At 36.3% G+C, this 144,179-nt stretch overlaps 1 protein-coding gene across 2 annotated transcripts; it reads right to left on the minus strand.

The window, feature by feature from the left end:
- Positions 1 to 47,363: 47,363 nt before the first annotated feature.
- On the minus strand, positions 47,364 to 114,853 carry MTX2 (metaxin 2). 2 transcript variants are annotated; one of them, XM_055308448.1, is made up of 10 exons: positions 114,652 to 114,853; positions 88,525 to 88,572; positions 87,293 to 87,339; positions 66,525 to 66,597; positions 62,588 to 62,664; positions 61,342 to 61,434; positions 60,804 to 60,842; positions 60,294 to 60,419; positions 58,958 to 59,034; positions 47,364 to 47,819 (listed from the first exon to the last, which is right to left on the minus strand). In XM_055308448.1, the coding sequence occupies exons 1-10, from the start codon at positions 114,689 to 114,691 to the stop codon at positions 47,636 to 47,638; spliced, it is 804 nt and encodes a 267-aa protein (XP_055164423.1). In that variant the 5' UTR covers positions 114,692 to 114,853; the 3' UTR covers positions 47,364 to 47,635. The 2 variants fall into 2 exon arrangements, with proteins under 2 accessions (XP_055164423.1, XP_055164424.1); XM_055308449.1 differs by lacking the exon at positions 58,958 to 59,034 and having other exon boundaries at positions 47,684 to 47,819.
- Between the last annotated feature and the right edge of the window lie 29,326 nt (positions 114,854 to 144,179).

Raw genomic sequence — 144,179 nt, forward strand, 5'->3', positions numbered from 1 at the left:
ACTGTAAGTCAGATGTAGATTATTGTTAAGACTGAGCTTCTGTGTTGGATGGTGGATTTATAGACACAGTATAAAATTATATTATAAACCACAAAGTGCAAATATAGTATAATTCATATAGTATAAATTGTAAAATCATAATAAGTGAAAAGAATGTGTCATGAACCAAAAATTACCAATCCACTTCTACATACCTTAAACCCAATAGAGACAAAAATATATTAGCCCCAAACCTTGTTTAACAGGTGGCAGGCACATTTGCCCATATATTCAGCAATTATAAGCAATACAAATTTATTTATTTTTAATAGTATATTTTTGGAGGGTTAACTGATTTTATTTTAAATTTTTTTTATTGTAGTATAGTTGACACACAATGTTACATTAGTTTCAAGTACACAACTTAGTGATTCAACCTCTCTATACTATGCTATGCTCACCACAAGTGTAGCCACTGTTTGTCACCATACAATGCGACAGAAACTACTATAGACTGTATTCCTTATGCTGCACCTTTTATTCCTGTGACTTATTCATTCCATACCTGGAAGCCTGTAGCTCCCTCATTATACCCAACACCACACCTCCCTTCCTCTGGCAACCATCAGTTTGTTCTCTGTATTCATAGGTCTGATTCTTCTTTTTGTTTGTTTACCCATTTGTTTCATTTTTTAGAGTCAATAAACATTTATTAAATATCTCCTAAGGGATAAGGCACTGAGTAATCCTCTGGTTATGGTAATCAAGAGAGATGTGGCCTGTGGCCTATGGGCATTGAAGAATCACCTTTATCTTTCAGAATTCAGAAAGTATATTTAAATATATGGGCCAAATAAATAAATAAACAAATGGGCCACTTCAAATGTGTTAAAAACACACACACAGTAGTTCTCTTGTGCATCTCATTGTTGATCATCAAACAAAAATGAAAAGCAACAATACAATGGATGAGGAAAAAATCTATTGGTTTTAGCTTGATTGTGGGCACTTGTGAAAAGCAGATTTAACTTAATAAGTGGAGAGTTCCAAGAAGGTCCAAGCAGGGACCCCTTTTGAGTTTCTAAGAGCTGATGATTCTGGTCTTTCCCCCTCCCTTGATGCAGACATCCTTGAGTAGTGCTTTAAGTTTATTAGTCAAGATCGGGGGCACATTTAGGTCACAGATATAGTGAGTACATGTTAATACTGAGAAAGTAATTAAAGTCTCTAAATTCTCCTCAAAAAGCAATTCTCCCCCCATGATTTCTTGATCTTTCCTCTCTCTCTTATACACCTTCTTTTCCAGAGTTTCTCACTAATTCTCTTGAATTGTTTCCTCTCATCCTAAAAATGTGTCTGAATGTCTCAGTACATAACAGGTTTTCACCCAGAGATCCCGGTTTGTACCATAGCCCCCAAACCTCCCAGGCCACGCATACACATCCTGACTTACCCAGCGCACACGCGCTCACGCACACACGCACACACACACTCCACATGTACCCGACAGCTCCCCTCGCCAACAGGCCCTGTGCTTGGCAGGCCCCAACCTGCAGTCATGATCCTGCATCAGTGCTAAGGCTTCAATGAGCTCATCCGGAGAAAATGTACTAAGCATGCATTTACGCCTTTGCCAGGGGCTGCAGGCAGCTGATGCCTGGTTCTTGATGCCCACACATACAGGCCCAACCCCCCTGCTGCCCAGAATAACAACGTGATAGGAAAAGGCAAGACAGATAGAGGGAAGACTGGGGAGGAAAAAAAAATTTCATTAGTTGAATAACACATAGCGTTTACTCTTTGCCAGGCCTGTTCTGAGTGCTTTAAATATCAACCTGTGCAGAAGAGACTATTATTTACACCGAAAGATGAAATGATGGAGGCTGGAGAGGTTAAGTAACTTGTCTGAGGTCACACAGCTATAAAGTAATGGATTTGATCCAAGCAGTCTGGCTCCAGAGTCTGTGCTCTTAATTATGACTCTGTTTAATTCTTTGAGCCTGAGGTAGAAAGCCTCCTCTCTACCTTTCTAATTCCCGGGATAATGAATAAGCTGTTTTTCTATCAGAAGGAATGGGGGGGGGGGAGTGTTTGAGATTAGCCAAGAAACTTGCCAGCCACGCGGAGCAGAGGGACTGATGCTCAGAACAGGGATCAGGGGAGGAGGGTCCTGGGGTGCAGGATCTCTAGACAGTGAGAATCAGGTACTCCCTGGCTGGAACACACATAGGGCTGGATAATGCTCATGGTTAAGGTAGGGGAGGTGACTCCAGGCCTGGAGGCCACTTATAAAGAGGAAATAAACCAGAAGTGGAGGTGAAAGGCTGCCTGGACTGATAAGAGGACACTTCTGGCTATCTGTGGCTGTAGCGCTTTGGCAAACGAAGCCAGATCATTCTCATCAGAGAAGCACATAAATAGCATTTCCAGACCTTGGCTTCTTTTCAACTCAGTGAACATTCATAAAGGCCTATGAGGAAAGAGAAACATTGAACAGAACAACCTAAGGAGCATGGCCCAGATTTTTCCCATCTCAGTGAGGTGTTTACATTTAACTTAACTGTGGGCTTGGTACGTGGGCAACGTTTGGTGGGGACCTCAGCCAGCAAGGCACCTGAAAGCACCCTGCAGTGCCGTCTGCAAAATGAGAGCAGCAGGGCTTCTCGGAAGCTGCACCAGTTGGAGGGAAAATAAATAAATAAATAAATAAATAAATAAATAAATAAATAAATAAATAAATAAATAAGTAAGTAAGTAAGTCGGGGCGGGGGGTGGGGGGCAGGGAGAGAAACAGGGGAACCGAAGTCAGTCAAGAGAAAAGAAATCCGCAATAGGAAGGTCAGCCACTCTAAGAATAACTGTCCTGCAAAAACAAAACCAGGCCAAATATAACGTCTCCTACCTCAGCCAAAATCATCTGCCTTTAGAAGTCAGTGTGATGTTCTGGTATTTTTTTTTTCTCCTTTATTCCCTATAGGCTCTTCTAAGGTAGGCCATGCTCTGTGAGAAGATATATGTGAGCAAGGTTTCATTTGACATCTGTTTTCCAACGACTAAATTTGTGGTGGTTATATTTAGAACAAAAGATAGTTTAAGGAATAATTAGGTGCCCATATGTGATACAGGCAGGATAGCAGCAAATGTTTTTAGGATCATGTTTTTAAAATTCAAAACTGAAAATTAGAAATAAAATAATGTGGATTTGAAGTTTCTCTAAAGGATTGCATTTTAAAACCCAGCAATATGACATATCTGTACCTCAATTTCCACATTTGCATACTTTACTGCTGTTTGCATAAAATGACTTCCCTGACCCCTCCCCGCCCCCAATCTGTGAGGCCAGGATGATCAGTTGGGTTTCCAGTAGTGGTGATGGATTTGCTCTGATCCACCCTCCACCCTTTCTCCTGTTTCCGCCCATGATGAATGGGCACCATTACAAAATGGTGGCTGGGGTTAGGAGTGCAGCCTAGAGGAGCCCATCCCCATGGGGGAATCAAACGCTGGACCTCGGCCTCTTTTGTGTGGTGCTTTAACCTACTGAACTAATCAGCCACAGAAAAATAAGGATGCTTATCACTGACTTGCCAAATAGAAGTGCTATGAGAATATATTTTAAAAAAGAAGAAGAGGAAGAAGAAGAGGTAAGGAGAGAGATCTTAGGAGCTTTGCTTCTATAGAAAAACAGCTATTTAAATACCAACTAATAGTATTAAAAGTCAGAAACAGAGGCAATGGCAATAAAAGCCCTTTCTCTAAGTCAACAACTGGCTGGAGACTACACGTGTCTACAAAATGAGTTTCACAAGCTCATGCTTATTTTAGAAACATCAATACAAAAACAGCAGTAACAGAAAGTATTTTTCCCCTTAGTTTAAGCACTGCTTGGATATGCATTATACCCAGCCAAGCAATAACTTCTTCTCTTAAATTTCCCCAAGTTCAAGTATATGGCTTCGAGCACACCACAAGCTTTATTAAACGGCCTAGCTCTAAGTATGCAATAATCGCTCATTTCCTGGCCATTAATTCAGACATCATGCAATCACTCAAAGGCATCCATTTTCCTTTGCTGCTATTTTGGGGACTGCTGCCCTATTGTCATCCCCGCCTTAGACCCCTGACTTCGTCGTCTTTTAATTAGAGCCAGCTAGAGCGACAGGCGGAGTCAGCCTGCTGAGGGTGATCCATCACATGGCTCTCCGCTCCCTGGCCTCCTAGATGACAGTTTATAAACAGGACATCTTGGGTATCAAGATAGCTGCTTAAGGAAACAGAAGAACAAATGGTGACCATCTTGTAAGCCCCTTCCTTGAGATGACTCTAGTCCAGGGCTGTATTTACTGACTCTGTATTTTTATTAAATACCCAAATAAGCTTTACTAATGATGAGTTTGGAAGATGCCTTGGCTAAGCTTGCCCTCAGACACACTACTGTCATAACCTAAGAGTTGCCCAAGGTGTTAACAAACATACTTCCAACTGAGCCACTGGCCTATTTTTTAGTAGACCTGCTTTTTAGCTAACCCCTGGCCACGTTGATCAACAAAGGTACCAGTCCTGGAAAAGAAGAAACTAAAAATCAGCTCAATACTTACAGAAATCACTACTTCTTAGCCCACAAAGTGCGACTATTCAACAGTAGTTTCCAGGTAAAACTAAAAGACTGACTTACGTCTGCTGAAATCTAACCCTGCTATCCAGAGAGAAGATATATAAGACCCAAAGTTATATTGGGTATAATAAATACATTAGGCATATTATGTATATCTAAACCATGGGGTGAGCTGGTGCACATGACGGGTGTCGGGTTAGACACCCAGCCATGCACTGGAGAAGCTCACAGCTAGAGGGAGTGCTGCTGGTGAGCCTGAGGGGAACAGCATGACGTGTGCAGAACCAGCGGCGTGTGCTGCAGAAGATGCTCAGAGGCTAAGGCTAGAGCTGCACTGGCTAGATTTGCCTCGGCTCCTTCATGAACTGTGGAGTATGCCCTTGGGTGGTTTACTTAGCTTATCTCAGTTTCATTACTTTGATATATTTCTTTCCAGTCCTCAGAGTGTGTATGTGTGTGTAATCTTACACATAAGAAAGCTGAGGCCTTAATTTTTGCATATTTCTACCTTATTTTATACACTTTAGAGTATAACAGAAACATTTTTCCATGTCAGTATTATTTCTCATGACTGTATAAGACAACAACCTACAAATACACATTAACTTCGTTAACAGCTCCTTATTGTTGGACACCTACATCGTGTCCCCTTTTCACTATAATAAATTGTGATAAATATTTTTTCCTATCTTTCAAAAGAGCTTAATAGAACTGGATTGAAATATTCCATGAAAGATTTTAATACCTCATTAAAACTGTCTAAAACCCAATAATTTAGGAGGTAATTATGCCATAACTATTTTATTCTTTCTTAGCTTGCTCATTGTTCTATTCCATCTTTTTAATAATAATGCAGATTGTACAAAGACCGTACAATAGGATCTAATTCAATATTAAACAATGAATGTTGATTTGATCTCCTACAGCACTATTTTTCAGTTATTGACGTAGACACTGAGGATAGAGCAGTGAACAAGAGAGACCAGATGGTAACTATACTTACGGTGAGCATACCATAACATTTAAACTTGCTGAATCACTATGTTGTACACCAGAAACTAATATCACATTGTATGTCAACTATACTTCAGTTAAACAAACAAACAAACAAAGACAGACCAGTGACGCCTGGGCGGCTCAGCAGTTGAGTATTTGCCTTTGACTCAGGGCCTGATCCTGAGGTCTGGGGATCGAGCCCCACATCAAGCTCTAGCAGGGAGCCTGCTTCTCCCTCTGCCTATGTCTCTGCCTCTCTCTTTCTCTGTCCCTCATGAATAAATATAAAAAATCTTAAAAAAAAAAAAAAGACCAACCAACCTTAGTCTTCATGGAGTTTACCACCTAGCAGGGAAGACAGAAAAACAAATGCACAAGTAAACATAAAGTACGCCAGAAGCTGATAAATGCTATAGAGGAAAAGTTTGAGAGAAAAACAGGCAGGACCTACAGGTTGGGAGGTACTATTATTTTTTTCTAGAGCTGCCAAGGAATAACTCACTAAGAAGATGATATTTGAGCAGAGATCGAAGGAAAAGAGGTGAGAAAGCGGTCCAGGCTGAGTAAACAAGAAAGAGCATGAAAGCCCATAGGCTGGAGCCAAGTGAGTGAAGGGACTATAACAGATGTGTTACGATAGGTAGCAGGGGCTAAGTCAGTTCTGGCCTGATAGGCTTTTGTAAAGGTTTTGAGTTGAGTTGGTAAAAATGAGTTCCTAAAAGATGCTTTCATACACATTCTGAAGCCATCCACTTCTTTCTAAGGAATGGTTCCCAAAATAACATTATTTGCTGTGAGTTCTAGTTGATGTATTTTCATAGGCCTTCTTCCCATTCTAATCCACCAATATACATCCTATTGGACTCATTCTTATCCAAATGGCTATTCATAAGCTCAAGATTTTATTCTTGAAAGTTTTGTTGTTTGATCAAGAAGAGAGACGTGCTATAGTTCCCATCCCTCCCTTACCTGAAGACTTGCTTTCCTCAGTGTAAGATACTCATAGTCAACCCAGTCCAGAAACAGAATGATCCTCTGACCTTTCATCAGGTCAATAATAGCCCAACACTACATCATAAGGCCTGCGTCATTCACCTCACTGCATCTCATCAAGTAGACATTTTATCATCTCATATCATCACATGAGGAAGGGTGATTACAGTACAGTAAGATATTTTGAGAGATACCACATTTACATAACTTTTATTACAGTATGTTGTTATAATTATTCTATTTTGTTATTGTGTTGTTAATATATTACTGTGCCTAATTTAGAAATTAAATTTTATCATAGGTATGTACGTATTTTAAAATATAGTATATAGAGAGAGTTCAGGACTATCCATGGTTTCAGGTATCCACTGAGAATGTCTTAGAATGTATCCTCTGTGAATAAGGGGGAAGGACTGCTATATAGAGGCTAAAAACAAAACAAGTGAAGGTAAACTTTTTTCTGAGGACAAAATTGGTTTCCATAGAGATCAGAATTGGGACCATCTGATGTTTTATAAGTGTTCTGCAAGAGAGCACAAGAGAAAACTCCCAGAGTATAGACAACACTAAGATAGCTAAAATGTGAACTGCTGATAGGAACAAAATACTAAAAGGATCTCTCAAAATTCTGTGATTTAATATAAAATTGAAAGCTGAGTGTCAGCATTTAGATGAAGTCATGCAAAATGTTTTTATGAAACTCCACGATCTCGGCTTTTTAGTCTTGCCAAAGAGTTTAAGGGCTTTCTCTTACAAACACTGCTCCCTGCCATCTTCCTGCAAGCAAATAAGTGAATAAATGTGCACAGTATCAGCAAATATAATAAATAAACACTATTTCTTCCAATAAACATGCTCTGAACAGAGACTATGTGCAAAGCACTATGCTTGCTATTGGAAATGCAAAGCTCTGGTCTTACAAGGTAACAACTTGATGGAAAGTGATGAATTCTCTCCTAGATGCACCATATGATGCTATATGGAAAAAGAAAGATAGCCTAGGTGGTCGAGGTTCAAGTAAGGTAAAAGAAGTGGTGGGAGTTAGTTGGACTTAGATGGCTTAAAAGGATTTGGTGTCCCAGAAAGAAAAAACTATAAGAGATGAGGCCCATGGAGAGGCTTTGGGATGTTGATGAAGATATATGGAATAGTTGCAATACACAGATGGAGAGATGGGCTCTGGAAGTGATCAGGGGTGAGAGGTAAACTTGTTCTTATGCTCTTAGGAACAATGGTACATCCATGTCTGGGAAAGTGTATACAATTCTGGTCTCATATTCAATATCCACACATGACCAGCAGCTTAGATAAAAGGCAACTAAAATGGTCATGTGAGTGAAGTGGTTCTCATAGAAATACTAAAAAAATTGACTCCCTATCCAAAAGAGGCTAAAAGGAAAAAATACACCAAAGTCTATGAAATTAAGATAAATAATGAGTAGGATAACATGATGCACTTGCTCATCAAACCCCAGATATCAAATTCTAGACAAAATCCAGCCAACCAGGGCATTTCACACATAAACCCTATCTAAAGTCAATGTCTCCTAAACTTGTTGATCTTAAGTATTCCCTGAGGAGTTTGTTAGAAATACAGATCCCAGGGATGCCTGGGTGGCTCAGCAGTTGAACGTCTGCCTTTGGCTCAGGGTGTGATTCCGGGGTCCAGGATCGAGTTCTCCATCAGGCTCCTTGCAGGAAGCCTGCTTTTCCCTCTGCCTATGTCTCCGCCTCTCTCTCTCTCTTGCTCTCTCTCTCTCTCAGAAATAAATAAATAAATAAATAAATAAATAAATAAATAAATAATCTTTTTAAAAAGAAAAAGACATACAGATCCTAGATCTCATTGCACAGATTACCATCCCACCTCACTGTCCTAACAGCCTCCTGGATCAGAATCTCCAAAAGATATGCCTTGGGATTTGTATTTTAACAAGTGTCTCAGATGGTTCCTATGCTGTAGCAAATTTGGGAAACACTATTCTGAAAGTAAAGGCTGGAAACTCCAAGGATCAACAGTATTAACTGCAAAAATTCTTTCACCTGGCCAGCAGTTCATCTCGAATATACCAATTAGAGCTACATTAGATAGCTTGAATCCCCTTGAGCAGTGGTACTGATGAAAAGTACGGAAGGTTGTCGATGATATGGGATGTTCCGTGATGACAGATGCTATTTGTGGATACTCTGACTGATCATAGATATCACCAGCCTCATCAAGCCTCTGGAGACCATGAAGATCCGAGTAACAGTATTTGACTGTGACTAGCTCAGCATCCAAGGGCTGATGTACAATTTCAGCCTCCTTCAAAATGTCCTTTGTGGTTTCCTCAAGTTCTGCCCCCAAGAGCAAGTCCATTCAAAGTTTTCCTCTCAAGAATCACCATGGAAGCTGACAAGCCACAGGCCATTCAAGGGAGCCACCACCTGGCAGCTGCGACTCCCGTTCCTCCTGTGTTGCTCTCCAGTCTCCCTTTAGATACTCTTCTCTTCAGCTCATTCCTTCCTTCAGCCTTCATGACCCTAAATGTCTGAGGAAGGGATTAGGACTTGCACTGCTTCCCAACTCTGGGCTTTAACTTACCCAGCACTATGCTGCTTCAAGGTAATTCCCCTAAAAAGATGTGACTGTCACCTGCTTGTCAAAAATTGGAATTTAACATTCATGGCTATCATTTTAAATAACATTCCAAGTAGAGAAAAATTTTTTAAAAAAAATCTAGAGTAGAAATCGTTTGCCAAGTTTCAGCTTGATTTGCATTTGAAATACTTAGAATCCAAAATCAATAAATTATAGGGTTTCTGCATCTTAGGAACCACTAAGAAAAGACAATGACCTTGATTTGTATAAGTTGCTGGCAGGTGAAAGACACAGGAAATTTAAGTGGTACATGGGTCCTTCTAAAACATTCTCATATTTCCATAGTTTGTGTTAAGTGACTATGTTCTAAATAAGAGCTCAATTAACTAGAATCACAAAAATAATTGTTTCACACATCAAATCCAAAGCCCCAAAGGTTTAGGAGAAGGTTAATATTTTCATAAGTCTGAGTCAAACTTGATCCCTTGTTTTTATTTTAAGAATTTTATTTATTCATGAGAAACACACAAAAAGAGGCAGAGAGACAGGCAGAGGGAGAAACAGGCTTCCCACAAGGAGCCCAATGTGAGACTTGATCACAGACCCCGGGATCACACCCTGAGCCGAAGGCAGACGCTCAATCACTGAGCCACCCAGGCGTCCCAAACTTGATCCCTTGTAGTCAGTCATTTCCTGATTGCTAAAACCTTCAACAAAAGAGAAAGGAAAGATCACAAATCATCAGCCAATGACAGATGTTGCTTCACTATATGGGGACATTCAGTCAGAAAAGTCTGAGAGGACCTGTTCTTGTATAACGTAGAGGACCAAGAGAAGTTTCTTCTGAGCAAAAACTTCTCACATGTTGAACAAGTGCAACCATAGTAAAAAATATGTTTACAACTTAATAAATGTTGCCAGTCAAGCTCAGAATCAGCCTATGACAGTGAAGTGATTTCTTAAAAGAATTACGTGAATGTCACAGGGACTAGAAGCCATCACCAAGCGAGGCACTCCCGTGCACAAACTATTATTTTAAAAACACATATTGCCTTCATGAGACAGTGTATAGGCCTTTTTTAAAATTTAAATTCCATTCGCCAACATATAATGCATCCTTAGTTTCAGATGTAGTATTCAATAACTTATGAGTTGCATATAACACCCGGAGCTCATATCACAAGCCCTCCTTAATGCCCATCACCCAGTTACCCCATCCCCCCTCACCTCCCTCCAGCAACCCTCAGTTTGCTTATAACAGTTAAAAGACTCTCATGGTTTTTCTTCCTCTCTGATGACTCCCCATTCAGTTTTCCCTCCCTTACTTTATGGTCCTCTGTGCTGTTTCTTATATTCCACATAGGAGCGAAACCATATGATAACTGTCTCTAATTGATTTATTTCGCTCCACTTAATACCTTCCAGTTCCATCCATGTCGATGTAAATGGTAAGTGTTCATCCTTTCCATTGGCTGAGTAATATTCCATTGTATATATTTACCACATCTTCTTTATCCAATCATCTGCCGAAGGACATCTCGGCCCCTTCCACAATTTGGCTACTGTGGACATTGCTGCTATGAACTTTGGGGTGCAGGTGTCCCTTCAGATCACTACGTTTGTGTCTTTGAGGTAAATACTTAGTAGTACAATTGCTGGGTTATAGGGTAGCTCTATTTTCAACTTCTTGAGGAGCCCCCATACCATTTTCCAGAGTGGCTGAGACCGTGTATAGGCCTTTGGTAATGGTAATTCTCCTGTTCAGATGCTTGCCCATGAATGGGATGTGCTCACTCTGTCACTTATGTTTCTCCATAAAATTAAGGACTGGCCACTTGTGATGTGGACTCTTATTCAGAAAAGGGGATAGTTCTCTAAAGATGTCAGCCTTAGTCGTTGACACTTATCAACCACTTTTCATTATTCAACATTTTGTATTACAAGACCCTTTGCAAAATAAATTATGAGCCAATATATTTGTTCATCTGGTATGTTTGTGGATCCTAGACATACATCAATGTTATTTTCTTATTTCCCCTTCAATTTATTGGGTAATAGATCTCATGCTGAAATGCTTCTTTCAATTAAACTTGCAGTAGATCTAAAGATTCAGGATTGTAAGCTCATTACAATGGGAGTAACATAGGAGAACAATACCATTGCTGGTGGCCCTGGATACCCAGATGGAAGGGTGGAGAGGGGAATTCCTTATAACAAGTTTCAAATTCAATCTTTGTGTGAGCAGATTCAATTCTTCTGAAGGAGACAGAATCAGACATCAAAATCCAATGAAAGGAATACTGGCATGCAAAATCAGTAGTTGTGAAATATTTAACAAAAGCCAAATATTGAACTGCGCTGAATTCATAGGTATGTAAATATGACTGTTGTAAGAACAGAGAAGCCCAAGAACTAGGGTTGCCAGATTTAGCAAATCAAAATCCTGAACACCCACTAAATTTGAATTTCAGATAAATGATAAATAATTCTTTTAGTATAAGGATGTCCCATGCACTCCTTGGGGCGTACTTACACTAAAAATATATTCATTCTTTAGCTGAGATTCAAATTTCACTGGACATCCTATATTTTATCTGCTAACTCTATCAGCTCATTGTTACAAAAGGAGACCACACTTGAGTCAACAGATAAGAAACTAAATTTGAACTAATCTATCTGATTCAATATTACCTGAACACAATGAGTACTTAGGCAGAAAGCAGATTTGGTACAAAGGAAAAACCTCAGTGATAATCTTGTTCTTGCTTGAAGTAGAAGGACATTGCATGCTATCATAATGCTTTTCTTCCTGTTAAATTCCCTCGAGTTAATACAATACAAAACCTTAATACTTTGCATTTTGTAGTAGACTTCCAAACGGGAAGACCTCCATCTCTCTGGGAGTCTATGTGCATTTCTAACAAGACCACAGTCATAAGGGGCTATGTACTGTGTAGATTTAAGTTAAAAGAAGTTACATTTAAGTTAAAAGAAGAATGGAGGGCAGCCCCGGTGGCTCAGCGGTTTAGCGTCGCCTTTGGCCTGGGGTGTGATCCTGGAGACCCCGAATTGAGTCCCACTTCGGGGTCCCTGCATGGAGCATGCTTCTCCCTCTGCCTGTGTCTCTGCCTCTCTCTCTCTCTCTTTCTCTCTCTCTCTCTCTCTCTGTCGTGAATAAATAAATAAATAAGTCTTTAAAGAAGAAGAAGAATGGAGTGTCAATGTGGCAAACTTGGAGTGGGATTATTTATCACTTGGGATTTAAGGTTTGGTATGTCTGTGTATATGTGTGTGTTTGAGGGTTTCCCTCTTACCATCAGAAAAGTACTGACTGCACTGATATAAACAGGTTATTCTTTAAAGTCAGCAATAAAAAATAAAATTATAGATATTTTGGGCAATCCAGAATACATATAGCTCTTTTTATAAATACATATCTGTAAAAGGCACAGAACACCTCTGATTAAGCATTTGTTTAAATTAAGAAATTAAACTAAAAATACCAAGGTGACTCAAGATCAAAACTTAGCATGTATAATTCATTTCCAAATACATGGGATATCTTGGAGACTAAGGAAATTATTCAGCCATCTCCTATATTCTCGGGTATTCTGATGTTTTTTAGTGTACACAGAATCCCATTATTTCCCATTACGCATCAGGAAATCAGAAACTGATTCCAAAATATAACTGAAATTGAACTTCTTTATTACACACATTAGTTTCCCTCTATTTATCTAGAAATCACTTTGGCACAAGAACGTCACCTGGCAGTAACAGACTCACCATAGTGCTCAGGAAGATGGTTAAATGAATGAATCGATGATTCCAGCAAGATTTGTTTGGAAAATAGTTCAGATGGTACATACAATATTAAAAAGTGTCAAATGCCCTTTAGCATGGGTTTTATTAAGATTTGAAATGAGTTTTTTGAAAAATCTATATAGTTGGAGTCTAAGAAAACTGACATCAAGCCTTAGCTTGGCTTTCAGTTCTAGTTCCAAGATCTCCAAAACTGTGCTGGTTTTCTTTGCATCCAGGGAAGATTCCATTTGTGTCTGTGAAAGGAGAGCAGCAGATATTCCTGGATCTATTCACATCTTCAAGGAGACTGCCCATAAGCTTACCAAGTACTTTTACTTAGCCAGCTTTCATTTCAAATACCATTCTCACAAAAGGACAAACACATTCTTTATATTTTCTAACATTCTAACCCAAAATAAAATGAAATATAAATTTGGAGTTTCTTCACCAACACCGTGATAATAAAACCAAGAACACAGCTTTAACATCTGCATATGTCAATTGGCATGCAACAGAGAAAGACTAAGGCATGAAAATAAATTGTAGTCCTCCCTACTCACACCTGCATTAATGATGCCTTAATGAATGACAGGAGAGAAATGAGACTATTATGCATTTGACATTTAATCAGCCCAAAAGCTATAGTGTAAGTATTATACGCTCATTTTACAGTTGGAGAAACTGACTTCCCAAGGTCTGAGTAGGAAGCAGAAGTGATAAGACTTGAACTCAGGTCTGACTGATACTAAAGGCCACACTTTTGCCAAGGCATCATGATGCTTCCCACTCCGCCAAGGGCAGGAGACTTGCAGCAGACCATTTCTGCTAGCAGCTAGTCAATGTGGTACACATATGTGACTGAGACTGGATTGAGGATGTCTTTTCCTATCGGAAAGGGCAACAGACAATTCTGTTCTTTCACAGGATAAGAAGTGTCAAAGTTTGGACAAATTAGCTCTCCCTAAAAATTGCAATGGGACACATAAAATCAGAGTCATACAAAAAGAATAAAATACCTCATTATTTCTTCCATTGTTATTTTTGGATTTTCGTTCTTTGTTTTTTCATACTAGCTTGCTGAAATATCAAGGTTAATGTCTCAGGTTCCAACTTCCCAAGTGACCTTTATCTCAATTACCCTTCCATGTAACATCTGCTTCAGAAATATTGACCTTCAAAATGTTCCTGAAAAGCAACTTTATCTATAGATCTGTACCCTCTGAACAGCAAGTACCTCCCACTTATCTTCCTCTCACTTCTGGAGTTAAACACATTGATTGAAGTTCATTTGAAAGAACAAACCAGTAACAGAAGGAAACTTTCTCAACCTGGTAAAAAGAAGCTATGGAAAAAAAAGAAAACTGCAAATACTTTCATGTAATGGTGAACATCTGAGATCCTAACATTGAGGATACGGCAATGATGTTTCATTTCACCATTTCTATTCAACAGAGTACTAGAAGTCCAAGCCAGTACAATAAGGCAAGAGAAAGGTAATAAGAGGCATACAGATGGGAAAGGAAGAAGTGAACTGTCTTTATTTGTAGATGTAACATGACTACATATGTAAAAAACCAATCTAACTAATCTACAAAAAGCTACTAGTACTTAAAAGTAAACTTAACAAAGTTGTATGGTACCAGAGAAATACACAAAATTTAATTAAATGTCTATATGTTAACAACAAATAATTCCAAAATGAAATTTAAAAGCAATAATTACACTATCAAAAATATGGAATTCCTAGGGATAAAGTTAACAAAACATGAGTAAGAACTATACACTAAAAACTATAAAGTATCACTGAGAAAAATTAAAGAAGGCCTAAATAAATACTATGAAAATTAGGTGGAGAAAATGATATTATTTAGATGTAAATTCTCCCTAAATTTAAAGAAACCCCAGTAAAAATCCCAGGAAATTTTTATGTATATGTAAACATTGACAAATGGACTCTAAAATTTGCATAGAAATTGAAAGGACCTGGAATCACCTAAACTTTTTTGTTAAAAGAAAAATAACATGGGAAGATGTAACCTGTCTGATTTCAAGACTTACTGTAAAACTACAGTTACCACAACTGTATTGGCATAGGAATAGACTTATAGATTAATGTAACAGAATAAAATGTCTGGAAACAAACAGATACATATGTGGCCAACTCATGTACAACAAAAGTTACCAAAATAATTCAATATGAAAAGAACCGTCTTTTCAACAGATGGTGCTACAACAACTGGATATCCACGTGGGGTAAAAAAAAAAAAAAAAAAAAAAAAAAAAAAGGACTTTACCTTTCATACCACACACAGAAATAAAGGTAAGAGCTAAGACTTTAGAAAATCTCTGTGGCCTTGGGGTAAGGAAAGTTGTTGTAAATGGGACACAGAAAGCACAAACCTAGAAAAAGATAGTAATAAATTGTACTGCATCAAAACTTACAACTTTTGCTCTTCCAACAATATTCTTTATAAAACTGCAAAAGCAAGCCACAGCGTAGGAAAATATATTTAAAAAATTGACAAGAGACTTATAGCAAGGGTGGTTGTTTTTTTATACAAACTCTTAGACTCCAATTAACATTGGGCAAAATATTTAAACAGACACTTCATAACCAAAAACATATGACTGGCCAGTAAGTCTACAAAAGATGCCCAACATCACTCATCAGGGCAATGTAAAATAAAATCACAATAAATAATACTAAATAGGGATCTCTGGGTGGCTCAGGGGTTGAGCATCTGCCTTCAGCTCAGAGTGTGATCCCAGGGTCCGGGATCAAGACCCACATCAGGCTCCCCGCATGGAGCCTGCTTCTCCCTCTGCCTGTATCTCTCTCTGCCAATTTCTCTGTGTCTTTCATGAATAAATAAATAAAATCTTTTAAAAATAATAATAATAAAACTAAATAAATAGATAATGAAATCACTACTCATGCACTAAAATGGCTAAAATTTAAATAAGTGCCAACACCAATTGATAGCAAAAATGTGGCACACCTAAAACTCTCAAATACTGCTGAATACCATATAGTACAACCACTTTGAAAAACATTTTATAGTTATTCATACAGCTAAATATATACTTACCATACGACTGAGCAATTCCACTCCTAGGTGTTTAGCCAAATGAAACATATGTCCCCACAAAAACTGATACATCATGAATATTCATGACAGTGTTTCTCAATATAGCTAAACACCTAAAACAACACAAATGGCTATCCAGAGGTGAGTGGATAAACAAAGTGCAGTACATCCATACAACTTATAAAATGTATTTCAAAAAATAAATTGATCCATGCATCAACGGATGAATCTCACATAGAATCTCAATTCATATTAATTGAGAAAAGTCAAACACAAAAGTACGTACATATAATTTCATTTATATGAAATTCTAGAATAGGAAAAATTAATCTACAGAGATACAAAGCAAGTTAGTGGTTGCCTGGGACCAGGAGTGGGGTAGGGAGTGAGGATTGACTATAAAGTGTCATGAAGAACTTTGGGGGATGACGGAAATGTTTTATATATTAATTTTGGTGGTAGTCACATGGATATATACATTTTTCTAAATCTGAATACTGTACACCTAAAATTTACTATGTGTAAACTATACCTCAATAAAGTCAATTTAAAAACTAGATTTAGATATTATTTCTCAGCTATTAGGTTAATAAAAATCAAAGTTAGAAAATATACTATGTTGATATGCAGGGGATAGAAACTCTCATACATTACTAGTGACAATGCAAAATTAGATCATCCATAGGGAATTTGTCAATAGTAACCAAATGACACAGGCATTTACTTTCAACCCATGTATCGCACTTCTAGGAATCAATTCCAAAAGTGTATTAGTAAAAATTATGAGAAAAAATATACGCAATTTTTCATTAAAGCACTGAGTGTTCTGCAATAGAAAGCAGAACAATAGGAAAACACCCAAATATGTAAGGACTATGATATATTCAAGACAGAGATGCAGGTCAGACTTCTCTGAATATGCCTCATGTTTCAATTATGTGTGTGAATATATTTATATTATGTTGCCTACTTCCATTCACTGAAAATGGCTGAAATAATGATCAACCCAGTAGCAATGAGTATCTTCACTGTGTTCTCTAAATACCATTTTCCAGCAAAAAAAGCCAGAGTTTTTATGAGAGACAGCTCATCCCAGGCCTGGAAAAGGAAATATATAAATTGATCACAATAAAATCCAAATAAACTCGGTGACAGGCACTGAGGAGGGCACTTGATTCAGGATGAGCACTGGGTATTATACTATATGTTGGCAAATCAAACTTCAATAAAAACAAATGAAAAAAAAAACAATAAAAGCCAAATAAAAATTGGAAACCACCAAATACTACCACAGTCAAAAGGATTCAGAGTCAAACTACAGAACCTCCCACTGGCTGAAGATGGGACCATTTGAGCATCAATAAAGATTATAAATACTTGGATTGACCAAGCAATATTTAAAGTCCATTTGTTCATAATGATACTAAAAAAATAATATACTCATTGGTCATTGGAGATTGTTAGGGAACCAAATTCATTAATTTGAAAATTGGTAAATAAAGGGAAAGAAAATGCCATCAATAAATGCCATCAATAAATCCAGACTGCAGAAAAGGTGGTAGGACAAATACCTAGGTCTTTCAACAACTAAATGCCAAGCAAAAATAGAGATGAGGAAGTTCTCTATAGATTACACAAGATTAAGTAACTCATCAACCTGACAGCAATGTGTGCACCTTATTTAGATATTTATTTGAACATAATTTTTAAAATGTTTTATGGGACAACTAAGGAATATGAACATTGACAACATATTAGATGATAGAAAGGTCAATTATGCTAAGTGCTAAAATGTTTAGTAAGGTTTCAAGGGAGTCCTTATCATTTAGAAATATATAGTATATTTAAAGGTGATACAGAATATCTAGGGTTTGATTCAATACAATGATCCATGAAAAGAATGGGAATGGATATATAAACAAAAGAAGATTGCCCATGAGTTCATTACTGTTGAAGCTGAACAGCGGGTACAGGGAGTTCATTATGTTATTCTCTCCAGATTTTTGTATGTTTAAAATTTGTCAAAATAAAAAAGTTTTTTTAAGCATCAGTAAACAGTTGAAAGGAAAAGGGAAATCTAACCTGGGCATATGAGCTATAAATAGATATCACAAAGAAGAGAGATCAGACTTGGTGAAAGCTACAATTCAATGTGTAGAATCACATTCTAAAACTCCATCTATACAAAAAATTAGCAGTAAGCTAATATTTGATAAACCCTGATTTGTGAAACATAAATAATCAATCCTACAATAAGGCCATGAGTCCTGGAGCTGCAAGACAAAAGCAGTGCATGGACCCCTAGGAAACAGGTACCCACCTAGAACAGAGTCAGAAATGGAGGACCTCAGTCTGGAGAGAATAGTTAGCAAAAAATAACAGAAGGACAATGAGGACCTGAAACCAGGAACAAAGCAATGGAATGAGAATAATGCTATAAATGCTAGACAGAGTTCATAGGAATAATTGACAGTACTTGATACTGAGACAAGGGAAAAAAAGGAGCCAAAGATGATTCCATTCAATTCAACAAATATTTACTGCACAGCTGTGTGTCTGACATTGCTTCGAAGACCTGGCAGTCTAATTGGAGAGATAAATAATTAAAATAATTAACTATAATATATACAAATGTTTTATGGCAGAAATGAGCTTGGAAGTTGTAAGAGAACATAGACTAAGGAGCAACTAAATAGATGGTGACATTAATTCAGATGGTGGGATTGCTGGAGGAAGAGCACTTTAGACAGGATTGTAGAGGGGCGCCCGGGTGGCTCAGTTGGGGAAGTAAGTGTCTGCCTTCAATTCAGGTCATGATCTCAGGGTCCTGGGGTTGAGCCTTGCGTCAGGTTCCTTGTTCAGCAAGGAGTCTGCTTCTCCCTCTGCCTCTGCCCCTCCCTCTGCTTGAGCTCTCTCTCTCTCTCTCTCAAATAAATAAATAAGACCTTAAAAAAAAGGGGGGGCGGTAGAATCCGAGGTTCTCATGGGACATCCAGTTGCATGGGTCCAACAAGAGGTTAGACAGAGGTCGTATCAGCATATAGACAATGACTTCCAAAATAAATGGATTCGTTAAGTTTGTTGGAAGACAGCAGAAATTGCCATCTTTACACTTTGGTCCTATAAATACAGTATTTTATTTTATCAGCATTTTCATTGAGTTTACATTTTTATTTATTTAAATCTTTCTTGAATGCTAAGTAAAGAATATTCCAATTTAATGCTACTATGAAGACTTCGTGAAATCATCTGAACCTAATGTCAAATTCCCTGACACATTGTTTAAGTGCATCATTTAAGATAGATTAAAGCAATTTATTTATAAATGTTTGCCTCACTGCACTTATCAGTATAGATATAAAATGGTATAGCGATAATGGCTGCCTTCAGTGAGAAAAAAAATGTTACCTCAAAGAGGGAAATGCAATAAATCTTTGTTTCAAGGGCTGTGTTCTGAGAGAGAGAAAGTAGATGCAGCTCTGCTGATGTAATTAAACTGAGCTAAAAAAAATAAAAAATAAAAAATAAAATTAAAAAAAAAACCGAGCTAACATTTCCAAATGAAAACAAATCCCATTTTCCCTTTAGAAATCTTTGTGCTCCTTAAAAAAAAAAAAAAGAAGAAGAAGAAGAAGAAATCTTTGTGCTCAATTTCTGAATGCCCTGTTTTGGAATTGACAGTTTTCTTGGAAAGTCTGGGAAACCAGAGAAACGGTCTCTTAAGTTTCATTATCAATTGGTCCAAATATAGGCAATAGAACAATGACTCAGGAGTGCCTAAGGCATTTGCTCTGCACGGCTCAACTGTAACACACAGTCTTCAACACAGTTGGCATCAGGAAACTCAGTAAGTACAAGGCCTCGTGTGGCATTAAGCTCAAACTCTGGCGATTGGGACAACACGTCTACTTTTGAACCACCACTGATCATCATTTTCTTGGGTTGAGAAAGAAATCCAATAAGCCCACACAGAAAATGAAAAGGTCACCATGAGCTATCATTGGACATTTGCATATTAACTTCTTAGACCTACTAGGAACCATAAGGAAAATCCTCCCGCTGGGCCATTTTCATCCCATATGCGTTCTAGATATCTTTATAGTGAGAAACAAAAGTCAATATTCTCCAAAAAGAACCTCACCAACTTGAAAAATGAACGGAAGTTGAATAATGGTTCAGATGGAGACGTTTATTTAACTACCACCTCCCAGAGATAGGGGATGGAAGCCGGCCTCCAGATCCCCATCCCGCAGAGCGCACGTTTTTATTTTTATCTAAGCAATGTGCATGATACAGTACATGACTAAACATAATCCAATTTGATTTGTGTTGCGGAGGCTCTCCAAAGAACAAATCTATAAAATTACAACATGTGAAAGCTTAACACAGTGATATAAAATGGCAGTGGCACGGTTCATATCTTAAACTGACAGACTGATGGTGATTATTGCAAGGACAATGCCCTGCATATGTCAAACGATTTGCAAATAATTTATGTCACCTTCTCCTCCATTATTGTTTTTGCAGAGGACATAAACTGTGTCACCAATATTAAACTGTCTGCAAAAAGAGCCGAGCTCAGCTTTCTCCTCCCGGAGAACGCAGAGCCATCTGCACCCAGACAAACATGCATATGGCCATCATTTGTCCAACATCTTACACAGTGTGAAGGTTTTTTACTTGAAATGCCAACCTGGGTGGCAGATGATGTATGTGTTTCCTCAGCCCTGTGATTACCGGGCCCGCGCCGCTGTGCCGCGCTCTCACCTCATCAGTTCCACAAGCTGCGCTCCAAGGTGTGTGAGGCATTTGCAGCGATATGGCTTGTGACACCCGGGGGGGTGCGGGGTGCTCCGATGTGAGTATCTGCCTCCCGGTTTTGTTCCGATCAGGGTCACCGTCTGACCTGCAGAAATTAGTGTGGGGAGAGATGTAGGCACCCAAACCAGCGATTTGAGAACTGGGATGAATGTATTTTGATAAAGGGGAAAAGCAAAGGGCACTCTTGGTATAATCCCTGGTTACCGGCTGTGCCACCTGCCTTTGAAGTGGCCTGTGTTTTGTCCCTTTGGATGAGCACCTAGTGGAAGGTTTGTAAGGGTATACTTGTTGTCATCAGTCCTAAACAGAGAGGGTTACACCTACGACCAGGAGATGTCATTAATTTTAGGGATTTGCCATTACCTAATAGGCCAGAAGAAGTAGAGGGAACTGTCATCCCCTACAATGCCATTACCAGGCGGCTCTCCTGCACATCTCAAGTTTCAGGAACCCATAAATAAGGTTTTCTTTTATGTGTATGCATGTCCACACACACACGGGGGTCAAGGGAGATCCTAAACCATAATTTCTAAACTATTAAGACAGGATTGATTATCCATCATCTATCTATCTATCTATCTATCTATCTATCTATCCAGCTATCTATCTATTTATTTAACTTGTAAATGCTCCCCAGAATCCAGATATTTGATTCAAGGCAGAGTACAGTATTTTTTTTCTCACTACGATCCTCTGTTTTTATCAGGGAGGGAGAGGGAGCAATTGGAGAAGAAATAAAAAGGTTTAAAGATTGTCCCAAAGGGATCTGTTTAGACATCAAATAGTTTTCACAAAACCACACATTTTGATGAGTTAAGTGTAAGTTCATCAGAAACATATGGATTTATTTTCCTATAAAATTCACATGGACATAAAATATCTCCCGGGCCCCCCTCTTTCAATGGCGGGTTGTGCGGGGGTGGTGGGGGGAGGGGGGAACTAAACAAAGACATGTGATATTTAGTTCTTGTCCTCTATCATTTACCGTATTTCGACATAAACAAAAAAAATCTTCAAACACGGACTTTGAAAACTTGAGCAGAAGTACCAAATTTTAATAAAAATAAATCATCCCTCAAAATTAATTTATAAAACAAAAATCTGTGTACTTCCCAAACTAAAAAAAAATTCCATTTAGAACCAGTTGTGCCTATGGGAATAAGTGAAATAGAAGCCACCAAGGCCATCTAAATAGTGACTCAAAAGGATATGATTTCCAGAAAATGAATACTCTCAATTGAAAAGAACAGCCAGTTAACAGAATTTCCATCAATATTTGCCACTTCTGATTACCTGTGATTCTTTCAATTAATGACAAGAGGGCAGAAAATGGAAACATACATATGTTAATAATAAAATTATAGAAAAACAAGCAAGATGGATTTTGTGATCTTACATTTGGGGAGTTTTAAAGATGTGGCCAGCAGCCCCCTAGGAACTTATTCTGACAAGTTTAATTTACATGTTTTAAAATGAGCATTGTCAAGGTTGGCAGAGCTGAGTTACACCCAGTTTATCCCTCCTCCATCCCCAGGTTTTTTGTTCTCCTATACCCTACGAATACCAAGGACGTGGATAGTAAAGATTTCTCTTGTGTATAGAAGATTCTTTGGGTGATTTGTTAAATTAGAATCGTAAAAATTAATATCTTTCTAAACTGCTTCCTGGACATTACCATTTGGACGTCCAACTCAACATGTCCAAACCTAGCTTCCAAACGGTCAACGTCTCATGAAAGTGCTTTTCTATCAACTGTGATTTTTCTGCCATCGAGGCTCCAAGTTCTGCCACTACTTTTTCTTTCACCACATCTCCTTAGCTATCAGCCCTGTGACCTTTTTCTTCCAAGTTCTTCTCAGACCTGCCCCACTATTTCCTTTTCCTTGGCAATTTTCCTAATCCAACTACCTATTACCTCAATTTAAATTAATGAAAGGGGCTTTCATTTATGTCCTCTAGCTACAGGAGGCATAGAACAATCTTGTTCAAGAGCCAATTTAATCAATATCTTATTCTTCTCTTCAGTAAAAGTAATACTTCGGATTTGTGGATTGCCTCATAATCCACAAAGCGCTTACACATTCCTTCATTTGTTTGATCTTCACACCAAGAGTGTGAGATGGGCAGAACCATATTAACATTTCCATTTTGTAGATGAGGGAGATAAAACTTGGAGAGGGCATAACTTGCCTGAGACCATTATACAGAACCAACTGAAGCCAGGAGAACAACTGAAGGTTTTTGACTCCAAGCCCAGAGCAATGTCCATTATAGCGTACTGCCTAGGACAACTGCACGTTGCCTAAATGTCAGAATTGCTTAAGTGTGCTCAAGGCCATTTGTCACCTAGTCCTATTTTCTTATAACTTCACCTTTCATGGTTATCCTACAGACACCTTTGATCCAACTACACTGATTTATCTACCATCCATGACTTTACCGGGCACTTTTTACTCAAACTGTAACCTTTTAATAAACGTCTTCCCCTATTCAGAATCTACCTTCCTATCTTCTAAAATACAATTAGGTTTACCTTCTCCATGAAACTTTTGACAACCATTCCATTAAATGTCAATAGTTTTCCACATGTTTAAACTGTGTCATTTTTGGAATACTTAATTACACATGCCCTTCTATCTCTTCTTAGATGGTTGCTTTTTTGCCTTCTCATTTAACTTTGCACACATCTTTGCCTTATCTACCCCCACCATAGACTATAATCTGCTAAAGAATACAGGCTGTGTCTTTGTATCTCCTTCAGAATTGAACAAGTGCAACATAAAAAATGTCCAGTAAATATTTGTTTAGTTGAATTAAATTCATTCGGATTGAGTTTTGTTAGTAGATGGCTTTTATATCTGGCCTTATTATTATAAGGATTATAGTAATACTTTTAAGTATTATTATGGTATTCCATATGTAGGCATCTTGCCTACCCACCCTTAGGTGCTTTCAATATAATTTGATATATTTTTTTTAAATTTTAGTTACTTTAAATACTATTTATATTATCAATCATTAGCAAATGAGGAATTTAAAATAAAGTAACTTTTTTTCTTGGTCTCTTTTGGAAGTCAAGTTTTCATGTGACTGGGATGCCTGGGTACCTCAGCGGTTGAACGGCTGCCTTTGGCCCAGGGCATGATCCCCAGTCCTGGAATCGGGTCCCGCATCAGGCTCCTGCATGGAGCCTGCTTCTCCCTCTGCCTGTGTCTCTGCCTCTCTCTCTCTCTCTCTCTCTCTCTCTCTCTCTCTGTGTCTCTCATGAATAAATAAATAAAATATTTTTTAAAAAAGTTTTCATGTGACACATTATTTTCTGATTAGGTTTACACAGAGATGGTGTTCACTGATTCCTATTAGAAAACCATTTGAAACAACTTCTATAACAGAAATATATCATTAATCAATTGCAATTATTGAATAAATTGCAAAGCTTTGACAACATACCAAATGAAGTGGACATACCTTCACTTTATTCTTTTATATATCTATTAATCATCTTAAGATAGTTTCTAATATAAGCATAAATACAATAAAAATAACAAATTTTTTCAAGGTTTTCTATACTTACTGAAATGATGCTTCTGAAAAGCCAGTCATGCTAATCCTCGCTTATTTGCATTTACTGGGTCCTTAGTATACTTTCAAAGTTCTAACATCAATTGTATACATAGAATAACATTTATTTTTTTAAATAACTATTTTACGTGGGGTTCTCTTGTCTACCTCTTGAACATTTGGAGTACACTTATTTTTAAAGATTTTATTTATTCATGAGAGAGACAGAGAGAGAGAGAGGCAGAGACACAGGCAGAGGGAGAAGCAGGCTCCACGCAGGGAGCCTGATGTGGGACTCAATCCCAGGTCTCCAGGATCATGCCCTAGGCTGAAGGCAGACGCTAAACCGCTGAGCCACCCAGGATCCCCTAGAGTACATTTATAATAGCTGTTGTAACATCATTGTGCACTAATTCTGTCATCTGCACCATTTCTGGGTCTGTTTCTACTGACTGATTTTTCTTCTTGTGTTTCTTTGCATGCTTAGTTTTTTTTTTTGGATGCCAGATGTTGTGAATTTTACATTAGTGGGTGCTGGAGGTTTTTATGTTCCTTAAGTATTTTAAGGTTTTGTTCTGGAATGAAGTTAAGTTACTTGGAATTAATTCAATTCATTTGAGGCTTGCTTTGAAGCTTTCTTAAGAAGGTCCATACAGCCTACAGTCCAGGCCTAATTTGGCCCTGATTCCCTTCTGAGACAATACCTTCCTGTGGACCCCATTTAATGACTCATGCATCAAGTGATCTTTCTACTCTTGATTGGTTGGAACACAAACTATTTCCGGCCCACCATGAGCTCTAAAGATCATTCTGCTTGCTCTTTATCAGTAGTTCCTTGAGTCTTGGTAGTTACTTCTTATGCATGTGATGATCAACACACAAGACCAGAACCAAAACCCTTTATAGATCTCTTAGAGTTCTCTATGCAGTTGTCTCCTCTCTGGTACTCTGCTTTGTGTTTTCTGGCCACCTTGGCCTTCTTGAACTCTGAACTCTTGTCTTCGCAACTCAGGGAACCTAGCAGGCTCTGTCTGGGTTCTGTTCTCTTGTGCTGCAGCCTAGAAATGCTGGCTAAGCAGAAGCTGGGGCAATTGAAGGGCTCACTTTGTTTTCCTTCATGCAAAGATCAGTATCCTGAACTGACTACTGTTTCACGTCTGAAAACCAATGTTTCCTATATTTTGTCTGCTTTCTTTTTTTTTTAGTTGTTTAAGGCAGGAGAATAAATCCAGTCCCTGTTACTCCTATACTCCTATCACTGATTAAAAATGGAAGTTCTTAGATAGCACTTGAAAGGTAAAGATTACTCTAGGGTACAGAGTAAAAATGAGCTTTTCTTTTTCAGAACTATCAAAAACAAAACAAATAAACAAACAGAAAAAAAAACAGAAATGAAAATGTATCCTTTCTAAAAGAAACCCTTCAGCAATGGTATTCAGTTCAGAGTAGAAAAAGTAAAATGTACCAACTCTTTAGAGTAAAATCTTTGATTTATACATGTATGAGGAGGTAATTCAACATTTTAAAGGTGATTTATCTAACGTCTTTTGAAATCACTTTAATTTCTTAAAGGTCACAAAAAGCATTGTATTGAAATGGCCTGGTATACTACTAAAATATAAGGTCTCTCTCCCTTTGTGTTAATTGGTAGCAAAAAAAAATAAAAATAGTTTGATTGCCTATCCAAATCTATTCCTAGTCAAAGAAAAAAAGAACAAAAACAAAAGAATAAAATAAACAGAAAAATTGGACTGAGCAAGCTGGTACTTTTTTTTTCCTTACATGTCCCACTTTGTATTGGTAAGACCAGATAATGAGTAGCACTTTTTCTTTGTAACAATTCATTAATCAGAGAAATGATCCTTGCTGGTGTTTAGATGTTTTACTTAATTTGGTACCTCTGGCCTGCTGCCCCACTAGTGCCAAAATTATTATTTCTCACCCAGCAGGTGATAAATAACAACTTCAGTCGTGATTAATACCATGAATCCTTCAACCTGACTAATGCAAAAAAACTTGAGACCTACAGAACAAGTGGGTGATAATTGTTGTGAGGACTGTTGGAGCTCTGCTCAGCCTGTGAGGAAAGAAATCCACGGGAAATGAAGCGTTTGCTAGCAGGCCAGCTGATCCTAAGAGGCTTCATTAAGCCCAACTCAGCGACATTCGCCATTTGAATACCAGGCCTAGATTTTCTCCCTCCCAACACTAACTTTTAAGTATCTTCAGAGAAAAGAAGCCACTAACTCATTTTTGCATGCATTTAAATATTTATTGAATGGATGAATGAATAATAAATGAGAAAATAGAATTTTTGTCCAAGTACTCAACATAGTAATATGGGTCATTTGAGAGCTACATATGGTTATCTCTCGTCATTTCTCTAATAATGCAATTGTGCACAAATGTAGTTTTGCTCAAACTCACAGCAAAATTACCATTCTCTGCTGGCAAAAAGAAAACTGTTAGCAATGGCCAGTAACTAAAGCCACATGGTGCCATCAACTTGATTATTATCATTTAACACTAGATACTAAGGTAGTATTACCAGTGGTCCTCAATTAGGCAGATGGTAAGGGGAATATGGAGTGTTTGAAAAACTTCCCACAATATTGCTTGTCTCCTCATTGAGAAACTTCTTTGAGTGGTACTATATATTTTAAGTCACAAGTCAATGGATTCACAATGGTGGTCAACCAGTTTAGTATGGCCTGTAGGCATATTTGTTTGGCAGGCAAGTTGTCTTCATTTTGTTGTTGTTGTTAATACTTTAGGTTGAGGGATGCATTCTCCAGTATTCCCTATTGTCTTAATATCCAGTCTGTCTCATTCTGTTCATTATAAGCCTGGCTTCTGAACTGAATTTGTGATTCCTGACTAAATGGAGAAGTATTAAATAATAATCGAGAAAAAAAAAAACATTAAAACTAACTTGGATTTGGGATATGTGGCTAAATATATCCAAAGATTTTCAAGATTCATAAATGAAATAAGCATCAATTTTCTCAGCTAAGAAATATTTTACTTTTGCCCTTATCTAAACAAGCAATTCCTGGCATGCTATCAAAACCACTTGAAAAATTGCACAGTGTTGGAAATGATATGGAAACACAGAAGAGGGGAAAGTAACCAAGCCTAGATCTCAGGATGACTCTTAAGAATAGTCTTAACTAGGATTTGAAGTAAGTGGAGAAACAGAACCCTCTTCTCTCATTAATATCTCATAATTCTTAATAAAAAAGAAAGAGAAGTAACTTAAATTAGAATTAGAGTGCTGATTTATCACTGATTTGCTTTTTAAGAGGAAATAGGAAACCTAAAGAAATTAATGACCAAAAATATAAACTGAATTATTAGTCGAAAATCTACTCCTCCCCCAAATGCAATAACTTTTGAAGAATGGTAATCCTCATCTTATGCAGGTTTCAGAGAGCAAAGAGAAAGTATCACTCTATTCATCTCTTTAAGTCAACTTTTTGAAGTATGGTATACTTTTTGCAGAATAAAATATAGTTTGATGAGTTTTGCCGAAATCTGTTATACATCTTACAAACAACACCATAATCAAAATATAAAATTTTTCCATTACCCAAGAAGTTCCCTTGTGCCCCTCTGTATTCAGTTAAAAAATAAAATAAAAATTTAAAAAACACCTCACCCAGGCAACTATTGATCTCTTTTCACTATAAATTAAATTTGCTCCTCTAGAATTTCATATGTATGTACATGGAGTATACACTTTCACCTCTGGCCTTTCACCCTCACTAAGGTTTTGAGATTCATCCAGGTTGTTGCAAGTAGCAGTAGTTTGTTCCTTTTTATTACTGGATAGTATTCCACTGTTTGAATATATAATTTATACATTTATAGATGGACTTTTGGATTTCTCTCAATTTGGCTATTACAAATTAAGCTGCAATGAACATTCAGGTACAATTCTTTATATGGATATAGCGTCATTCTTCTAGGGCAAACATTTCGAAGTGGATTTTGTTCAATCATATAGTAAATGCATGTTTAAGAAACTGCTAATTTTCTAAAGTGCTCATGCCAATTTGTATTCCTACTGGCAGTATATAAGAATTCCAACTGTTACCTCACATCTTTGCCAATACTTGTTAGAGTCAAACTTTTCCATTTTACCCATTTTAATGAGTGTACCGTGGCATCTCATTGTGGCTTAATTTACATTTACCTGATAACTAATGACATTAAATTTGTTTTCATGCATTTATTGGCCATTGATAATATTTTTTAGATCTCTAAGTCTTTTGCTCACATTTTAACATGGGTTGTCTTTTATTAAGTTCTAAGAGTTCTTTAGTGTTCTAGATACAAGATGTTTATCAGATACATTATTGCAAATATTTTCTCCCAGTCTATGGCAACTCTCTTTATTTCATAGTGTCTCTGGAAGAGCAAAGGTTTTTAATTTTGAGAAGTTCAGTTTTTCAGTATTTTCATTCTTTTTAAGTATTTCTGTGTCCTACCTACAAAATCTTTGCCTGCTTTAAAGTCCTTTTTTTTTCTGCCTTAAAGTCCTAAAGGTTTTTCTCAGTATTTTCTTTTAGAAGTTTTAGAGTTTTAACTTTTACATTTAGATCTATATTTTGAGTTTATATATGTGGATAGTTGAGGTGAGATTTTTTTAAAAAATATGATATGGAGTTGTTCCAGAACCATCTAAAAGGTTATCCAATTTTCTTTTGGAATTATTTAAAGTTTCATTGATTATTCTCGATTGTGTTTGTTTTCTATGTCATTTTGGGTTTCTCTACTGTATGTCCGTTTCCTATTTTATTGATTTCCATTATTTATTATTTCCTTCATAGTACTTATTGAGGTTAATTGCTCTTTTTCTAGATTTCTGAAGGTAAAAGTTCAGATCATTGATCATAAACTTTTTTTCCTTTCCTAATATGAACATGTAGAGCTATAATTTTCCCTCTTGGCACTGCATAAGCTAAATCCCACAAATTTGGATATACTTTTATTACTCTTAAATTCAATTTTTTTTCTAATTTCTTTGTAAAATTTTTTTTGATCCTGGGTTATTTTGAAGTGTGTTGTTTCATTTGCTAATATCAGGGGGTTATCCCTGCCTAAATTCACTCAATAACTATTTGTTGAGTATCTACCATATGTTCGACAAATAGATACACTCTTGGAGATAAGGAGCAGTAAATTAGGCAGATCTTTATCCAGAATACTTACATTGCACAGATCCTGCAAACTAAGGATTTTTATTAAATAAATGAAAATAAGCACTTTGGGGAATGTACACATCAAATCCAATCAAATTTAACTCTCAAGAGTATTAGTCTAGGGATGAAATAAGAATATGATACCAAGAGAAAGACAATGTGGTTATTTAAGAACTTGGCGAAATGCTTCTTGAGCTATCCAATGAGAAATTCAGCACTTCTAAATTCTCCAAGGGAACAGATAATGGATACCTAATCTAGTATTGCTTTTAGTTGGAAAAAAAAACTTTTAATGTCATAGTCAAATGACTGGCAAGAAATGAGACAGTGAATCTACATTATATGAATGTGTTAAATGATTATTTACATAATTTTGGCCTTATATCCAGAATTATATCATAGATTAACTAATCTTTCAGTCTATTTAAAACATCAAATATTTATCATGATAAACAACTAGACAGTTAGGGAGTGATCTTTCCTAGTGAGAAGCCTGAATATTTTTTTAAAAAATAATTAACTGCCTTAATTTCATTATTAGCTTTGTATTTTTGCTTTGAGACTCCATGTATATATGGTCATTGATGAGACTTGTTTGTATGTTTTTCCTAATGGTATTTTCTTCTTGGTTTTTAGTTTCTGTTTGTTGTACTAGTTCTAAATATTATTCCTGTGATCATACCTTGCTTATTTTAACAGAAAAAATAAATAGAATCAGGAATTCAAACTAAGTACATACAGTAAAAAACTAAAAATAGCAATATCCTTAATGTTTTATTTTTAATTCTTTCTGGTTTTATATAAATGACACATTACACTGATGAAAGTATATTGCATTAAGTTCAGTAAGGCAATATTTCTGATTTAAAGAAAAAGAGCATAAAATTAATAGTTTTAGTTTATAGTTCTTTTACACATTATTATTTTTAAAACAATTTTGTTAAATTTAATTTGAAAACCAAGGCAGTGAAAAACAATAAGGAGCTAATCCCCCAGAAACAACTTTGTGCCCGTGAATGGTATTTCTTTCAAATAGATAACTAAACCAAAATGAAATAATTGCATGTTGAACATTAACAAAATATACAGGTAATCTGGGAGCAAGACTAAGCTCTCCCCTCAGGAACACAATTTCAACTCAATAATCATTGAAAGTGCACATATTAAATACTTGGGTGTAAAAACCACAAAAATACTGAATAATATCTAATAAGCCAAACTTAGGATATTGAACTGTCAGTTGAATCACCTAAGTTCTCATTTCAGTAATTTGACATATTTGGTAAAGTTTTCAAAATACTCAGTAAATAACAAACTGTTTTTTAAGGTATAGTCTTTGACTATCTCACACTAATGGAAAAAGGTATGAGTCAGGAGGGAAAAACATCATTTTCCAAATTAAAATAATAATTTCTCCTCCAACACAACTTCATCAGTGGGTAGGTGATGATAAAATGAATACTGTATACTTTAGTGATTTTACAGGATGTGAATGCTGGAGTGACGTCACCAAGATGGTGACATAGATTGTTCCTGACTTGACTTCCCCTCACAAGAACAACTAACAACTATTCAAGAACAAGACACCATTTGGGGCACCTGGCTGGCTCAGTGAGTAGAGCATGTGACCCTTGATCTTGGGGTCATGAGTTCAAGCCACACACTGGGCATAGAGTTTACTTAAAAAAAAAAAAGAGGAAAGAAAGAAAGAAAGAAAGAAAGAAAGAAAGAAAGAAAGAAAGAAAGAAAGAAAGAAAGAAAGAAAGAAAGAAAGAAAGAAAGAAAGAAAGAAAGAAAGAAAGAAAGAAAGAAAGAAGAAAGAGAGAAAGAGAGAGAAAGAGAAAAAGAAAAAGAAAAAGAAAAAGAAAAAGAAAAAGAAAAAGAAAAAGAAAAAGAACAAGACATCACCGAGAGAATCCTAAAACCAAATCACACCCAGCAGCTCAGAGGCCAAGACAGACTGCATTCGAAGCTACACACTTACTACTCTGTCCCACCCCAGGCCAGCGCAGCACCACTTGGAGCAATCTCTCCTGAGCCTGTTTCTACCATTGGGAAAAGAGAACCCAGGGCAAACCACCTGTACCTCCCCTGCCACTGCATTGTGGGTCACTTTGTAGGAACCTCTACTCTGATCTTACATCAGAAGGTTGCAGGGGAATCTACAGGGCCCAGCACCACTGGGAATCCAACTGACAAAGAGGAAAGGGGCTTACAACAACCAGCACACAGATCCTGGCAGATCAAATGCACATCTGCAGTGTAGTAATCCCAACCTGTGGCTTTCCTCATCTGTACCACAAAGTCAGGGCTGTGCTCTGACCAGTGGAGACTCAGTGAGGTGCAGATCTACCTATCCAAATCCTCAAACAAGGAGCTTTGAGGGCCCTGGAGCCTAGGCAAAGTGCTAAGTCATAGCCCCACTCACTGTGGAGTGCCTTCCAGTCCCATCTCACCAGAAGGGCTGGTGACAACTTTTGAAAGCTCTGCTGGCCCTGTAGCACCCCAGCTGAGAGGCAGGCAGAACCAACAGTCTGCAGAAAAAAGCCAGTGGTCCTATTTGGTCAGGGAACTTGAGGTGTGGGTCAGCTTGAGTTAAGACAACCAACAAAGAGCTTCACCAGCTTTAGAGCTATTCTCCCATTATGCCACTCTTTCTAATCATAGCCCCACTCACTGCTGAATCCAGCCTTCAGCTTCTCTGATCAGGAAACCTATGAATCAGAGCACACAGGAAGCTGTGAAGCCCATCCAACACCCTATGTACAGTGACATTTGAACAGAGACTGCAGCCCATAGCTTCTCCTGTCTTTAGTGGCCTTGCCTGACCAGAGAATTAAGTGCACACTCCACAATGAACTAGGTCCCCCAAACAAGTTGTACAGATCCTGGGTTCTGTCCTGCTGCTTCCCCTGGCAGGGGAATCCATGGCCCCATCTATCACTGACTATGGTACCAGCCTTGACCATCTAGTAAGCCTAACCAGAGAAGCCAGGCAACCATGGACCCCATCCTATAGCCTCACTTGGGCAGAGAACCAAGCCAGCAGTCCAATCCAACTGTTCTCAGTCAGAGGCACACACTGTCTTCCATCCCTGTCCTCAGAGCTCAAACAGTTGCTTCACCCAAAAATAAATAATAGCAGACCCCACCTGCTCAAAGACATTATCAGAAGACACACCTAGAAACCCAAAATGAGCTGAATGGCTAGGTTACCAAACCTGTAAAGTCTGAAAGAGAAGCCTGATTACTCATATGTGCAAATACCAAAGTAAGGAATCAAGGGTATGAAAAATCAGGTATATGACACCATCAAAGCAAATTAATAAAGTTCTAATAACTGACCCTAAGGAAATCGAGATCTATGAACTGTCAGACAAATAATTCAGACTAATTCTCTTAAAGAGGTTTAGTGAACTCCAATTAAACAGGCAACTAAACAGAATTAGGAAAACAATAATATGAACAAAACAGGAAATTCAACAAGGAAATAGTGCCCATTAAGACAAAACAGAAAAAAAAAAAAACAGACATCCTAGATCTGAAAAATACAATAACTGAATAACTGAATAGAATTACAAAAGTAGTCAACCATGCAGAAGAAAGAATCAGCAACCTGTAGGATAGGACATTGGAAAGTACCCAGTCAGAGAAGCACAAATTAAAAAGAATGAAAGCCTATGGGAATTATGGTACTCACGGAAAAGAAACAATATTTGCATTATGAAAATTCCAAAAAGAGAAGAAAAAGGGATAAAAAGTATATTTAAAGAGACAAAGGCTGAAAACTTCCCAAACCTGGCAAAAGAAATGAACATCTAGATCCATGAGGCTCAAAGGACCTCAAATAAATTGAACCTCCACAGAGTTACATAGAACCACATTATAATTAAATTGTCAAAGGTCACAAAGCATTTTAAGAGCAACAAAAGAGAGAGGTTACTCCCATAAGACTCTTTGTGGTGGATTTCTCAACAGAAACTTTTCAAGCCAGGAGAAATATTGCTCAGACATAAAAATTGAAAAAGTCCTATCAGGGATCCCTGGGTGGCGCAGCGGTTTGGAGCCTGCCTTTGGCCCAGGGCGCGATCCTGGAGACCCGGGATCGAATCCCACATCGGGCTTCCGGTGCATGGAGCCTGCTTCTCCCTCTGCCTGTGTCTCTGCCTCTCTCTCTCTGTGACTATCATAAATAAATAAAAAAAAATTAAAAAAAAAAAAAGAAAAAGTCCTATCATATGTGACCACATGATTGGACCTTGAGGTCATTATGCTAAGTGAAATAAGTCAGAGAAAAACAAATACTGTGTGATTTCACTTATATGTGGAACCCAAAACAAAACAAAAACAAAAAACTCATAGAAAAAGAGATAAGACTTGTGGTTACCTGAAGCAGAGGGTAAGGGGAGGAGGATTATGAAGAAGGTGGTCAAAAGGTACAAACTTCCAATTATAAAATAAATAAGTATTGGGGATATAACGTATAACATGATGACTATAGCCAATACTGCTGTATGATATACAGGAAAGTTATTAAGAGAGTAGCTCTTAAAAAGTTCTTATCACAGAGAGAATTTTCTCCCCCTTTTTCCCCTTCTTTAATATATATGAAAAGATAGATATTAGCTGAACTTACTGTGATATTTTCACAATATATGTAAATCAAGCCATCATGCTATATGCCTTAAACTTATACAGTGAGTTATGTCAATTATTTCTCAATGAAACTGGAAATACATAAATAAATAGTAATAACATGGGTAAGTCAAAGTTTTAGAACTTTGTAAAGACTAATAATTATAATAATGTATCTACCATTCTAGCAACTACACATATTAGTTAATTGGCACTAAAATTCTTCATTCTAATGATAACTGCTTTTGATAAAAATAAACCCTAAAGCATTACAATATCCTAGAATACTCTGATTCATTCTGAGAAATTCAAATTATGCCGGATGCAATTTCATTGTTAAGTACATTCTATTACATCTTAATTATTTGAAAACTGATAATCCATGTAAGAAGAAATGCTAAGGCTTACTATAATAACTAAAGTTACTGTAACATTTCTGGACAAAATTTCAAATACCAATTTAGTGTGATAAATATGGCATTTCTAATCAGTGAATTTGTAAAATGGTATTGGGAAAACAGTATAGCCATTTGCATAAACAAGTAAATAAATAAGCAATAAAGCCAAGTCCTTAACTCTCTCATCTCTTGCCTCACAATTTCTGAATTCATCAAAAGCAGCACATAGATCAGAAAGCAACAATGAAAAAGAATGCATTCAAAATTTTTAAATTTACTTCTGGAAAAAATAAAGTCAAAAACAAATGGCAAACTGAGGACAAATATCCACAACACCTATGAAAACAACAGGTTAATTGATCTATGATACAAAGATCACATCATGTAAATCAATAAGAAAAAGATCCAATTTGCAACAGACAAAACTAGAGATTACAAATAACCAACAAAGATATGACACTGTTTAACCTAACTTATATAATTGGAGATACAAAATCAAAGAGTAATAAGATATTATTTTTCACTTAGATTGGCAGGTGTTTCACAGGAAAACAGTTCCATGGGAATATAAAATGATACGATGTGGCTATGTGACCTTGAACAAATTTCTTAATCTCTCTGTACCCCCTTAGTTTTCTCATCTTGAAAAAAGGTGATGATATTATATCATAGGGTTGTTGTAAGGGATAAATTATTTAATATCTGTAAAGAGCTTAGAACAATGCCTCATACCCTGTAAACACTATATGTCTATATTAAATAAATACATTTTAAACATTCAGACTTTATTTTTTGGAGCAGCTTTAGGTTCACAGCAACGCTGAGGAGAAAGTACAAATATTTCTCATGTACTCCTAGCCCTCACATATGCAGAGTCACTGTCAACATCCCCCACCAGAGTGGTACATTTGTTATAATTGACAAACCCACATTGACAGACACATCATCACTCAAAGTTCATAGTTCATAGAACATGCCAGTACACTCTTCGTATTATACATCCTATGGGTCTGGACAAAAGTAAATACACTTTTTAAAAGGATAATTTCACAATATGTACTTCTAAAATTTATCAAAAGCAAGAAGCACATACTATTTGACAGAAAATTCCAACCATTAGGAATTTACCCTTCATAAATATGACATAAACATGTAAAGATATATGTTCAAGAATGTTCATTACAATGTAACTTATACACATCATAAACCATCAAAATCTCTTGATGGCTCATCTTCATATAATGAAACATTATGGAACCACTGAACATGTGTACACATCTCCTTCTGCTCTATAGCCCATAAACTGTCAAAGAAGATATATATGTTTAAAAATATATATTCCTAACAACAGTGGAAAGCAAGAAAAAATGTTCCCAGAGGGTTAGAAATTCTGAAGAACTCATGCTTAAAAAAATAATGCAGATGGCATTAGATCTACATAGAAATAAGTTTAGAAGAAACCAAAGCTCCAAATGATAGCAGAAGATTATCACAAAAAATTAGTCTAAGGAAATTCCATAGGTCACTGATACTATATAAAGTAAAGGAAGGGATATTTCCAAGTGATTAATTAGAAAAATGAATTCTGAGAAGCCAGGCAAATGGAGCTCTTTTCAATCTCCAGCTTTTGCTAAGAATAAGTGGGAAATGTTCAATAGCAGTATTTGTTCTCAGGATGATGTAGTGAGCACAGATCTGGGATCAGAGAGACAGTGAAGTGCACAAGGAACAAGTAATGCCAAGAATGAGAAACAACACACTCACAAGACAAACTGCCACCAAACTCAATTTGGAAGTATATCATGAAAAATGAGAAGAACCAGATAAGGTTATATCACTAGCATCCACAAAGAAATGTACAGCAATTCTCAAATGCAAAGAAAGATAAGCAGACAACCAAAAATTGTCAAACATATAAAGAAACTCAAGCCCATGAGAAAGACTCCAAATTCAAAAGAGAAACTATCATCCAAAAAGAGTGACTTATGCAACCAAAGATAAATTTATAAGATCTTCTGAGACTCAAGAGAATACTGTTATTTGTGAAACAAAAATAAACAGAAATCTTGGAAATTAAAAATACTCTTATTTGGATAGCAGCTTCTGCTAAGATAAGAGTAATAGGAACCAGATTTACCCTCCAACCTGATAGATCTAAAACTCCAGACAAAAACATGAAAGAATGGTTTCAAGACACTGAAGAACAGCCAACAAAGGACAGTGATCCCTGAGGGATAAGAAACATAGTGATTCCTATATTTGCCCCCCCCCCCAGTTGTCCTGAGTTTCCAGGACAGAGCACATGGAAGAGGAACTGCCAGACTCCCTAAATTGAGGAGGTAGAGGGAAGAGTCCAGGGAGACAGGCAGTTAAAGAGTTTGTAGGGTAGAATAGTAGAGGGGAAAGAGAACTCCAGAGATCTGCAGAGGATCTCCCTTGAATATTCAGCAGGATACTGATCAGTGCACAGGTATGGGGAAACTATCTGGGGTTGAGGCCAGGAAAACGCCCAAAAGGATTAGAGGGAGCAGTACTTAGAGATAATACAAGGGTAAGAATAGTGCCTATTCCCACCAGTGAGATTTTAAAATTTCATAAATCACAAAATGTTAGCGTAAAAGGGTCTTGTCTCAGAAGAGAAAGTAGTCCTAGACTGTATATTGTTCCTCTTATGTTTGAAACATTAAAAAGACCAAAAAGGATCAAACCATTTCCAAGTAGTTTAACTGCTTCCTGGAGAATAGTCAAAGGAATACAAACATTTCCAGGTCCCCAAAAGATAAAATTTGCACTATCTGGCATCAAATGAAAAGTTACTAGGCATGCAAAGAAGCAGAAAAAATAAAACCTGTAATAAGGAAAAAAAAATCAGTCTATATGTAGCAAAACAAACTTTCATGAGGTACACAAAGGATAATCTAAATAAATGGATTTACCATGTTTTAAGAGATTTACCATGTTTTAAAATGTCAATTCCCATCTAAATAATATGCAAATAAAAAGACCTTTTATTTTTATTTAACATTAACTTAGAGGTGCTGGTTACCATAATATGACAAGAAAAAGAAACAAAAAATTTTTTAAAACTGCCATTTCCTATGAATTGTATCCTTTTATCCATAGAAAACCAAAAAGGATCCTTAGAAAGATCATTAGAATAAGAAGGTTCAGGGATGACTGGGTACCCGACTCAGTCAGTTAAGTGTCTACTTTCGGCTCAGATCATGATTGATCTCCAGGTCCTGGAATTGAGCCCCTCAGCTGGCTCCCTGCTCCGGGGGGGGGGGGGAGACTGCTTCTCTCTTTTCCTTTCCCTCTACCTCTCCCCCTCCCACTACACATGGTCTCTTTCTCAAGTAAATAAATAAAACCTTAAAAAAAAAAAGAAGTAGGTTTGACAGGATTACTAGATCACACAAAAGTCAAAAATATTTCTTTATGCCAACAATTAAATTTTTCAATTAAATATTTATAATAGCTAAAAATAGAAAAAGTGAAAAAATAGTAAAATCAATAAACAGGATGGCCCTCTATGGTGAAAAACTTTATTGAAGGGCATTAAAGAAACATATGGAAGCATGACACATTTATGAAAATACTTAATTTTGCAAAGATAGTGATTCTTCCCAAAATAATGCAGACGTTTAACGTAAATCCAATCAAAATCCTATTTTTTTTGTTTTTGGTAGGATTTTAAAAGTTGATTCTAAAATTTGCATGAAAGTGCTAAAATCCAACTTCAATTCCTGAAGACAAAGAATAAGGGGATATTTGCCCTATCAGATATCAAAACTTGATATAAACTATGATAATTATGAGCATTTGATTTTGATGCAAAATAGGTCTATTAAGTCGACTTAATAGACCAATGTAATAGGATAGCCAAGAAACAATCCTATGTGCAGCAGGATAGGTAATAGAATTGGGATTATATATGAGCCAGAAAACCTCAAACCAGTCAAGGTTAATAAACAGTGCTGGGAAAATTAGTCACCCATTCTGAGAAAAGGATGAAATTAAAAAGCTACTGCATACCGTTAAAGAAAAAAAAGATATCCCAAGTACATGAAGAACTTTAATATGAGAAGCAAACCTTGTATAAGAAAATGTTGAGAAGTGGCTTTATTACCTCAAGGTTGATAAATACAGTGGATTGATGTTCAATACCCATTACACAATCCTTTTAGGGTGCGTCTCTCTCCTGCTTCTGCAAAGTTAAAACTTATATTTTCCAGACTCCTTTACAAACAGGGCCCTGGGTATTATTTAGGTTCTGTCATTCAGATCATTTGTAAAGATTTGAAAACTGAAAGTGAGGTGCAAGGTACAATTCTTTCTCGAGCGTCTTTGTTTTTGTTTTCGAAGATTTTTATTCATGAGAGACACAGAGAAAGGCAGAAACATAAGCAAGAGGGAGAAGCGGGCTCCCCTTGGAGAGCCTGATATGGGACTCCATCCCAGGACCCAGGGATCACCACCTGAGCCAAAGGCAGATGCTCAACCACAGCCACCCAGGTGCCCCTCTAGCATTTTCATAAAGGGTCTGTTTTTTCTGTGGCAGCATCAGCAGAGAACCTGATAATTTAGTCACACTAGCTTTGTGAAGTTAAGAAGCAAGGGGTGGGTATCCATTGTGCCAGTGCATATTACAGCAGGCATTGTCTGACTCTTGCTCCATGCTGCAGCATGGCAACAGCAGCCCGATCATGGCAGCTTTTTGATCACAGCAGTAATGGAATGGTTGTGCAGGCCATGGTTTCCTGATGATAGGAGATAGCATCACTGGTCACTGAGTTCTGTGTAATCATTCTTGAAAGTACAACCTAGAGTGTTTCTTCAGTATGCTAAAAAAAATTCTGCAAGCCATTAATATCTTATAGCAATAAATTCCTTGTCTAAACTCTCTAAATTCTAGTGGGATTTTTAGTTTTGCTTCTTAACATTTATCAATATAGCCATCATAAATTGTCATCAAGATACCCTGTGAGGAACACAGAAGCCAGGTGAGCAGACTTTAGTCCTTTGTAGCGCAATTCTTCATGACAATCAGTATCTGAAGAACTTGACTTTTTTCCTTAACTTTTATAAAGGTATGCTATGCAATTGAAAATTATATCTTCTCAACATATCTGATTCCAGTTTCCCATTGTCTTCCTCTACAAATTTCAATGAAAGTAAAGTGAATGTGCTTAGGAATTACAAAGTGTTCTTTGCCTGTATTACTTTGACATATGGTTTTTTAAGGTCTCCCCTAAGTTGATAAAGTAGGCAAAACTTACAAGGGGAACACTAAAATACACAGAAATATGTTACTCATCATCATACAATGCATTTAGTTTCCAGTTATGGGCTCTATGAAACTAAAATCCGCCATAACCATATTAGTCTCAAGATTGAGTCTACCTGATAGGTTAAAATACAGAAATCAGCCACAAGGGCTTAGGGGTCACCTACCATGGAAAACAAGAAGGCCTTCTTATTCTCATAAATGATGGGATGCTAAAACTGAATCCTCAATTATACATAAGGATTTGGGAGTGTCCTTTTTTTAATAAACAAGACACAAAAGCTCAAGTCATAAAGGAAAAGACTGACCAACACTTCAACTATAAAAAACTTAAGAAATTCTGTACATTAGAACAAACCATAAATGAAGTGAAAGGCCAAAGCACAAATTAGGAGCAAATATTTATAGCACTTATAACCAAGTAGGCATTACTATCTATAATACAAATAGGACTCCCATAAATTACTAAGACTATGCATACAACCCAACAGAAAACCAGGCAAAACCAACATAAGTAGTCATATCACACACACACACAAAAGAAAAAAAAATTGGCCAGTAAACATATAAATATATACTAAACCCACTGGTAATCTTGAAAATACAAATGAGAACCACATTTTAAAAATTGTCTAATAGTTCCAAATGTTGGCAAAGAGGTAAGTATAAAGTGCAAACTGACACAAATATTTATGAAAATAACTTGGAATTACTAGTAAAGTTAAATATACACATACTGGACAACCCAGCAACTGGATTCCTAAGTATATGTCCTGGGAAAATGTTGCACATTTATACCAGGACAAATGTACAGAATTGCTCATAAGCAACATTTTTTATAGCAGCAAAACTCGGGACACAACCAAAATGTCAACTGACAGGTGAACAGAAAAATCAAGTGTAACATTTGCATATGAAAGAATACTATATAATTAACCACTGCTACGTGAAATAAAATGATGAAATTCAAAAACGTAATACTGTGTGAAAGAAGCAAAACATAGAACAATGCATACAGTATGATTCCATTTATAGAAAGACCAAAAGCAAAAAAGCTAAATCATGGGAATGATTAACATAAAACTCAGGATAGTGGCAACCTCCAGTGGTAGGGTAAAGAGCTGGGATTAAGTAAAAATAGTGCCATATAGAGGTCTTCAAGATACTAGTAAATGTTCCATTTTTAGTATATGTGCTGCCCTAAGTGAGCATAAGTAAATGTTCTATTTTTAAATTTAGGTGTGGATATGGTCAACATAGCAACAATATTAAGAAAATGGAACACATTTGTATATCTTAAAAAGCAAACTTCTATGAACTTATGTATAATATATATTAAGTAAATAAAATATATAAAAAAGAATGGGATTATAGACTGCCCTCAGTTGGTAGCATTTGAGGCAATGGAGTGGTTCAAAAGTATATGGGAGTTTTTATTATTTTCTCTTTTTGTATGTTTAAAATCTCCTTAAGAATTGTTTTAATTCTAAATGAGCATTTCTTATCTCAATAGTAAAAAGCAGCCTAGATTTCCAGATTTCCACTCTTATAATGTAGAAAGCTGAAAAGAGCATTGCTGTCACTCTTAGAATGACGGACAATCTACAAATTCACCCCAATTCTTGACCAGCAGAGAGCTGAGGTTGCAGGGCCAACCAACTCAGTCTAAGAAGAGAAGATACATAAGCATTTGTTCACTTTAAAAAGAAACTACTGACAACAGTAAGAACTTAGCTAAAATTTCTAATTAATTGCTAAAAGCTGAGTGTGACCTCAGAAAAGACTATTAAAACCCTGGGGGCCAAAGACAAAAGAAGAATTCACATTCACTCTCAGGCTCCTATCCAAGGACCTCACAGGATGTTTACCAAAAAAAAATTGGAGACATGGTAGGAATCTAAGAAAGTGTCCCTTGTGGCCTCTTGAAGAGGAGAGCAGCAGTGGTTGCAGTAAAGGAACAAAATCCCCACCTGGATCCTTCTCCCCCATTTCTCACATGAACAAAAGTAGCCAAACAAAAGCATCTGTATACCCATATGCAAAAAAACTCTTACTTCATCCCACTAAAATTAATTAACTCAATATAGATCATAGAATTTAATGATATAAAAGTGAAAACAATAAAACTACTAAAAGAAAACACAGAAGAAAATCGTTAGGACTTTCATTAGGTAAAGGTTTCTTAGATATGACAACAAAAGCACAATCCATAAAAGAAAAATGTGATAAACTGGACTTTATCAAAATTTAAAATTTCAGCTTTTCTAAAGACACCACTGAGAAAATGAAAAGACAAGCCATAGACTGGGAGTAAAGCAGTATATATTATATGAACATAGGCTCTGATTAAAGATATATAGTAAACCCTGGGTAACCAGTATAAGAAAATTTTAAGGTATAAATAATAAGCCAACAGTAGACATAAAATGGCCTCGTTAAAAAAAAAAAACAATCTAAAAGAAGAGTTAAAAGAAACATTAAACAAGTAGAATAGAAAGTACCTGGCAAGATGTTATATTTTAATCCACCTACATCAATAATTACTTAAATGTAAACACCTTTAATCAATTAAAAGAATTTGTCAGGTAATGCAAGATCCAATTCTAAGCTGTTTATAAGAAAAACGTTTTAAATAAAAGGATATAAATAGGCAAGAAGTAAAATGATAAATAGGCCTTGTAAAAATTAAAGAAATATACAGTAACTATATCAAATAAATACTAAATTAAAGTTTTTTGTCTGATATTTAGTTATTTCAAAGAAACATTACCAGAAATAAGGAAGGATAGTACAAATCAATAAAGGGATCAATTTTCCAAGAAGAAATAATAGCCTTAAATATCTATATACAACTAATGAGACATCTTCAAACTGCATGAAGAAAATCTGACAGAAAGGAAGAAAAAAAAAAAACAATTTTACACTCCTCTCAGTAATGCAGAACAAGTAGACAGAAAATTTAATAAGGATATAAAAGACCTGAACAACAGCATCAACCAATTAGACTAGCTAAACGTTTATAGAATACTGTTATCCTAGAGCAAAATACATACTCTTTTCAATTGCACATGAAACCTTCACCAAGATAAACTATATTCTAGACCATAACAAAAACTTTAACAATTTTTTTAAAAATGAAATATAGGGATCCCTGGGTGGCGCAGCGGTTTGGCGCCTGCCTTTGGCCCAGGGCGCGATCCTGGAGACCCGGGATCGAATCTCACGTCGGGCTCCCGGTGCATGGAGCCTGCTTCTCCCTCTGCCTATGTCTCGCCTCTCTCTCTCATTCTGTGTGACTATCATAAATGAATAAAAATTAAAAAAAAAATGAAATATAATGTATGTTCTAGAAATATAACAGAATTAAACTAGAAATCAGTAATAGAAATGATACCTGGAAAGTCCTCAAATAGTTTCAAATAATACACTTATAAATAACCCATGGGTCAAAGAAAAATCACAAGGGAATTGAAAATATTTCAAACTGAATGGAAATAAGAGCACAATATGTCATATTTCCTTTCAAGCAATACTTAGAAAAAAATACATAGTAGTAAGAGCTTATATTAGAAAATGAACTATCAAATCAGTCTAATCTTCCATGTTAAACTGTAAAATGTAGAATAAGTAGGGGCACCTGGCTGGCTCCATTGGTAGAGCATGCAGCTCTTGATCCTGAAGTCATGAGTTTGAGCCCTATCTTAGTTGTAGGGATTACTTAAAAAACTTAAAAACAAACAAACAAACAAACAAAAAAACTGGAGAGCAAGTAGAAGAAGAAATAAGAACAAAGAAGAACTGAGAATGACAAAAGTAACAGAAAAATCAATGAAACCAAAAGCTGGATTTTTGGAAAAACAATAAAATTGACAAATCTCTAACCAGACTAAGAAAAAGATGAAAATGAAAAATATGAAGAAGGAAGGAAGGAACATCACTACAGATGCTACAGATATTAAAAGGATTATGGAGGGATGCCTGGGTGGCTCAGTGGTTGAGCGTCTGCTTTTGGCTCAGGGTGTGATTCTGGAGTCTCAGAATCAAGTCCCACATCGGGATCCCTGCATGGAGCCTGCTTCTCCCTCTGCCTATGTCTCTGCCTCTCTCTCTCTCTCTCTCAAATAAATAAATAAATAAATAAATAAATAAATAAATAAATAAATAAATAAATATCTTTTTTAAAAAAAAAAGGATTACGAAAAACCAAGAACTCTATGGCCATAAATTCAAAAACGTGGAGAAAATGGACAAATTTCCTATAAAGGCATACACCAAAGCTCACTCAAGTGGAACGAGATAACCTGAATAGCCCTAAATCTATTAAGTAACCTAAAATTTTAAGTTTAAAATCTTCCAACAAAGAAATCTCTAGGGCGAGGGACCTGCATTGGTAAATTCTACCAAACATTCAAGGAAGAATACCAAATGTAAACTCTTCTAAAAGGAAGGAATATTTCCTGACTCATTTAATGAGGCCAGCATTAACCTGATACCAAATCCAAAGGCATTACATAACTGGAGATCAATACTTTCCATAAATATAGACACAAAAATCTTTAACAAAATCTAGGAAATCATATCCTATGGGATTTATCCCAAGAAACTAAAGCTGATTCCATATTTAAAAATCAATTAATGTAACCTTTCATTTCCACATACTAATGACAAAACTATGATCATCTCAATGGGTACAGGAAAAGACTCTAATAAAATATACCATTCATTCATGATTTAAAAACACATACACAAACTCTCTACAAACCAGAAACAGAAAAGAACTTTCTCAACCTGATAAAAGGCATCTAAAAAAATCCTACTAACCATCCCTAATGGTGGACTGAATACTATCCCCCTAAGATAATGAATAAGGCAAAGATGTCCATTCTCACTACTCCTGCTCAGCACTGTACTAGAAGTCCTAGTCAGTGCTATAGGCAAAACCAAAAAACAAAGTGAAACAACACAAGCAAAAGGCATATGGATTAGAAAGAAATAAGACCATTTCTATTCACAGAACACAAAACTGTCAAAGTAAAAAAAATCCCAGAGTCTACTACAGTTTTATCAAAAATTCAATTATTGTAATTTGATAAAAATGTAAGGAAAAAAATTAGATAGAAATCCAACCCTGATTCTTAGGAACTTAAAAACAGATTAGGAAAATACTTCTATCAGTCTAGATATAATCAACCTTTTTAATATTTAAGATTCAATAAAACATATAAATTAGCTCATAAGAAACTAGTTATAATACTTTAAAACAAGAAGTTAAAATGTTTTAAAAAGTTATTTTACTTTAAAATACAGGATCTTGAAACATCTCAATGTAGAACTACATTTTATCCATCCTCATTAAATGACAATCATACACAACAGTATGAAAAATGTTATCAAATATTATGTTCATCAAAAAAGTATCAGGATGGGGGCACCTCAGTGGCTTAGTCAGTTAACCAGCTGCCTTTGACGGCTCAGGTCATGAACTCAGGAATCAAGACCTGCATCAGGCTCCCTGCTCAGCAGAGTCTGCTTTTCCCTCACACTCTTGCCACTGGTTTGTGCTCCTCTCTCAAATAAATAGAATCTTTAAAAAAAAAAAAAAGGCATCAAGATATACTAAGTGAATCTCTCAGACTGACATTTTTTATTTTTCCTGGATTTGGGCTCCTAATGAATTAATTCAATGTCTACTTGTCCAATAGTCAATTAAAAAGTAACAAGTTGGACTTCTAAAGGGTTTCGTAGAAGATATATTAAGTCCAATAATGCACATCATTCAGGTGTATTATTAGACTGTATCTATCTTGATTTAAACTTTGTCACTACTCACAATTTTAATTTAAATAAAGGACTGTGCTAGTTATTTTCATGTTAAATATTTTGACAGTAAAACATTTAACTTTTTAGACAGCAAACTAGCTCTTCAGTGATCATTTTTAGCTACTATGAATTGGCTTTGTGAAGCCAAATTTAAAAGATAAAAAGAGGCAACTGAATCACTATCATGGGATAGTCAAGGTTTCTACTTTCTAATGCACTGTTTTGATGGGGATTCACTCAACACTAGAGAAAAACAAGGCCTTCTAGAGGCTTCCATAGATATGGTAAGTCTTAAGGAAGAGTAAATAACTCTGATAAAAAGGTATCTTTTTTTTTATAAAAAGGCATCTAAAATAACTATCTAAAAAAATCTATTATCCCCCAATGTTCCTCATTTTAAAATAAGAATACAAAAAAATAATACAGCCAGTAGTAAAGATAAAAATACCACAGCTTATTTTGTTGAAATGTTTTAATATCAAAAAAAACTCAAAGAAAAAAGTCTAGATTTTATACACAAGTACAAATGGTTTCAGTTCAATTAAATGAATGTTACGATTTAAAAAAAAATCAAGTACAAAACAAGAATACAAAAATATATACCAAAAAAGAAACCAAACAAACCTGTCATAAAAATTTTGCAGAAACACAGGTAGCTTGGGATTTTTTATTTTAATAATATGTATTTAAAAACTAATTAGTTCAGGAAAGCTATAAATAGCACTATAATCCAAAGAGAGTACCCAAAGTTTATACAGGATTTAGACTAAGGATAACCTAATTTACCCATAATATGGTCTAAATCTATAATCTTAATCAAAAAAGTGTAGTGTTCACTAAAAGCCAAACAGATGCCAGACTGCCTGTGTTTGAATTCAGCTCTACCTCTATAACCAAAGGCAAGGCATTATGCTTGCTTTCTACCATCCTCTCTGTAAACTGGGGATAATATCCTTCATACTGTTTTTGTAAGGATTAAATGAGGTAAAAATGCCTGGTATTACATAAAAAGCAAATATAGAAGTACTACTATCCTGATATTTTCAAGACATGATATGATTTTCACATCTCTTTATAGCATCCTTTGTTGTATATAAAACATTAGAAAATTTGAAAGGGACAAAACCTATAATCCTTAGTGCTTATATACAAATTCCTGTTGATACCTCTGTGAAAACTAAACTCCCTTTCCCACAAGAGGAATAAAACATTATTAAAATATTCTTGTCTCAAAAAAATAAGGTCCTTGAAACTCTACCTTCATCCCAATATAAATTATAGCTGCTCTTATTAAATATTTACAAATTCAGTTAGGTTTAGATGAAGAGTGTTCTTAAATGGTAATCTGTTCTGGGATTTAATTGCCTTGCTATTATTTACATTTTCTAAGTGCATACTTCGTTTGTGTGAAGTGAATACTTGTTAAAAACATTTTTCCCCGTCTCTAGGTTCAGCATGTATCAAAGTAATCTTAAAAGTATGGAACACAAATTACTTGCCTTAGAAAAGACAGTTTATTGCATGTATAAAAGCTCAGAGTGGCTTTTGGAAATATCAAAACAAAGTAAATACACTAACCATTCAGTTCTTTTGCACTTTATTTTTATATGCATACATGTTTCAAGAAAACAGAAATTTCAAGATACAGAGTACAGCATATCAAATGAAATCATTCAGAATTATTTGAAGTAACAGTATAAAGTACATGTATAGGATACATTATATAATTTATTCTGAGGTTTCAAAAAACAGTGTTTTTGGTTTTAAAATTCTGATACCATTATTTACTATAACGTTCAAGTAACATATTTCAAGTTGTTTTTTAAAATAATAACTAAATTAAGACATATCTCTACGATGATCTGATAGATGAGCTGCCTTTACCACGATCTTCAAAATAGTGCTGTTCAATTCTTCTACAGAAAGCAAGGAGGTTGCTGTAGTTTTTCACCTTCTCAGAAAGTTCATCATTGGTCAATTGTGTGGTAAGAATGGTATACAAATGGCCAAATACTAGTGCATCTAGTTCAGTAGGCCTAAAACAAAAGTAGAAATGAGAGTAACATGAACAGCATTTAACTTGTATGGCAAAATATACATTACTTTTTAAAACAATTTATTCATTTATTTAAAAGAAAAAGTTATATAAGAAATAAATCCTACCTCAACTTGATAGAATTTATTTTGTTTTTACTTGGAGTTTCTGTTGTAAGATATGAAAAAAACCTTTTAGGGATCCCTGGGTGGCGCAGCAGTTTGGCGCCTGCCTTTGGCCCAGGGCGCGATCCTGGAGACCCGGGATCGAATCCCACATCGGGCTCCCGGTGCATGGAGCCTGCTTCTCCCTCTGCCTGTGTCTCTGCCTCTCTCTCTCTCTGTATGACTATCGTAAATAAATAAATAAAAAATTCTAAAAAATAAATAAATAAATAAATAAATTATAATTTGCTAGTTGCGCAACTTGCTTTTTAAAGTAGTACGTTGTTAAAAAAATAAAAATAAAGTAGTACATTGTTAAAATAACATTGGTGTAATTGATCATATTCATTTTACTCATTAATTTATCCACTAAAAAATACAGCAGGTCTCCAGTATACTAGGAACCATGCTAGAGATGTTAAGAACATGAAAGATATTCTAAGACATGGACACAAAACATAAATTACAACACAATTTAGTAAGTGTTTTAATAGATGCATAAACAAAATTCTATCAAAGTACAAGGCTATCACTGCGGCACTAGGACAAATGACACCTGATTACCCAATTATATATTAACAACATAATTTAATTTTAATTTTACAACTTTTAAATTAATTTAGCTTTCATTTTTTAAAAAAGATTTATTTATTTATTTATTGGGGCGGAGGGGTAAAAGGAGAGAAATGAGAGAATCTCAAGCAGACTCCCTGCTGAGCTCAGAACCCAATGGTCATGACCTGAGTTGAAATCAAGCATTGGGGATCCCTGGGTGGCACAGCGGTTTGGCGCCTGCCTTTGGCCCAGGGCCCGATCCTGGAGACCCGGGATCGAATCCCATGTCAGGCTCCTGGTGCATGGAGCCTGCTTCTCCCTCTGCCTGTGTCTCTGCCTCTCTCTCTCTCTGTGTGTGTGACTATCATAAATAAATAAAAATTTAAAAAAAATTAAAAAAAAAAAAAAAGAAATCAAGCATTGGACCCTTAGCTGACTGGGCCACCCAGGCACCCCAATAATTTGACTTTCTGAAGGAGAGATAAAGATGGCTTCAACAAAAAATTTTCTAGGGTATTTTTCCCTTCAATTATATATTAGTAACAAAAAATTGAAATTTATCTATAGATGAGGCATCACCAAACTACATTATACATTATATTAAAATAACTGCCAATAATATTAAAATATTACTAAAGGGAGAAAATATCACAATAATGAACTAATTATTGCTGTCAGTCCCATAGTGATAAAGTTTTTGAGAAAATGTGTGTTAGCTTACCTAAATGTGAAAGTATGTTCCAATAATCTGGTTTGGAAGAACAGATTTTGGAGTCCATCAAATCTGAGTTTGGATCCTAACTCTGCCACTTACGTACTAGCTATGTGGCCTTGATCACTAATGATGAATGACCTCATGCTGTTGCGTGGTTTTAAATACCTCTTCAAGCCAATAATTCCCCAATATTTATCTCCAAACCCAGTCCCTCCCTTAACATCAAGAATCATAAATTCAAATGTCTACATAACATCGCCACCCAAATGCTGAATTAGCATCTCAAACTTGCATATCTCATATTCCCAAAATAAAAGGTACCATTATCTACTCAGCTATTTGAGCCAAAAATCTCACGGTTTCGTGAGTCTTCTCTTCTCTTTCTCTTACCCTTTCATACCCATCAGCAAGTATTGCAAGACACAACCACCAAGTATGTCCTGATTACTACCATTTATCTCTCTCCATTATCATCTACTCTGAGCCACTATCATCTCTCACTATAGCCTTCCTGCTTCTATTTATTGACCACATAGTAGCCAGAGCGATTTTTTTTAAATGTCACCAGACCTACCACTCCAAGCATAAACTATTCCAATGAACATCCTTTCTATTTACATGGATATGCCAAACTTCTTATCTGTAGCAAACAAAGCCTAGCCAACCTGGCCCCTGCTTCTTTTCAATCTCATCTCTTACCACTGTCAACACACAACCAATATTGGCCTTGCCTCCTCCATTTGAACAGATCAAACTCAAGCCCACTTACGGCTTGACCCAATTATTCCTGCTATCTGGAACACTCTTCCCTTAATTTCACATTGCTGGCTCCTTCTTGTTTTTCAGAGTAAGGCTTAAATGTCACATCTGAACACCCAAACTAAAGCGGACATGCAGCCACTTACTACCGTGTGAGCCTATCGGAATTCTCCATGTAGTACTTAATACTATCAATATCTGTTGTTAATTGCCTGTCTCCCTCTCTGCTTGTTTCCTGCTGTGTTCCCAATGCTTAGAACAATGCCTGGGACAAAGTTTTTTTGTTTTTTTTTTTTTAAGATTTTATTTATTTTATTCATAGAGATGGAGAGAGAGAGAGAGAGAGAGAGAGAGAGAGAGAGAGAGAGAGAGGCAGAGACACAGGCAGAGGAAGAAGCAGGTTCCATGCAGACAGCCCGACGCGGGACTCAATCCAGGGTCTCCAGATCATGCCCTGGGCTGCAGGCGGCGCTAAACCGCTGCGCCACCTGGGCTGCCCCTGGGACAAAGAGTTCTTAATAAATGTTTTGAATGAATAAAAAGGTGATGCATTTTTCATGCCACACTTTAACTATGTCCACTTTAACTGATGATACTCTAAGCTCTTCAGAGGTAACACTGCATATCTCTCTTATATCCCTACTTCTTAGAAAAGGATCAGAGGAACTGAATCACAGTATTTGCTGAATGCAAGGGGAGAGAAAGCATCCTGCCTAAAGTATGCAGGATATTTAATTTGTCAATAGTACTTATTCTTTCAAAGCCTTCCCCTTTTTTTGGCACATTCATGAAGAATCAGTAACAAAGTCAGATGTGTAGTCAATGGTCATGTTTAAGAGGGTAGCTAACAGTGTAGTATTAAAAAAATCACAAGTGTCCTTGGACTTAACAGCATCATGAATAATATCATTAGAAATGAAGAATCAATAATAAATGGATACCTGAAAAGAATCAGGGATGTAAAAGGTGGATAAATGTAGAGGTACTTTGCAAGAAGTAATATAAACACTAACTCTTCCATATCCCTAAGCCTATTTCTTAAAAGGTGTTATCTCACCAATTTAAGATTTATTTTTTTCCCTAATTATGTAGGGTTAACTACTTTTTGCTTCTTGAAGTAGATCATTAAAAAAGTGAATTTGTTTCCTGATGCAACTTTCAGTGAAAAATTGTGTGTCCGTTATCAATAAATGAAGGCTCTGAAGGAGTTTAAGTGTATATTCAAACTAGAGTGGTCTAGACGTATCCCTGAAGTGGTCAAATGTTATTTTCTGCAAACATATACCCATATAACTCAAAAGGTGCTGAATTATATAGGTAATGAGCATATTGCAACTGATCTCTTGTTACGTAAAGACAGCAACTGTGTGGCAAGTTACTTTAGAACATCTAAGAAGGGGGATCCCTGGGTGGCGCAGCGGTTTAGCGCCTGCCTTTGGCCCAGGGCACGATCCTGGAGACCCGGGATCGAATCCCACATTGGGCTCCCGGTGCATGGAGCCTGCTTCTCCCTCTGCCTATGTCTCTGCCTCTCTCTCTCTCTGTGTGACTATCATAAAAATTAAAAAAAAAAATGTTTAGAACATCTAAGAAGGAGTAGAATACAATATACTAAATCAAATGAAACACATATACTTAACTCCCAATGTCTATTTTTTTAATCTTTACAAATTTCAGCAATTACTTATATTAATTTAGATATATATGTGACATATATAAATTACCAATTCCTGTAATTCTTTCTTTTTGAAAAGTCCACTTGTGGTAGTGGTGCTACAACTGTAGATCATTACTAAAACTCAGAGCCATAAACATAAAAGTTTTACCATATGTAAAAACCATAAGCCTGATTTTTTTAAAAAAAGCAATAAACTCAGAAAAACATTTGCAATTCATGAGACAAGAAAAAAAAACCCACACTTTGCCCAATATTTGTACTGTTTAATTGAGCCAAGATCTTAATGCACATTGTTTTAATTACCTTTCCTTCAAAAAAAAAAATTTACCTTTCCTATACCCTATAAAGGGACATTTCCACCCTTATGTTTACTAGGCAGGAGTTGCAATTTGAATGCTGATAGCAACTCTCTTCCTAAGACTTTTAACATCTTTCATTTATATTACATCAATCTTTATAGACTTTTATTAGAAAAATATCCCAGGATCATAAATATATTTTTAAGATTCTAAGAAATGTGTTGCCTTATCTTTCATTATCATTCTTTCTACATTTCCATTGGTTGGTTATTATTATTTTTTTCCCCTAGTTTTACTCAAAATAATTGACATGCATCAGTGTATAAGTTTAAGGTATACAGTATGAAAAAAAAAAAGGTATACAGTATGATGGTGTGATTTACATATATGATGATTATACCAAAAGTTCCAGCTAATATCAGTTATCTACTATTCTTTCATTTGAATATCAAAATAAAAATACTGTAAATGTGAATGTTTTCCTACTCTTTCCCACTTAAAATTGTTCTATACTCAACTTTTTGCTTTCTTTATTATGATTGCATATTTCTTTCTTCCTGATACCTTTCATAGTCAGTCTAGTTTCAAATACATTAATTTTGTCTCAATGTTCACTAATTTTTCTTAAACTGTTAACTTGCCAGGTCTTCATGCTACTAGAGATAACCTACATATACCATATCTTTATATATCGATCATTGATCTCAGGACTGTCATTCAAGTTTGTAAATCAAGCCCCTTGCCATCAACCTTTTTTAGATTTTGCCTTTGAAGTTTTGAACGATTTTCCCTTAATTTTCTCAAATGGTGATTTTTTAAATTATTATTAAAGTATAACTGACCTACAATGTTAGGTTAGCTTCAGATGTATAACTTACAGATTCAACAACTCTATACATTACTCAATGCTCAACCACAATAACCATAGTTTATACATTACAATATTATTGACTATATTCTCTATGGTGTACTTATTTATTTTATAACTAGAAGTTTGTACCTCTTAATCGCCTTTAACTATTTTGCTTATCCCTCCTGCCCACCTCCCTTCTAGTAACTGTCAGTTTGGTTTCTGTATTTCAAAGTCTGGGTTTTTTGTTTGTTTGTTTGTTCATTTGTTTTGTTTTTTAGATTCCAAATGTAAGTAAAAAATTTTTTCAAATATAAGTAAAATTATATGGTCTTTCTTTGTCTGATTTAAATTTTAGCATAATACCCCTGAGGTCCATCCACGTTGCTGCAAGTGGCAAATCTCATTCCTTATGCTTAATAATACATATAGCACATCTTATTATATATTTTATATATGTGTGTATACATAAGTGTGTATACATATATATGTATATACTTTCTATCATTCACCTATTGATAGACACTTGGCTTGCTTCTATTTCTTGGCTATTACAAATGATACTGTAAAAAACATAGGGGTGCATATATCTTTTCAAATTAGTGCTTTCATTTTCTTTGGGTAAATATCCAGTAGTGAAATTACTGGATCATATTTCTATGTTTAATTTTTTGAGGAAACTCCATACTGTTTTCCACAATGGCTGCACCAATTTACATTCTCATCAATAGTGTACAATTTCTCTACCCTCACCAACATTTTTTATTTCTTGTCTTTTTGATATGAGCCATTCTGACTGGTAAGGTGGTATCTCACTGTGGTTTTGATTTGCATTTCCCTATTGATCAGTGATGTGAAGCATCTCTTCATGTGTCTGTATGTCTTCTTTGGAAAAATATCTATTCAGGTCCTCTGCTCATCTTAAATCAGATTAGTTTGTTGAATTATAGAAGTTCTTCATAGATTTTCTCTATTAGCCTCATATCAAATATATCATTTGCAAATATCTTCTTCCATTCAGTAGGTTGTTTTTAATTTTGTTGATGGTTTCTCCTTCACTGTGAAAAACCATTTTATTTTGGGGTAGTTCCAAGTTTATTTTTGCATTTGTTTCCCTTGCCTGAGGAGACATACCAATAAATATGTTGCTAAGGTTGATGTCTAAAGCATTACTGCTTATGCTTTCTTTTAGTTTATGGTTTCATGTCTCACATTTAGGTCTTTAATCCAGTTTGAGTTTATTTTTTGTGTGTGGTATAAGAAAGTGGTCCAGTTTCGTTCTTTTAGATGTAGCTGTCCTGTTTACCCAACACCATTTATTGAAGGCTGTCCTTTTCCCCATTGTATATTTTTACCTACTTTGTCAACTGACCACATATGTGTGAGTTTATTTCTGGGCTTTCTATCCTGTTCCATTGATCTATGTGTCTGATTTGGTGCCAGGACCATACTGTTTTGATTACTATAGATTAGTAGTATATCTTGAAACCTGGGATTAAGATACCTCCAGCTTTGTTCTCCTTTCTCAAGATTGCTTTGGCTATTTGAGGTTTTTTATGATTCCATACATACTTTGGGAATATTTGTTCTAGTTCTGTGAAAAGTGTTATTGTTGTTTTGATAGGGTTTGCATTCAATCTGTAGATTACTTTGGGTGGTATGGACATTTTAACAATACTAATTCTTCAAATCCATGAGCATGCTAAATCATTCCACTTGTGACATATTAAATGTCTTTCATCAATGTCTTATAGTTTTCAGAGTATAGGTCTTTCACTTCTCTGGTTAAATTTATTCCTTGGCATTTTTATTCTTTTTGATGCAACTGTAAACAAGATTGTTTTCTTAATTTCTGTTAGTGCATAGAAATGCAGTAGATTTCTATACATTAATTTTGCATCCTGCAACTTTACTGAATTCATTTATGAGTTCTGATAGTTTTTAATGGAGTCTAGGATTTCTACATATATTATCAGGTCATCTGCAAATAATGACAGTTTTACTTCTTCCTTAACAATCTGGATAGAGGGATCCCTGGGTGGCGCAGCGGTTTGGCGCCTGCCTTTGGCCCAGGGCGCGATCCTGGAGACCCGGGATCGAATCCCACATCGGGCTTCCGGTGCATGGAGCCTGCTTCTCCCTCTGCCTGTGTCTCTGCCTCTCTCTCTCTCTGTGACTATCATAAATAAATAAAAATTAAAAAAAAAAAACATTGTTTTAAAAAAAAAAAAAAACAATCTGGATAGAGATGCCCAAGTGGCTCAGAGGTTGGGCACCTGCCTTTGGCTCAGGGTGTGATCCCAGAGTCCAGGAGTTTGAGTCCCATATTGGGCTCCTTGCATGGAGCCTGCCTCTCTGTGTCTCTCATGAATAAAAAAATAAAATCTATAAATAAATAAATACATACATACATACAATCTGGATGTCTTTTATTTCTTTGTGGTAAAAGTGGTAGAATGGATATTCTTGCCTTGTTCCTGATCTTAAGGAAAAAGCTTTCAGTTTTTCACCATTGAATTTGTTAGCTGGATTTTTCATATACATACGGCCTTTATTATGTTGAGGTATATTCCCTCTATGCCCACTTTGTTGAGTTTTTATCATAAAGAGATGTTGTACTTTAAGTACCTTTTCTGCATCTATTGAGATGATTAAATGGTTTTTATCCTTCCTCTTATTAATGTAATGTATCATACTGATTGATTTGAGAATAATGAACCACCCTTGCATCCATGGAATAAAGCCCACTTAATCTTGAGGTGCCTGGGCGGCTCAGTCGGTTGAGCGTCCACTCTTGATTTTTCAGCTTAGGTCATGATCTCAGGGTTGAGAGATCAAGCCCCAAGATGGGCTCCATGCTCAGAATGGAATCTGTTTGAGATTCTCTCTCTCCCTCTGTCCCTCCCCCTGCTCACATGTGCATGCTCTCTCCCTAAAATAAATAAATCTTTTAAAAAGATAAAATAAGTCCCACTTAATCTTGGTGAATGATCTTTTTTTTTTTTCAATTTTATTTATTTATTCACGATAGACACAGAGAGAGAGAGAGAGAGAGAGAGAGAGAGAGAGAGAGAGGCAGAGACACAGGTAGAGGGAGAAGCAGGCTCCAGACAGGGAGCCGGACGTGGGACTCGATCCCAGGACTCCAAGATCAGGCCCTGGACGGAAGGTGGCGCTAAACTACTGAGCCATGGGGGCTGCCCAATGATCCTTTTAATGTACTGTTGAATTCAGTTTGCTAACATTTGTTGAGGATTTTTGCATCTATGCTCACCACAGGCACTAGCCTAGTTTTCTTTTTCTGTAGTATCTTTGCTTGGTTTTAGTATCAGAATAATGCTGGTCTTATAGAATGAATTTGGAAGTTTTCCTTCCTCTCCTATTTCTGGGAATAGCTTGAGAAGAATGGGCTTTAAATATCTGATAGAATTCACCTGTGAAACTGTCTGGTCTTGGACTTGTTGGGAGTGTTTTGATTACTGACTTAATTTCTCAAATGGCAATTTCTTTATTGAATAAACCTCAGTAAAATCCAATTCCTCCCCGAAATTTTTCGTCTTAAGATTCCCATGTATAATTTTTGTAGCATTTCCTCAATACCCTTTCCTATCAGTATATGAGGGTATATTTTCAAGTTTTACCATTTAATAGTTAATAGCAGTACTCTTTTTCAAACATAACTCCTCTTCCAATTTCTCAATTTAAACTACTTTTAACCAACATTTATTGATCCTCTGCTGACAGATAGGTTTTGTTTAGAAAACACACAGACCTGCAAGGAGCTCATAAATGCTTTACAACAGTATAATTCATTCTACCCTGACTACACTTGGGGGAAAAAAGGTATAAAAATAACACTTTAAGAAAAGTTTTACTTTTTCATTCCAGGTCCATGCTCACCACATGAAAAAGAACAAATGATCTAGCAGCCTTTGGATAGATGTTTTAACAGATACCACAGCAGCAAGACAGCTTGGATACAGCAGGAAATACAGATTTTGTTATAGTTGCATTTCAAATATATGATTTAAATACTTAAAAGGCTACCCGCACTAAATATGATAAATGATAAAAAGGCCACCAGTGTATCTATCTTGTGTTATTTCTAATTTCCCTCAATTTCACTTTCCTAAATTTTTCTTTCTACCATTTATCTTCTCGGTCCCCTTTTCCCAATTCCTGTTTTTGCTCCAGGATCTCCTCACCCACCCTTTCCCCTTCTCTCACCAAGTAAAACTACTAAATTCTTTTCAATGAGTCCTCTCAACATCCCCAGGAAGTTAGCTAGGAGAAAAATTCATTCTAATTTTAGAGGGTACTGGGAGGATACATAGGGAAATAAAGTAGCAACCTGCTGAAGTCGGTATATATTAGAGCCAAGAACAGAATTCAGGGCCACCAACCTGGAATCCAATACTACCTTATCGAGACTTAAGCCATGCTCTATTCACTAAAGTACAGTATCTCACAAAGTAATGATGCCTGACAGAGAGAAGTGAGGAAAAGACTGTCATATCAGAGTGAAAACACAAATTATTTTTTCCTAATTACAGTTTACTATTAATCAGAGAATGGGGTAAAACTAAAATTAAAAATGAAATCTATTTTTCAATCGTTAGGGGAAGATGTTTATGTAAGTATCATACAAGGTAAAATTATTTCAGAAACCTACACCTTCATATCAATTAAGCAGTTCCTCCACAGCAAACCTTTGGTTTTGTGTTTGTTCTAAATTTTGAATTTTTCATTACAAGCTTAAATATAATTGTACCCTAATAAAAAGAAAACTGTTGTGATATGTCCACTAAATCACATGCTCAATGATACCTGGTTATGAATGAAGTCTCTGACACGGAGTTTAAATGAGAAAAATAAGTCTCCCATGAAGGTAGCATGCATAACAAAACTACCTCCTAACACAGAATGATGCAATTCAAACAATAAAACACACTTCTGGGCTTTTCAGGCCCTAAGAATTCCTGTCAGCAAGAAAAGGAACTACTTGGTACTAACACATGGATACATTTCTTTTGTGTCAGAAACTAAACAAATAGACTCTGCATAGCAAACATCACTAGAAACAGGAACACAGCTGGAGGAGCTTTACCTACCAAAATTTCATGGTTTCAATTCTATGACCTTTGTGCTTCAGAGATCAACAGACCCCAAATTTCATATGTAGTATACATTAATATAAAAATATTTCCAAGCTATCATCCTTGTCATTTTTGCTACAAATATTAGTATCTCTTCCAAAAAGATGTTTGATATGGCTACAGAAGATGAATGCCTATAAAGATATAATAGCAAATAAACCTTTTTAAAAAGTATCAATCTAAAAAGCAAAAATTTGTACTACGGAGCCTAGAAAAGGCTAGAGTTTCTAAATAAAACACCGAGATTAAAATGTTAATTTAAGCCCATCTTAAATTGGATCACAGGAGGATTCTGATATATTAAAATTATAACTTTTAAAAAAAGAGGAAAACTCATTCTTTGCCTATATTATTACTCTTTTCGAGATTACAAAACAATTCTGTCTTTATGAAACATAAATTAATTTATATATGTGTGTGTATATATATATATATATATATAAAATCTATATCCTTCATGCTTTCTATGCTTTACAAATATTTTCATTAAATTTAAAAGATAAGTTCAAAATAGTGCTTGTCCATCCAACAAAATTTTTAATTGTTTAGTTTTCTGATCCAGGGGGACCCAGGGTATCACTGTATATAAACAAAGATGGTTATACTTTATGTTTTAACAATATTTTGCAAATGAATTTTGTTAAGATGATGTAGTTCCATACACAGCACCTCCAACTACCCCTAGTGGTATATTTATCATATCATAAAATAATGACTGGTTTACATGTCTGCCCTTAAGACTAATTTTTAATGGCAATTACATCATAGAAATTTTAGTCTCCCAGAGCTTAGAGCTGTGCTTGATAACCAAGAAGTGCTAAGTAAATGTTTAATGAGGGCAAAAAAGAAAAATAAAATGTCTTCACAAATATTTCTTGATAAAACAATTCCTCTATAATAAAATAAGCTTTTAATCTAACAACATAGAAAAGCAACTAACTAAAAAAAGATAAAGTTTCTTACTGCTTATTGAAGAAATATGGTTGTGTTCCCAATCTTTGAGAAAGCGCTTGACAGCACTGGTCTACATCTTCTAAGACCTATCAGAGGCAACAGACCCCCCAAAAATATTTAAATTAGTAAAACAATAAAATATGTCTACAATCTGTCTCACAGTTTATAACAAAAATGTAAATTTAGGTGACCTTTTATCGTATATTTAGATCAGACAATAAAACACATATAGAACATAAGTAATACTTTCTATGTAAGAAACAGGAAGAAAATTTGAAACTTCCCTTTAAACACAAGTATATTTAAATTACTTTATAAGGATTACTATTTAGAAAGTTGTTTTTTTTTTTTAAGATTTTATTTATTTATTCATGACAGAGAGAGAGAGAGAGAGAGAGAGAGAGGCAGAGACACAGGCAGAGGGCAAAGCAAGCTCCATGCAGGGAGCCCGACATGGGACTCCAGGATCATGCCCTGGGCTGAAGGCAGGTGCTAAACCGCTGAGCCACCAGGGCTGCCCTAAGAAAGTTTTTATCTCAAAACTCAACCCCTTACAAAAATGTATTCCTAAATCCATATACTCAACTGACTTTATGTATGTAAAAAAATCTGCTTCATAAAGATGACACTGCTGACCCACCAGGAGTAAAAGCGTTTGAGTTGTTTTCCCAGTAGTGGAGATGGATTTTATTTACTGGATCCCTATTCATCTACCCAATCCCCCTTATGGCCAATGGCACACATCGGTAAACTGGCTGGCAAGGACTATGAGCAGACTTGAAAAAGAGACATTATTAGTTTAATGATTGAATTAGTTCAATCTTATAACTTTGACAAGCTATGTATTTTTTTAATTTTGCTACTTCAGTAAATTTAAGACCAAAAAAAATAGATATATTAAGTGCTGTATTTAACAGGGTTTTTTTTTAAGCTCTGATGCTGCAGATCTATATTTATTGACATAAAAGTTGCCCACAATGCATTGGTGAATGGCAAAAAATTAGATCATAGAGTGCAAGGTATAATATGATCCCATTTAAGGAAAATGTCACTAAGAGACATCTAGAAGAATGTTCTCCAAATAGTTAGCAGTGGCAATTTCTAGGTGGTAGGATTTCAAACAATTTCTATTTCCTTTTTTAATTTTTCTGTATTATACAGTTTGTTTTATAATAAGCATATGTGATTTTTATAAAACAAAGAAAAACCACTTCACATCAGAAAAAATAAGCAGAAATGTTTTCTCAATTTTTTTATTATGTTGAGATTTTTAAAGACTACCGATACAAAAAATGAATTCAATGCATTAAAGTTGAGGAAACCCTCAACTTTGACCTGAACTCACCTGGTCCAGAGTCTTGTTACCCCATCCAATAGCTTTCATCTTACGCTTGACTTCCCACTGTTTCTGATAGGCCAAAATATGATTCAAAGGCCAAGGGTAAGGAGATCCATATCTAGCATGAGTGATCTAGAGCAAAAAGACTTTGTGAGAAACATGATTCTTTCTAAAAACAAAGCCTGTTTTTACAAACAGAATCCTTAGGAAAACATATTTTGGAACACAAATACAGCTATCTGAAAAAAATACATAGCTTACAATCTAAAAAATTAAAATTTCAAACCATTCCTTTTAAAAATATATAAACTTTTATGTACTTTGCAACCAGTTAAATCAAACAATGACACATAGCTTCCCTAAAATGTATGTGCAAGCAAAATTAAAGTAAGTGAAAAACTATATCACTAATGGTATAAACCACAATGTTTCATTTATGAGCAGGGACTTACGATTCTGAGCAAAAGTGTTTTCTCATTAAATTTTAATTAAGATAAATGCTGCAGAACCACTCACCTCCCCTACTGTAGCTTCATCACACCACTGGAGATACAACTAGGAACAAAAGAACAGTCACTAAAACTTTAGAATATCAAAAAGAAAATGGATAAAATTATTTTTGGCCATGGTGATTTTTTATAAGCTAACTTTATAAAAGTCACATATATTAGAATTTTTCCGCCTCTAGCTAATGTTGCTATACAGAATTATTAAATTTAATTAATGGTAGTACTTCCTAAAAGTATTTCTTATTCACATAGTATATCTAAATATCGCTGAAGTATTTTACAGATACTATTTAAGTAAAACTCCCAAGGCCAAAGTCAAATAATGATTGGTCAAGAATCACTCCTTTTTACAAATAGAAAAAACCATATCTGAAAATGTCAGACAACTTATTCAAACATAATAACCAAATAATTTCAGTACCCATCCTAGGCCTAGAATTGCTTGACTATATTCCTATTTCCCAATAACTTTAAAATAACCCATAAGACATGATCTTTTATGAGAGGAAAAGCTTCTTTTCAAGGTCTATTATCTTCTATTATACCTCTGCAGTCAACAGCATATTGTTGACCAATTCCATGTAGGCTTTCATTTCTGCTTTTTGGACTTCATCCAGCCCATCACTAAGAGAATGGCCCTAAAGGAAATTTTAAAAAATTTAAAAGAGCATCATATTAAATAGATAAAAACTTTCAGTTATCTTACTACCAAGTAATATCAATGTTTTTACTTCATCGATGTTTTTACTATAAATGTCTAATTAATTTCCAAAATATCTAAAATAAAATTTTATATGAAAAAGTTAATACTCCATCACTACAAAATATTGATAGCTATTAATAAATATTAATGGCATATTTATATGTCATTATAAAAATGTATCTTTCAATGGACAAAATTACATTATCAATTATTTCACAAGAGAAAAAAACAAGAATGGTCAGTAAACCTGCAGTTTTTCTTTTTTTTAGAGACTAACCTTATTAGTAATAAATGCCAAAAGACTGATATTTATTGTTGCTTATTAAGTGATCAAAGGTGAAAAAGAAAGTTAGTAAAAGTATAGGGAAAGAGACACTAATTTAAAAATTCTAAAATACTATAATAATGAGTAGATGCATAAAATGGTATATAACCCTTTAGTTCAATCCAGCCATCTGTGGTGAGACTTTAAAAATGTATATAATATCACAGTATCACTCTTAGGAATTTATCCTAAGGAGATAATCTGACAAGTGTACAAAGCCGTCTGTAAAAGAATATTTATCTTAACACTCCATAAGAGCCAAAAACTGACAATTTAGGTGTCCATCAATAAAGGCTTAAGTAAATAAATTATAAAACATCCATACAAAAGAATACTATACAATAATTTAGAAGGATGATATGTTACCCATAATGTTAATGGAGGTTGTCCTTATAACCACCAAAACCTAAACTGAATTCAAATGTATACACTAATATGTTCAACTTCTAAATATATCCTATATCTACCTTCTCAAATGTTAACCTGACATTTTGTAACAACCAAAGTTTCCATTTGTCACCAAAACTCATGTGAGTTAGAATATTATCTACCACTTTGTAAAGATCAAATTACATCTTTAGCTATTGATTTACATTATGGGGAAAAAAAAACTTACGCTTTAGAAATATTTCTCCACTAGTTTATATTGGCATTTTATAAAACTAGGTTAAAATCAATACAAATGTTAAGACACACTTAACAATGATGAATGACTTATTTAAGACTAACTGTGATCAAATATATTTAATATCTTTTTTATTACCTTGGCTTTAACGAATTGGACTATTGGACCAAGTTCTGATACTACTTGATTTCCTACATGAATAAAAGGTACTTTACCTGTGGAGGAAAAAAAAAAAATGTATGAAAATACTTTCAGTAAATTAAAACAAAAATAGAATCTGTTTTATTAATATGCTGATTTCATAACCCTGTAACTTTTGAAAAGTATAGTTAAATGTGTATGTGAAATTCTATAAGCTTTTAAACGAGTACTGATTAATTTTAAAAGAAAAAGGAGATTCATTTCTAGAGTTCTCACTTGTATGTGATAACTGATCACAATATTCCCTTTTTAGAACTAACACTAACAAATCGCTATATAGCAGCAGTAAATACTAATTATTCAATTTAAAAGAACCAAGGCAGGACATTGGTCCACAACCACTATTAGATTTAAAAGAAACGTAATGGGGCTTTCTCTTCAGAATACAATGAATCAATCTGTACTTTAAATTACATTTAAGAAGACGACTTCTTGGGATCCCTGGGTGGCGCAGCGGTTTGGCGCCTGCCTTTGGCCCGGGGCGCGATCCTGGGGACCTGGGATCGAATCCCACGTCGGGCTCCCGGTGCATGGAGCCTGCTTCTCCCTCTGCCTGTGTCTCTGCCTCTCTGTCTCTCTCTGTGTGACTATCATGAATAAATAAATAAAATCTTTAAAAAAAAAAAAAAAAAGAAGACGACTTTTTTATATGTACTTTTAAATCTTAGACACCCATTAAGTTCAATATTTAAGCATATAATGGTATAATAATAAATGTCTTTGACTAAAAAAATATCAGGCATTAAAGAATTAACCATCTTTGAAGGTATGATAGTTTATGAATTATAATACAAAGTATGTTCCCAGACACATCTGAGGGAAAAAAAATAAGTATGCTTATAAAAACTGGCTTCTCTAACTAAATGTCACATTAAAAAAGTATTTCATTTTTATAAATACTAATAGTTGATGAAATTATCAGAGATGATGAAATAGTCTCCAAATAGCAATAAAGTTCACCCCAAAAGCTAGAGGATGAAACTTGCTATCAGACCTAGTTCAAATAGAGTTCACACTAACAGCAGGCTTCTTCATGGTCCTTTTTAACAGATTCACTCCTCTCTGTCTCACTCAGCCCAAGGGTAATAGATGAGGTGCATAGCACCAACAAAAGCTTCAGTCTATATCCATAGGATAACACACAAAAGAACAAATAGGATCCATAGGATAACATACAAAAGAAAGGCAGGCCCCTTCAGGGAAATAACAACTCAATAGATATATTTAGAAGACATTTCCATATTACCAATATAAAAACACTGAATTCCACAGTTCTTTTTCCTACTGCTTTATAAATCTTGCAAAAAAGAATTTATCTGAGTATTAGGTCATACTGTTTTTTAACTTGGGATAAAATCTTTTTAAGTACTAAAATGCTAGAAATAGTGCAGGTCCTCTGAGATAAAATGATCTGAGAATGAAAACGATGTGTGGATAAATGCCTAAACTGAAGGCTATTTTTAGGTTTTAACACTTTGAAAGCCAAGTATATTTCTCATTTCAATATTCAGTTTGCCTTCTTGGAAGAAGGAGTTTGTATTTTCTTTCTTTTTTCCTTTTTTCTTTCTTTCTTTCTTTCTTTCTTTCTTTCTTTCTTTCTTTCTTTCTCTCCTTCCTTCCTTCCTTCCTTCCTTCCTTTCTTTCTTTCTTCTTCTTTTCTTTCTGATTTGCTTTATTTATTCATGAGAGACACAGAGAGTCAGAGAGAGAAGCAGGCTCCCGATGGGGAGCCCAATGCAGGACTCGATCCCAAGACCCTGCGTTCACACCCTGAGCCTTAGACAGACAATCAACTGTTGAGCCACCAGGCACCCCTGTATTTTCTTTTTAAAAAAAAAATGCTTTCAGTAGATTCTGAAGCAGGAAAGCAGTGTGGGTAATCAACTGAGTATTCATGTATGTCTAAATATAAAGAAATATATAAAAATCAAGGCAACAAATTAGAAGTGAATAATGTTTTTTGTCACTTGCCTGACTTAAAGTGGAGCCAATGTTATATCCTTATTGCAGGTATCAAGCAAAGCACGGTAAGACATTTATTCTCTGGCATCAATCAGGGATCATTTTAAAAAAAAAAAAGCAACTGAGGGCTCTATTTCTTATTTTAAGCAGAAAAATCATTTTTAGAACTTTGGTTTTTAAAGGAAGCAAAAAGAAAGCAAGTTTGTAGATTCAGAAAATACTAGAAATAAAAAGAGCTCTGCATACCATCCAATCCAACCATTACACATTACAGATGAAGTCACTGAAGCTCAAAAAAGTGAAGTGAAATTTCCCAAGAAAATTGTTAATATGTGACAGGGTCACAGAAGGATTAGAGTAAAAATTTCCTAACTCTTAGCCAAGAGTGACTTGATTTCTGACCACTCTGTGATGCTCTCTGCTTTAAAAATCTACCATAGCAAGATCAAGCAAACAAAACATACCACTCATCACCCAAAATCATATGATAAAAGAGAATACTAGAGTGATGATAAAATTTAAATAAATGCTTTAATATAAAGTGCCATTTTCATCTACCTACAGGAAACTCCTCCTACGAATGTATGTATGAATGTGTGTAGGTCTAGGTCTTACAGCCTCTATTTGTCTTTCATAGGGTCTATTAAAAAACCGGTATCTAGCTAGGTGATAACTTAGTACAGCCATCTTAGGAAATAGGTGGATGAACTCTATGCTTCTCCTCATTTGCCAAAGACATCAACTTTAGTATTAGATTATTAAGTTTTTTATATGTGTAGCTACACTTTTTGCATGACTACATAAAGGAAAAAGATGGGACAAAACCCAATATAATTCACCAGAATTCAGAAAGTTTATAAAACTTAACATTCAAAATTAACAGAAAATGAGTCAGTTAATGGTCTTCAACAATCTAAAATATGTCTACGTTTACAAGACTAGAAATTTTTTATGGAAATGTTTTAAAATGTAGATTCATAAATCTCTAAGTGTAGATGTATTAATGTAGAATTTTCAGTGTGTGTGAGGCTGTCTTCACAGTTTTTGACAATTACCACTTTAAGAACCTAAGATGAAAAGAAAGTGTTTTACACATTTCTAAGTTATCTTCGGAGTGAGAAGATATGTAAATGTCTCTCTGAAAAGCAATGTAGTACATTTATCCCAATCATTTGGACTTAGTGGATTTACCCATAAAGGAGTAATTCTGTGTTATTATTGCAAAGTAAGATCCATAATTATTATCCATATCAATTCTAGTTAACATTTATTTATCAGCTATGGCACTATATTTTTATATTAAAAATTATCTAAACCATATTTATTTAAAACTGTACCTTAAACTACTAATACATGATACACAGAAAAGGCAATACTGATTATAAAAAATAGCAGAAAGGCTAAAATCTTAATAAGTATCTTAAAACTTGTTGAAATAAAAATTAAACAAAAAAAATAATGAGAAACCAAAAGCATTCAGAGATGACCTTAAGATCTTTGACAAATTAATTATTCCACAATCTCTATTCTTCCCTCTGTTTAATATGAGAACATAGTTTAGAGAACCATGTTTAATAACCAATGGACTCATTAATACTAAAATTTGTTTTCTGAAGTAGAAATAGTCTTATGTAAATATGACTGGGGATATCTGAGATTATGTATTTTCTTAATATTTACTACTTAAAGCAATTTCTATAACTTTCCGACTATGACCAAAGAGTTGAAATGAGCAGCAATGTCCACCCAAAGATTATCAAGTTTACAACTGTTACTTTACAAAACCATGGGATAATTCTTCAAAGGGTAAATAAGTAAACAAAAATAGGCATTTTTAAAATATAGGTATAAAAACTGGATTATCACTACAATTTATCAATGTAGAATATTAACAGAATTTTTGAAAACTTACCAGATGGAGACATATATTCTGCATTTGCCCTACAAACCACTTTGATAGGCAGATTACACATTTGCAAAAAGGCCTACAAATCAAGAAAAGCATAGTTAGCCTAGTGAAAGTATATACATATTTGAACACAACTTTTATTTTCTAAACTTAATAGTTCATATATAGCACTTTATAGGAAAAGAATAGACCAATTTAAAGCAAAAGATTTGTATTCCAAACAAAATAAAAAGGCATTTCAATGCTAAAAAAATCAGTATGACCTAGACACCAGTAAATGTATGACACTTTAAGCATTTATACACACTTAAAAAAATGTAAATTATCCACACTTATTTTACTGCATTAGTTTATAAGTCAGCAATACTATATATTGCTTTAATTTTCTTCAATGATGACGGAAGTCCACATTTTATAAGGTATTGCTTAATTCCATTTCTCTTTATGGGTTCTTCCTTTCTTGTCTTAGGAGAAAACTCTCAAAATGTTATTTACTACTTCCAAGTTCTCTCCTATAATTCTCAATATTCTAACATGTGGCTTTTATTGATCACTAATTCACTTTTTAAAGACATAAGTTGCTGATTTTCACTTTGTTTATAGTAACAAAAACTTCATTAGCAACTTAAAGGCCTAACAATAAGGAACAAGTAAATCATTTACGGTAAATCCAAATCATGGAATGTTATGCAATCACTTTTAAAAACCATGAATTATATCTTCATAGATGGCTGTCTGAAATAAGTTTACTTCCCAGCTTCCCTTACGACTGGATGTGACCAATGTCTAAATTCTGGCCAAAGGGACTTAAAGTTCTGGGCCACTGCTGTGAAGTTTCTTTAAAAGGAAAGGGGATGTGGTCTCTCCACTTTTTTTCTTTTCTGCTCACTAGAATATGAAAACGATGATTATAGCCACAGCAGTCAAACTGCACCATGAAATAGGAGCTGAGAACTGAAGATGGCAGAGCAACAAGAGTAAAGAAACCTTGTTCCTTGGGCAGCCCCGGTGGCGCAGCAGTTTAGCGCTGCCTGCAGCGCGGGGTGTGATCCTGGAGACCCCGGATCAAGTCCCACTTCGGGCTCCCTGCATGGAGCCTGCTTCTCCCTCTGCCTGTGTCTCTGCCTCTCTCTCTTTCTCTCTCTCTCTGTGTCTCTATGAATAAATAAAATCTTTAAAAAATAATAAAAAAATAAAAATAAAAATAAAAAGAAACCTTGTTCCTCAATAATCATAGTCACCGAAACTGGATTACCTGTGTTTATAAGAAAAAGAAATAAACAACTATCTTTTAAGTCAGTTATTTTGGATTTTCTGTAATTCACAGCCAAACCAAATTCTAATTCACCAACAATTACTGTTTCTAGCGTTAAACATCACCTCAACCAAACAACAGTTGATTCTTCTATGTCTGTGTAAATGTTCAATGTCCTCTAAATACTGTAACCTGTGCTTTCAAATTACAACAATGACAGTGAACAACTTGACTGACCCACAAGTGTAGACTAGTATCAAAATCAAATGGAAGGCTTATTAAAACACAGATTGCTAGAAATGGAAAGATTAGAGACAATAAATATCAGTAGCTCTTTCAAGAAGAATGGTTAAGAAGAGATTAGAAGGGTCTTCCTTCTATTACATATGTATCTGTACCTGATGAGAAAGAAAGGCTGAGTTTGTTAAAACATAAACAGAAAAGTTAAAAAAAAAAAAAAGGCAGCGGAAACACACTGAAATGACAAAAAAACAAGTAGAATAACAAGCATACAAGATCCATGAGAAGGTAAAAAGGGATGTAAGAGCACAGGTTTTTGTCAGAAAATAGGACACTTTTTCCACTCTAATGCAAGGGGGGGTTAGAGTCAGTGATTACAACTTGATAAGCAAGAAGGACAAGAAAATGAGAGAACATTCACATTCTATGAAATGGGAGAAGAAATCATCTGCTGAGAATGAAGGAATAAAAGGGGATTGAGGCTTACAGGAAAGAACAAAAGAATTTGAAAGAACTACTTAATATTATCTTCTCAAATGTCTGAATAATATTCCCTTGTTAGTTAACAATTACACTGCTATAAAAATAATAAATATTGTATATTTTGCTGAACAAAATATACAGTGGTTGCTGAACAAAATACACAGTGGTAACTGTACTAATCGCTATTCCAAAAAGCTATTACTTCACTAAAAAAGATTAAGCAAAATAGTAAGATTCTGCAATCAAAGCCATGTTTCAGTCCTGTGAATTTCTTACTTTTTTACTAAAATATAACTGGTTGCATTTTTAAGATTTTATTTATTTATTCACGAGAGACACAGAGAGAGGCACAGACACAGACAGAGACAGAGGGAGAGGGAGAAGCAGGTTCCCTGCGGGGAGCCTGATACGGGACTCATCCCAGAACCCCAGGATCTCGCCCTGAGCTGAAGGCAGACATTCAAACACTGAGCCACCCAGGCATCCCTAACTGGTCGCATTTTGACCAATTTAGTAACACTCAACTCCCCACAGACCTCAACTAATGGCATAATTCTAATTAGTCAAAGATTAATTTTACATTTACTACCATTACTCTTCAACCCCAATTCAAAAGAAATTTTACGAATTAACCTACAGTTCACAAAGAAGTCTGATGTCATAAACACAATATTTTCATCCAAACATTAAAAATGCATAACAGAACATTACTAGGACTGTCTTTGAGAATATAAAAACTTTAAATCTAAACCAGGCTTTGATTCAAATATTTTCCCTTTCTTTTGTAGGATGGAAAAAAGATTCCTGGGAGGTTCCCAAACTTTCACTTTCCATCTCTTATCAGCCCCCAAATAAAACAGGCATGATACACCAACCTAAAACACATTTTATTTTCAATTCTGAAATTGCAGTCTTCATATATTTATTCTTATGTAAATCCACAGAAAAATTAATTCTAATTAAATAAGGAAATTTAGGATAACTCAGCTAACTCCTATTCTTCAGCTGGATGCTTTATTCCAAACTAATTCAAGTGATTAACAATATAAAATAATTTGCATCAAAAACTGAGCACATACTATCAGAATGTATAATTGTGCTAATACGGTAGCCACCAGTCACCTGTGACTATTTAACTTAAATTTAAATGAATTAAAATTGAATAAAATTTTTAATTCAGTTCCCCAGTCACACTAGCCATATTTCAAGTGCTCTACAGCTACATGTGGTGAATGGCTACTGTATTTACTGGACAGCACAAATAACTGAACATTTACATCGTCACTGGAAGTTCTTTTAGACAACATGGATCTAACATTTTTTATTTCCTAAAAAAAAAAATAGTAATATCAGATCATGGATAACCATGAAGAACCGAAGTTACACATTTATCTCTGCAATCTTTCAAAAATTCTATTAAAATAAAGGCGCTTGGGTGGCTCAGTTGATTGTCTGTTGGACTCTTGATTTCAGCCTAGATTATGGTCTTGGGGTCATGAGATGGAGCCACATACTGGGCTCTGCACTCCTCAGGGAATCTGTTTGAGATTCTCTCCTTCCCTCTCTCTCTCTACCCCTCTCTCCCCACGTGTTTTCTTTCCCTCTCAAATAAATAAACAAATATTAAAAAAAAAAAATTCTAGGGTGCCTGGATGGCTCAGTTTGTTAACTATCTGTCTTCTGCTCAGGTCATGATCCCAGAGTCCTAGGATCAAGCCCTATATTGGGCTCCCTGCTCAGCAAGGAGTCTACTTTTCCCTCTCCCTCTGTCCTTCTCCACTGCTCATGCTTGTGCCCTCTCTCTCTCTCTCTCTCAAATAAATAAATAAATTTTTTTAAAAATTCTAAAATAACAGTGAAGAAACAGAAAACTGATAAACCCAGGATTACACAAAGAAGGGGGACAGGAGACCGAAGCAGACCAGAAATGTCTGCCCATTTGTCAGATGGAAGAGCAGACTTAACAGGGCAGAGGAAGCTAAAATCTTAGAGTATGCAAAGGGAAAAAAAAAAATCAATGCATCCACCTCACAGAAACTAGGAAGATTCCAAAACTGGAGGCAACAACTACCACAGAAGGCAGAGGTGAGGTTAAGGACTAAAAATAAGAGGGGTGGCTCAAAGTCTGTATAAGCATCACAGAACTAGTCTGCCTCCAACTTGGCAGGAAACTGAGGTTCATTTTCTGAAGAAACTGAACCAGCAAGACTCCTGACTCAAGTCTCAAGAACAGCGGACAGCCCTGGGTGGGTGGGGTGGGGTGCTACCCTGAAAAGAGTAAGAGTTAAGTGAGAATGCACACACTGACTGAAGAGACCCAAGCACCCTTTCAGCCCCCATATACTAGCAACCAAATTAATAAGTCCCTCCAAGATAAGAGAGAGAACTGTAGAAAAGTCCTATAAATGCTGACAGTTTGAGGAGGAGTGGAAGAAGATGGGATAGCATCCAACAAAAAAGGCAGCTCATTATGCAAGCAGTCTACTGTAAAGCCTACATGTCAAAAAGTCCCTCATCTCCCCCTCAGCTTTTTAGTACCTCACTCTCAAATATAAGCTGTTAGCACGGACCAAGAGGTATTTGAGGAAAGCCTTGAACATAAAAATAGAGAGCCAAAATAAGCCACAAAAAAGGAAATGACAGGGAAGAAAAACTGCAGAAAAAAGAAAACTTTAAAGAAACATTATAATGGTTAATATTCATTGAGCATTTACAGCTATATGCCAGGTACTTGCATAAGAGCTTTGCCTAGGGGATCCCTGGGTGGTGCAGAGGTTTGGCGCCTGCCTTTGGCCCAGGGTGCGATCCTGGAGACCCGGGATCGAGTCCCACGTCGGGCTCCCGGTGCATGGAACCTGCTTCTCCCTCTGCCTATGTCTCTGCCTCTCTCTCTCTGTGTGACTATCATAAATAAATAAAAATTAAAAAAAAAAAAAAGAGCTTTGCCTAGAGGTAAGTACAACAAATATGCTTATTATAATACGGGAACACACAAACATACAAAGAGTTTAAGGGATGTGATCATGGCATACAGGAAGTAAGAAAGCAAAGAAGGGAAAGAAAAGGGGAAAAAAGAAAAGTGGAGCATACAAAGGACTGAGCAAAGAGATGACACTGATGTCTCAACAGCAATTCTGAAAGCTCGATGATAATACAAGGCCTTAAAAACATTACAGAAAAAATCTTGCCAACCTAAAATTCTACATGTGGCCAAGGTATTTATCAAGTATGAAGACAGAATAAAAGTAGTATCATATAAGCAAGGTCTTTAAATTTTTATTTCCCGTGTACCCTTCCCTAGGAAGCTAATGAAGAATGTGCTGCACAAAATAGAAATAATAAACCAAGAAAAAAAAATACAGGATCCAGAGAATAAGGAATCCAACATAAAAGAAAAGCAAAAAGAATTCAATGGATGATGATGAATAGCAGTCATAAGAAAACAGCTCTGAAGCCAGCAGAGGGGGAAAAAAAAAACTGTTCCAATTAGAGTAGAAGGAACAAGAGTTTCAAGGGTAGTATTTCTGAGAGAAGTGAAAAGAAAGAATCTGATGTATTTGACCATTGTGAGGGGGAATATTACAGTTCAGAGTTTAGGAGAGAAAACTACCCAAATGAATTAAATAAAACGATTATTAACTGGGGGTGGGGGCGGGGTGGAGAGGTGGAGGGGTCATACAGAAAGAATATGTTCAGGGCACCTGGGTCACTCAGTCAGTTAAGCATTTACCTTTGGCTAGGTCATGACTCCTGGGATTGAGCTCTGAATGGGGCTTCCTACTTCTCCCTCTGCCCCTCGTCCTATTCATGCTCTCTCAAATAAATAAAAATCTTAAAAAAAAAAAAAAGGAAAAAAGGATATGTTCATACTGAGCCACTCAACTGAGATCAATATTTACATTCTAATTATAATGTAAACACTGAATACTAATTTAACCCAAAAACTGAGAACATAACTGGGAAGACGGGGAAGAAGAGGAAGGAGAGTTGTAAGGAGGGGAATTTCAGAGTGGAATTCAATAGATACCTTTAAAATTTTTAATTGAACTAATAACACAAGCATCTTAAAAATATAGAGGTAAACACCTGGAAAAATAACACAGCTGAAAGAACTGAAAGCTGGTTGCCTCTGGGTATCCGGATTTGGGGATGGGATATGGGGGGGATAGTAGACTGCGTGCGTGAGTACATGTTTGTGTGTATGTGTGTGTAAGATAAGCCTCTCATTACAGGTGGGAGTATAAATTAATCCAACTACCTTGAAACTGTCTGGTAATTACTACTAAGCATATGCCTACCATATCAGACAATAATTCCATTCCCAGAAATATACCTCTCCCCCCATTAACCTACATGTACTAGAATGCTCAGAGCAGCTTGATCCATAATAATCAAAATACTGGGGACTCAAATGTCTATAAATAAGAGTAGCAAATTTGATTCTAAAATTCCTAATTCTAAGCTAAAAAGGATATCCAATGTCACCAATTGTTAGGAGAAAGGAAAAAAGTAAGTACAAAAGGATTATATTTTTTTCTTGACTCTGAATTCTTTAGAAAGAGCATGGAGAACTTTTAAATCAGAGAAATTCTAGAAATAGTCCCAGAAAATGACACCTGCAATAATCCATGAAGATTCCAAGTTCTAGTTCTTCAGTAATTGCTTCTGAATCCTATCTTCTGGGAATCATGGCTCAGATTTTTTTGTAAAAAATGATTTTGAAAATTAAAATATATTTTATTTGCATTAAGTGAAAGCAAAGCCAAAAGTATAAAGAACAAGAACAATCTGCTACCAGTCAATTCAACCCTTACAAATAACCTTAAATCCCAGATTCAAAAGTGTTATTATAAATAACAATGCCACTGCTTTGATTTGATTATAAAACTAGCAGTTTAAATGTTGAGAAAACCCTTTCAAATGCTGTAGATAACAGAATATCAGAAATACAGACAGGGACCCTATTACAGCAATCTTTCAGTAACATGGTAGTTAAGCTTCTGATTCTTCTTGATACTTATTTCAGATGCTTCTGTCTTCTAAAACTAGCATTTACTATGATAATTCCCAATTATGTGCCAGATAATGATTATCGGTTCGATAAATGAACATGAAAATCTGAACAATACATCAAATCACAAAATGAAGACTAAAGAAGTCTAAAACCCAGTAAATCTTCTAGTTGTAATCCTATGTGAATTTTTTTAATGAAGCAACAGAAACTTCTAATAATAAAAACATTTTTTAAGAGGCTGCTTAGTCAATATTCAAAACATAAAATTTATATTCAACCACTGACTGGAGTGTAAATCAATGGAATATTTTATAAGGGTAGTTTGGCAACATTACAAATATCTTAAACATATGTAACTTTTGACCCCACAGCTGTACTGCTAGAAATCCTACAGTATACTTATACTATACTTATAATATTTATACTTGTAACAGTAGCCTAATATCCATCAGTAAGAGACTGATTCTGTAAACTGTGGTGAATCCATCAATGGAATATTTGTAGTCTTCAGAAAAGAATAGGGTCACTCCCCAAGTGAACTTCTCATACTAAACTCCAAAAGACATTTCTCATCTGGAATCTTCTGTAAGGGCTACTGAATGACATGAGACAACATAATGCCAAATGAAAAATTGCTTTTTATGTTATTTTTCTTCTAAAGGTCTGGAGTAAAATATTAAAACACAATTCAATAAGGCCTACAAAAGGCTAATTTATTTGATCCAATACATAGCTTCCTGTGAACTAACTTGATAGAAAGACACAATTCTGCTTATCTAGAAGAATGAATGGCAAGTATTTATGCATTCATCCACATACTTGATACAGACTTACTAAGCAGCTATTATATATCACCACTATTGTAGGCACTGAGAATAGAACAAGTGAACGAACATAAAGTCTCAGCCTTCATGGAGTTTACATTCCAATGGAGACAGATGAAATTAGAAAACACATATGGTGATTCCTGCTACTTAGAAGTACAAAGCAGTATGAAGGTATTGCTATTAGATGTAGAGTGGTCAGATAAGGGCTCATCAGAAAGCCACTGTCAGTTAGTCCTTTAAAATCTGAGCAACTTGCGATGCCTGGATGGCTTAGTGGTTGAGCGCCTGCCTTCGGCCCAGGGCATGATCCTGGAGTCCTGGGATCAAGTCCCACATCAGGCTCCCTGAATGGAACCTGCTTCTCCCTCTGCCTGTGTCTCTGCCTTTCTCTCTGTGTCTCTCATGAATAAATAAACTTTTTTTTTTAATTAAAAAAAAAAAATCTGAGCAACTATGGTTCAATCTTCAGGAGATTTAAAATAAACATGCGGGTATTATAATTCTTATAAATTACAATTAACATAAGGTAAACAGAATATTAATATGAGGAAAATTCCGTAAAACAAAACACTTCAAAAATTGTGCATATCTAGTTTAAGTCTTTGTTCCCAAAGAAATATACCAGAAATATTTCAGAAAGAATCTGGAGGAGCAAACCTAATTGAAATTAAATTTAAAGCCAAAAAATTACCAATATCTTTTACAGAAAACAATGAATATTATGCCTCCTCACAGGAGAAAGAAAATAGAATCTATAACAGTAAAAATCAAATATCTTGATTTTTGATTTATAACATGAAATATCAAATATCAAAAAAAAAGAAATATCAAATATCTTCTTTTAATTGCATTGTTAACCAAAACCAAAACCAAAAAAGGTAAATAAAAATATTTAGTTCATAAAATGATGAGAAGGGCTAAACCCTGGTTGAACAGAAACACAGCCAGCCAACAAACACAGGCCTGCCCTGGTTACTACATTTGCATAGGGAGAATGCTGCAAATCTCATGGCGACTCTCCTTCCCATCATTTAGAGCAGGGCAACTTCCTATTGTCCACACCACTCTTATGACTGGGTGACCATCAGCACATTCCTACTCCTTAATTGTCACTGGTTAAGTGCCTAGCATAACCTAATGGATCCTAAAAGAGTACAGACTTAAGAAGCACGCTGTTTAAGTGGAACACGAGGATATCTTCTGAAAAATGTAAATCCTTGGGGTGCTTGGGTAACTAAGCATCCAACCCTTGATTTCAAATCAGGTCTTGATCTTAGGGTCGTGAGTTTAAGCCTTGAGTTGGGCTCCATGCAGGGTATGGAGGAGGAGGAGAAGGAGGGTTGGTGCGAAGGGAGGAGGGAGAAGAGGAAGAAGAAAAATGAAAATTCTCTGTATCAATTCTCAGTATAGGGATATGATCCTGGGGTCCTGGGATGGAGTTCCGAATCGGGCTCCCCACGGGGAGCCTGCTTCTCCCTCTGCCTGTGTCTCTGCCTCTCTCTGTCTCTCATGAATAAATAAGTAAATAAAATCTTTAAAAAAAAAAAAAAGAGTCAGTATAGAACAGTAAAACTTAACAGAGCATAAGTCTCACAGTGAGACATCTCTGGGTAGAACCTTGGTGACTGTTAGCTTGAGAAAGTTCCTTTAACTCATAAGCATTCTCATTTCTAAAATGACTACAATTAATTAAACTGATTAACTGAGGTACTAAAGTAAAGCATCTTATATACCATCTGGCACACAATAGTTCAATAAATATAAGGTATTATTAAAATTAATAGTAATAATATTAGTAACAATAAATACTCATTTATCCATTTGCAAAGGAAAAAAGACTTGGTGATTTCAAAAGAAAGCTGACTTCACTTATTACCCCTTAACACCTCCTTAAGAGGAAAAAAGTAAATAATTATACACTGTACTTCAGTTATATTTGTTCCTTTATAATCAAAACAGCAAAATTGTACATAAGATAAAAATCCCTAAATAGATATTAAAAGGATAAATTAGGGAACATAACCAAAAGCACGTTTAAAGAGTAATAGGGTAAAGAGTAAATACATGATTTCTATGTTTGCAGTATGTACCCTATAACAAATCTTTTAAACAAGGCAAAAACAAGGGTATAAAGATGTCCTGATATTAACACAAACTTTTATGAATAATTTTTCAAAGTCGTACATACTGATGAAACTGATAAATGAATTGATAAAAGACCTCCAAACTGTAAGCTCTGTGAGTACACACTGACCATGTCTACCTCATTCACTACTTTATCCTCAGCATACTACACATTCTCATGTAACATTTGCTCAATGACTAGGCCATAGATATTCACAATAATAAATGAAAACATACCTAAATTTGTAGAAAAACTAGTGAGATACAACAAAGATTAGTATTTTGTTATTTTATGGAACCAAAGCTCACTGCATTAAAAAGTTAGATGTAACTCCTGTTAAATTCAGTTATTTTTTAAAAATCAATAACATAGGGATCCCTGGATGGCTGAGTGGTTTAGCGCCTGCCTTCGGCCCAGGGCGTGATCCTGGAGTCCCGGGATCGAGTCCCACATCGGGCTCCCTGCATGGAGTCTGCTTCTCCCTCTCTCTGCCTGTGTCTCTGCCTCTCTCTCTCTCTCTCTCTCTCTCTCTCTCTCTGTCTCTCATGTATGAATGAATAAAAACTTAAAAAAAAAGTTTTAAAAATAAAAATAAATCAGTAACATGACAACTACATCAATAAGCAGATATTATTTTAGAAAAATTGTAATAGAAATTGTAATAGGAATTTAACTTAAAAAATTATCAGAAACCACAATTCAGGGAGCATAAATAGCTTTAAACAGAGAAAATCTAGTCTCAAAAACATGAAATGCTATTGAGAGCACATATGAGACAGATCACATCAGAGTATGCCAAGAACTACTTTTGGAATATTTGACTCAACTTTAGATACATCAACATCTGACAGCTGTAGAAATAAAATCAAGTTCAGAAAGAAACCAACAAAAAAGATAACCAGAATAGGAAAAGATACAAACTCTCCCTGTTAGAATTAAATATAAATAAAACTAAGTTGTAAGGCCAATATTAAGCATAAGGAGCTATAAAATAGACAAAGGCACAGAGAATAATTTCTATCACTCAAGAATCTAAAGCAATACCAGTCACATTTTTGGCACTCAATGAACACTTTGGAAGTAAAGAAAGGAAACTTTTTTTTTTGAGTTCCTATAATCCTTTTAAAAGTGTTATTATTTATAAATATTCCCAACTGAGAAAAATAACAACAAAAAACTCCAACAAATTTAAAATTATTAGGATACGCTAAATAGTAGATGGCAAGAATCTAAAATGTATTCATTTTGATAAACTAATAGTAACCCAATATTGGATCATTTACCAATAATCAGCACCATCTTCTTTCCTCTTCTTTATTCCAAAACCGAAATGAACATTTACTTGTCTTACAAGTTAAATACTTAAGAACACTCTGCATTTAAGCAGTAAAATCAACATTGCTTGCCACTAAAAATATAAAAATAATACAAAATTTGAAAGAATTGTTCTTAAATGTTTAAAAGATTTAAGTACCTTACGCTGATAAATACCGTGGAAAGTAAGGGATTATAAACGTAGCTTCTAAATGTAAGTAGATCATTTAACAAAGTTATCCAAATTCTAGATAGGGAACAAGCAATTTTCAGTCTAACCATGTAAAAGCTATCCTTAGACAGCAGACCTTGGCTTTTCTTCTTTAGGACAAAGCTTCTATTCATTTCATAATTAAATTTGAAATATTTCACATAAGAATTCACTAAGGACTATTCTAAAGCATGCAATGCCATTTTCAGGGCACAAAATGAAAATGGTTCTGAATTTTAATCCATATCTTGTTTTACCAGTACACAAAAGAAAATCTGTGACGACAACTGAAGAATTATTTTCCACCTTACTGAAGAAGCATGTTTTAAAATTAAAAACCATGAACAAATCTACCTACGAAATAATTCATTTTTTATATCAAACAGCTGCAGACCCTGTAATTGAAATAATGTATCTAAGGTTACAAATGAAAAGTGTTAGGTATCATTCCTGAAGTGACAGATTAAGTTCCTAATCCAGTTAAAGTAATAGCCATATTTGTAGTTTAACATAAATTAAGACTTTAATTATATTTGTGACTATTTTAAACAAAATAACAAATTCCTTTATACCTGAGAATGTAATTTATAGCAAAGCCAGGTTCATTTTCAAAACCAATCTATTTCACACCGCACAAGTACTCTGGTATAATGGTGTAATGTAATTCTTGTTGTGGAATGTTGAAAGAGTAGATACACTAAAGAGCACAGAAGAGGTTTGAAGATAAATGAAGATGCTATTCATTCAAGGGTAATTTCATCTCAGAACTATATGAAAGATGTTTCGTTCACACAGGCTAGTGTATGGCCTCAAATTTAAGTGTATTTTCAGCTCAAATATAATGCTGCTAGATCGATTATGCTGATACTGTATATCTAATAATGAAGAATTCTAGCCCTTTTCTGTTTAAAAAATAGACTGTCATTTTTTCATCTTACTGCTATGTCTTCATTGTTCTGTTTAACAGCAACAAATTTTTAATTTTTTTTTTTTTAATTTATGATAGTCACACAGAGAGAGAGAGAGAGAGGCAGAGACACAGGCAGAGGGAGAAGCAGGCCCCATGCACCGGGAGCCCAACGTGGGATTCGATCCTGCGTCTCCAGGATCGCGCCCTGGGCCAAAGGCAGGCGCCAAACCGCTGCGCCACCCAGGGATCCCAGCAACAAATTTTTAAATCCTGCTTGCTCTTTACTTTTTAAACAGAAAAGTATATGGTTGATATTCTAACTTGCAAACTCTCCTTGACTGCAGGAAAGTCCATTTTTGCTAAGTTAAATAGATACTTATGTCAACAAACTATTATTCTGTAAAATCATTCATTTTATTATTTACTAAAAATGACAACTCTAATAGCCACCTAATTCTATTTTGACAATCTTCATTTTCACAAATCCTGTTAAGACTAATTTAAATGTTTTGTATATACTGTACCATTTATATGTTGAGGAATTAATATTAATACTGAAAATGTTTTTAATCTGCTAAATTCTGTTTGCAACTTAAGTTCAATTTAAATTATCTTTTCTGAAGACCATACTTTATATATTTAAATCCTTCCAAGTTTTATAAGCATAAAATCACCAAAATAATACTGCTGGTATATAAGAGGTGACATAAGACATTCAATCTGAAGAATTTAAATTCTATAATATCAAGGAAACATCCTACAGCCTCCATTTTTCTCATTTTACTAAAATAACTGAAAAGGATTTTACAGGTTTCCTTATGGAATAAATGTTCCCTAAATTCTCTCTCCCTTTAAGCTTTCCTTTCCTTCTTCTAATCCTGAAGATAAATACAAAAGCCTCGTTTTGCAGAGGATGATCAAAGTGGAGGGATGAACAAACCTCGGAAAACTTTTATGCTCTATGAAACTTTAAGTTACATCAATTTAAAAAATGTCTTTCATAAAACAGTATTCTCTTAATTCTCTATTAAAATATATCCACTGGTGGCATCCTACTTCTATCAGGTTTGAACATACACTTAAAAAAATTGCATACAACCATAAACAATTTGAAGAAAAAATGTATCCAACCAAACTGAAAATTCAAAAATCATTTCCTCTGTAGTTCTACAAGTTGTCCACTGCAACCATCTGGATGACATGACATGTTTACAGTAGATGTATTTTCAGAATTACTGCTATTTCTCCAGTGGAACAACTGACTCGCAGTCCAAAGGAGACAGATACTCCTCTCTCCTACTCTTCCCAATCACTACATGAGGATATTATCATTTAACTGCTAATTAATATGTCTACCTAAAAGGCATAATTTGCTAAAAGGAAAAAGCAAGGGTCAGCTAACAATTTATCAGCAGATCTGACATGTAAGTATTCATGGCCCAGAATTAATAGGGCCTATAAAAATGCTGACTCTTTTTTAAATGATACAACATATTCAACAGAAAAAAAAAAGTTTTTTTGTTGTCTGCCCTTTCATTTTTAGAACAGGGTATTTATTCCCGAAAAATAGGGAATAATGAGACTATTAAGTAGAATAGTGATCTTTCCCTTAACCTGAGCCTACATGTTACTCTTACAGGAAGTAAGTGTAAAAACTAAGTAAAAAGAACATTTTCTTTTATGTAGTATTCTAATAATGATCATCAGTTTGAGACACTCTCTAAAAATAAGCCCAAACTTCTACAACAGATTAAGCCATACAAAAAAGGAAAACAAGTTTCTTTTTAAATTAGCTTCATATAATAAACAATATCCTTTCTAAAACTTACTAGAAAGTAACATTTTATTTTATACTTCATAAAATATGTATAAGGTACTAATTCAGCATTCAACATCTTGTTATTTCTACTGCTATTTCTATTGCTTTCACTTTTTTCAAAAGAATTTCTCATTTATTATCTAACTTGAACTTCACAATAACTGACAACATAGGTAAGACTGCCTTTATCACATTGCAGAGGTCCAAAAGCTGAGACACATGTTTATCTTTCCCATCTTAATGTAATCTGTAAGTTGTAAGATATAACTTGATGGGAAATGTCAGAAATGATTTTTTAATTAAATGCCTACTTATTTTTTAATAAAAATTCAAAGATATGTGTCACTGGACTGAACTGCTTATGCAACAAAATGTTACGACTCTAGACTCCCCAGGTTTGCATTCCAGCTCTGCCAAGTACTACCTATGTAAGTTTGAGCCATCTGCTTAATGTCTCCGCTTTAACTCCCTGATTTGTAAATTGGGAATAATACCACTACCCATCTCCTAGAGTTGCTGTGTGGGAAAATCATCTATGACACCTAAGATACATTTAACAAGGCCTGGCACATGGAGTAAGTGCTGTATACATTTTAGCTTCGTTATTATTGTTGTTCTTACTAACATTACCTGCAAAATTCGGATTATAATGGCACCTACCCATTCAGTTGTTTTAAGGATTAAATGAGTTAATAAGAATTAAGTGCTCAGGGACACCCCGGTGGCTCAGTGACTGAGCATCTGCCTTCGGCTCAGGGTGTGATCCTAGGGAGTCCCGGGGTCCTGGGATCAAGTCCCGCACTGGGTTCCCCACAGGGAGCCTGCTTCTCTGCCTCTGTCTCTCTCATGAATAAATAAAATCTTAAAAAAAAAAAAAGAATTAAGTGCTCAGCATAGCAATGAACATTTAGGTAGGTACTCAACCAATGCTGCTGTCTGTTTACTGCCACAGTCTGGGGGCTCTATGATGTGGGGCAAAGCTCTTAGTTTTAGTTTCCACATCTTTAAAATGAAGTCGTAATAGTCCCTTACACCAAGGTTATGGAAAGGACTGAATGAGATACTTCACATAAAAGCTCTCAGTAGAGGGGCTCCTGGGTGGTTCAATCAGTTGAACATCCGCCTTTGGCTCAGGTCCCGATCTTGGGATCCTGGGATCAAGCCTCACATTAGACTCCCTACCCAGTGGAGAGTCTACTTCTCCCTCTCCCTCTGCCCTTCCCCACCCTGCTCATGCTCACTCTCAATCTCTCTCTCAAATAAATAAAATTCTTTTTTAAAAAAAGCTCTCAGTAGAATACCTTAGACAACAAAAGTATTCAATAAAACTCAGTTTTAAGGGATCCCTGGGTGGCGCAGCGGTTTGGCGCCTGCCTTTGGCCCGGGGCGCGATCCTGGAGACCCGGGATCGAATCCCACGTCGGGCTCCCGGTGGATGGAGCCTGCTTCACCCTCTGCCTATGTCTCTGCCTCTCTCTCTCTCACTGTGTGCCTATCATAAATAAATAAAAATTTAAAAAAATTTAAAAAAAAAACCTCAGTTTTAAAACAAATCTTATTCAGTATTTTTTTAAAAAATACTTTGAATTAAAACACTCAATATTAACATTTTAGGTATGGTATGAATGATTACAAAAACTAATAATGTTCAGACAAATTCAAATATGTCCCCTCAAAAAATTTTTTTAAAGATTTTATTTATTGATTTGAGAAAGAGGGCACGCAAGCTGGGGCGGGGGAGCAGAGAACAAGAGGGAGCAGGAGAGAGACAAGTAGACTCCCACAGAGAGAGCAGAGCCCAATGTGAGGCTCCATCCCAGGACCCTGAGATCAAGACCTGAGCCAAAATTAAGATAACTGAGAACTTGATAACTGATAGCTTGTGCTATCGGTTGTCAGACGCTAAACCAAATGAGCCACCCAGGCACCCCTCCAAAAAATTCTTTTTTTTTTTTTAAAGATTTTATTTATTTATTCATAGAGATGCAGAGAGAAAGAGAGAGAGGCAGAGACACAGGCAGAGGGAGAAGCAGGCTCCATGCAGAGAGCCTGACATGGGACTCAATCCAGGGTCTCTAGATCACGCCCTGGGCTGCAGGCGGCGCTAAACCGCTGCGCCACCAGGGCTGCCCCCCTCCAAAAAATTCTTAAACCTAACATTTATTTTAATTACTTCAGTGTGTTAAGGCATTATAAGGCCTGCAAGCTTCTATTCCTCCTGCTGATATTGATTATATACACTTCTGTCAATGAATAGAAGGAAATAATAACCAACATTCATTGCATATTTACATTATGCCACATATTTTTCTAAGTACTTTATGTATATTAACACAGTCAGTCCTCATGACATCCAATAAAATAGCTTCTATTATATCTCAATTTTACAGATGAAGAAACTTGAAACAAAGAGAAATGTTTACGGTATACTGTATCTGAAGAGGTCAACTGCCCATTTTACTTGGGAAACTGCTATAAAAGACAGTATTTATCAAATCAGTAAAGTCATAAACTTCTCAAAAGAAAATAAGACATTTTATGCAGAAATCTTGCAGGGGAATTCACATGTGAAAAGTGTAGTTCAGTGTATTTCTAGACATGTGTGGTTCAAAACAAGAGCCATCAGCTACATGTGGCTATTGAGCACCTGATATATGACTAGCACAAACTGAGATGTGCTGTTAAGTAAAAAGTACACTTCAGATTTTGAACTTAATATAAAAAAAGTAAAACAGGGATCCCTGGGTGGCGCAGCGGTTTGGCGCCTGCCTTTGGCCCGGGGCGCGATCCTGGAGGCCCGGGATCGAATCCCACGTCGGGCTCCCGGTGCATGGAGCCTGCTTCTCCCTCTGCCTGTGTCTCTGCGCCTCTCTCTCTCTCTCTCTCTCTCTCTGACTATCATAAATTAAAAAAAAAAAAGTAAAACATCCCATTAATAAATTTTGTACTAATCATATATTAAAATTATAATATTTGGATACACAAGGTTAAATAAAACATGATTAAAATTAATTTCATGTTTCTTTTTACATTTTTTTAATGAGACTACCACAAAATTTTAAACTACATATGTGGACAACATTATATACATTATATATCTATTGGACAGTGGTTCAGGCTTAGGAAGTGAGACAGTAGTAACAGAGAATTGTTATCAAAGTTCTTTTCCCAATTACACACATATACAGATTGATTATATATGTATATACATACTGCTGCGCGCACACACACTCTGCTCATGAGAACAGAGGAACATGCTACACTAATACTTCACTATTTCCAACATACCAGATTGGTATATGACTAGACTTTGTGGATGAGGGGGAAAAAGTAAATCTAAGAGGAAATAACAAAAAAAAAAAAAAAAAAAAAAGAGGAAATAACAGTCCAGGGAAAAATTTATTTTCTTTTAAACTGAAATCATAAGGGTTCCTTTAATCAAAAAATCTAACCACTTAGTTCCAGGAATATAATAAATGCCAAGTCTATGTGGTAAGTAAAATTTAAATTTCCTGATGGCTTAACTGGCAGACTATTAAAATATCTGATGCTTGATATCTGGTATCTTCCAGAAAATATCCAGTTTATGGATACCTTTCACATTGTTTTGATCAATTTACACATTTAACTGATTCTTCTAAACGGATACTGGTCCACTATATAGAAGAAAATTACTCCATAAAGTTTACATCAGATATCTGGAAAAGTCACATTTATAGTCATGGCTACTATCAGCTGTCAAGTCAAAGAATATTGAAGAAAACTAAGAATTTTTAATATATGCTGGTTAATTTATCATCTAAGTGACATATGTAGGATAACAAAAAAATTGAAATGGTTAAGCAAATTCTGCATTTTAAAAGGTTCTTTTCTTCTGGTTTTAGTTTTGTTTTGTTTTTAAGATTTTATTTATTTATTCATGAGAGACAGAGAGAGAGAGAGAGAGAGAGACAGAGACAGAGACAGAGAGACAGAGATATAGGCAGAGGGAAAAGCAAGCTCCACGCAGGGAGCCTGACATGGGACTCAATCCCAGATCTCCAGGATCACACCCTGGGCCAAAGGCAGCGCTAAACTGCTGAGCCACCCAGGCTGCCCTGGTTTTAGTTTTAATTGGAACTATGATTTGAGAAGCCATGGTAAGAAAGTAAATTAATAGGAACCATAAAAATAGAGTTGCTAAATAAAGTATACACTAAAATTTCTTCTTCAGATTACTTAAAACATTATTATTATTTTTTTAATGGTAACATACATCAGTTTGTACTGAAAACTAGTTAATTCCAGAATTTCTCAACATTAAAACTATTTACATTTGGGACTGGTAATCTTTGTTGTGGAGAGACTGTCTTGGGCATTGTAAGATGTTTAACAGTATCCCTGGCATTTACCCAGTAGATGCCAATAGCATACACTTCAACAGTTATGACAACCAGAAATATCTAAATACTGTCAAATGTCTTCTGTTGGGTAGAAATCTCCTTCAGTTAAGAACCACTGCTCTATTCCTTGGTGAAAATTACTTCAGCAATTTTAGGGTCTTTTCACAAGGCACCCGCAAATAGCTACAGCAAATCCCGTCAAACCATATGCAGAATAGCTTAGGTATATTTCTATTTGCGTATGTGCACTGGAATGTTTTCTGGAGAAATGTTTTACAGTTTTCATGAAGTCCTAAAAAGAATTATCCCTGGCAATTTAATGGCAATTAAAAAGAGGTTAAGAATTAGTGCTTCAACTAAAATATTCACTGGGTCATGAAGCTATTTTTTCCAAGATAAACAGTGAAAATACTGTTTTACACACAGCAAATAATTTGCTTGTGCTATCAGTTATCAGGCGAAATTGCTTTTACCACACTTATAAACCTTTCACTCAACATTTACTGAGTACATCTGGTATGCTACGCAGTGTTATTAGTATCTGAAAGCTAAATTTAAATTCACCCTTACCAAGAAAAAAAAAAGATTTATAGCAGTATAAAGTCCATATTTATTGCATATAATCAACTGAGAATTTCTGCTTCTCAAAGGTTAACATAAGAAAAAATACACTAGTTATAATACTAGCATCTAAAGATAAAATAAAGATAAATAAATAAATGTAATTTACATTTCTGGCAAAAAGATTTTAAATAAATCTGAAAGAAACTTAAAGATATTCATAGATACTCATATGAATTATTATCCAAATACATTTCTTTCCATCTTTTCCTTCTTTCCTTGCTTAATGAAAACAAAAATGTGCTAAATGACATGCTATCAAACACAGTAACTAAACACAGAGAGTACCAAGTTGAATAAAAAAATGTGATATGACCAAGTGCTTTCCATCATGCCTGCAACATAGCAAAATCTCATGGGCCCTTTCTTCCCTTTCTTTCTGTTCTCCAGAAGCTCACAGTCCTATCTCCAAAAATGCCACGTCTTAGGTTTATCTTTTAAGTTATCTTTTAGGCGCTACACAATAAAATCCTCTTTTAGGATTCATAGTCAGCTTACATAGTGATTCAAACTATGTAAGCTAATTAAATAACAGCTACATATGTAAAACATCTGAATAACTTTAATTCTATAATCTCCATAAACATTTCTCTTTTTTTAAGTGAATTATAGTATATTCATATAGCAGGATAACATATATCAATAAAAATGAGTAAATCAGAGATATATCATGTATCAAAATGGACAAATATAAAAAACAAAGTGCCAAAAAAAACAAACATATACAATTTCTTAAATTTACATGAATATAAAAAGCAATCTACATTACTAGTTATTTTTGTTCCCTCTTTATGTATGCATAGTTATCTATAGTTTAATCATAATGATAAGCAAATTCAGAATAATGAAAGAGAAGGGAGAGGGAAACAGAATCAGCGAAGGTTATACAGGGCCCTTTAGCAATATCTGTAAGGGTTTGTTTGTTTAATTTCAGTTAGTTAATATATAGTATAACACTGTATACCTTGTTTTTAAAGCAAATAATCCCCAAGTATCCTATTCCTCCTATGGTGCAGTTTAAAGTTTACAGGACCACTAACCTTTTTTGGATTACCCAACTGTGATATACAATGTGAAGAGCTATTGCATTCAATAAGTGGTTTGGGAATAATAGACACTAATATAATCAATAAATGTATAAGGAATAGCTAGAGTATATCTGCTTCAAGATTAACAAATGGATTAAGCTAGAATGAGCACAGTGAAAGAATGATGCTTAAAAATATGTGGTAAATAAATCTTTACAAATAAGTTAGAAAATAACTGTCCACAAGTGAACGTATCACCACAAAAAATCAATACCATCATATCTAGCCAAAAGCTAAACTAAGAGAATACATCTAACACATAAGTGATTTTTATAGAAGAATGAAGATTTTTGTTTATTTTATATACCAGCAACAATTAACTGAAAATATTACTTAATAAAATTATACTTCACAGAAGAGATGTTATATTGATAATGGTAACTCACACGGAAAAATTATAAACATACAACATCACAGACTGCCTGGAGAGGAAAAAATAGTTGCAACTCAAGTGAAAAATATTACATTATTTACATATTTACCTGCACAGCAAGAGAAGCTGCATTGTCAGAAAGCAAAATTTGCTCCCCTGTGGAAATACAATGAAAGGTCTGAGTCAAAAGTGAGATTGCTAAACAAGTAAAATATAAATACTCTTCTTTTAAAACACTATTCCTATTTTTAAAAATAAAAGGTATAGCCTTTCACTAAAGTAATTAAGTTCTATATCAATGCTATTGTCCAATCATAATTTTGATTAAATTACCACAATATGTACATAATGATAAAACAAGACTATTTCCTCTAAAACTAATTGATCATTTATCGCATTTTATCAACAATATTTAATTAAAATCACTCAAAAACAAATTCATTTTTCAACTTTTCAAGAAATATTATTCCTCTTTTCATTAAAATTAAGTAAAATAGTATGTGCTCAAACCCCTTTAGTTAAAAGTAAAAGCATTTAAAATCATATAAAACCAGCTTGCAGTTAATATTGCACAGTGTGTCTAGGTCTGTCACACAAAAGAAAGATGACAAGTTTGCTGCAATAAAAATTCCATGCTTAGAAGACTAGGGCTGCTCACTATTAGTCTTCATTACTTTGCAGTCTTCTGACAACTGCAGCAGGCTGCTGAGCCCCAAATGGGGTCCATAATGTGATCTGATGATATATGAAGAGCTGCTAAAGGGAGCCTGAACCATCCTAGCCTATACATTTTAACAGTTCCTTTTTACTGAGAGCCCACTTTACCACAGGACTTCAAAAATCTGCTGTGTCAGCTATTGGTGCCGTAAATCTGCCAACTGCTCCTGCAACCACATCATTTTACACTGCCTACAGCAGCCAATATAATGAGTCAATAATAAACTAAGGACCTTATAGGCCATGAATAGTTGGTTTACACTGGCAGATACAAGTGTAGATAAAATCTCCTAGACAAATTATACAAGAGAACCCTTTTTATGTTCTCTCAGAAGTGATATTACTGAGGGGTTGTTTTTCTTTTTTGGTTATAAATATATATATGTATATATATTTTTAAGATTTTACTTATTGAAGACAAAGAGAGCACAAGCAGGGGAGGAAGGGGCAGAGGGAGAAGGAGAAGCAGACTCCCTTTGTGCAAGGTGCCCAATGAGGGGCTCCATCCCAGGACCCTAAGATCCATGACCTGAGCGGAAGGCAGACACTTAACCAACTGAGCCACCCAGGCAACCTAGATATATTTTTATACGTAGCCATTTTTAATTGTGAACAAGTACCTACCTTTCAGTTGTTGATATAAGGTAGCATTTTCAGGCCAAGGTTCTGCAGCTGTGGAGACAAGGCAGTGACAATTAGGCACATAGGGCAAAAACGTATCAATAACCAAACAAATTAATAAGCACAAATATCTGCCTAGAGCATTTAATTAAGGTCAATTGCCAAGGTTACCTTAAATATGGCAACAAACCACACCACCTTAGGTTGCATGGTATCCTGTATAAGTAGGTTAGATAATTTCTTTTAAATGCACGTTTGGGGGACACCTGGGCGGCTCAGCAGTTGAGCTTGCTTTTGGCTCAGGTTGGGATCCCAGGACCCTGGGATTGAGTCCCACGTCAGGCACCCCCAAAGGGAGCCTGCTTCTCCCTCTGCCTATGTCTCTGTGTCTCTCATGAATAAATTTTTTAAAAAGATTTTATTTATTTGGGATCCCTGGGTGGCACAGCGGTTTAGTGCCTGCCTTTGGCCCAGGGCGTGATCCTGGAGACCCAGGAGCGAATCCCACGTCGGGCTCCCGGTGCATGGAGCCTGTTTCTCCCTCTGCCTATGTCTCTGCCTCTCTCTCTCTCTCTCTCTCTCTCTCTCTCTCTCTGTCTCTCTGTGACTACCATAAATAAACAAACAAACAAACAAATGAATAAATAAATAAGATTTTATTTATTTATTCATGAGAGACACACAGAGAGTGAGTCAGCAACACAGGCAGACGGCGAAGCAGGTTCCCTGCAGGGAGTCCAATCTAAGACTCGATCCCCAGACCCGGGATCATGTCCTGAGCCAAAGGCAGATGCTCAACTGCTGGGCCACCCAGGCATCCCAATAAATAAAATCTTTAAAAATATACATACATATATATACACATACATATATATGTATATATATATGTATGTGTGTGTATATATATATATATATATATATATACACACACACACACATGTTTGGTTTATTATTTGGTGGGGAGTTGTGGTGTTGTTTTAGCAGAGAAGAGGTGGAAGACATCTTGCCCAATCAAAAATGAAAATTTAAAAACTAAAACAGATGATATGCTACTATTCTTTTAGCCTCCAAACATAGCCATTCCAAAATATTACTTAAAAGATACTAATTTGGGGATGTCTGTCTGGCCCAGTCAGGAAAGCATGCAATTCTTGATCTTGGGGTTATGAGTTCAAGCCCCACATTAGTGCAGAGATTACTTAAATAAATAAATCCTAAAAAAAAAAATAATAATAAGATATTGAATTCGATTCACTATCAAAAAATAGTGAAACAATATTTATAATATTTTATTGTAAACTTTCAAAATTTCAAACAGACAACACTATACAAAAGAATCAAATATATCTTTTTCAGGCTACACATCTTTCCTTATAAATTGGTAGTATTTAAACATACAGAAGAACCCTGTTGTATTCTAGAACATTCCATTGTCTTGAACCCACCACCACCACTCCACAAAAACGAAGTGGAATGGCATGATGAACCTGTAAGTACCTACGATGTGAAATAAAGCTAATAAAACTAATTTTAAGCCTAAAGCCAGGCTTGACCATAACTCTTAACATCTCATTGAGATGCACTAAACACTCTAGGGATCAAGGAGGCCTTTAATTTGCTTTTACTCATATTTCAGAATGAAAAGGAAAAAATAATATTATTATAAATGCTACTTTTGGTTTGGTTTGGGCTATACAAAATTAGGCTCATATTTAGGAATAATACCATGAAAACCTCAAGCAAAATACACCATACATAGTTTTATATGCTGTTGCTCATAATATTATACATATACAGGGATGCGTGGGTGGCTCAGCAGTTGGGCGTCTGCCTTCGGCTCAGGGCATGATCCCGGAGTCCCAGGACCGATCGAGTCCCACATCTGACTCCCTGCATGGAGCCTGCTTCTCCCTCTGCCTATGTGTCCTGCCTCTCTCTCTGTGTGTCTCTCATGAATAAATAAATAAAATCTTTAAAAATATATGTATTATACACATACATAAAAGCTAGTGAGTTTCAACTCACATACCAAAAAGGCAGTAAAACTAAATATTTATTATACGTTTCTGTAAACTTTTAACAAAATAGAATTTCAGGAAGAACCCAATTAACCTGTGTAACACAGTTTTTAAAACAAAAGTCAAGGAAACAAAAACAAGCTGACATCAGCAAATTACTAAAAAATAACCTTTTAGGATAAACTGTATGGTCAGCACACCTATACCGTTTACATCTATATGAGAAACAATACCATGAGGTTCATTTGTTATAAAATCCTACATCATTGAAGATTCAATTATTTTTAAAAAGATTCAATTATATGCATCCAAATCTAATTAAAGCAATGAAGCATATAAATAAAATTTACAAAAATTTCAAAGATACTGAAACTAAGTTTCTTGAGGTCACAGATATGTCCCATCTGTATAGGCTACCCTGATACTTGATTAAACCTACCACTTTGTTCCCTAAACATTCTGGCTAATCAAAATTTTACTAAACTTAATATTATCATCTATGCTAAAGCAATAGGGTGTTCTAATTAAATATTCTAATAATTTTAACTTATGTTAGCTAGATTTTATATGTACTATACATGGATTACAAGTTTTCAAAACAATGCAATAACATACACTTAGCATTAAGCACATACACGATATAATTTAAGTATTCTCTGATCAATCAGAAGTTACTTCACTACTGGGCAGTATCACAGAGTTCTCATATGAACAGAAATTTATGTGTTCAGGTAAACGTTAATTTATTATCACTACCATGGATTCTCTAGATCTAATACAACAGACATATGTGAAAATAAAGAAATCTGGAGACATGTTCCCGATTACAAATAAAAATAAAGAAGTTGTCTACAAATACTGAAATCTCTGTTATTAATAAGAACCGAAAGATGGAAACTGGGGTGAAGGGGTATATTTTCCTTGTTCCAGAATATGAAACATATTCCAATTTAGAAACTACTGTTGAAAATAAATTCTCAGGGATGCCTGGGTGGCTCAGCGGTTGAACACATATATGCCTTTGGCTCAGAGTGTGATCCCTAGGTCCTAGAATCAGGTCCCGCATGGGGCTCCCTACAGGGACCCTGCTTCTCCCTCTGCCTATGTCTCTGCCTCATTCTCTGTGTCTCTGGTGAATAAATAAAATCTAGAAAAAAAAAATCTCAGAAAGTAACTGCCAAAAACATCTGGTGTTACCTTCACAAATAGAATCTATTATTTAAAAAGAGAAGGCAAATAGGTTGATAAAACCCTATATCTATATCAGTTTAGCAGCATGACATTTTAGTGTATCCATGGACCAGGAGGCAAGAAATGGTAGAGTATGCAAGGAATGATCGACTACCCATCTCACCCATGAGCAGCTCAAAGCATACAAATATCACTGATTTAAGTGCATCACCCACATGAACCAGCTCAAGTAATTACATTTTAAACATGACATGGGACAAGAAAGAGCTTGAATGTCATTTGATAGAGAACCAAAAGTGAAAATCCTAAGTTGTGTGGCATGGTAATGGATCTACAAACCAACCACGTAGGTACCTTTCCAGGAAACGAACTCTATTAACTGCCTTTGTAAGTAAATCCATGAATCATGAACACTCTTATCCACACCTGACAAAGAACAATGCCTATTTCTCAGATTGGATAACATTAATGAAAGTCTTCTTTACCAAGAACGCCTATTACCTGAAAGACAAAGCCCAAAAATGCAACTGCTTTCCTATTCCTCTTTCCCAAGGTCAGGCAAGCCAAAACCGACCCATTGCCCCTGATCATATATAAAAGAGGGAGATTAAAAATTTTTAAATTACAGTGCTGACAACAGTCCTTAAAAATCTGTAGCATTTAAAAAGAAACATCTTATGTAATAATAAAACATTTTTATCCTTACTAGTTTTACCTCCATTGACCTAAAATGTTTTAAATCATAAACAAATTCAATAGTGAATAAAAGTTCATGACTCACCTATTTTCAGCTTCTACCACCAAAAACACTCCCCAGTGTGAAATGCCTTATTAAACTCACCTTTGGGAAAGATCAGCCTTAGAATACATACAGAAGGTGAGACCCATTTAAATAAAATTTTAAAAATAAAAAAAAAAAAAAAGAAAGTGAGACTCAGGAGCACCAGGGTGGCTAACTCGCTTAAGCATCTGCCTTCAGCTCAGGTCATGATCTGAGGGTCCTGGGATAGAGCCCCACAATGACCTCCTTGCTCAGTGGGAAGCCTGCTTTTCCCCTCTCCCTCTGCCCCTGCTTGTGCTCTCTCAAATAAATAAATAAAATCTTAAAAAAAAAAAAAGTGAGACTCAAAGTTTCTGGAAAAATTTTGGTAGAATATGGGGGACTGAGAGAGACTGTTGCTCAATGCTGTTAAGGTGCAAGATACTGGTATTATTAGCACATCAAAAGTAAACTTTATGCCTAAAACACATCAACAGTTGGTGTGGCTCTTGGAATAAAGATCAGATTCCTCAACTTGGCCTTACACATCACCCTCTCTATCTCTCTGGCCTTCTGGCCTCACCGCACTCTACAATCTGGCCACACTGGCCTTCAGTCCGTTTCTGGATGCACCATGTTCCTTCCTGCCCCAGAGATTCGTTTGTGCTGTTTTCTCTGCCCAGGAGCTATCTTCCACTGCTACTGTATCAGCTCAAACATGCTGAGATGTTGGGCTGGCTTCCTGGACGTGCCTGAGCAACTGCACAAGGCTGGTGCTTAGAAGGGCTCCACACTTGGTTTAACGTTCTCTTAGTCTTAGAATTCTTTGAGCAGGGGCCTCATGTGATCCTTTTGCACTGGGCCCTACACAATATGTAGCCAGTCATGTCTTCAGGGAAGCCTTCACTGACCCTCCCTGAATAGTTCAAACACTCTTTACTAGCTTGACAGCAAGTACCACTTAACGCAGACAATATTTTTACACTGATTTGAGGACTGATTGTTTATTTCCCCTAATAGAACATAAACACCATGAATCCAGTGTTCCTTTCTGATCTTTGCTTACCACTTCATCCCCAGAACTTACTACCTAATCAGTAAATGTTGGCTGAATGTTTTTATTATTACCACTATCAGTATTATTATTATCCTGTACTCTTTATGCTAAGAATGCAGCACAGAAGATAAGGAAATTACATAACATGGCTAAAAAAGGGAAACTTGACCAAGAAAACTTTAATACAGTAACCAGTAACACAAATATAAAAATATCAAACAGCAGCTTAAATGGTTGGCGTAATCTAAGTCGGTTAATTACCTCAGCACTGACCCTAAACCTGGAAATGTGTTTCTTTGTTTCAGGTCAAATGTACAGTTTCCACTTGATATTACTGTTACAGCACTCCTAAAACCGACACAAGGTCTTCAGTTATCTGACCTGTTATCTCAAAACTCCCCTTTCCACACCCTACAACTCTAACCCAGGTACCACTGCTTTTTAAAATCTAAGTTCCCCAACAAAAAAAATATTTGAGCATTAGGCACAAATAGATTTAGAGATGACACGGTCAGTACTCCTAAGCTAACAAATCATGTACATTATAAAGCACACATTAAAAAAGAAAACAGAGTAAAAAAATAAGTTGAAATCCAAGCTCCAATACTTACTTTCTGTACTTCAAACAACTGTCTTACGTAACGCAGGGAGTTACATCCCACTCCACTTTGAAAAATATCGCATTATTAAACAACTACTTATTTGACATTTTAGCAAAGAACCGAGCCATTCACATACCCCTGAACAAAAAGGAGTCCTCCTCTATTGTACAAAATCATCTTTTTTGACTATGAGAAAAGGTTGGAAAGAACACACCTAAGTTAATACGGGGGGGGGGGGGTGGATAAAACAAGACCCTCATATCTTACCATAATACCTAAAATTTCCCCTATATACTTCAAACTTTCTCACCTTTGTGACTTTGCTCAACTTGTTCTCCTGTCCAAGAATAGTCCCTGCACCACCACATATCCAAATCCTATACCTTTTTCAACACCAAGGTTAAATGACACCTACATCATCAAGAAGGCTTTTTAACTGAACAAATCTAATTTTTCTTTTATCTATACTGTCTAAAGCAGTCTGCACTTGTCTTATATCCTATATTACTTTCTACTTTATTCTACTATTTTTATGTAAATTCAATTAGTCAACCTACAGTTCAGATGTAGAGTTCAGTAATTCATCAGTTTATTCTATTATTATATCAATATCTTATCTCTCTTTCTATGCAGTAAATCCCTAGAATGTGGAAATCCTATGGTCCTGAGATTATTTATTAAAGACTTGGCTTCTCCGGGATCCCTGGGTGGCTCAGAGGTTTAGCCTTTGGCCCAGGGCATGATCCTGGAGTCCCGGGATCAAGTCCCATGTCAGGCTCCCAGCATGGAGCCTGCTTGTCCCTCCTCCTGTGTCTCTGCCTCTGTCTCTCTCTCTCTCTCTCTCTGTCTCTGTCTATCATAAATAAATAAATAAATCTTTAAAAAAAAAAAAAGACTTGGCTTCTCAATTGCTCCAAACTGAATGTGGCATTTATAGTAACATATGTTAAAATAAGAACTACATACTAAGCTAGATTTAATTTTTGTCTAAGTATCACTGTAAGCTAATATCTTTATTTCAAGAGTTTCAAAGTAAATCTATCTACCTTTCAGAAATTTTTTATTAAAAAAACTGCTATATCATTTCCATAATAGCAATAACTTACTCTGAGGTACTTAGTGACCCACATTAATTCATTACCTCAAATTAGAATGACATCTTATTCCTTAGCAAAAAACCCATGAAAGTTCTTACTATTTTTACCAAGAAAAAACACTGACATTTTCTCCACTCCTGTAAGTATTTAAGTTGGGAAGAACAGTGTTTAAAAAAGAGAGAGAGAGAGAGAGAGAGAGAGTGCCTGTGTGGCTCAGTCAGTTAAGCACCTGATCCTTGGTTTCAACTCAGATCATGATCTCATGGGTCATGAGATGGAGCCCCACATGGGGCTCTGTGTTCAATAGGGAGTCTGCTTGAAGGTTCTCTCCCTCTGCCCTTCCCCTCACTGGTACATGTACACTCTCTCTCTCTAAAATAAATGGATAGATCTTTTTTTAAAAAAATTAAATAGGGCCTATTTAGCGCCCCCTGCAGCCCAGGGTGTGATCCTGGAGACCCAGGATCGAGTCCCACATCATGCTCCTTGCATGGAGCCTGCTTCTCCCTCTGTGTCTCTGCCTCTGTGTGTGTGTGTCTGTGTGTGTGTGTGTGTCTCATGAATAAATAAATAAAATCTTTAAAAAAATAATAAATAAATAAAAATAAAAAATTAAATTAAAAATATATTAAAAATGAAAAATAAAGATAAAAATAAATTAAAAATTAAATAAATAAATAAAAATTTTAAAAAGAGAGGATACATACTCTTGGACTTTTGAAAGCTATAAGATAAAAATAAACAAAAGCATATATAAATAAATTAGTGTTAGAAATGCACACAGGGTAAAATAATACCTATGCCCCAAAAAATACATATTTGCTTCTCATTTAATTATCTTCAAAGTATCTACTATTTTTAAGCTTTATCAACCAATACAATATAACAACAACAACAACAAAAATGTACTACTAGTCTGACTTATAGCGAAGTAACTACTGGCCCATAAATTCACATATATATATGCCTTCATCTCTTACACATGCTATATTTTACCTATAGTATTCTTTCCAGTATCAAGTTGGGCCATAGAAGGGGCAGATAATCTATCTATGCCATTCAATATAGAGTATTTCACAGCATGAAAGTGCTATGACCTAATAAAAAAGTCTAATTCCAAAGTCTATTTCTTGACGATCTAATCTAAGAGGACCAGAGAAGGGCCATGGAAAGAAGTGCCCTGTGTTGTTGTTTTTTAAGTTCTGCATTCTTAATGCACAACATGACTCTTCTGGCATATGAATGTAGGTGAAGACATAATTTGTAGAATAATAGGCACTAATATTACATGCTGCTTCAGTACTGTCATATTTCCAATCCATCAAATTGATTAATGTTATAATAACTCTACACAACCCTATCATTTGTGCACTAATGAAGTCAAACCCAGTTTATCCTTAGGCAACTAGATTCCAAAAGCTCATAGATGTCATCTCTTCAGCTTCCTAAGACCATTTAGACAGTGTTATACAAAAGGATAAGAAACATGTATAGCCTATCTCCAAATTTGGATGGCTTTCTGCCAAAGGTATAAACACAAATACTACTGAGAAAACAAAATACTCAAAAAGCATTTGGCAGCTCATAAACATGGACAGGTTACTGCAAGACAAAAAGAGAAAAGAAGGAAGTTTACTAGTTTGACATAATTATTATGCTGATGATCTCCGTGATATCAACACTGACACCTATCAAGTTTTAGGCAGTTATGATATAAAGCTTTCATTTAAAGTAGATTTTTAAGATGTTTAGACTTACAGTATGATGACATGGGGCTTTATCAAAACTAGAATTTTAAGAACTATGTGTTAGATTTAAATCAATTCAATCTACAAACTATAATAACAATTCAGAGATAATACCATATTCCAGAAAATACTGATCATGAAAGTATTAAACAGCAATGGCCCTGAGCTACTGTTTCATAGGGGATGTTTAATGATATCACACAGGGTGTATATGCAGGAAGTGACTCTTCCCACAAAAAGAATTTTTTTAAAGGCATTTTTTTTAAATTTTTATTTATTTATGATAGTCACACAGAGAGAGAGAGAGAGGCAGAGACATAGGAAGAGGGAGAAGCAGGCTCCATGCACCGGGAGCCCGACGTGGGATTCGATCCCGGGTCTCCAGGATCGCGCCCTGGGCCAAAGGCAGGCGCTAAACCGCTGCGCCACCCAGGGATCCCCCACAAAAAGAATTTAAAACCATTCTCCCATCACCTCAATAGTCAGAAAACAATGTTCATGTCAGAAAATGGCTCACTTTGGAGAACACAAGTGTCATGTGGCACGTGCCACTTCCACAAACCTAAAAAAGCTGGCAAGTAAGCATTCTTTAATATGGTAGTAAGGCTACTTGTCCTAGTCCATTTGGGCTTCAACAACAATGTACCACAGACTGGGGGCTTATACACTACAGAAATTTCTTCCTCACAGTTCTGGATGCTGGAAGCCCAAGATAAGGATGCCAGCATGGTCAGGTTCTGGTGATGGTCCCTCTTCTGGGTCTCTGACTTCTGTTCTTACACAGTGTTAAGGGGGCTAAGGAACACTTTGGGATCCCTTTTATAGGGGCAATTAAAATGACTCAAAGTGAAGGCACACGAATAATATGACAGAATTACTATCCAAGACAAATGGGTTCTAATAACCTGCCATTCAGAAAGCAGAGGATAGAAAGCAAACAAGTTCAAAATTCAAGAAAACTAGTAGAGGGCAGAACTTCCCCCCTCACAACCAAAGTAAGGCCCCAAATAAACTAGAAAATAAGGCGAATCTATCTCCTTCTGGTCAAACACTACCTAAACTTCTATCTAGGTAGATAATAACAATGATGACAATGATAAGAGCTAAGATTCCCCAAGACTGACAAATGTTATATCCAGAATTCATAAAGAACTTTTACAACTCAAAAGACAAATAACACAATTTTTTAATGGGCATAGGATTTGAACACTTTTCTCCAAAGGAGATACATGAATAACCAACAAGCACATGAAAACATACTCAATATCATGAGTCATTAGAGAAATGTAAGTCAAAACCACAATGTTTACTACTTCACACCCACAGAATGCCTATCAAGACAGGAAATAAAAAATGTTTAAAGGGTATAGAAAATTTGGAACTCACGCACTGCTGGTAGGAATATAAAAAGTTTAGCAGTTTCTCAAAATGCTAAACAGAATTTCCATGACTCAGCAATTCAACTCCTAAGTATTCACCCAGGGGAAATGAAAAAAAAAAAAAAAACATATATCCACACGGAGACTTGTAGATGAATGTTCACACCAGCATTTTTAACAACAGCCAAAAAGTGGAAGCAACCCAAATGACCATCAATTGAAGAATGGATGAACAAAATATGGTATATCCATACAACAGAACAGTGCTTGGTAATAAAAAAGAACCAAGTATTGATATATGCTATAACAGGCATAAATTTTAAAAGCATTATGCCCAGTGAAAGAAGGCAGTCACCAAAGAAAACAAATTGTATTTATTCCATTTATATGAAATGCTCAAAACAGGCAAATCTACAGAGATAGAAAGTAGATTAATGGTTGTTTCAGGCTGGGAATAAGAAACAAGACTGTAAATGGGCAAGGGATTTCTTTTTGGAGTGATGGAAATGTTCTACAATTTGATTGTAATAATAATCATAACTCTGTAAATATCCTTAAAAAACTGCTGAATTGTATACTTTAAAAGCATATGTAAACCATACCTCAATAAAGTCAAGGTAAACAAAATTTTAGGACTCTGTGTTTATTGTGCACTTAAGTGCTTGACATGTTAACCATCTCACAACTTTATGAGGTATAGACTATTATTATTATCTGTATTTTATAATAAGAAAACTGAGGCACAAGCATAAGTAATTTGCTCAAAGTTACAGTGTTAGTTAGCAACAAGAGTCAGGGTCTGACCACAGGTAGTCCAGCTCCAGTCAGTGAGCACAAACTGTGTTAGCTAACCTCTTACATAGCCCGCAAACATTCTTAGGTAATAATTAATTAGAATTTAAAGCAATTATAATCATCCTACAACAGTTCTCAACCCTTAGTAAAAATGATCTGTGGAACTTCATAAAATTACATATTTCCACCAAACCCTAAACTCTGAGATTCTAATACTGTAGAGATGAGAACCAAGAATCCAAACAGGCCCCAAAGCACTCTGATGCAGATGGTCTATAAATACTACAAAAAACAGACTATCCCTGATACACAGAATACACCTGATATAAGATTAAGTTCTTTTCACCTTTCATTCACTTCCCTCAGAAAACGTGGTAGTAAGGACCTGTATGGTTTAATTTTATTCAAGAAGATTTTTGTTCATCTTATTCTACTTAAATATATGCACTTGTGGCTTAAAGCCATGTTTTAAAACATGACTTAGTGACAGGTTTCAATTTTATAGTGTTCCAGAGTAAGCCTTTAAGATTAATGAATGGAGGCCTCGCTTATTTTGGAACCAAAGTGGTTAAATGATAGTTTTTCCATTAGATGTAATCAATAAGGAAAGTAAAATTAAGTTAGTCACTATGAGGCTTGAACATGAGCCATCAAAACCTATCTATGTGAAACTGGAGATCAATTTCAAAATGGCATTCAAGGATCAATTTCATAAAACTAACAAACTTCTGGAGGTTAACAAGGGTCAAGAAGACTAATTCACAACATCAACAAGCCAATAACTGAAGCTAAAGTGAATACATGTTAAATTTAAAGCCTTCCATTCTTTCTTAGTAATAAGTAAACGTCTTCTTCTCAAATGGTCATATTTAGACTTTGTTGCATTATAAAAATAACCAGCCATTTTTCATTAATTTCCGATAAAAAAGCAGGCCAGGGCAGCCCCAGTGGCCCAGCGGTTTAGCGCCACCTTTGGCCTGGGGTGTGATCCTGGAGACCCGGGATCGAGTCCCATGTCAGGCTCCCTGCATGGAGCCTGCTTCTCCCTCTGCCTGTGTCTCTGCCTCTCTCTCTGTGTGTCTGTCATGAATAAATAAATTAAATTAAAAAAAAAAGCAGGCCAATTATGTGTGATTGTGAATATATATGAACCTTGTAACCAAGACTCAATATCTGAATTCTTTAAAAAAAAATGGTGATTTGAAATTGATAAAGAAGAAACACTGACAGTTGGTCTGAACTTTTCTCAGAAATGGAGATGAATATGAGATCAATAGCAGAACTATATAGAACAGCTGGTTATGATGAAAAGTGCAATTTCTGGCCAAAAAAAAAAAGATGACAAACAGCCCCGCAAAAGTATCAGACCTCAACAATGTTAACAATGTTAATATTTAAGGTGTGATAGTTCTCCAAATCTAAATCTAGAAAACGGAAAATAGATGCTCCTCAAACTAAAGAGCAATTCTCCCACTACTCTAAATCAAACACAATCACTGGTTAACAACACCTATGTTTTGGGACACCTGGCTGGCTCAGTGGTTGAGCATCTGCCTTTGGCTCAGGGTGTGATCCCAGAATCCCGGGATCTGGTCCCACATCAGGTTCCCTGCATGGGGCCTACTTCTCCCTCTGCCTATGTCTCTGCCTCTCTCTCTGTGTGTGTCTCTTACGAATAAATAAATAAAATCTTAAAAAAAAAAAAAGCCTATGTTTTAAGTATCTACTATGTGCTTACTACTCTCAGTACTCTAGATAAACTCCGTCTCTCACATCAAGTGAGGTGACCACTCCTTTCTACCTCCTTTCCATTCCTCCTTCCTCACTCCTCCCAGCTAGTCATGAAACAAATGACCCTACAGAAAATTTGATCTGTCCTTGTGCCTTCTAAAATCTTGGCAAAACTGCAAGATAAAGAAACAAAGAAAGAATATAAATATAGCCCAACCATCACAGAATCCCTTCATGAGTAAGAGCATAGGAATGGAAAAATCCTCAGAGACAGAGGAAAGATATATATTAAAGGCATTTAACTGAACGAACATAGGTTTTTTTATAAACTACCAAAATATGATAAAAAGCCAAATATGAATATAAAACGATCATTGTTCCTCAGGATCTAACTTTGTTGAATGGGTAGGGGGAACAGAGCCTGGAGAGAGAATTGGGGGGAGAAGAACAGGTGACTGATACACACATAACCACTTAAAATACAGTAAGTCAAAAAATATATAAAAAATAAAAAAATTTTAAAAATAATAATAAAATTTTTAAAAAATACAGTAAGTGGAGGCACCCGAGTGGCTCAGTCAGTTAAGCATCCGACTCTTGGTTTCAGATCAGGTCATGCTCTCAGGGTCATGAGATCAAGCCATGCAATGGGCTCCATGCTCAATTCAGATTCTGCTTGTCCCTCTCCCTCCTCCTATGCCCCTCTCCCTCTCCTCCTCCCCCTCATGTGCGCTCTCTCTCTCCCCCTGCCCACAAAAATAAATAAAATCTTTTTAAAATACATTTAAAATACAGTAAGTGAATACAGGTTGTGTAGGGAAAAACAGATCTTAAAATCAGATACATGTAAGTTCCCCTCCCAACTCTACAACTTATTATCTGAGTGACCTTGACCAAGTTGCTTATTAACCTATTCTTACTTCAATTACTTCATCTGTAAAAAGGGGAAATGTTACCTACCTTTTAAGGTTGCTGGAAAAATAAAATTAGATAAATCATATAGGTGCCTTATACAGACAGTCTCTAGCTCACAGAATATGTCAATAATTACTATTAACAGAAGTATCAGACCAGAAGTACATATAAAATACTATAGGAATCCTCTTAAGGAAATAACTAAATCTGTCTGAGGAAGACAAGAAATAATCCACCAAGAGGACATAAAATCTGAACTGGATCCAAAATATAATTAGAAATGCACAAGACAGGGGCACCAGGGTGGCTCAGTCAGTTAAGCGTCTGCCTCTGGCTCAGGTCATGATCTCAGAGTCCTGGGATTGAGCCCTGGGTATAAAAGCCCCTTCTCCCTCTCCCTCTGCCTACTGCTCCCCGTTTGTGCTCTTGCTCTCTCTCACTGTGTCAAATAAAAAAATAAAATCTTTAAAAAACAAACAAAAAAAGAAGTGTGCAAGACAGAAGATGAGGGGCAGGGAGAGGAGTTTGAGATATTTACTGAAAATCTAACGCCCCAATTCAGTTTGAGAAGTGATAAAACGTGCTCAGTAAAGACTTCCTAAATTACCATTTCTATTTATCAAAACACCACTTTATATTGAAATTATCCATTTCAATGGATGTGTCCTACACAAGAAAAGTAAGTTCATCAAAGGCAAGAATTGTTTTATTCTTCTAAGTAAGCCAGCACTTAGCAGAGGGATCTAGTGCAAATTAGGTACTCAACCTAACAAATAAATATATCCCACTGGAAATCAAGCAGGTCTTTTGCTATCTAAAGTCTGAAAGATATCTGGCACCAAAAGTTGCTATAATTCTGGAAATAAAACCATCAAAGCAAATTAAGGACTGATAACATCTCAATAATATGTACTAAATTCAATAGTGGAAACTCATAAACTCACTTGCTCTCCAAATTGCTTAATGGTTCCTAACAATAGGTGTACAGCCCAATCATCTATAGAGTGTTTTAAAAATAACTTGCCCTAGAGCTGCCCTCAACCTTCACATATAACAGGCCTTTGGGGAGAAAAAAGGGAACATGGGTGCAAGTGTGTGCATGAGGTTTGAGAAATGCCATGCAATACAAGCATGGCTTGTTTTAGAGAGCTCCAAAGATAACTGATTATAATGTGTGACAACACCCTACCTTTACATACCATTCTACCTACACCCACTCCTATCCACCCCCATCTTGTTTGAGAACCTTAAATGGGATTAGTCAGTTCCCAGATCTAATTAAAACAGACTCAAGTGACCTCTACGCACCATATATTGCCACCTTGTTCACTGTGGCATATTACCTTCTTAAAGATGGCCACAACAGGGTATTCTGTCCCACGAGCTCTTCTAGAACCTCACCAACACCCCAACAACCCCATCCACCCATCAGGTGGTGAAGTTAAATCCCCTTTCCTTGAATCTGGCCAGACTCAACTCTGTTGTGACCAACAGAATATGGCAAAAGTGATGCTTCAAGATTTCCAAGGTCATAAAAGGTGATGCGTCTTCTCTGGTAACTTGAACACAGGCCTTTGGAGCACTGAGTAAAATGTCTGACTGCTCGGAGGCTCCCAGGCTTCAAGAAAGCCCAGCCCACATGAGAGGCCATGTATAAATATTCCAGAAAACAACCACAACTGAGTTCCTAGTCCACAATTCTTAGATCTGTGAGTGAAGATGCTTCCAGATGTTTCCAGCCCTCAATTGTTGGATCCCTAGCCTTTGAGTCTCTCTACCTGAGGATCCAGACATTGCGAGGTAGAAAAAAGCCATCTCTCTTGTGACTTGTCTCAACTGACCCAGAGGATCCATGAACATAATAAAATGACTGTTTTACATGCCAGTTGTGATGTGATTTGTATAGTACAATAGTGACTGAACAGTCTCAGTTTTGATATTTACTATTAGTCACAGATCTATCATTAAAGACAAAATTAAATATTAATCCTTCTGAGGCCTGAGAATTCCATCTAAATCAGTTACCAAACTGACTCCTGACCACGTTACATTTATAAATTCTACTTTACTGCTTCAGGCATAGATTTTGACATTTCCACCCTCCCTTTAGTCAGAGCCATTTTATTAACCCATTATCTTGAAATTTACCTTTCTGAACTCTCACTCTCCTATTTCCTGACCACATCATGTCTCCCTGACCTTCAGTCCTCAGAATTTAGAATTAGAACCCAGTGACTACAATGGCTTACCTCCATCAGAAACTCTGGTCTGTTGGTAGTTGCTAGATTATTCAGGAAATGAGAGAAAAAAAAAAAAAGAATCCAAGAGAAAAATGATTTAATTATGCTAGCTAAACTCAGAGCTTACTATAATCTTTTTATAAAAAATAGACCAGTAAAGCCATTTACCTATGATACAAGGATAATCCAAAACAGTAAATAATGAAAAACATACTTTATATGTATCTCTAAACTGCTTTCCATGATTTCTAAAATATTACCTCCTTTTCTAAATATTTAATATTAAAATTAATCTACCTCTCCAAACAGCCACAAAATGACAGTATGGGAAAATCAGTACAAGTATATACAGTGAGAAGGAGAAATCTGTTTGAGAAGAAAATACATCGAGAATAATTCACAACCTTGGGGCGCCTGGGTGGTTCAATCGGTTAAACGCCTGCTTTCAGTTCAGGTCGTGTTCTTGGGGTTCTAGGATCAAGCCCAGCATTGGGCTCCCTGCTCAGTGGGGAGTCTGTTTCTCCTTTTCCCTCTATCCTTGCCCTCACCTGCTTGTGCTCTCTTTCTCCCTCAAGTAAATAAATCTTAAAAAATAATAATTCACAATCTCAACTAAAAATAAATGTAAATTACCACATAGTTAACATTACATAACCAGTTTCATTCACTAGTCAAACCAGGATATGAAACTGATGAATGGCAAAAATTACAAATATAACAATGTCTAATGAAAAAAAAGAAAGTAGCTTTTACTTTCACATTATTAACACAGAATCTTTTTTTATTTTTTTTAAAAACGTTTTCTTTTTTTTTTTAAATTTTTATTTATTTATGATAGTCACACAGAGAGAGAGAGAGAGAGGCAGAGACACAGGCAGAGGGAGAAGCAGGCTCCATGCACCGGGAGCCCGACGTGGGATTTGATCCTGGGTCTCCAGGATCACGCCCCGGGCCAAAGGCAGGCGCTAAACCGCTGCGCCACCCAGGGATCCCCAGAATCTTTTTTTAATTTATAAAATAAGAAAACCAGAAATTTATCATTCATGATGCTAAAACATCCCCCTATAATGTAAAGGCTAATCAAAGAAAAGGAGGTCAACAAAAAGCCAGATCGTTAAAGCTTCAGCTGCCAGCATTACCTATAGAACGCTGGAGTAATGATGGCGCTCTTCCCACCTAACAAATGATAAAATTCATTTGTATGAAGTTCTAGTAAGTGCTCTAGTTTGCCCAGGTAACGAAATATGACATGGGGGCAATTCCATGACAATATCTAAAGATACTGTATCTCCTGCAATAAGTATATCCAACAAACTTTTCTGAAAATCCAAATACAGATTAAGTCATGCCAAAACTTCTTTGACTTATAAAAGTTCTTAAAGATAAAAATATATAATCAGGTCAAAAACACAGCTAAGTGTATAAGCAAAATGAAATGCTTTTTACGGTTTCCATTTTGCTAATGCAGTTACAGTTAATGGGAATTGCCATGACAAAATGATTGTTTTTATGAAAAGAACTGTCTTTATCACTAACCAATCAAATTTCATTTTTATTACTGAGGTAGAAAAGTTCAAAACCATGATTCATTTATAGAGCGTACAAAAATAAGAAAAGTGTTCAAGAATAGAGGATCATTTACAAAGCAATAAAAAATTAAAACATGCATTTCTCTTACTGGCAAGGCAAATACTTCTACACATAAATGTCTGTAACTGGATTTGCTGAATATTATAACTTCTGTCTTTGAACAAAAAATGAGAAGGCAGAATTTAATATCTCATCTTCATTTGGTATCTTCAGTCCATCTGATAACTGCTTATCAAGAAATTTCAAAAATGTTTGAAAAATGTTAAAAAGTTTGATGATATTTTCTTTCAATTTTCACTCAAATATGGAAGGCTTAAGCTATTATTAATAACTCAAAAGTCTTCACAGAAATAAGACGAGCAAATCTTTATGGGGTTCCATCACCAAATCTTTTAAATTAAAAACTAAAAATCATGTAATTTCAGAGTATGGAATGTTAAAACAAAGCATATAAGCAAATTAAAACTCACATTATGATTAACTATGGACGACTTCAAGATCAGAAACTTTCAAGTGATCTTAACATCATATCAAAGTTTTCTAAAAGGCAACGAAACACTGACTCTGAGAATTTGGGTTCCAACCTATTCATGAATATAAGTGTGATAAAATAAAATAAAACCACACTGCTGTTAATTAATTGTACTTTGCCTCTACTCTGAAGTATAACCTATCTTTGCTTTGCTTCTCCATCTGCCTCTTCATTGTCACCTTCGCATGCGCCAGGATGATAAGCACTACAGTATGAGACTATTCACATGACTAGTATGAATGAAAGAAGATTCTCTGAAATGTGATGGCCAGTTCAATAACTTCTCAATAATTCCTCAGTGCCTTCCTCAATACTGGAGAATCCTCAAAATACTAAGTAAAACTAACAATATATCTTTATTTTCAGGAACAAAAGAACTGAACAATTTTATTTTTTCAATTATCTGCTACAATCATCATCATTAGATAGTCAAGAGTTTTGCATATACAAGAGTTTTGACCATCAGATGTTAAGAGGCTTGACTACCACTCTCTACATTCTCAATAAATCTTAGCATCACTTCTATTTTACAAAGGACTTTTAAAACCATGTTTCTACTTCTTTGCACTTCTAGTACCCTTCTGAACTGCTTTTAAAGTCCACATTTCCCAGGCACCTGGGTGGCTCAGTCGGTTAAATACCTGATTCTTGATTTCAGCTCAGGGCTGTGTGACTGAGCCCCAAGCTGGGCTCTGTGCTGAGCACAAGGCTGCTTATGATTCTCTCTCTCTCTCCCTCTCTCCCCCTTTCTCTCTGCCCCTGCCCGCCCCCCAGATAAATTTCTCTCTCAAATAAATAAAGTTCCCATTTCCTAGTAAATACATGGAAGAGGGATGAAATAGAATATACTTTATTACTGATATAGAAGCAAAATGTTGTAAACAGCCTGTTTTGATAATACTTACTTTCAAAATGCTTACATATGGGTTCTGTGGAACCCGTAAAACTACTTTTCCAGATCATAATATAAATTAATGCTACTGCTAGAATGAAGTTATTAATAAATTTAAATAATTAAGCACCCACATGCCCACAATGAGATAAATGAAATATTGCAAGTCTTTTTTATTCTTTATATAGTTTACTGAGCTTCTAAATAAAGAACAGAACAGATATTGTACGGATTTCAAAAGATTAATAATTACAGTATGATGAAATTAACTGACATGCTTAAAATATAGCAAGGCACTGGTGAAGTAATAAGGTCATCCAGAAAGATGGTATAGGGTTACTAGAAATAAAGACACTTCAAGGGATCCCTGGGTGGTGCAGCGGTTTAGCGCCTGCCTTTGGCCCAGGGCACGATCCTGGAGACCCGGGATCAAATCCCACGTCGGGCTCCTGGTGCATGGAGCCTACTTCTCCCTCTGCCTGTGTCTCTGCCTCTCTCTCTCTCTCTCTCTCTCTCTCTCTCTCTCTCTGTGACTATCATAAATAAAAAAAAAAATTAATTAAAAATAAATTAAAAATAAATTTAAAAAAAGACACTTCAGACAACACACTGTCCAAAAACGGCAATAGGATAGCATTACAAATATAACATCCTCAAAGGCCCTTGGGGCAATAAAAAGTGGTATCAGAAACTAACATGTATCACCGTGAACTAGATGATTAATAATGTTATGAAACATCTTATCCTCTCACAAATAAGGAAACTGTAGCCTTGGGATAGTCTGCTCAAAATCACAGAACAAGAAGCAGAGCTGAGCTTAGAACTCAGTTCTGTCAGGCACCTGGGTGGTTCGTGGTTGGGCATCTATCTGCCTTTGGCCTGGGTCGTGATCCTGGGGTCCTGGGATTGAGTCCCACATCGGGGTCCCTGCATGGAGCCTGCTTTTTCCCTCTGCCTGTGTCTCTGCCTCTCTCTGTGTCTCTCACGAATAAATAAATAAAACCTTAAAAAAAAAAAAAAACTCAGTTCTGTCTTACTCCAATGGCCTGGTTCCTAACCTTTATATTCTATTACTTAAGGAGCTTCAATGTTGGGATCCTTGGGTGGCACAGCGGTTTAGCGCCTGCCTTTGGCCCAGGGCATGATTCTGGAGTCCTGGGATCAAGTCCCACATCAGGCTCCCTGCATGGAGCCTGCTTCTCCCTCTGCCTGTGTCTCTGCCTCTCTGTTTGTCTCTCATGAATAAATAAATAAAATCTTTAAAAAAAAAATAAAAAGCTTCAATTTCCCCATCTATAAAACAAAAATAACATCCTGCTTATCAAACAGGATCAAATTGCTAATATTAGCAATTATGTATCTAAGTCATCTAGAAGTGGCTCAAAAAGGGATGCTTACTCTTATCAGTAACTAGATAATTACCACCTAAGTTTTAAGGATAAAATGTTTTGGCAATGTCTAATAAACAGACCTCCACTCCTTTAGAGGCAAAGTCTGGTAAAAGAGAAAAACAGGTAAACAGCTAAAAATGATATCAATGAACACTTACAGAGCGCTTACAGTGTGTCAGACACAAGGCTAAGCATTATGTTTCCTCATCATTTTTTAAAAATCTAAAATTATCTTCACCATTTTGCAATTTAAAAACCTAACACTTTTTTAAAAAGGAAATAATTTGCCCGAGGTCACACATTTAGTAAGCATCCAGGTCTGACTTACTCCAAAGTCCATCAGAAGTATAAAAGCAAGGTGACGGGCACCTGAGTGGCTCAGTGATTGGGCGTCTGCCTTTGACTCACATCATGATCCTGAGGTCCTACGATCAAGTCCCAAATCAGGCTCACTGTCGGAAGCCTGCTTCTCCCTCTGCCTATGTCTCTCAGGAATAAATAAATAAAATCTTAAAAAAAAAAAAAAGAAAAAGGTGAAAGAAGTGATTGATGGGCACCTGGCTGGCTCAGTCCGTGGAGCATGTGACTCTTAATCTCAGGGGCTGGAAGTTCAAGCCCCACATTGGGTGTAGAGATTACTTAAAAATAAAATCTTAAAAAAAAAAAAAAAAAAGATTGACACTGTGGGAGATTTCTGCTGTTTAGCACTCAGCATCTCTCACCTTTTGTATCTGGTGGCTCTGTGGAGCCCTAAAACCTGGAGCCACTCCTAGCACAGGGATATGCAAGGGAGTCAGGCTTATCCATCACAGTATTCCAACCTCTCAGCTAGAGTGACTGCTTCAAATATACACACAGCTCAAATCGGGATACTCAACCCTCCTCTAGGATATATGCCCAAGTGACAGTAAAAATTAAAAAATAAATAAAAAATAAAACCTCACATAACGTACTGAAAATCTTGCCATTAAAAGAAAAAGCAGGGGATCCCTGGGTGGCTCAGCAGTTTGGCGCCTGCCTTGGGTGCAGGGCATGATCCTGGAGTCCCGTGATCGAGTCCCACATCGGGCTCCTGGCATGGAGCCTGCTTCTCCCGCTGCCTGTGTTCCTGCCTCTCTCTCTCTCATGAATAAATGAATATTTTTAAGAATAAATAAATAAATAAATAAACAAACAAACAAGCAAGCAAATGTGAATTTAAAACACACGGGCTATTATAAAAGATTTTGAAAACAATTCAATATCCAGGATTATTTTTATCCCTCTTCCAAAGTTCTAAATCAAGCATATCATCTAAAGATCCAAGCTATTAATTCAAAACCTAAAAATTAAGAAAATTCAAGTTCAAAATCATAATCTACCCTTCCTTTCCATATTAAGTAACAAGAACAATTCAAAGTCCTCTTCCATGAGGTGCCTGGGTGGTTCAGTGGGTGAGCATCTGCCTTCAGCTCAGGGCATGATCCTGGAGGCCCAGGATCGAGTCCCACATCGGGCTCCCTGCATGGAGCCTGCTTCTTCCTCTGCCTGTGTCTCTGCCTCTCTCTGTGTGTCTCTCATGAATAAATAAATAAAATATTTTTAAAAAACACAAAATCCTCTTCAAGAAATTTATCCAACAAAACTACTCAGCAGATATACAAATACATCCATGAAAGCACTGCTCACATCAGAGAAAAATCATATATACCAGTGATGGCTTTAGGATACATCAACTTAGCCAGACTAAAACTACAGTTGCCAGAATTCCTTTTCTACTGTTTCTGATCATGGTGAGGTAGAAGGGACATTCTCTGGGAATCCCAGGGAAAAGCAGGCTCTAGGAAGTGAAAGGAGAAGCAACAGTCATTTTGTAGCATATAAACACCTTCTCCCAGTTTTCCAAACACTAATTTAGGAGCTACTGTGAAGGATTTTGCTGATATAAATAAAGTCCCTAATCAGTTGACTTTACATTAATCCAAAGGGAGATTATCCTGGGTGTATCTGATTTAATCATTTGGAAGTCTTTTAACAGAGGACCTATGAATTCATACACTACAAGCAGTATCTGCTGCCTGTGTCTTTTCTTCCTCCTAGATCTCCCCTTCCTGGCTGTCTACTTGGTGGATATGGTCCTTGGTTGGCCAACCCCCACAACAGCATAAGCTAATTCCTTGGGTGTGTATGTGTGTGTGTTTGCATTTGTGTGTAGAGACATCAATACAAAGCTAGAGTTGGAGTGAAAGCTAGAGCTAGAAATCTAAATCCTACAGCTTCTGCTTCTCCAGTTGACCTAATATCACACTAAATACCCACTAAAATGAAACTAGATAATTATGATTTCTTCATTACAATGAAATACTATGCAACCAATGAAAATGGTGATGTGTGATTCCATTAGCAGACAAGGAAACACATCTCAATATTATATGACAAAACAGGTTACTAAAAGTAGGTACATTTTATATTTATGTGTTGTTTTTTTAATTTAGGGGCAGAGAACAAGACAGCTCTGGTCATCAAAGTTTTAATGATGTTTTAGCTGTTACGGTTTTAGCTGATTGTTATTTTATTCTCTTGGATTCCTTCATTGTCTATAATGGTCATGTAGCATATAATCATTATCAGTTAAAAAAAAATTCTCATTTGACAGGAAAAAAAAAAAAAAGACTTACGGGTTAAAATGTGCCCAGAGCATTAAGGGACAAACAAGAAACAAACCGGGCATTTCAGGAGGAGGACGATGTGTGCCAAAGATGAACTCTACAAAGTATAGAAAGAGAATTTAAGAGAGACGAGATGAGGCTGAAGAGATGGATCAATTTATGGCAGGTCTTATATGCCTCAGTCCACCTACAGATGATTCTGAACTAATGAAGGTGTTGAAACAGGAGTCATGTTTGCATTTTAGGAAAATAACAAAATCACATAAACAAAACCTCACTGAGGCTTGCAGTGTGGAGACTGTATTGGAAGGAGGCCACACTAGAAACATGGAAACCAATTCAGACACTACTACGGTAATCCAAGCGAGAAATGACAAAGCCCTGAACCAAAATAACAGTGGCGATGAAGAGAGTAAGCCACTGACGATGTACAGTAACGAGTAAGAAACGCGAGATTTTGGTGAAGAATACACTGGTAGAGACAAAAACGATTCACTTAAACTGGGGAGTTCACAGAAGTCTTCCAAAAAGATGCCGTAAGAATGAGGCTCTCAAGAATATCACAGATAAATGCAAAATGCCTTTCAATGTTTCTTTCTTTTTTTTTTTTTTTAAAGATTTTATTTATTTGACAGAGCAAGAGAGCACAGCAGGGGGAACAAAAGAGGGAGAGGGAGAAGCAGGCTCCCCACTGAGCAGGGAGCCTGATGTGGGGCTCAACCCCTGGGATCATGACCTGAACCCAAGGCAGACGTTTAACCTGCTGAGGCACTTAGGCACCCCTAAATGTTTCTAGAAGAAATTATGGGTATGTTAGCTCACACCCACTGAAAGGAATACTAAGCAAACTGTTAAATACACTAAAAATTAAAGCACTGAAGTCTAAGAACATTCACAATTATTTATTGTATGTATAAGACTATATAGATATGTATCTCTAATCTCTTAAGGTCGACCTCTTTCAAGAAAACCATATTATTGCCAGAAATAAAATACTCTGAATACCTGCTTGATCCGAGTCACATTTATGTCACTTACAAGTCAAACAGTTTCCTATAAATTATTTTATCCACCCCTTATTCACTGCTTGTTCAAATACAATCTTCTAATTTTAAAATTATAATCATTTAAACTACACAAGCAAAATATTCTCACTATAATAATTTGATCGATTCAAAAATGTAGTTCCTCTACCCTCCACCAACTCCCCACCCTTATTACTCTGAAATTACTAGTTCAAATTAGTTGAATATTCTGTTTTTCTTTGCTTACATAAATATATACAAGTTTATATAGGGTTTATTTAACAACAATGGGTTCATACAGTATATATATTATCCTATAACTTGTTTTTTACTTAAGATAATCACAAATTTCAAGCCAATATATTTAACAGGTATATGTATCTCATTTCTATTATTTATAATAATGTGGGCATACCATAATTTGACATGTATATAGCACATTTATGGGGTTTTGCTATTAAAATTAATGCTATAATGAATACTGCTACATATTGCTTTAAATAACGATCCAGTATTTCTATCAGATAAATTCCCTGAAAAGTTTCTAGGTCAAAGGATGGCATTTTAACCAATCTTGCTATACTGAGTTCTCAAAAAGTAGCAATAATTTACAGACTCACCAACAGTCTGAGGGTAGATGTTTTCTCCCATACCCTTGTCAGTTATAGAAATTATCATATTCATTTTTGCCCATCTGACAAAATGGTAAACTTTATCTTTTAGTGATAGCATCTTTTCACATGTTCATTGTCCATTTACATTTTCCCATTTGTGAATTGCCTGTATACTTTACCCTTGGTCCTGTTGTCTTTTTCATTTATTTCTGTAGAAACTTATGTCTTTTATCATATAAAGCTTTTCAAATTTTTCTGCAATTTTTCCTCCCAGGAATTTTGGATTCTGTGTCTTACTTAGGCCTCCCCTGCTACCCAAGATTACTGAAAACTATCTCCTTTATTTTTCCTAGTTATTTTATTACAATTTGGTTTTTGTTCTTATTTTACATTTAGATTTTTAATTCATTTGGAATTTATTCTTGTGGTGTTATGACTTAGGAGTTGTCCCAAAACAATTTATTGAATTATTAATCTTTAAATACCTCCTTCTAGAGTAATAGATTACAAATAGCTAAAATGGCACACAAATGAAATTCCTAGAAGTTCTTATATTTTACTATCTGAGACAAAATTCTAAACTTATTAAAAGTTTATTAAAAGACATTTATCAGGGATGCCTGGGTGGCTCAGCGGTTGAGCGCCATCCTTCGAGCCCAGGGCCTGATCCTGGAGACCCGGGATCGAGTCCCACATCAGGCTCCCTGCATGGAGCCTGCTTCTCCCTCTGCCTGCGTCTCTGCTTCTCTCTCCGTATGTCTCATGAATAACTAAATAAAATCTTAAAAAAAAAAGACATAATTTTTCCTTTAGAAGAAATGACACATTGAGGCACATGCATACAGTATACCAGAATCAGCATACAATGTGAAATGGTTGACTTTTTTTAACATAGCAGAAATGGAAATTAAATCAATGATCTAACTTTTAACATAAATGTAAAAACAGAAATAATCACTGTTTGAAATCTCAAGATTATTCATTGATTCAGGTCACAAACGTTTACTGAGCACCAACAAACAGGTGTTCAGTATTGTAATCTAGTGGGAGCGTCCCTCTCTTCCAGAAGACAATATATTAAGCGAAAAAGGAAAAAAAAAAAAAAAGAAATGTACCTTCACATAAATGCAATGCAATGAAAAACATTTCGGCGAATTTTATGACACATTCAGCACTTCCCATTTCCAAAACACTACTTTATTTCAAAGGTAACCTATTTATCCTGGTTAAGTGTCTCTTCACTCTTGTTGAAAATACTGCCAGGAAGTGAAGATTAATTCCATTTAAAACTATCGACAGCCCGTCAGAGCACATCTACAATACCCATGCCTAGTCTCCTCACTTCCCCAACGATATTTGATCTCACTACGGTAAATAAGAACCTCGAAAACAGAAAACAAATCTGTTTACATCAGCCACCTTCATTCAGTCCATCCAACCAAAGGTGTTTCTCAAAAACATATGAAGGACTTTTCGGTGAGTCCCAGGGGTCTGGCAAATGGCAGTACTTGCAGAGGAAGCAAGAATTTCTGTCGCCCTGAAGTGGCATTGGGAAGCGAGGGCGACTTGCTAGGGACAAATCCCCTTAAACTTCAGATCCCACGACCGAGGCTCCCCGCGCGCGCGCAGACTGAGGCCTGGGAGTACCTGGCCCCGTGGCCCCGCCCCACGGCCTCCTCCACGCTCCCCAGGCCCTCGCGGCCCAACGGGAGCTGGCCCAGGTGCGCCCACGAGAAGGCAGGCTGCGTGACAGCCCCTGCGGGGTGACCTTGGCCAAGCGTCTCCCCTCCGCTCTCTCCTCCGCGCGTATCCCCAGGCCTGCGCTCGGCACCTGACGCCACAGAACGCAGAGGGGCTCCCCGCGCCGCCCCCGCCTCCACCGCAGCCCGAGGCCGCGCGCGCTACCTGCGATCTGCGAGACGAAGGCTTCCGCCACCAGAGACATGGCGGCTGCGCGCAGGCCAGCGGCGCCCGCTCCGCACGGCCCTCGGCGTGCTCGCCGGCTGCTCCCAGGCCCGCTCCCGGCCTCCGCGGCCCACCAGGCGCAGCGCACCAGGGCGCGGGGGCGGCGGCGAGGCGCGCAAGGTGGCCGCCGGCCCGGCCAGGAACTTCCGGCGCGACGGACGGCGGCGGGGGAGCACTTCCGCCTGCGCGCGCCTCGCTCGGTGGGCGGGGCCCCCGGGCGTGCCTCCTGGCCGCTGCGGGCTCCGGCCTGGGGAAGGGCCGCGCGCTGGAGAGAGGGCTCCTGGAGGTGTTCTGTATCCCATTTTGTAACCAAGTTAATTTTTTTTCCTTTTTTTAAGAATTATTTCTTTATTTGCGAGCGCGCAGGAGCGGGGGGAGGGGCCGACTCCACGCGGGGGGAGGGACTCGATCTCCCAGCGCTGAGGTCACGACCTCAGTGGGATGCTTAACCGGCTGAGCCACCCGGGATGCTCTGGCGAGTGATGTATTTTAAGTGCATGGTACCAGACCCTTGTAAAAAAAAAAAAAAAAAAATGTGTGCAGCGTTCGATTTCATGTCATCTTCCCCACAACCCAGTAAGGCCATATTGGTGCCCCCGTTTTATGGATAAGAAAGCAGCTCAGGAAAAAAGAAAAGAAAAAAAAAAAAGAAAGAAAGCAGCTCAGAGAGTTTAAACTACCTACCCAGGTTGCATAATGAAGCCCAGGTTCAAATCCACGTTAAATTTCCTCTGTTTCATTGTACTGTAGGCTGATTAGTCCATAGACTGACCAGTAGTGTTTATTCCTTTATTCAAAGGTTCTTTGCAGAGAGGAGGCGTGAGCAGTGCATCAGCTGAAAGTTTGCTCTTCGATTCTGGGCCCCCGAAAAGCAGCTCATCCTGCAGAATAAGATAAGTTTCACACTCTTCTCCCTTTTGATGGATGAGGGGCAGGAAGAGGAGGAGACAGTGCATCCCTTAAGTGACTCTTTAGACAGTTTATACAAGCCTACGATTAAGGAAAGATCAGGATATGTGACAGATTTAGAGGCATAAAATATTACAGGTGAAACTGACTTCAGACATCATCTGGTGAGCCCAAGCCCCCCTCTCCGTGATGAGAAATTCGTAACACATAACCACAAGTTAAACGGCTTAAAACAACAGAAATTTAGTCTCTCTCAATTTTAGAGGCTGGAAGTCCAGAGCGAAGATATCCACAGGCTATCACTCAATACTCTAGGAAAAATCTTTCCCTGCCTTTTTACTGCCTCTGCAGGTTGCCAGCAATCTTTGGCCTTCCTTGGTTTATAGACACATCAACTCAAATCTCTGGCTTCATCATCACATGGCAAGATATGTTTGTGTCCAAATTTCCCTCATCTAATAAGGACAGCAATCATCGGATTAGAGTCTACCCTAATTCAGCGTGACCTCATCTTAACGTGATTTCATCTGTGAAGACTATTTCCAAATAAGCTCACATTCATAGGTATCAGGGATTAGAAACATGAACATACTTGTTTCTCTTTTTTAAAGAAGGAGAGTGGAGGAAGGAGCGACACAGTTCTACCCACTACACTAAATAATAAGTTTTTTAAGGATAAATCATCAATAGTTGCATCACCTTTTGCAACTAGGAAACTTATTTGTTTGGTTTTTTTTAAGATTTTATTTATTTATTCATGAGAGACACACAGAGAGAGGCAGAGACACAGGAGAGGGAGGAGCAGGCTCCATGCAAGGAGCCCGATGTGGGACTCATCCCAGGAATCCAGGATCATGCCCTGAACCAAAGGCAGGCGCTCAATCACTGAGCCACCCAGGCGCCCTGGAAACTTGTTAAACTAAATTTAAATTTACCCCCAAAACGTACATGAGCGTATATATATACAGCAACGTTTTAAGAAAAAGTATTTTCTTACTGGTTGAGATTGATAAGAGGTTGATAAAAGGTTAAAATAATAGGTTTTCCTTGCTTGTGTTGAGAGAAATAACACTGATAGGAAAGAATATGCTGTGCCTAGTTTCCTCCTCCTCATCCCATGAATGATATTGGCCAAGGGAAATTAACTGTTCCCCCTATTGGATGTCAATTGAAAGAAAAGCTTTCAATTCCTGTTTCTCTGCACAGTGAACTAGTATAATTTGTAAAAGTGAAGAGCTGTCACCTATTCAAGTTCTATTACCAAGTTCATTTTGTCACTTTTTAAAACCTGGAATAATCGGGCAGCCTGGGTGGCTCAGTGGTTTAGCGCTGCCTTCAGCCCAGGGCATGATCCTGGAGACTCGGGATCAAGTCCAGCGTCGGGCTTCCCACATGGAGCCTGCTTCTCCCTCTGCCTGTGTCTCTGCCTCTCTCTGTGTCTCTCATGAATAAATAAATAAAATCTTTAAAAAAAAAAAAGATAAAATAAATAAAACCTGGAATAAAATCTTTGACTTTTTGACACTCACAGATTTTTTTTTTTTAAGTTTTCTCCATACAATAGCAATTGTGTGGGAACCTGAACCAAAGACCTTAGGATTGGACCAGGAAATCCAAAATCCAACAAGTCCAAAGGGCAAAGGTAAGCCCCAAAGTGGAAGGAGAATGGCAAGATCCAGGGACTGGACATTCATGCGAGAGAAACAGAGCAAGAAGAGAGGCAAAGAAGAATGTGCCCTCAACCTTTCAGTTAGGTGTCTGTGGCTTGATGCGTGGCACATGGATGAACTGGGCTGGCTCAGAGGTTGGGACTGACACCAACCCCGTTCTAGCAAGCTTTTGAGAAAGAAACCAGGATCTGCTGGGGGCACCGTCTATACTCAACCCTTTCATCATTGTAACTAGGGAAATAGACTCATCAGCACCATATGGATTCACTTTTTCTCCCTGACTGATGGTTCCTTTGCTTCCCACATAGGCTAATTTAGACTGGAAAGAATCTATAATGTGGGAGGTCTTTATTACTAAAAATTACATCCAATAAAATGCAGATGTCCTGACAGTATCCACAAACAAGCTGTCTTTGAATAAATAACCAACTGGAATAAATGTATTTATGCATCTGTATTAGAACAACTGGCAGATTTAAAACTGAAGATCTGTTTGAGATCATAATTAAGGAAAATACAAGAAAACAAGCCACTGGAATTCTTAAGGATGAGGTTATAAAACAAAAGTGCTAGGGAATCCATATGTTACTAAAAGGATAATCACACAATTATTTAAAATAAAATATTGTTTCTTACAAAACTGTTCTGTCATGAAAATATTTTCATGTCTCTAGATTTTATGTTACTATATTAAAATAGGAAATACACAGCTATCGTGATGAATATATATTTTATTAACATTAAAATACTAAGGCATTTTATCTACATTTCATTTTTCTCTGACAGAATGTTAATATTTTAAATGTAAATATTTTCTTTTTTTGAAAAATGCCTGCAAGATAAAATTTTGGCTGAGATTCCTTCAAAATTATTCTACTTACTTGACAATGATAAATTCAGGCCTTTTTATCAAACTAGCCCTCCCCCCTCCCCCCACAACAGAATTAATTATGGATAATTCAACTAATTCAAATAAAGTGTTAATACAATTAAAAACACTAAGGTAACCATGTTATGCCCCAGAGCGTTTTTGTTCATCTGTTAACATTTTTTACTTCTTTAAAAATAGTGGAACTGTAGGGGCACCTGGGTGGCTCAGTGGTTGAGTGCTGCCTTTGGGTCAGGTCATGATCCCAAGGTCCTGGGATCGAGTCCCACATCAGGCTACCTGTAGGGAGCCTCCTTCTCCCTCTGCCTGTGTCTCTGTGTCTCTCATGAATAAATAAAATCTTTTAAAAAAAATAATGGGGGATCCCTGGGTGGCTCAGTGGTTTAGTGCCTGCCTTCGGCTCAGGGCGTTATCCTGGAGACCAGGGATCGAGTCCCGCGTCGGGCTCCCTGCATGAAGTCTGCTTCTCCCTCTGCCTGTGTCTCTGCCTCTCTCTCTCTCTCCCTCTCTCTCTCCCTCTCTCATGAATAAATAAATAAAATCTTTTAAAAAAAAAGTCTAAAAAATTTTAAAAAATTAAAAAATAAAAAAATGGAACTGTAGACAACTACAAGTGATCTGATATATGGGGTTTGCAGATATTTTTTAAAGGGTACAGAAATGTGGCAGCCATTCATCCTTACATCTCTCAACTCATCCATTTTGTTTAATTCCTAAGAAATCATAATCGACCCAGAACAAAGTTTTTATCATTTTCTCACTTTCAGATCCCACCATCTTATATATTAGGCTAGCACACCCTCAAATGAAGTGCAGGCATATTGACCACAGCACTACACTTTGGGAAATATCTACACTATTGATTATAGTGGGCCTAGATTCTTCAAATGTTAACTGGTTTTCAACAGTAATTAAAATGTGAAATTTGGGGATCCCTGGGTGGTTCAGCGGTTTAGTGCCTGCCTTTGGCCCAGGGAGTGATCCTGGAGTCCCAGGATCGAATCCCACATCAGGCTCCCTGCATGGAGCCTGCTTCTCCCTCTGCCTGTCTGTCTCTCTCTCTTTCTGTCTCTCATGAATAAATAAAATCTTTAAAAATAAATAAAATGTGAAATTTCCAAAACATTCTGCCAAATTAGAATATGTGTGTTGTCTCACTTTTATAGTTTTATGTTATTATTGGGAGCTGAGTCTCATAACTAAATCTAGTGAGAGTACTTTTCATTGGTGGTTGATAAATGTCTTTTCTACTGTTACAGGAACTGAATTAGTTAGGACTTTCCTGGTTGCAAATTATGAAGACACAATTAAACCTAGCTAAGCAAGCTTAAGTTTATTGCCTCATGGTGGTAGAAAATATACCATAATGGTTCACAAAACTGAAGGAAGAGCTCTAGGAACTCTCCTTTCTCCTCATATCTGTTCAGCTTTGTTCTTCTAACCAAAGACACACCTCCTCCCAGCTGGCAGAAAAAAAATAACTGCCTAAAGCACCAACCTAACATCTTCTTAGCTTGGCAGCCCCAATTTCCATAAATTAATCCCAGGGAAGAATTATAATTGCTTGGATATTATTACCCTTGAATGAAACACTTAGTCCAAGTGAATGGGTTCAGTGATTGACCAGGCAAGGGTGGAAAATGAGACAAAAGATGCTAGGCAGCCGATATCATAGTACCATGGTCCACAAGAAGGATAAGGAGCGCTATAGTGGAGTTTGTTTTAAAACTACAAAAGTCATCTAAGCTCTTTAATATTTTTATGTCCACAAAGGGGTTAATAAAATGTAATGATGCCCTAACTACTGCCCCTGGGGTAGGGTTGGAGGAGCAAAATTCAGATGATTGTGTTAACTAAGAAGAAAACCTAAGAATGCCTTCAGTGGAATTATATTTATATAGATATATATTATATTCTTATATTTATGTAAAAGTAACTACTTATAAATATAGTGAGTTAACTCAACCCTAAATCACTATAGCAGTAAACTTACAGGTTTTCAAAACAAAACAAAAAACCTACACAGAACTGTCTCATCCCTAGTGTATATATTACCTTTCCAGAGCTGGCTAACAAGGATGTGTACTTAAAGCTATAAATAATATGTGTGAATAAAACAATGTGGAAACCATGAATGATACTATAAGTAAAAAGAGCAGAATTAGAAATGTACTTGGGGACTCCTGGGTTGCTCAGTGGTTGAGCCTCTGCCTTCAGCTCAGGGCATGATCCCGGAGTCCCAGGATCGAGTCCCACATCGGGTTCTCTGCAGGGAGCCTGCTTCTCCCACTGCCTGTGCCTCTGCCACTCTCTCTAGGTCTTTCATGGATAAGTAAATAAAATCTTTAAAAAGAAAAAAAAAAAGAAATGTACTTGATTGTGAATACAACTATTCAAAAACATGTATATGAAAAAAAGCTTTTCTCAAATGTGATAGCCTTAATACAATAGAGTGGGATTTTGATTTTTTTTCTTTTTGCTGTTTTTTAAACTCTAATATTTTTTATGCCACCTTTACCATTTTTTCAAAAAATGTTTTTATCATGCTGGGTAGAACTTCTTTAAAGGTGACTGATATGGCAAGCGCTCTGACCTGTCTACATCTAGACCTTGCAAAACATAGACCTTATTAGTCTTAATTATACTGCCAAGAGCTTATCTTAGACCAGCTCCGTGTTCCATAGCAGAGATTCATTTCCTTCATAATAATAAGAACACAGGCAGATAGAACAACATCCAAAATATCTTACTGTTTGATTGTATGTCCTTATATAAGACTATGCACATATGGGCAAGTACATTTCATTGTGTGACGACTCTTGTTTATTTTTTTTTTTTTTTACGACTCTTGTTTAATACTCAATGATGGGTTATGGAAACTGGCAAATTTTGTAGCTCAGTTGTAGACACTCTTGCTTTTGATGATAGTTTGGCACTGGTTTTAAACTTTATCTGAGTTGTCATATTTTACCTATAACCCTTAAACAAAGCTAAAGAGTTGGTGGTGGTGATTCAGGAGCCTGAAGTAAGAATGTGTACAACATGAGTGTCAAAAACAAGGTAAAGAAATGGGCCTAAGCACTCCTGAGGACTTGGAGTCACATTGAGAAAAAGGTTCCCATGATGGTGAACTGATAACATGTCAGGGTCTAAAAGACTATGCCAAATGACATGGCCACCAACATTTTCAGATATTTAGCTTTGCCTTCTTTTCAGATTGGAATCTACCTTAGAGAATGAGATTCATTTCACTCATTCATTCATTCATTCATTCATTCAGCAAGTCATTATTAGATCCCATTTTGCAATGCTGGGCCCTCATCTAAATCATAGAGATACATGGTGAACAAATTTCAGTGTCTTCTCTGAATTACAATCTCTGAATTCAACAATCCAGTTGAAAAGAGGGACAACAAACAAGCCATTTAGACACAGTATAACAAGTGCTATGAAAGAATATTTGCACCCACTTAAAGTCATAAGCAATGTTGCCTAAGAAATGTTTCAAGTTGTCATGTTGCCATAGCTACCACAACCCTTCAGCAGAGTGAAATGTCCTTGCCAGGATACCAAATGCCTTTCTAAAATTTAGATATATGAAAAATAACTTCTTGGGCTGGTATTACTGTACACCTTCAGTAATCCAAAAGCTTCCCAACTACCTAACACAAAATTTTATCTTGGCACATGTTTAAAATCTTACAATCTTTAAGAGGAACGATATCCTTTTTTCATGGCAATTCTTAATGTTTTCCTTTCCAGATAAAATGAAAACATTTCACTATATAATTCTTCAAAATTAAAAGCAACCATCTTAAGCTGTTGCTTAGTTTAAATTTCAGTGTGAAATATTTGGTAACTTGCCAGCTTCCTTTTTTAAAAACAGTATCCCAGAAACTCAAATGGAATAGAAACAGCTAATTTGGGGTAGCAGCACCTCTTGCCAATCACAGCAATGGTTTCCATTTTGTCTCTGGAAAATTTTTTTATGAGTGACTGAATATTTCTCTCTTCACGGTTGAACACAGTCATTCACATGAACCCATATGAATTTTATCTAGATCTTCTATTTAGTTTTGTCTGTATTTTACTGTCAGTAGAGAACCTAAGTCCAAGTATAAAAATGACAAAGAACATCTGTCTCTGCTTGGTTCAAAGTTGTATTAATTTTTTAAAGGATTTATTTGAGACACAGAGAGAGCACAAACGGGGATGGGCAAGGGGGGGTGGTTTGGGCACTACTATTTATAATACTAGTAGTGTTATCAGGCTACTCCTCCAATTCATGAAAAAAAATTACTGCATGTGAAACACTCAAAGCACATTCATTGTATATAGACTGAAACTGAAGTAGCAGAAACTCAAGGCCTTTCACCAGTTTCAGAAAGGATAAGAGAATTCAATGTCTCCACAGAGGATGCCTTCATCCAGTTTTCTCCAGAGGATTTATAGCTAAACTGAGAGAATAGAACCCCGTATCTGAGAGAGGAGAACCTGCCTATATAATATAGCTATAGAAGTGTAAGTTGCACACATACATAAACACAAATAGGGAAAGCAAAGAAACTCAGTATTTAAAAATGAGATGAAGATAGAGTGAGCAAAGATGATGCCTAAAAGAATAAATTTTAGGAAAAAAAAGAATAAATTTTAGGGGCACCTGAGTAACTCAGTTTAAGCAACCAACTAGATCTCAGCTTGAGTCTTGATCTCAGGGTGGTGGGTTTGGGCCCCACATTGGGCTCTGCAGTGGGCAGGAGCCGACTTAAAAAAAAAAAAAGGAATAAATTTTAAAGGTGCTAATAAAGGAGTGCCTGGGTGGCTCAGTAGGTTAAGCATGTACCTTCAGCACAGGTCATGATCCCAGTCTGCTTCTCCCTCTCCCTCCGCCCCTTCTCCAGCTTGTGCACTCCCATGCTCTCTCTCTCTCTTTCTCAAATAAATAAAATCTTTTTAAAAATTTACTTTAATAACAATTTAAAGGTCTTATAAGTAGCTTGTATGTTTTTCTTATGATAAACTAGAATGTATCTACCACAAGATACCAAAAGTATCTTTCTACTTTTATTACTCATTTTGTTGAAGTGTATGTTTTTTGTTTTGTTTGTTTTGTTTTGTTTTGTTTTTGGGCAGCAGCACTTCACATTTATTGAGGGCCTGCCCCCAAGGAGCTCACAGCCTGGGGGCCAAGACCCCACATGTGCTGGGGTGGAGGAAAAAAGAGGTAAAGGCAAAGAGGCAAGCAATGCAGAGACACCGTGGCCCAAGCAAAGGGGTTGCAAAGCAGGCACAGGCGGGGGGTGGGGGGTGAGGAGCAGGGGGGAAATGGCGGCCCTTCAAGTCCTGCCTATACCTCAGGATCACGGACCAAGCACAGGACTCAAGGCTGCCCCTCCCCAACCAGGTTGGTACCACCTGGGTGGAGTTGGTACCACCTGCGGGGGGGGGGGTGGCACTGGGGTGCCCCGGCTCCTACGTCTGCCCTGAGCCAGGCCCCCACAGTGTCAGTCTTCTCCACCCAGGACTGGACCATGCTGACCCCTGACAGGAAAAGGGCAGGCAGCTCAGGTTTGGGGGACCTGACCAAGACAGCAAGGTGGAGTCCAGGCCTGTAATGGAACAGCTTGAAGCCTGGGCAGTCCTAGGTCCCTGGGCAAGGCCCCCAGGGAATTTCCAAGGTTCTCATGGAAGCCCCTGGGCCAGCTAGGGAGGAAAGGGATAGGTGCCTGAGGGGAAGGAAGCAGAACCCTGGTACCCAGGAGGTCCCCAAGAGGCCTCCTCAAAACCACTCCTGGTGGGAAAGCTTGGGTATGGACAGGCAGAAGGCAGAGAAGAACCCATGGGAGGGGTATAGCAAGACAAATGCTTTTTATTTTTTTATTTTTTTAAGACAAAATGCTTTTTAAAAAAAGCATATTGGAAAAAACTTTAAGCTTACCTGTCCTGCCAGATCTTGCGGTAGTAAGAAGGCATATTAAGGAAAGTGTAAGTCAAATTAAAAATGCATTATAACAGGCTTAAAAGTAAAATTAATATCATAGCCCTCCCAAGTTTTTTAAATTTCACTTTTTGAGTTTTAAAGTATGTATTCCTAAAAATTAAAGTTGTGTCCTATTTTATCTAATTGCTTGAATTTTATTTTGAGTAATTTTAGGCTTATAGAAAAGTGCCCAAAATTGTACAGTTCCCATATACCCTCACTTAGTTTTCTCTAATATCTATATTTGCTAGTAAAATATAATTTTTATTTTCTGTAAATACAAAGTTGCATTTGTAAATGTAACATTTTTGCATTTGTAAAATATGTGTATTTGTAAATGTAAAAATATAATATAGTAAAATTACTGAAACTAAGAAATTAACATTGATGTGACACAATTAACCAATCTACATACCTTATACTAATTTGTCCAGTTTTCTCTCTAACTTCCTTTTTCTAATCCAGGCTCGTACACTGCATTTAGTGGTCATGTTTCTAGTCTCCTCCATATGTGAGTTTCTCTGTTTATCTTTTTATTTGTCTTCCATGACTTTGACGCTTTTGCAAAATACTGTTCAGTCATTTTGTAGAATGTTTCTCAATTTGGGTTTCTCTTATGTTTCCATGATAAATTGACATTATGTGTTTTTGGTAAAATTACCCCAGAAACAATGTTGTGCCTTCTTTCAGTGTATCATATCAGGGTACAAGTCAATATATCTTATTACTGGTCATGTTAAATTTGGCTAAGGTAGAGTCTGTGACTTTTCTTCACTGTAGAGTTACATTTTTCTTTGTAAGTAAGAAGTACATTATAAAAGATACTTTGAGACTCTGAAATCTTCTTTCAAATCATACCTTTTGTCCACTAATTTTACTCTCTGTTGATGAGTCTTGCCTGCCACAATTATTATTTTGTTGTTTACCTAATGGTGATTTTCTATTTGTATCATTCCTTTTACATTTATTGATTAGAATCCTGTTGCAAGGAAGAGCTGTGCCTTCTCCTCTTATATTTACTTATTTATTAAAGTATTTATTTATATCAGTATGAATTGATGGATATTTATTTTGTTCTATAGATTATAACCCCAAGCTCTCATTGTTTATGTCATTGCTCAAATTTCCCCAGACTTGGTTATTGGTAAATCTTTCAAGTTGATTCCTGTGTCTTTTCAAAATACCCCTATCGTTTTGGGGGCATTCCCCTATTTTCCCACACTAGAAGATGTTCCAGGGGCACTTGTATTTTCCCCTGCCCTAGCCATGGAATCAACCATTTTCCCAAAAACTCTGGTTTCTTTTTTCTTAAAAGATTTTATTTATTCATTCATGAGAGACACAGAGAGAGAGGCAGAGACACAGGCAGAGGGAGAAGCAGGCTCCATGCAGGGGATGCAGGACTCCATTCCAGGACTGAAGACAGACGCTCAACCGCTGAGCCAGCCATGTGTCCCAACTCTGGTTTCTTTAACTGGAGAATGATATTTAGAAACCAAGATCTGGTTGTTGGATATACCCAAAGCTATTGGGTTGTCATTGATTCCAGGCCTACTCAGTGAACAAAGACAGGAAATATATGCGCATGTAGTAACACATGTACACACACATCTATATTTATTTCCAAACTATTCATCTCTATGAGTATATGTATAAAACATATACATATACACAGACATATGTATATAACCATGAGTTCATACTAATACCTTCAATTTTAATCCAACACATTTTAATTCATTCTAGGTCCCTCCCACCCCTTTTCTTATTTGTAACTTCTTTCTCTGACAGGGAGAAACCTGGCTCTGATTATCCACAATATATTTTCTTATTTGTTCAATTACAGCGTAGACATAAAGTAGTTTCAGAATTGCAAGCTCATATCCCCATGAGAAACAAATTTACTAGGTAGAGTACAATATTTCTGTGCAGGATTTTTGGCTTTAGCCTTACAGTTTATGGTCAAAACTGTTTTCCAAGGTTGGTTAGGTTTAGTTCTTTTCTTCCCCATCTGCTTCAGTACAATTACGTTATTCATTTAATACACTTATGTTCATTTATTACTTTTCCTGTTCCATTTAAGGTTCCTCCCAAGTCCTGGCTGATTTTACTTATTTCTTTTGCAGGGAGAAGGCGGAGCATGTGAAACATTACCATGGTTCTGAGTCAAAGTAATATAAAAAGACAAACACAGATAAGTGTCACTCCTCCTCATTCTTACTACCTATTGTTTCTACCCATTCCCATTCACTCCCTGTAGATAATGGGTCTCATTTCTGGCTTACCCTTTCTGCATTTCTTTTGCACAAATTAGCAGATAAATGTTTATTTTCTTAAAATCTCTTTTCTTTTTACAGGAAGTAGTTTATCTTCTTTGGTGTCTTTTTTTTTCATAATTTTTGAATATTATCCTGGATATTCTTGCCTGTTTATTTTTCCACAAGAACGTTAGCATCAATTTATATAGCTCCTTAAAAAAAAACTTGTTGATATTTTTAGTGGGATTGCATTAAATCTATAAATTGACTTAAAGACAACTTTATAATGTTGAGTCATCCTATCCAAGAATAGATCATATCTTTCCATTTGTTCAAGACTACATTTTTGGCTTTCAGAAGTAAACTTTTCACATCTAGATTTTGCACATTTCTTATTATATATATTTCTGAGTATTTGATCTTTTTATTGCTACTACTATGGGGCTTTCTCTACCTTCATGAACTGTAGCCAGTTATTGTTTTTGTATATACACCGAAAGGGGTACATATTTTGGGAAGATAAGTGTAGACATGTTGAATTTGAGGTAACAGCAGAATATACAAGTGAAACTGTCCTGGAGGTATTTTGAAATGCAAGACTAGAGCTAGGAGAGACATTAGGAATTGATTTTTTTTTTAAATCTATGTAGAGGTGATGATTGAAACCAGAAGATAAAATGTGATCCCAAAGGAAAGGAGCTACTAAAAAAGTAAAAATAAAGAACTGCAGGCTGAGGCCTAAATGTTGGAGAGCACCCAGGTTTAGGACACAAAGAGGAGGTAGGAGAAACATCAGAATTAGGGAAGTCACAAAGCCCAACAAAGAAAAAAGATCCTGAGTGTAAAAGTGGGCCTCTGTGGCAGAAGCTACAGACAATGAAACCTGAGCAAATGCCATTAGGTGCAGGTAATTAGCGTTTTCCAAAGCTTAGTCCCCAGCATTCTGATTCTTTCAAGATAATAGTATGTATTCTTCAAAAAATGTTATAGAGACCAAAAAGCTTAGAAAACACTGATCAATCCTAATGAAATATGTTTCTTTACTATAAGACTTCTTAGAACTATTAACATGCTCCTAGGAATTCTTAGTTTCCATAATAGAGAATGGTATGCAGATTTCTTTTTTAATTTAAATTAAATTAATTAACATATAATGTATTATTGGTTTCAGAGGTAGAGGTCAGTGATTTCTACACATTTTTTTCCCAACTAACCTACAGTTTCCTTAACCAATCTTTTTTTCCAAAAGAATTTCTCAAGTTGAGATGCATCTTGGAACATACTTTGGAAATTTTAGAGTGCACTGTAAACCAATTTTCCTTAGCCTCCTCTCAGCCCTCAAAGTCAAACACAGAATCTAGGAATTGTATTTCTATTTTACAGGAAACAGAACTTTCTAACTCTGGAAGATTGCCACAACGTACTGCCAGCCTTGTCATGCCAGAGCCACAGCTGAACAGCACACCGAAAGCCTTTCTAAAGCAGGCACTGAGACCTGGGGACGGCAGGAGGGTTCGCCCAGGAAGAAAGGGTCCCTGTTGAGGGCGGGAGGCGGGGAACAAGGAGCCATTTGAATCAAAAGGCCCACGAGTTTCTGGAAACTTGCAAGCATCTAGCAGCACAGTTCCCAAGAGGTCTGACACACGAGGGTCAGAAAGACTCTGTGGTTCTCAGAAGCAAATCCCCAACCCTAGGAATCCAGAAGCTTCAGGCTCTTTCCAAAAATGAACAGCTCCTGCCAGGGTCCCTCCAGACTAAGCCTGTAGGTGGGCACCAACATGCCAGGCAGGGTGGGGACAGGGCTGCCTGGGGTTCTATCCATCCAGTAGAAAACATCCTAAACATTCCAACGTTCTAAATGAAATTTAGATGTAGCATTCATTTCAATATAAGTCATACTATGTGCAAAAAGAAATATTTTGCATAATATTTTGTAGTAAATGAAAAGGCATGACAATTGCTTGATTATCCAATACTAATGCAAGATTCTTAGTTTTTTTTAAGACCTAAAGGCATTGCAAAGTCTAGAGATAAGTGGATACAGCTGACTATATTTATATCCTGGATCATGCCTTTTAGTTTCCTACCTCTCAATGAACAGATTTATGGTAAATCCATCCAACTCTTTGCTGTCTTCCACTGTCACTATAATTTCTTTTCAAGTGTTTATTGGGAGAAGCACTTTCTCCTATGCTGACAAAGTATTTCTTGAGTAGTAACTTTTCACTTAAAATTTTCTCCAGGGTGGGGGTGACTGGGTGACAGGCACTGAGGTGGGCACTTGACGGGATGAGCACTGGGTGTTATTCTATATGTTGGCAAATTGAACACCAATAAAAAAATAAATTTATAAAGATTAAAATAAATAAATAAAATAAAAATAAAATTTTATCCAGTTTTGAGCATGTCTGAACCAAGGCTGGTAGCATATTAGAAACCCCATTCCCATCAGTATGTAGGGTCTGGAATGACTCTTGTTGTTCTAAGTCCGGCACCCAGGGCACCTGTACCTATCTAAGTACATCTTCCCTGCTACCTATCCTCTTTATGCATGCTTAATCTGTATTATGGGACTTCTTTCCCAATTTATTTGGTAACTCATTTTTCTCCTAGATATATATCTAACCTAAACTCAAGAGCTTTTGACTGGGGTCTTGACATCACCCTAGTCCTTGTCCGTAGCTAACCTTGATACATCCCCCACACCATCACTACCCTTCCATTCTACCTGACTGCTGGGGTCTTGCTTCCAAATGGACAGACATCTCACATCCACCATTCTCTGACCATTTGACTTAAATTATCGCCACTTCATGGAGATCCTTGCCACAAGGCCTCATCCCAAATATTTGATGTTTTTAATATAGGCACTAATTAAACAGATGAAAGTTCAGGGACGCCTGGGTGGCTCAGCAGTTGGGCGTCTGCCTTTGGCTCAGGGCATGATCCTGTGGTCCAGGGATTGAGTCTCACATCGGGCTCCCTGCATGGAGCCTGCTTCTCCCTCTTCTTGTGTCTCTACCTCTCTCTCTGTGTGTCTCTCATGAATAAATAAATAAAATCTTAAAAATATATATATTAGTTCATAACAATTCCCTGGACATCATGATTTAGAATGTTGACCACTCCCAACCATCAGTCTTAGCCCTCCTTATGTCCAAATAGCAAGCCTTTCCCAGCAATCTGCCCAGAGCAAGGCCCCAAAATACTTTTTAAAAACTTTCAGTAACTGGGGCACCTGCGTGGCTCAGTGGTTAAGTATCTGCCTTCAGCTCATGGCATGATCCCAGGTGTCCTGGGATCGAGTCCCACATTGGGTTCCCTGCAGGGAAACTGCTTCTCCCTCTGCCTGTGTCTCTGTGTCACTCATGAATAAAAATAAATAAATAATCTTTAAAAACATTTTGATAACTTATTCTTTTCTTATGTTCTTAATTTCTTCTTCAGAGCCAGCAATTTTATAAATCAGATATTTTGTAATATCTAACCAATGCTTCCATTCATTGAAGTTCTTGGGGTCTGATCATGCCATAAGATGTATTTGCTGACCTTCACATAGTAGGCTATTTCCTGTGTATTCCATAATTTTAGTCTGTGAGGCTCCCTCTGTGGAAATAATGTGCTGCTACAATAAAGGTATACCTTTCCAGAAGGCTTTTTCATTTGTTCCTACCAAGCACTCCAGGAGTAGTACTAGTCTAGCCTAGACCTCATTTTTTTTTTTTTTTTTTTTTTTTTGTTGATTTCTCAGTGTAAGAATTCCTGGGCCCCAACAGATAGTGTAAGTTCAAACAACAAATCCGTATGAGGACTTCTGGTTACAAATTGAAAGTGGACATGAAAAAAAAAAGAAAGAAAGTGGACATGATTCCAGTCCACCTAGAATACAGGTGAAAAGCTCCTAGTTGCCTCCCTATGTTGGTAGACAGATTTTTGCTAGCTTGTCCTTTCTCTGAGAGCACAAGCTTTGGGGATGTTAACATTGTGGGGGGGTCTAGCTTGACACTGGCCAAAGCTCTCATGTTCTTGCATGGGATAATAAACCCAAGGTGCTGGGTTAACAAGACCAATAACCTCTCCAGGGCAGTCATAACATTATCTTCCGCCACACTGTTTTGATTCTTGATTCAGTCTTCACTTTTGTATAGGATTCTTTATTTTACCCTAATTTCCAAGTGTTTTATTAAGCCACGATTTTGCTGGAAATAGAAGTGTCGGTGCACCTTTTTTTATAATGAAAAATTAAACTAGTTACTCTATCAGTATAATTATGTATCATTCATATGATTTCTATATAAACAAAAACTACCTTCAGGAAAAATAATACAAGGCCTTGCAATGATGCGTTTGAGAGACTATCTCACTGAAATTTATATATTTTTTATACATCAGAAAGCCTAGAAAATTTCTGCTCTGTGAAATAGCAAAATATCATTCATTTCCTGTTATCTTTTTCCATGTTCTTTGTATACCCACTATCATTGTGGATTAGGCCATTATCTCATGCCAGGATTTACGAAATAGACTCTTAATTAATTTTTACATTTCCAGTCTCTCTCAGCTCCAAGTCATGGCACAGATAACCACCAATTAATCTTCCTAAAAATGTTGCTCTTGCAGTAACATTCTTTCTACATATCTCCGATACTTCTCTAAACAACTTAGACTATCCCTCTTTACCCCTTGTAATTCTTGCTTTCTTTTTAAGAATTTATTTATTCATGAGAGACACACACACACACAGAGAGAGAGAGAGAGGCAGAGACACAGGCAGAGGGAGAAGCAGGCTTCACACAGGGAGCCCAACACGGGACTCGATCCTGGGACTCCAGGATCACACCCTGAGCTGAAGGCAGGCACTCAACCGCTGAGCCACCCAGGCATCCCTAATTCTTGCTTTTGTTCATAATTTTTCTCTCATCTAGAAGACTCTTCTTCCTTTTCTCTGCCTTCCCAACTTCTCCTCACTCTTAACGGTTCTGTATAAATGTTCCATCTTGAAAAGTTCTCTCACCTACTGCCCTGGAAGCAATCTTGCCCTCCTTAGCATATTGTTAGTGTCTAGCACCTGAAATATTCACTTAGCAATTATCATATAGAACAGAGAATCCAAGAGAGAGAGAGAGAGTCCTCGATTTTCAAACAAGTGTGTTCCAGAAGTATTTTTATATATTGGCTGCTTAAAACACTGAGTTCAATTTACCTCAGAAGTCTGATTGTAACTACTGGTTAGATCTTGAAGGTAGCTCTCAGAATTCTTTTCAGCCCCTGATGAAACTGAACCAAAGCACCAATAGTAATAATTCAAGAATCTGTAGATCAAACCCTATACTACGTAGAAAAAGCAAAAGAATGAATATTAATTTATTCATCCCTTTGGATAAAACAATAATTTCCACTCAGGCAAATTTCTAAATTTAACAAATATTTAGTGGACAATTACTAAGTGCCAGGTACTGTAGAAATACAGCAATCAAGACAGACACATCCTTTGGCCTCACAACAGTCTCTTGTCCCTATCACCTTCATATATGTCATCTTCCCCACTTCAACGTGCCCTTCCTCCAGGACCCCAAGTTTCTAACATGGTGACTAGGCTGTTGGAAGTAGTGCTGTTCACCAGCATAGGAATTATCAGAGAAAGGACAGGCTTAGTTTCACTTGCTTTGGAGTTTTTTTGGTGGCTGGCTTTTCGTGTCAGTAGTGGCAATGAAAATGGTTTCTACTAGTGTTATATTTTGTTTGGAGAGAAATGGTGTGTTGGGGAGAGAAGATTACATCTTTTGGAATTTAAAGTTTGGCATGCTACAGAACACCATGTAGAAATCCATAGAGTAGAAAAGAAAGGAAATAGTGTCTTGGAGCTTATGAGGATAAGAAGTGACCTGGACCTGAGCTAGAGGTTTAGATTCATCGGTGGTTCCTTCTCATCCTAAGTATGAGTAAGATCATTTTTGTAAGTATAGATTTCTTGAAGGTTTATTTTTTAAAGTGCTAAATTGGCTGTATGATCTTGTATTTTATATTGTTTTTCCCTGAGGGGATTTTATAACAGCAACTAGTCTGCTCCCTTAGGGCTAGAACCTTTCCAGTCTAACTTTATGCCTCATAAAGACTCGCATACTATATGGATTCAATAAATATTTGCCGATTGTTCCACTGTGTCAATGTTAGATTCAGAGACACATCAATAATTTCCCTAGGGTTAATAAAAGTAATTGTAAACAGTTGGATAGTCTGATGTACCACAGACTGGCTAAATATAGCTATAATAGCTACCACATTTGCTAAAATAACAGTTAAGCTGCTACACACAATTTGGGATTAAAGACTCATTAAATAATAATACAATTCTTTCCAGCTAAACTGGCCTGTTCATTCTTCTAAGACAGCCGTTGAATATTCCTGCTCCCATATTTGTGATGATTCCATTTATCCCACCTGGAAAGACCTTATCATTTTTTTTCCACAGGTTTCTCCTCTTCTACTTTGTTAGTCTTTCTCTAAAGACCTTCCTAAACTCTCTGGCCCTGGGTTATCATTACCACCCAGTACATATCACCCTGTTCCCTTAATTTTAACCATATAACCTATTTTCCCAAGCAGACTGAAGAGGAGTCTTTAACTTTTTGGTCTCCCCCTTGCCTAGTCCAATATGGTAAAATAATAGGTACCCCATAACTCATTTTTGTTGATGATGATGATTGAGGGAAGATAGGCACCAAATAAGTCATAGGACCATAGAATATTAGAATCTGAAGGAAACTTTTGGAATTCTGTGATGCTAACCCAGCACCTAATAGACATTGTACATTTGTCCTCAAATTGACCACATAAGCTAATTGGAATTTCCAAACCAGGATTCCCCAGAAAACTGCCAAAATGAGGCCTTCTGATGGTGAAGCTGGTCAAAACAAAACAAAACAAAACAAAAACAGCCTACTCCAATGTTCTTATTTTGGAAATGAGAAAACATAGTTCCAAAAGCTGAAACTATTTTTCTGAGGTTGCACAACTGGCTAGTGATAGGATCTAGAAACCTACTTTACTGACCCCTGAAGGCATAACACCAAAGTATCTGGCAGCTGGTGCCTTAGCTATCTATATTACCTGAATAAAGGACATACATACTTAACTTTCCCTTTCTGCTTTCGATAATGATATTTTGAGTTCAAAATCTATTGAATAATTGAACTAGACAGTGACTGGATAAAAATAGTCTTTCAAGTTAACCAAAATAACTTTGGGGCTTAAAAGTGTTCTCTATGAAAAAAAAATGTTCTCTATGGTTATTACCAATGAAACTCAACTCCAAATGAAGTAAAGAAGGGGAAAGCTTCCAGAATGAAACTGCTTCCATTATTTTATCCTTGCTACCAATCCCCACAAGGCAAAGATGATATGAATTACTAAATCCTCCAAAATACTTCTTTAAAAAAAATATTTTATTTATCTATTCTTGAGAGACAGAAAGAGAGAGAGACAGAGGGAGAAGCAGGCTCCATGCAGGGAGCCCAACATGGGACTTGATTCTGGGTCTCCAGGATCACAACCCCGCTAAAGGCGGCTCTAAACCGCTGAGCCACCGGGGCTGCCCTAAATCCTCCGAAATACTTCTATAACATAGATATGGCTTCTTTGGTATTGTGAAATGACCAGGCTTTTTTTTTTTTTAAGTAGGTTCCATACCCAGTGTGGAGCCCAACACAGGGCTTAAACTCATGACCCCGAGATCAAGGCCTGAGCTGAGATCAAGAGTCAGATTCTTAATTAACTGAGCCACCCAGACACCCCTACTATGCTTCATTTTGTTTTGAACATCCTAGACAGAATTCAACCAATAGTTTTAAAATATAGGAAACTAAAAATGGAATATGGCATAACATGGTCAATACCTCAAAAGAAAGTTTATTAAGTAAATAAGCATATTTAGCTTCCATTGCATTGTCTCCAAAGTCTGCAATGGGAGCAATCAATGCTGAAATTAAAAAGAAAACTATTCATTTAATATCTATGCTTATAAAAAAATTGGGGCATCCCCTTTGAACATATGCAAAAATATTCAACAAACTATTAGCAAACTGAATTCAACAATACATTAAAAGGATCATGAAGGATAAAAATCATGTGATCATCTCCACAGATGAAGAAAAAACATTTGGCAAAATACAAAATCCATTTATGATAAAAACTCTCAGCAAAGTGGGAATAGAGAGAATTTACTTCAACAAATAAAGGCTGTTTATGACAAGCCCACAGCTAGTATCACAGTGAAAACTGAAAAACAGAAAGGTTTTCCTGTAAGATCAGGAACAAAATAAGAATGTGCAGTCTTGCCACTTTTACTCAACATAGTGTTGGAAGTCCTAGACAGAACAATTAGCCAGGAAAAAGAAATAAAAGGCATCCAAATTGGAAAGGAAGAAGTAAAACTCATGCTATTGGCAGACAACATATTTTATATAGAAAAAAACTTTAAAGACTCTACCAAAAACTTTTAGAACTAATAAATAAATTCAGTAAAGTTTCAGAGTACAAAATCAAGACATGAAAGTCTGCTGTGTTTCTATACAATAAAAACAAACTATCAGAAAGATAAATTAGGAAAACAATCCCATTTACAATTGCATTAGAATAAATACCAAAGAAAGAAAGAATGAGATACTAGGAATAAACTTAACCAATAAGGTAAAAGACTTGTATACTGAAAAATATAAGACATTGATTAAAGAAATTGAAGAAGACACAAACAAATGGGAAGGTGTTCCATACTCATGGATTGGAAGAATTAATATTGTTACCCAAAGCAATCTATAGATTCAGTGCAAACCCTGTCAAAATTCCAATCACATTTCTCACAGAAATAGAACAAAGAATCCTAAAATTTGTATAGAGCCATAAAAAAGATATTGCACAGCCAAAGCAAACTGAAAACAAGAGCAAAGCTGGAGGCATCGCATTCCCTGATTTCAAATGATATTACAAGGCTACAGTATAGTAATCAAAACAGAGTGGTATTGGCATAAAAACAGACACATAGATCAATGGAGCAGAAAAGAGAGCCCAGAAATAAACCCACAAATATATGGTCAATTAATTTATGACAAAGGAGCCAAAAATATACAATGGGGAAAAGACTCTTCACTAAATGGTGTTGGGAAAACTGGACAGCCACCTGCAAAGGAATAAAACTGGACCACTATCTTACATCATACATAAAAATTAACTTAAAATGAGTTAAACACTTGAATTTAATTAAGACCTGAAACTATAAAACTCCTAGGAGAAAACATAAGTGATAAGCTCCTTGACATGGGTCTTAGAGATTATTTTTTAAAATTTGACTCCAAAGGCAAAGGCAGCAAAAGCAAAAATAAAAAATAGAACTCTGTCAAACTAAAAGGCTTCTGCACAACAAAGGAAACAACCAACAAATATTTTAAAAGCAACCTACCAACAGCAAGATGTTTGCAAATCATATATCTGATGAGGGGTTAAAATCTGAAATACATAAAGAACTCACACAACTCAGAAACAATTAAAAAAGTGATCCAATTAAAAAATGGGCAGAGGATCTGAATAGACATTTTTTTCAGGGAAGACCTACAGATGGCCAACAGACACATGAAAAGATGCTCAGCATCACCAATCATCAGGGAAATGCACATCAAAACCAAAATGAGATATTACCTCATACCAATCAGAATGGCAATTATCAAAAAGACAAGAAATAACAAGAGTTGGGTGGCCCTGGGTGGGTCAGTGGTTTAGCGCCGCCTTCAGCTCAGGCTGTGACCCTGGAGTCTCAGAATCAAGTCCCATGTCGGGCTCCCTGCATGGAGCCTGCTTCTCCCTCTGCCTCTGTCCCTGCCTCTGTGTGTGTGTGTGTGTGTGTGTCTCATTAATAAATAAATAAAATCTTTAAAAAAAAAAAAGAAATAACAAGAGTTAACAAAGATGTGGAGAAAAGGTAACCCTCGTGCACTGTTAGTACAAGTGTTAATTGGTCCAGTCACTGTGGAAAACAGTATGGAGTTTCCTTGAAAAAATAAAAACAGAACTGCCATATTACCCAGCAATTCCACTTTTGAATATTTATCCAAAGAAAACAAAACACTAATTCCAAAAGATATGTGTCTGTATGTTTTTTGCAGCATTATTTACAGTAGCCAAGATACAGAAACAACCTGCGTCCAACCATGAATGAATAGATAAAGATAGATGTGATTATATATATATATAGTATATGTATATTTGAATGTGTGTGTATACACACACGTGCAAACACACACACAATGGGATACTACTCAGCCATAGAAAAGAAACCTTGCCATTTGCAACAATATGGATGGACCTCTGGGGTATTGTAATAAGCAAAATAAGTCTGAGAAAGCCAAATACCATACGATTTCATTATATGTGGAATGTGAAAACAAAACAAACAAGGAAAACAAAACTAAACTCATAGATTCAGAGAATAGACTGGTGGTTGCCAGAGGGGAGTTGGGCTGGGGAGTGGACAAAATGGATGGAAGGGGTCAAGAGATGCAGACATCCAGTTATAAAATAAGTAAGTAAAAAAATAAAATAAGTAAGTAATGGGAAGGCATGCACAGCCTGGTGACTATAGCCAATTCATGGTATTGCATATTTGAAAGTTGCTAAGAGAATGAGTGTTGGAAGTTTTCATCACAAGAAAAAGAATTTGCTACTATGTAAAGTGAAATATGGTGACTAGATTTACTATGGTGATCATAGCAGTGACTATACAAATGTCAAATCATTCTCTTATACACCCAAAACTAATATAATATTCTAAATCGATGACACTTCAGGGGAAAAAAAAGAATTTTCTACCTCAATAAGACAAAAGTACCATTTAATAGAAGAATTAGTTTTCTTGCTCTTTCCCTTCCCCCATCTTTTAAGCTGACAATAAAAAAAGAAAAATACGAATTTTACTTTTCAGACAATTTATTCAGTCTTGCTATTGTTATATCTCCAGGGGCTAGATTTACATTTTGAAAAAATACCATGATGTACAAATGTGCATACTCTACTCAGCCAACATATCATGAGATACTATATAATAACATCTGGGAATATTAAACTTTGCCTTTACTGGCAACCCAATTGGCATCTTTAATTTATAGTGCAGATGTTTTATACTGATGTGTTTGGGAAATATTTGAAGTATTCTCAAGACAGTATTCTGAGGTTTCTGCAGTGGTCCACTTTAGTCTTTTGAAGTTCTCTATACAATAGGAGACATACATGAATTTTCCAAAACATGCTTTTGTGGGAATAAAAAAAGAAGAAAAGTTCAAGTTGGCATTACACAAAGCTTCCCTGAGTAGTCTGTACCTAATTCCTTTTTTGGCTCTGTTGCTTTGGCCATCAGGGAGCTTTATGATACCCATCTGATAAAACTGTTCCTGTTCCCAGACTGCTTTGTGGACTCTAAATCATTTTAATGCCGCATATTTACGAAACTCCGATTTCTAAAGTACAGATATGAAATTTTAATTTTACCTCTGAGCACATCGTATTTTGGTTGTGCATTAACCCCAAGGTGATGCCCCATGACAGCAATTATTGTTTGTGTGTGCCAGGAGATGGCTGATAAATCCGCGTGTCATGATGGGTCCTTCCACCGCGTTGCCGCTGAACGGAGGTCTTTCGTGCAAGGCCTCAGCCATGTCTTGTAGAGCTTGCTGCTATTCCACAACACCAGCTTCCCAACCTGAGCACAGCCTGGCTTTTGTTTAAAAGGAGCTGCCTTTCAAACCATAAGAGATGCTGAACTCTAGGAAACAAACAGGGTTGCTGGAGAGGAGGTGGGAGGGGAACAATAACTGGGTGATGGGCATTAAGGACACACTGGGTATTATGTGCAACTGATGAATCGCTAAATTCTACCTCTGAAACTAATAATAACAACAACAACAACAACAATAATAAAAGGAGCTGCCCATAACCATCTGTTGCTAGTGCTTGCCAGTAGTCCACCAGGGTGCCACATGCTTAAAACATGGACTTTGGAACTTTTTAAAGCAGAGTTTACATCTCCCCTATATATGTCAGTGTAATGTAGTTAGCACATAGAAAGCACATGGGCTTTGGAGACACATATGCTTGGATATAATTCCTAGCTCCATTATTTACTGGCCCTACGACTTTGGATTACAATGCTTTGAGGCTCCCAGTTTTCCTTCTTCCATGAGGGAGACAACACTCTCATGATTAGGCTTCAGTGAAGATTAAATTAGAGGGGGTGAATGGAACCCTTTCCACGGTGTCAGACCCGTGGACAACTGACATTCTCTGAACTGACTTGGATTAGCAAGTATTAAAATGCCCACTGCTTCCATTCCTTTTTTTTATTATTGTTATCATGGTAAAAAAAAATACATAGCACACAATTGGCCATTTTAACCATTTTTAAATACACTTCAGTGGCGTGAAATACATTCACATTATTGTGTAACCACCACCACCATCCATCTCCAGAACTTTTCCATCTTCCCAAACTGAAACTGTCTACGCATTAAACACTAACTCCTTTCTGTGTCCCTCAGGGCCCTGGCAACCACCATTCTACTTTCTGTATCTATGACTTTGACTACTTCAGATATCTCATATAATATTTGTTCCTTTTTCTTCAATTCTTATAAAATTAACTGTTTTGGGGACTTCATTATTGGTTACTTTGTCTTGGCATTAACTTATTAAGGTAACACCACCATATGTATATTGCATTTGAGGTGTTACACACAGTCTAACCCAATGCACCTATGTGTTTATGTATCTTAACTATCCTTCTAATGGGAGATTGGACTATATGATGGTGAGGAAGAGGAGGATATATCCTTCCACTGTTGGCTTCCCAGCTTTCTTCTTTTTGCCCTCTGAAAGAGTAATTTTGTTGTTAGCAACTTTCTCTCATGCTCAGCTTCTTCACAAAATCTGACTCATCTCTTGCCTGTGGAGAACCTGGAAACTTTCTATGCCCCAGCCACGCCACTATAGTCCTATAGTATAATGGGAGGCTGCCCATTTTCCATCCCTTATATTCAATGATCTCAGAGGCTGTATTGGCATTCTCCCAATATTTGTTTTTAAAAACATTGCTCTTGGATCTTTCTGCAAAAACTCTGCCTCATTCGGGTCTCCTGTAGACTGAGCTAGCTAACAAGATTCACTGAGGAAGTAGATGTGGGATATGAGGAAAAAAGAGATGCCAGGGGTGATGCCAAGGTTTTAGGGTTTTGGCAGGATGGAGTTGCTATTGACTAAAGTAGAGAGGGCTGAGAATGCATCTGGGGGCGGAGGGGAATATCTGGAGCTGTGCTTGGACATGTGCAGTTTGAGATGCTCAGCTGCTCATTAGATTCCAAGGGCGAGGGCAAATAGGAAATCTGAGTGAGATTCAGAAGAGAGGTTCAGGGAACTTGAGATTCATCGGCCTGTAGATGGTACCTAGAGTCATAAAATTGCATGTAATCATGTAGGGAATGCATGTAGACAGAGGAGAAGTCAAAGGATTGGATACTCCAATATTTCCAGGTCATCAAGGCACCAAAGGAAACTGAAAAGGAAAAGCCAGAGAAGTCAAAGGAAAAGCAAACTAGAATGGCACACTAGAGGACAGAAGAAAATGCTTCAAGGAACAGAACCATGAACGGTCAAATATTGCCAATTGGTCAAAGAAATGGAGGGCTGAGACATACATACTAATTCGGAAATGTGAAAGGCTCTGGTGACCCTAAAAAAAGAGCAGGTTTAATGCAGTAGTGAGGGTGAAAATCTGCCTAAAGTTGGTCCAAGACAGAATTGGGCAAAGACATTGAAGATGGCTGGTATAAACAACTAATTCAAGGAGTTTTGCAGAAAAGGGACAGAGAAGTTAAATGTGTAGCTGGACAGGGAGACAGGGCAGAGAGGTTTCTAAGACAGGAGAGTGGAAGGGGGGTCATGACGTCAAAGGGAGAGGGAGAATTGCCAGAGCCACATCCCTGAATTGAGATGGCATGACCCCAGTGTACATCGGAAGGACTGGCCTTTTCTAGAAGCATGGCAGTTCATCCATAGTAACATGAGAAAGGGTGGTATGTATGAGCACAGACATGGGTAGGTGAGTAGTAGACATGATGGTGAAAGCTTGTGAAATACTCTTCTCATTCCTTCAAGTGTCTCCATGAAGCAAAATCATGCTCTGAGAGCGAGGAAGCACAGGCAATTAGGAGAGGTTTGAGGAGGGAGAAGGTACAAAATAGTTGAGTCCTTTGGAGCAGTGCTACCCACAGGGTAGTCTGCGGACCAGTGCTTTGTCCCAAAGTCTTCGGATCTGTCCATGAAAAGAGAAGTATAGGGGATCCCTGGGTGGCGCAGCGGTTTAGCGCCTGCCTTTGGCCCAGGGCGCGGTCCTGGAGACCCGGGATCAAATCCCACGTCAGGCTCCCGGTGCATGAAGCCTGCTTCTCCCTCTGTCTCTCTCTCTCTCTGTGCGACTATCATAAATAAAAAAATAAAAATAAAATAAATCTATTAAAAAAAAGAAAAGAGAAGTATAGGAATTAAGGGTAAGCATTTAGAAGCTCTTATAGCAATTGGATGGAATAATTTTATGACTGTTAAGTTTAATGATAAAAATCTGGGACTTATAATTTGTGTGTCTTCATTTTATTTCATCTTTCTTGTAACTCATTTAAGTTGTATTTTACAAAAGTGTTATTCCAAAATGGATTTAAAATGAAAAGAAGAAAAAAAATAAAATAAAATAAAATAAAATAAATAAAATGAAAAGAAGTTGACCCTTCACCCAGATAGTTTAAGAAACACTTTCAGGAGTGGGAGACTGGATGAAGCAAGTAGACTATATAACTGCTGGGAAGCATTATGTCAGTGATAATGAATTTAAAACAGAAACAGTCAACACAATTGCTTTTGTCTAGTCTTATTCAACCATACAGATAATTTTTTATTGGCTGGAGAGTTGGATTTAAGCAGGGTTTTGGTTTCTCCAGGTGAGTAAAGAGAGAAGGGACAAGAGAGTTGGGGTACAGCAAGGAATCGATTATGAAGAGTGACTATAGGGTTTGCCAAAACTCAACAAATGTGACATTTAGATTTATGCATTCCTTTGTATGTAAATTTTACATCAAAAGAAGAAAACTATAAACAAACATTGAACTCAGTAATACTGAAAAATGCAGGAAGAAAGTAGGGTTGTCTGTAATTTACTTTGAAATGCAGTTTTCAAATTGCTGGATGAATGGAAAAATGGATAAATATGTGATCAAACGCAATCTTAGAATTTAAATTATGGTGATATGAGTGGTCACTATAATTTCCTCCCATTTTGCTGTTTGAAATTTTTCATAATAAGTGTTGGAAAAATATTGCTGTGAATATTCTTATGATTATTCATTTCAAGTCCCCAGCCAAATTATTAGCTCCTAAAGGACAGAAAAAGTTATGTCCAGAAGATCATCTCTACTTTATGCTTCTTTTCTTCACAGATGAGGAAACTGAGTCCCAAAGATGCTGAATGACTTCATCAAGATCAGATGATAGGTTAGGGGCATATGTGACTCCTACTAAGTTTCTTCCTAATACACAAGAAGCAAGTAAAGTCCATAACTCACCCCTGCAAGATCCATGGAAGTGCTTCTGGAAAACCCATAAAAACCCCAAAAGCTAAATGTTAAATCCTGAGTATATGTTTAAATGTGCATTTTCTAAGGAGAAAAATCATAACTTCCTAAATATCTTAAATAGTTTATAACTCAAGAGAGATTACTTTCTTTAAAAGAGCAAGTTTTGTTTTCATCTGTATTCTTGTAAGTACAGAACACTGTGTTAAGACATTCAAGAAATATTTTTAAACCAATAGTGTTTTACTACTGATAATCACTATTAAACTGATAATATTTTAAAGTGATTAGTAATAATATTGCTTAAGAAGGCTTTTTGTAATTCCAAGATTGTAAAGGTGTTTATAATTTAAGACACTCAAGTATTTTATAGTTTTCAATTATTGTTGAGCTTGCTCCTTAGTGACCCTCATAAGCCTGGCTAAGGTCTGATAAAAGATTTTTTTTTCTTTTTTTTTCCTACTTTGACATTTCCATATTGCTGTATTGTTTAGCAAAATCCATCCAAGGCTTTCAATTCTTGCTTTCCATTAAAATACTGTATTATATAACATCCTTCAAGTTTGAGCTATAAGTTATCTTGCCTTTGTATACGGGGTAAGAAGTTGCCTTAGAGCATAAAGTCAGGTTTGTATGTTCTCCCCTAGTCCTCTGCTCTATCATTAGTTAGAGGAAAGCCATCTTCCTGAGATTTAGTTTTTTTAACCTATAAATTCAGTACTTCCTGAAGTGTGTCACAAGATGTTGTCAGTATTAAGTGAATTATCATATTTTAAATAGTTTGAAGAGTATGAACCAATAAAGTATATAGTATTATATTTGGTCAAGGGAAGAATATGTGTATATATATATATATATATATATATATATATATAGACAGTTTTTATTCTTCAAGAAATGAAAGATTCTATAAATTAATGAAGAAATGAATTACTGGGCAGAGCTTCTTCTGACATTAGGAGGAAAATATTCCTCGTTTCATGTAAGCATCTTTCCAGAGTCCTCTCCCATTTACCTGTGCCTGCATTTGCCATCCTCTATTTTTCATATTAGTCAACTCAGTCAATGCCTACCTTGGTCTTCTAGAGGCCACGTTTGTTAGGTAAATACTATAAAAACTCATAAACACCGACTGCAACAGGTTTCTCCCAAATGTCCCAAGGATAAGCTGAATAGATAGGTCAGCATAGCTAAAACCGGACTGTCTGTAAATCTGCTGGGGCTGTCAAAAGGAAGAGAAGAAGGATTGTGCAGGAAGTAAAATAGTCAATGAGACAAATTAAAGGAAATAAAGAATTCTGGTGGGGATTGAACTGACAAGCTCAAGAACAAAATGATAAAGACCTTTCATCACGTCAGAAAGTCTATAAAATTGTGTAAGTACAAGGACTAGAAAATGTTAATAATAAACCTTATTCTATTACATAAAGAGACTAAATGAACAGCCAAAACTTCAGAAAGGTCAGCTCTACACTGAGTGCTCATACTGAAGACTAATTGGAAGTTTAAGAAAGGATTTACAATGCTAAGAAAGAATGATCTTTTTACTGTCAGATGATTTCAAACCTGTAAGGCTCTTGGACCTTTGTAATACCATGAGAACATGCCTGGGCTAGCCCGCTATAGGTTGAGATACAAAGAACAGACGGCCATTGCACTGGAGAACATTCTGGATCAAAAATCCAAGTTGCCCAACAAATGTGGAAACCCAAACTGAATGCAGAAAAGTCATCCAATCAAGCTCCACCAAGACAAGCAGAATTGGCCAGCCAAGCCACACCCAGCTCAGTCTTACATGGAAAATAACCCTTGGGGGTGGGAGCAAGGGCAGACTAGGGGGGACCAATGAAGAGTCTACTGCAATAGGCTGTGCTGACAGCCCCTAAACTACTGATCAGTGCTAACATCACAAGAAGAGAGACAACCAGACATTCTGTGCCTTTTGATATGAGGCAGTGGGGAGTACACACCACCGCTTACAACGTAGTCCTCCCACACAATGAAGCTGCCCTAAGCATTCAGATCTAATTACTAACATTTTTTTTTTTAAAAAATCAGGGGACAGAAGACATGTTAAACAGTAACAGGGAGATGCAGTCTGTAAAA

The sequence above is a fragment of the Nyctereutes procyonoides genome, unplaced genomic scaffold (assembly GCF_905146905.1).
Source record: "Nyctereutes procyonoides isolate TBG_1078 unplaced genomic scaffold, NYPRO_anot_genome, whole genome shotgun sequence".
In the NCBI taxonomy this organism is placed as follows: Eukaryota; Metazoa; Chordata; class Mammalia; order Carnivora; family Canidae; genus Nyctereutes; species Nyctereutes procyonoides.

Bases quoted from the DNA above. Each gene is read 5' to 3' on its own strand.
- MTX2 (XM_055308448.1), bottom strand. From the start codon at position 114,691: ATGTCTCTGGTGGCGGAAGCCTTCGTCTCGCAGATCGCAG. The intron at 87,340-88,524 runs GTAGGTACTTGT...GTATTTCCACAG, and splicing joins CTTATATCAACAACTGAAAG to GGGAGCAAATTTTGCTTTCT. The intron at 47,820-58,957 runs GTAAGAAACTTT...CTTTTGTTTTAG, and splicing joins CCATATTTCTTCAATAAGCA to GCCTACTGAACTAGATGCAC.